The 144,179-nt window shown below is 38.3% G+C and overlaps 2 protein-coding genes across 11 annotated transcripts in view; both read right to left on the minus strand.

Annotated features, from left to right (window-relative positions):
* Positions 1–11,406: 11,406 nt before the first annotated feature.
* On the minus strand, positions 11,407–110,832 carry gabra2b (gamma-aminobutyric acid type A receptor subunit alpha2b). 10 transcript variants are annotated; one of them, XM_082177056.1, is made up of 14 exons: positions 110,657–110,829; positions 110,518–110,568; positions 102,700–105,323; positions 102,017–102,184; positions 98,040–98,296; positions 91,774–91,850; positions 86,685–86,800; positions 70,404–70,471; positions 54,867–55,087; positions 52,285–52,367; positions 52,019–52,162; positions 41,048–41,200; positions 25,954–26,156; positions 11,407–14,918 (listed from the first exon to the last, which is right to left on the minus strand). In XM_082177056.1, exons 6-14 carry the CDS (start codon positions 91,833–91,835, stop codon positions 14,613–14,615), a joined length of 1,356 nt encoding a protein of 451 aa, XP_082033182.1. In that variant the 5' UTR covers positions 91,836–91,850; positions 98,040–98,296; positions 102,017–102,184; positions 102,700–105,323; positions 110,518–110,568; positions 110,657–110,829; the 3' UTR covers positions 11,407–14,612. The 10 variants fall into 10 exon arrangements, with proteins under 10 accessions (XP_082033182.1, XP_082033187.1, XP_082033186.1 ...); XM_082177061.1 differs by having other exon boundaries at positions 102,700–103,615; positions 103,868–105,323; positions 110,518–110,829; XM_082177060.1 differs by having other exon boundaries at positions 102,700–103,615; positions 103,677–105,323; positions 110,518–110,829.
* Positions 110,833–117,282: 6,450 nt separating this feature from the next.
* gabra4 (gamma-aminobutyric acid type A receptor subunit alpha4) overlaps positions 117,283–144,179 on the minus strand; it is a 31,450-nt gene continuing 4,553 nt past the window's right edge. The window contains exons 3-9 of the mRNA XM_082177023.1: positions 144,025–144,092; positions 142,428–142,648; positions 142,018–142,100; positions 135,882–136,025; positions 133,346–133,498; positions 125,556–125,818; positions 117,283–120,498 (exon numbers count right to left, since the gene is read on the minus strand). Of these exons, the coding sequence (XP_082033149.1) occupies positions 119,968–120,498; positions 125,556–125,818; positions 133,346–133,498; positions 135,882–136,025; positions 142,018–142,100; positions 142,428–142,648; positions 144,025–144,092 (1,463 nt within the window). The 3' untranslated portion in view covers positions 117,283–119,967. The remainder of the gene's footprint in view (positions 120,499–125,555; positions 125,819–133,345; positions 133,499–135,881; positions 136,026–142,017; positions 142,101–142,427; positions 142,649–144,024; positions 144,093–144,179) is intronic.

A 144,179-nucleotide genomic window follows, 5' to 3' on the forward strand; every position in this document is an offset into this window, starting at 1 on the left:
TAGCCTTTCCATTTCACTTAGCTTTCCATTAAATCAACAAATTAAAATGGCAGGGTGATGATCAGTCAAGCTGTTGGTTTAGCTACAAAGCTGGTTAAATGGAACTTTAATGTGGTCTTTTAAACAAGCAAAACCATTGTAGCACTGATTTGCTCACTGCTAATTGACCCCAAAAAAAAAAAAAAACATTCTGTTGATCGGTCATGGAGATCCATCTCACAGTCCCTCAATCCCCAAAAGCATTCGATAACAAATCTAGCCAAGCCAAAGGAAAAAAGACACAAGAAAAGCAATCATTTATTTGAAGCGCAGTGCATTTGCCAAAAAGGCCACAGAGCAGCAGATATCGTCGACAGCTACACAACAACATTTGAGCGCCTTTTTAAAGGCAGACGTGTGGATCTGTTATACTGGTGACATCTTAACCGTCAGGCATCCATCACATCCGTGGAAATGGCTCTCCTATTTGCAAGCACCAGCTGACGCACAAAGACAACAGTCTGTTTAGTGCGGCTCTCGCAGGGTTTATGGCGGGTCGCTGCTTTGTCATAGTGACAGTGGTGGATGAAGTACACAAATTGAGCACTTGAGTAAAAGTACAGATACTAGGGCTATGCGATTAATCGCATTCTGATTTCGATTTTTGGCTTCCACATTACGTCTAGCGCACTTTCCTTCTTTCACAGCGCTTTTGTTCCTCCCTAAGGCAAACTTAACATCCAATTCAGCTGAATAAGTGAGTGATGTAAAATACATTCTACTGTTGCTAAACTGCGGATCGTGCCTGATATTAAACAGTGTTATTGAAAGCGCATTAAGCCGCGAAAGAGATACTGTTCCCTAGGCGGCCTCCTGTGCACATGCCGGGAGAAACGCACATTCATTTCATAACACAGTCGGTTATGTCCTAAGTGAATGTAAACATTTGAGAAAGTGTGTTTAAAATGCGTTTCACAATATATTGAATCTGTGCTGCTGAAAAAAAGTGCATCAAGGTTTCCACAAAAATATGAAGCAGTACAACTGTTTTCAACATTGATAATTGATCTTAAACAGCAAATCAGCATATTAGAATGATTTCTGAAGGATCATGTGACACTGAAGACTGGAGTAATGATGCTGAAAATTCAGCTTTGCATCACTGGAATAAATTACATTTTAAAATATACTCTACTAGAAAGCAGATATTTTAAATAGTTATAATTTTTCACAATATTACTGTTTCAAATAAAACCCATTGTGCCTGAACAAAGATGACAAAGAGCTTAACTTGGCGTAACTTGACAAATGATGATTTATGAGCTTTAAGTCCGTAAATTTGGATTTGTGGAGTCTGAAATCTCATCTTTAACTCCCTCTTCATGGTGAAATTTTAAAAAATGTCACAAGTGAGAATCATATGAAGTCCCTAATGTGAGCAAACCAAAGCAATAACAACAGCAGCTTCTGTTCCATCTCAAGGGTGAAGAAAATCTCCACAAGCACAGTTACATAATTGCTTTTTTGGACCTATATTTGACCCATTGAAATTCATGACAATCACATGTTTCTGTAAAGAAGGACAAAAGATTCACTCTCTTTAAATTCTTAAAGCAGCACTCAGTAGCTTCGGGATTTCTCCGCTGTATTCTCGCTTTTTGCTCGCAGGTCTGTCTTTAGAGCTCCCCCCACAGCTTCGGAATAGATATTTGACAACACTAGCCCCGTTTACATGCACACTTTTTTGCTATTCTGATTAAGATCGTTCTGATTGACGGATTCCGGTTGACTGTTTACATGGGATGTTATCTAAACCGATCTGGTGTTTACATGTGCTGACGCTTTCAATCGAAATCATTTTGTGACATGCGCACACTTGTCTGCCGGATCTGGAAGCTCATTATTTCCCACGTTTTCAATCCTGTCAAGATGGTGCATCACTTAATCGTTGCGTTAGTTGTAGGCATTAGCAGCGTCTCCACAGTTGGGCCAGTGCGAGCCAGGGCTTTAAACGGCCGTGCCAGGCTAATAGCCTCGGGCCAGTAGCACCGTGCCCAAAATCTGCTGCGTTTCCACTGTCGGGCAGAAGCTCCACAGCGCTTCACTTAAAACACGCCCGAAACACGCCTCTCTGGAACAACGTCACACAAACCCATCATTTCACCAACGAAATGGAAGTTTTATCAGAAAACTAATCAGAAAGAAATCACTGGAAACAGCATGATCGCAAAACCAGAGCGACAGTTTGCTGGCATTTTTGTTGTTTAATTGAATATTTAAAACCCAAGAATCGATGTTTTACCACAGGTTTACAATAAAAAGCGACACATTGATCATAATGAATTAATTTGTGTCAAAATTGCACATTAGCAATCGTCTCTGACATTAGTCACACAGAAATAAAGTGGTTTACCGTTTATGACGTTTTTGAACGTCTATTTCACAAAAGAAAGAGGACACGCAATTTATTCAGTCGCGTCTGTTTCTGTTTATTTGGTAGCCTAGTTACAGGACATATTTACATCACATTTAGAAAGAATGATAATTTCTACAAATATGCCACCAAAAATATTACCTGAGGAGCTTTAGCACTCTCTCCCAGAAGGATACAGTTATATTTTCAGTCAGAGATAAAGAGGATAGTCCGGTATAAAGAGACGAGACGTAGGCTACTGACAGATCAAATAAAAACAGGATTATGATAACCTATATGATTTGTCTGATTTCTTGATTTGTCTGATTTCGCTGATTTCTAAGCGTTCATATTTACCATGTTTACTATGGTAATGGTTAGCGTGCATAGTTTTTTGCATCGGGTCACAAACAGAAGGCATTATGTTAGCTGACCAGGCATGCGCAGAAAGACGTACACTCAAAGTAATCGGATCAGCTCGTTTACATGGTGTAATCTTTCATTTAATCGGTTCATGAAAAGGTTTATTCCACCCCCTTCAATCCGACTGAAATTTCAATCGGTTTGAGCATTTTTATTCCGATTGAGGTGTTGACATGGAGCATTTTCATTCTGATTGGACTTTTAAACTGGTTATAATCGGAATACAATGCTACATGTAAACGGGGCTACTGTTGTAAAAACTCGTTGGTGATTCTCAGACACCAGAGGCTATCAAAGCAGATGGGACATTCTTTAAAACGTCTTCTTCATTCGGGTTCGGACAGCGTGAGGGAGCGCAATAATGACAGCATTTTAGCAGATTTCTTTTGGCCGTAAAGCAATTGTTTACATCGGGAGACCTGATATCACGCGAGACTTCCTGACGCAGCGGCCGGCGGCCCGCCGGCTCAAAGTTGCAAGTGCGTATTTTCCGCTCACGGGCACCAGGGGGGTGCGAAACGACCACCATTCAACCCGAAATAAGTAATATAACCATTCCAATGACTCCGAAGCTGTTCAGTTAAGGTAAAAAAAGTTACTTAGTTCACCTTTAATGCCAGCAGCACTTTTGCTGGTAAGAGTTGTTTCTTATACAGTATGTAATCCATTCCTCACAGGCTTCTAACACATCAGTCTCAGTCAACAAGTTCAAATGCTAGTTTAGCTTTGGCAAGATATTAAGATTCGGTGTCTGGGATTTTTGTAGATGTTGGGACTTTTAAAGATTTAACCAGACATTGGCAGATCTAGCATCACTGTGCATGTGGCCTTTGGCATGATAATTCACAAGGTGTCCTGATGAACTTCATGCTGAAATGTATTTAGTTTAGGCTTAAATAATCTGTTAAAATTTTAAAAGTGTGCAGCTAGACAAAGTCAAAACATAAATGCTCTCTATCCTGTCTCCTTCTTGAAATTTCATTCTGTAACGTCAGGCAATTTTGATTTTGAATGGTTGATGCTCACGTTTGTTTACTTATGCGTACAAAACTTCTATCCGCTCCTTTCAAATTTGTGTTAAGTTCACTGCAAACTTTAATACATCAATTCATCCATGAAAAGGACTTCATGTGCCCGAGTCCAGTCGGATTGCTTTCCATCGGCTCTGGAGGTGAAGACGACAACAATTCCACGCTCATTCATGACGTCATCAAGCTTTGTTATTGTTTTGAATAAGCACCATCTAGTGGCGAAACTTACATACTGTGCCTTTAAATAAAAATGTCTTAGTGTGAAGAACATTTAAAACAAATCTAAATATTCATTGCAAATGTTACATGGATGTTAAAGGTTCTTCATAGAACCATAAATGCCAATAAAGAACCTTTATTTTTAAGAGTCTACCCTAAATGAAGTGCCATAATCCTTGGTATTGTTAGACAGGAGCCATCATTCACGGTCATCGGGCCCTTCCTCGGCTGACTGATGAAGGATAACGACCTCTTCCTCTTCGCCCATTTTTAGAACTCCATTTAAGGGTTATTCTTTCATCAGTCAGAATGAACTGTCTGGTGCTGTGCGGGAAAACAGCAGCCCTGTCAGAAACGAGACCTCATCTGGATTCCCCTGCCCTCAATTTCATGTGTGACGCAAGGTCACGTAGGAAAAAGCCAGGATGCCTTGTTCCGCAATCTGGTTTGACAAACAATACAACAGGTTGGGCTTTGAAAATACTTGTTTTAAAATCCCATAAAAGGGATAAACAAAGTCAGAACAAAAGATGAATAAAATTTCACCCCAAAATCAAAAGGAAAAAATTAAATAAATGGTGCATAAATAAAATTAAGCCTTTTCTTCATTAAGCATATTTCAGATACACAGTTGCATTATATTATAGTAAAAAGTACTTATTTGAGAAAAAATAACTAATTGGAAGTGGCAATCAAAGAATATTTAGGACTAAATTTAAATGGTTATTTTATATTTTAAGATTTATTTATTTGAATTTCATATAACATTTCCAACCAAGGTTGCAAGCATACAAAAATAAAGAACTGGATCTAAACGCATACAGAGAAAGTTTAATGTTAACAAACTAAAATTACACTTCTCAGGATAACTGGTACAAAGGCACCGTGAACAGAACAACCAAACATCCATCGACAAGATCACACAAAGAACAGAAGAAACACAAGGCTTAAATAGACAGACAAACCAATCAATGAAAACAATCCACAGGTGAAACCGATAATCAAACATGTTACTAACTGAAAACACAGGAAACAGAATTAAACACCCACCTTAAACAGAAACAAACCAATCCCAGTGGTAACAGATACGATTTTTGTAATAGTACTAATAATATGACTGTGTTAATAACAAGGTTTATATATTTATCACCAATAAATCCCATTTTTTTCAATCTCGTATTGCTTGTTCCAAACTACTTGCAATGCCAAAAAAAGAAAAAAGATGCATGGTCCTAGGCTTTACTATGTTACAAAACAAAATATAATTTCTTAAATCTTTCTTTTAATATGACCCAGGGAATGTTCTTGACAGGCTTGCTGTGCAGTTTGGACAAAGACTGTACACTTTATTAACTGAGGTCAAGGCAAAAGGATTAAATAAATAAATAAACTCAGACTCGAACCGTTCTTGACCTAATTGATGCACTGGCTTAGAAATCGTTGGTCATTAACTTCCTGCCCTCAGTGTCTTGCTAATGGAATTGTCTCATGGATCTGACGGTGGATCTCAGAGCTTCGGAGTGTATGAGAGTTAAGCTGTGGTATGGAGAGATGCCTCCTCCGCTAAAATCAATCTGAATGTGGAGTATCACATATCAGACTCATAGTATTTAAAGGGATACTTCACCTCTGGAAAGGTGTGTATTTAAAATGGGTCATTTATGTAGTAGAAAGGTGAAATTATTTTTGAATTTGGAGCCTTCTAGACTGATAAAAGCCAGAAAATGTATTTTTGGCTCATGTGGATGAAAGACAACAACTCCCAGAATGCACTTGCTTCGCTGCCCTACGAGACCACTCCCAAGCCACACGTACCAGTAAGAGAGCGCAGTTAAACAACTAGGCTAGGCTACTAGTTGACTCGAAACTTAAAAGACACCGTTTTATCGTGAATCTCAGTGACGAGTCTGCGGGATTTCGAGATCGCCCAAAATGTCCGGGATTCGGCTTTTGCGTTCTACAGTCGCCATTCATTATGTTTACTGTGGCGGGCAGGACGAGACTGAGGGGCGTGGGAGAACGGCGCGAGGCCGGTGGCGTGATTACTGATGAGCGACACCTGTGAGACGCACCGGTCTTGTAGGCTATCTCTCACGGAGGAGCGGGAATCCAAAAGCCGAATCCCGGAAATTTGGGACAATCTCAACGGCCGGACATGTCCGGGGAAAAGAGGATGGTTACCCCTAATACTCAGCTTTCTCCTACTACTCAGCTTTCTCCACAGAACAAGAGCCTGTTAGCTTAGCTTCCAAAAAAAGATGGCTGACACTATTTGTACATTATGTGAGTGAGATCCCACCCTCTATGGGCGGGTTGAAAACATGCGGAATAAGCTCCTATACTGGCTGTAGTTTCTAGCCTCTGGCCAAAAAATCCTTCTGTCGCAAAATGACGATTTTTGCATCATCGGATTCGGAGGAGTTTTTCCAGACAAAAAATACATAAATCTCTCTTCTCAGGGGGACATGAGTGAGGGAAGCACGGTAATTCAAAAATACTACAGGTTTTCTACTGATACAAAGCTTAATGCTAAATGCTGAAGTATCCCTTTAATTCCTCTGACCCCACTGACAAGTTTTGGAGGGAAATCCCTGTATCTGATGATGTAATTCCATGAGCTTATTTCCTGAGGTGTATGCTCTTGTTTTACTCCGGGGTGGTGTGGCGCAATGGATAAGACACATGCCTTTGGTGTGAGAGACCCGGGTTCGAATCCACTGTGAGACACCAATGTGTCCCTGAGCAAGACACTTAACCCCTAGTTGCTCCAGAGGCGTGCGACCTCTGACATATATATAGCAATTGTAAGTCGCTTTGTATAAAAGCGTCAGCTAAATGAATAAATGTAAATGTAAATGTAAATGTACTCCGTAATGCTGAAGGCATATTGTAAGATTTTTCCTAGAACTTTTTTAAATGCATTTTGAGACTGAAATTCTCAGATCCATTTTTTTTTTTCAAAAGGTGAAAAGCAATTCAATAAATAGAACTAACCATATAATAATGCATAGATAGGATAGCAAAATCTTATCAGGTTTTAAAGGGAAGGATAAAACAGTACTTACTGTTCATCGTTTGTTATTGATGTGTCTAATTAAACTCTACAATATTGTATAAGATGTCACAGACTTTGACCAATATATTATTGTGGTTATAATGCAACTTGGCATGAAATAATGGCAAATTACAGCAAAAGAAATATACAGCAGCATGTGTTTAACAACAATGGAAAACAATATAACGCCCTAAAAATGTATGAATGAATCAGACTCAGAATGAATCATATATTTGTTCTTGTTGTTTATTTAGCAACAAGCTGTTGAAAGAGTAAGTAGAATGATGTTTGAAAGAGTGACCAATATTTCGAAAATGAGTCCCAGCTGTTGAAAGACTATAAGTGGTTCAGTTGTTCTGGTCATGTACCCAAATTCACATTTACATTATAGGAAACAACATACTCATTATATAGAAGGGAAACAGACATTAGTGAGAACTTAGCTGGTCTTGGTGATTAATTTGCAAAGATTTACAACTTGTTGATTCTTCTTCACATTCTCAAATAAAAGGAAAAGTTCATCCAATGAAAATACTGCTAATTAAGTTTGATTTACATGACAACGATTTACTAAAAACGTAAAGATTTTCCTTTGCGGTTTTGAAAAATGTCACATACAGAAGACAATGTTGTCAAAATGGTCCGCATTCACACAGATCCACGAAAACGATTAAAAACGCTGTATTATGCTGCCAGGCCAGTATTTGGCGATGTCACTTTGTAAAGAAACACTACACACTAGCCCCATTGACTCCCTGTGCCAATGCATTGATGAAGTCAACAGTTGGATGTGCCAAAACTTTCTTCAGTTAAACAAAGACAAAACTTGGTGAAAAAAAAAGATGGTGAATACATCCAGGTGAATACATACCTTGACGCTAGGGTTCCAAAACAAAAAATCAAGTAAGGAATCTTGGTGTGATTTTAGGAGTCTGACCTTAGTTTTAGTAGTCATGTAGATCAAGTCAGTTAGAAATACCAAGGGTTCACTCAAAGCAAGGAGAGTCTGCTTTTAGCTATTATGCGAGCCACAGCTGGAACCAGCTTCCAGAAGAGATAAGATATGCTCCAACAGTGGCCACATTGAAATCCAGACGCAAAACACAACTGTTTAGCTGTGCATTTACTGAATGAGCACTGTGCCACTGTACGTCAGACTCACTGCACTTTATATCATCTATGCATCATCTTATTGTTCTATTAATTCTTTTAGAACTGATTTGATTATCCTTGGATTTAATCTCAACTGTTTTAATGTCTGGCGGGAAAGTTTGAAAGGAATTGTGAAAGAGTGATATTTTTGGCCGTGCACTGAGACGTGAGTGAAGAGATACCAGGACTCTAACTCGTGGATGGTGTAAATACACACTTGTATAAAGCAGGTATATTTACATTTAGTCATTTAGCAGACGCTTTTATCCAAAGCGACTTACAAATTAGGACTAATTTAAGCATATAAGTATATAAGTTTTCACACTGCATTAAGGGGTGAAGAGATGCTGGAACTGGTCAAAGACAGACAGTGTAAAGTTTACACACTGCATTAGGGGTGAAGAGACGCTGGAACTGGTCAAAGACAGACAGCGTAAAGTTTACACACTCCATTAAGGGGTGAAGAGACACTGGAACCTGTCACAGACAGACAGTGTAAAGTTTACACACTGCATTAGGGGTGAAGAGACACTGGAACCTGTCAAAGACAGACAGTGTAAAGTTCACACACTCCATTAAGGGGTGAAGAGACACTGGAACCTGTCAAAGACAGACAGTGTAAAGTTTAAACACTGCATTAGGGGTGAAGAGACGCTGGAACTGGTCAAAGACAGACAGCGTAAAGTTTACACACTCCATTAAGGGGTGAAGAGACACTGGAACCTGTCACAGACAGACAGTGTAAAGTTTACACACTGCATTAGGGGTGAAGAGACACTGGAACCTGTCAAAGACAGACAGCGTAAAGTTAACACACTCCATTAGGGGTGAAGAGACACTGGAACCTGTCAAAGACAGACAGTGTAAAGTTCACACACTCCATTAAGGGGTGAAGAGACACTGGAACCTGTCAAAGACAGACAGTGTAAAGTTTAAACACTGCATTAGGGGTGAAGAGACGCTGGAACTGGTCAAAGACAGACAGTGTAAAGTTTAAACACTGCATTAGGGGTGAAGAGACGCTGGAACTGGTCAAAGACAGACAGTGTAAAGTTTACACACTCCATTAGGGGTGAAGAGACACTGGAACCTGTCAAAGACAGACAGTGTAAAGTTTAAACACTGCATTAGGGGTGAAGAGACGCTGGAACTGGTCAAAGACAGACAGTGTAAAGTTTACACACTCCATTAGGGGTGAAGAGACACTGGAACTGGTCAAAGATAGACAGTGTAAAGTTTACACACTCCATTAGGGATGAAGAGACACTGGAACTGGTCAAAGATAGACAGTGTAAAGTTTACACACTGTATTAGGGGTGAAGGGACACTGAAACCTGTCAAAGACAGACAGTGTAAAGTTTAAACACTGTATTAGGGGTGAAGAGACACTGAAACCTGTCAAAGACAGACAGTGTAAAGTTTACACACTCCATTAGGGATGAAGAGACACTGGAACTGGTCAAAGACAGACAGTGTAAAGTTTACACACTCCATTAGGGATGAAGAGACGCTGAAACTGGTCAAAGACAGACAGTGTAAAGTTTACACACTCCATTAGGGATGAAGAGACACTGGAACCTGTCAAAGACAGACAGTGTAAAGTTTACACACTGCGTTAGGGGTGAAGATATGCTGGAACTGGTCATAGACAGACAGTGTAAAGTTTAAACACTGTATTAGGGGTGAAGAGATGCTGGAACCGGTCAAAGACAGACAGTGTAAACTTGACACTCTCCACTAGGGGTGAAGAGACACTGGAACCTCTCAAAGACAGACATTGTAAAGTTTACACTGCATTAGGGGTGAAGAGATGCTGGAACCGGTCAAAGACAGACAGTGTAAAATTTACACACTCCATTAGGGATGAAGAGACACTGGAACTGGTCATAGACAGACAGTGTAAAGTTTAAACACTGCATTAGGGGTGAAGAGACACTGGAACTGGTCAAAGACAGACAGTGTAAAGTTTACACACTCCATTAGGGGTGAAGAGATGATTTCCATTGTGTGAAGAGTGAATTGTGTATGAAATGTTCTATTTAAATAAACTTGCCTTGCCACACCTATAGACTGAATATGACATGCACATGACGTCACCATTTTCACAAATTTATGTTTTTGAACGTTGTTGTGTAAATGAATGGCCACAATGCATAAAAAGTTTTCCGTTTTAAGTTGAAAACAGTGTCGTGTAAACGCCAACGTATACTCACCCTCATATTGTGCCAAATGCGTATGCTGGTATTTTTCTGAGAATTTCTGAAAAATCTTCATGCAGCTTCATAGTGACCATGTCTGTAAAGCTCAAAAAAATAATAATAATAAAAAAAAAAATAACAGCATATGCATTTAGAACATCATGTAAGTGGGTTCAATTAGACAGAATTTTCATTTTTGGATGTAACTTTCCTTTAAATAATAATAATATCATTAAAAGCTGGTTGACAGATCAGTTGTAACACCTAACAAAAAAACAACAAAAAAACAAAAAAAAATTACAATATTCAAACATTCTGTTCAGAACATCCCATCTGAGAACATGAACCACTGGGGCATGTTTCATATGGGATGTATGAGAGAGAGTGAGAGAGAATGAAAGAGAACAAGAGCTATACATTCTGTGTGTGGAAAGCTCTTTTCCATGCCAGGAAGTTTACATTTCACCTCTTTTTTATTGCTCAAACAGTTTATGCATAACGAAGATGCAACCATCATTCAATACAATCAAAGCAATGTGAAAATTAAAGCAGAGCTCCAAACGATATTATATCACACAGAAAATAGATTTAATACGACAGCATGTCAAATAATACTCAGAAATAAATTAATATGTATATATTTCAATAAATATATAGTTAAATAAATATTTAGAAACATATTGACACTTTGATATGAACTCTTAAACTTTAGAAAAGTATATTTTTATAATGAATAAATTAACAATAATAAATAGTGCTAAATAATTATAACAACAATGAATACCATTCCCGAACAATTGTATCATTTTCTATAGAGCCAATGAGGCTGCAGCATGCTTAAATGAACATCATCTTTCCCTTAGAAATAACTGAAAACTGACAAAAAAATAAATAAAAATCAAATAAGAAACTCTGCAATGCTTTTTTTTTTGTGTGTGTGTGTGTATAAAACTGTACAAACAGTCAACATAAAACATTACATACAAGTGTACAACAACACCAATATGGACAAATATTCCTTACATATATACAAAAAAATAATAATTGTTGTCAACTCTGTGACAGGCATTTTGGATTTGCAGAATTCAGTCAGTGACATTTCTACGGTTTTACTGCATCATATTTAGTACGTTAACTTTTAGGAATATTCAGCTTCATTTTGGAGGGTAAACAATTGTAGTAAACATGCAATAGTTGAAGCACTTCGGTCTTTTGGTCCAAAAATAACTTTGTTTGTAAGAGTTCAATAAGAGGAATGCACAGTGGCAAAATGAGGAAATTACTGAACATGAAATCATCATGTTTATATCTATGCGTTCACCAATTTCCTTAGATCCAGCACGAAAGATGAAGTGTGCCATTTCTACATCAGCGTCACCAATCAGATTGTTTCCAAACACTCCCTCAGCCTGCCATTGGTTGAAATACAAATAGCCCCGCCCACGGCAAGCTACTTAAAGGGGTCATCGGATGCAAAATTCACTTGGTGTTTGCACATAAATGTGTCTTTTCAGTGTGTGGACACAGCCACCATACAATGAAAAAAATTCCATTAACTTTTTTTTTAATCCTCAAAAAGCCTAAACACTCTCAATAATTAAGCAGTTTGGATTTTCTGAGCAATATGATGTTATATTGCTCATGCTCTGCCCACGACCGCTGATGGACTGTCCCGTATTAGCATATTTCCGCCCTCAGCCATTTGTTTACTGTCTGCCAAGGCAGGGACACGCCCCACAGAAAAGGGGTGGGGTGATTAGTTGCTCATTATCTTTTAAAGAGACATGCACCAAAACGGGTCGCTGTGAACAGAGCTGTTTTTGAGGAGGTAAAAAGGTGTTGTTTTACACAACAATTGAGGAATTTTAACCAAAGTATGTTACAAACTTTGCATGAAGACCCTAAAGAATCATACCAACTTGTGGAAAAAGGCCATCCGATGATCCCTTTGAAGATCTGAAAGTGTCACAAAGCCACAGTGTTCACACTCGTTAAGAAGGCAACCTATAATTATATAGGTTATAAACAAAGTTGTATAATTGTGTCTGCACATTAAACCTGGACAAGGAGAAAGTACTTAAACTTTAGTGAAAAATATGACACACTTCACCTTTGAAGAAAGAGTGTGAGGAAAGCTCAACCTGCTGTTATTTATTACCATAGACTGTAAAAAAAAGAAAAGAAAAGATGGACGACTGGTCTCCAGTTCCTTCCATTGAAGAAAAATGAAGCCAAAATATCCCAGATAAGGTCATTGCCAATTATGCAATTCGAAGCCTGCGCAGTAGTGATCCTGAGGTGGAGGCGAGGCATCAAGGTCCCGCACACACTCCCGCTCCCACAGACTCAATCACAAGCACAGCTGTCAATCATGACGTTACACCCCCATTTGTAGCATCAAATAACTAACTAAAACCAAACTTTCTGAAAAAACGAATACTTGAACATACATCAGCATGATAAGAAATGAAAGCTTTAGCTTAAGTTCTGCCAGGAAGACTCAGCGCGTCATGTATTACCTCACTTCTAACCAATCATGTGCTAACACTCGCAGTATAAAAGATTGGTACTTACATTTGTCTGAGTTCGCAGATGCTGACGCTGCCAATTACCTCCATCCTCCCCAACCACCACCAAGATGGTACCTTCTCCTTCATCCTCCCCACCACCACCAGGATGGTCCCTTCCTTTACCTCCAGGGGGTCGTCTGCGCCCCTGCCTTCGTCTTCAGGCAGGATATGCAGCTTCCGCTACCCTCGCATTGCGCGCTAAGGACGGGGCCTACGCCAAAGAACTTTATAAATGTATGCTTGCTGGGCTGTTAATAAACATGCGCTTGTTATATCAATTTATCTCCCGAGTCTTTCTGGTAGAACTACCAAAAAATGACAGAAACCATCTTTGAAAAAAACAAAAATTTAAATGGAGGTGGATTTTTTTAGTTTGGCTCGAGTCCCATTCGATAACATGAAGAGGGACCTATACTGTAGCCAGCCACCAGAACAAAACAAAATATAAACAAAACAAAAGTTCATTTTTTAACAATCATGAAGCACCAAATCTAGTTGCATTAAAAGCCATTTGGACTGAAAATGGACCCCATTTACTTTCTTAAGAGTTATTCCCAATCTTTCACTAAAATATAAAAATTTGCTTGACTCTGAAACAAATCTCCTTGTTGGCTAAAACCTTGCTTTTAACAATGCAATAAATTCCTGATGGGTAAAATCAAATCCAAGCTTCCATTTTGTTGTTGTTGAGTAGTTTTACTCATAAATAGGGCATAATATGGGATGCAATTGCAGACTCTTGACTTGAAAGTTCAGGTTGCATGAGCTTCCCACACCACCCTGAATTATGCTGCTGCATTAGAGACCTTTATAAAGGGATATAGAATCAAAAAATTACAGTAAACGGATTGAAAACCATGTTGACATCATCCAAAATACTGTTAATAGAACATTCCTGGTTTAACAGAAGAAAATAAAATCACATACGGTAAAGATACAGCAATGTGTGTAAACGGTTTTTTTTGTGTATGGGCCCAGCACAAAATATCAGACCATAAGCACTAACGTGCATGGTCTTATAGATAAAAAAGGCTAGTCAAAAACAAGCACCATCACGAAAAATCATAACATTTACACCAAATAAATAAATAAATAAATAAATGGTAGCACTTTATTTTGATTGTTCCCTTAAGACATTGTTAACTACAAGTAATGTTGCACCTACATGTCAACTGACTTAGAATGTAGATTGTCAACAGTGGACTATCAAAATAAAGTGAAACCAAATAAATAAATAAATAAATCACTATAATTTGCTAATCTATATCACAGAGAGAGGTCCAAAGTCAGATTCTCACAGAGCAAAACACGTCAAACCAAACGTAACATCATTTTCACTACGTACATATGTACAAAGGCAAATGTCATTTCAAAAGCACTGCTGAAAAAGCTGTAGAAAAGAGCGGCGAGAGATAGAGAGAGATAGAAAGGCATCTTGCAACAATCCACGACACGTCTGTCTGGAGCAGATGGGAAAGAGCGTCGGAGCGTGATTATATTCAGAGTCCCTGGGTGGTATTGGCCTAGTCTTTGGTCCTGCTTAGTGGAACCCGTCGCAGCCCTGGACGCCGTCTAATAAGAGGGCACCATGTCTTTGATCACGGGTTCTCTGTTCAAATACGTCGCCCAGTAAACCAGGTTGAATGTCCCGAAGAGAACTGGGAACATGATACGGGATATGCGGTCGATTTTACTCACGCTGTTGAAGGTTTTCTTCGCCTCGGCTGGTTTTCCGTCGGCTTTGATCTTTCCCGGTTCGGCTATGTTCCCCTTGGCGATGGTGGGGAGGACCGTGTCCTTGGTGATGTTGGGGGCGTAGTTCGCCACAGCGACGGCGTAGGCGTTGTTCTTCTTGATGACTGAAGCTTTCTCCTTTTTCTGTGGGAAATTGAATATCTTTGTCATTACTTTGGAATATGCTTGTCAGTCCTGTTTGGAGAGCTAATTGTAATTCTGGTTGGATAGTTTGGTTATGAAAGCGAGTAAGAACAATATATATATATATTTTTTTGTGCTAAAAAATTACAAAGCATCTAACAAAATTACTAAAACTTATTCTAAAATTAAAATAAAAAATGTCTAGTTCAGTCATGAAACTCTAGAGGTTGCAGACTGATATGTCCTCTAAATGCAATCTGCAAACAATCACTTCATTACTGCATGGTAGAAGCTGTCTATGATCATGCAGCCAATGAGATTGCTTACTCAACTTTTAAACAGTCTGGTTGATTGTTTGCTGTAAGCTAGTCCTGCAGAGCGCTATCAGAGTTCCTCTGAACCCCTCCACCTCCCCAGCTCCACCTGCCTAGATCTGCTATGGGATTTATACATGTCTATTCATGCAGCAGCATATTCAATTACATGCTAAAACTATTCCAAGAGTTGTCATGATTGAACTGGAAAAATGAAATAAAGGCACAGCTGTGACTCAACTTCCAATGCCAAATCAATTTATACAGATAGTTAACATAAGATGATTGGCCAGTGTCCACGCTGACAGTATTCCATCTGCTCCAATCTCCAGGACAATTTGAGCCTCAAATACGGATGTCAATCCCAAACATTGTGGGAATGCAGCCTTTGTGTGTTATACATCATCCACTTGCCGGATAAAACCGCATAGTTGTAAAACATGAGTGGTATTATGATGCGTTGATGGGACAGCTGGAGGTGTCGAGGATGAGCAGGCTCATGATGAAGAACAGGGAGGAAGATTCATGATTCAATAAGTTCTTGTCATAACAGCAGTGGAAAAATTCCGCTGTGCCGGCACCGCTTGAACACAGAAAAATAACAAGATCCCACACATGACAAACACTCATTAATAACAACTTTCTCTCTCCGTTGGCATGCCCACACACACCAACATCAAGAGACACATGCAATTCACACATATGGACCTGAATAATATAGTTAAAAATGATATGTGTGTATGTACATATTGTCGCTGTAAAATATCTCCATATTTTATCATTTCATTTTTTTTTGTAAATCATTACTATTGGTCACCCTTTACGTATGTCTGTGAGTTTTGCAAATATTTAACCAATGAAAAGTATTAAAAAGAGCTTGTGACTAAACCTCGTAACTCCACCCGACGGCGATGACACACACACACACACACACACACACACACACACACACACACACACACACACACACACACACACACACACACACACACACACACACACACACACACACACACACACACACACACACACACACACACACACACACACATATATATATATACACACATCACCTTATAGACCACTTTTCACAATACAATCAATTTATTTTTCTCACCAAGCATCCTGTTTCAAATGGAAAGTAAAATGGGTTGTCAATGCCATGTCATGTTGACTTTAAAGGGAAAGTCCAGCTCTGAGTGATACAAGATGAGTCAGCAGTGAAACAGCACTGACTCGCGCAGGTGTTTTGATGGTGAATGCGCCGAGCGTTCAGTCTGCTTCTCCGGCTGGGTTCTCGGCACATGCCCGCAGGCCCTGCTCTCATTCCGGGTGTTTCAAAAGGCCACAGACCTCCACCTCCCCCTCACCCCGAGAGCTGATGAATGCGCCTCGGGAAGCAGCGCTGCGGTAATTAAAGAGAGTGACAGGAACTATAGTAATGCATCAGTATAAACGCAGGATGGTTACTAAGAGAGGCCGTTTGCTACACTGTCAGCTCAAACACCACTGAAATTCAGAAGAAGATAAAGAGCAAACCAGGACCGAAACAATGTATGGTCACTGGAAATTAGTTTAACTACTTGCTACTCCTTAGAAGTCACTTGGAGGTCTTGAATCAAATCAGTGAAGATCTCCTAAAGGTTCTGAGCAGCAGGTCAGAGTGTAATACGAGGTTTGATAGCATCTACAATCAGCCTGAATACATGCCATTTTTAGCTGTGCATGTTAATAATGAACACTGACAACGTGAGCATATGCTGTCAAACAGCCCTCAGTGAAACAAATGAAATGACAATTTAAAATCCCACAGAGCCTATTTCATGCTTAAATAATTTTTTTAGTTTTTTTTTTTAGAAAATGTATGTGAACATTTATAAACAAAATAAATAATTTTAAACAAATTAAAATAAACAAATGTTTTCTGTGCCACTAGGAAATGAATCTCACACAATCTAAGAAGAAAATCACAAATCACCCCAAAATCAAAGATAAAAATGTTTATGTGTATGTATATATACATACACTATGCACACAACATATATATATGCACACAATATATATATATATATATATATATATATATATATATATATATATTTTTTTTTTTTTTCATTCAGAAAATTAAGCCTATTTTTTGTTCAAAAAACTATTTTTTGCATGTCAACATTTTATTCACAATTATGCCATGAAATATTAAAAACAAGTCTGTTGGCACTGCAGTAATGAGAGTGAGATTGATTTGCATATTATGGCAATGTGAATAAGGCTTCACCTTTTTTAATGAAACAAATTTGTTTTTCTTCCTTTTGCTTTTCGGAGTGAAAACATGACTTGGACATTATCTTGACAGGTTACGTAAGATTCACTGTAGTTGCACCCTATCTATTAGATTGATTAGGTCTATTTCTGGTGCATCAAGACTCCGAAAAACTTTAAACCAAGAAATGTAGGTCTACTTTTCTGTGACTGTGACAGAGGAAGACAGTGCTAAAATCTGCATAAACATACCAATTCTACAGGCTGTCATTTCTGATTGGCTGACTGACCTTTAGTGGGAAGAATGTGATTTGTGGAGAAGATTCGAAGGCTCATGAATAAGCAATGATCTTGTGCTACTGAGTCTGACTAGAGAAGGAAGAGACCCTTATGAAACCGATATTAATCAATCTCAGATAATGAGAATAAGACTCCAGAATTGATGGTGTGGATGTCTGTCAGAGAGACAGGGTGACGGTAAATTTCAGGGTTGACCTCACTGGATTACAATAATTCTTTGCAGAGTACTAAAATCTCAATAGTCATTAAAATCATTTGACTGGAAAATAGCATATAATGCAGTTTTGCTTGGGCTTAATTTGAACTGACTGTGCTGTCATAAGGCTTGTCTGCAAATAAATGTCTCTGGTATATTCTGGTATATACATTTTGGATCGTCTTTTCATCATTAATGGTTCATACTGTAAATGAGATTTAAAAAAACTTTTGAAACCATATCTGCACCATGAATCATATCTAGACTTTCCTCTGTAATAAATCAGCCCATATTGTTTGTATGAATAATCTCTAACTGATCTTTTTTTCTTTTCTTTTTTTCTTTTTCTTTTAAATGCCATGCCAGCTTCTATGGCTGTTCATGGTGAAAGCCAGGTTAAGTTATTCAAAAATAAAAATAAAGATGTTTAAGATAAATTTTTTTTTTCTAAAAACCTTAAGATTAAATTTGGATTTACTTGGTTAAAAAATATCAACGGAACAAAAGATGTTCAACAAAAGGGTAGAAGTATTATAGTCCAGCAAAATATGTTTAATGGACAGTGGATTCTGACAAAATTAACACTTTGGTTAATTTTCTCTTGATAGTAAAAACTGATGTGTGAGTCTCGAGTGTCCTATTCGGCACCGTGTGTAAATTATTGAATCCCAGCGATTATTACAAGGGAATATATGTTTTGTCCCATTATCAAGATTTATCTCACGTAATTTGTTGTTTAAAGGGGAACTTGGCAACTCTAGCCGTTTCTTCGCTGATTTTCACTTTTGTTGTCGCATGTTTTCTCAGCGAGCTCCCCCTACAGCTGTGGGGTGTATATTTCACAACACTGTCGTAAAAAACTCCCCTCCTCCCCCTTTCTACCGCTACTCATGTGCATTTGTTATTATCGGAGCCGGCCAACTTTATCGTTTGGAGCTGTGTCTACCGAGGAGGGTAATACATCATACACAATATCATAGAACATTGACATGTACATTTTGTATTGTGTTATCAGCCATAAGCCGTAACAGGGGGTGGGCGGATTAAGCTAATGTGGAAGGGTGAGTAAGTCCCCTCCCATGTATTTAGAGTGACAGCCTATCAACACCCGATTCCTGTCTATTAAAGACTGTGTTTATGCTAGAGTTCTCAACGGGCCTGAAAATTACAACCCGATCCGACACGGCCCGTGGCTTTTAAAGCCCGGACCCGATGTAACCCGACACATCAACATGAATTATCTGCCCGAACCCGGCCCGCGGCGGAAATTTTTTTTCTCATACACGTATTATCATGACCAGCAGACGCGAATTCAAATCAACCTTTAATGTTCACGCCTTTTAACAATACACACAACTGAAACAATAAAATTTAAATATATAAATAGGCTGTAGTAGCGACGGTGAATTCACCTGCGGCAAGTTTACTTTCCACCAACTCCATCTTCTTCTCCAGGCTAAAGGCGTGTACGCAGCGGCGTCAGGTCTGCCCCCGCCCCTCTCCATGATGCACGTTGCACGCAGCAGCCAGACTTTCTTTACGGTGAACAGCAGCGATGATTAGTAAATGTTGTTGTTTTTTTTACTGAGCGGAAAAGATTAAGCCTGAGGTCCGACCCGACCCGAGTCATTTGCTTATATTTCCGACCCGACCCGTTGAGAACTACTGTTTATGCCACCTGGTCATGTGTCATTGTTAGCTCCGCCCCTTGGTGTGCAGGCTGTTATTTTCCCCCAGGTAGGTTATAGTTAAATATTTATTAATGTGGACTTGTGCTGTTTGCGGTAACCTGTGTGCTCTTCATTCCAGTTGGTTTGTTTCCATATGTTCCATTCATATGCGTAAGCTACTGTGAGCAATCGTATGCCTATGTGGTTCCGTGATGATCACCTGGTACGTAAAGTTATTCTTTTAATTAAATATTTTACTCAATTGAGCTAACCAGCTGATGTCTGATAGCCTGGGAATACCCAGACTACTTCCGGCGAATTTTAATTCTCTCTCCAGGATAGTCTGGAGAAGAGCCCATTCAAACTCATTTCTGTGCCGCCGAAATCGCGGCACCAATCAGAAACGTTTGGGGAGGGATTTACATGATGACGACAGCGCAGCGACGCTGAAGGAGATTTCATTACAAAGATGGATGCCGCCGTGGAACATCACTCGTTCGAATCATAGACAGTATATAAACGAATCAGTTATCGCGTCTGTTTTGAGCGATTTAAACTTACCGTTTTCGTTAAAACCGGAGCAAAGAACAACACTCGAAGCATACGTCATCTCCTTCATCGATCTGATTGGTTTTATGACTATCCAATTGCGGCCAGAGGAATTTGAGCTACGTCGGTTGGTGACGCCCCTTTGGAAATGATTTGTCTACATAGCTTCCCCAGAGCCTATACTCAGTTTCAACTGAGAAGGGTCTGGTTTTAACCAGGCTAGATGTCTGATGTTTTTAGCAGGATATTTGATTCCTTTGAGGCTGCTCTGTCTAATGTGGGCGTTGGGCTGATCGTTTTCTGCATAAAGGCCATTTAGACGGCGCTGCTGTTTTGCTGCTGTTTCGTTGTGTGTTTTGCTGTATGTTTTCCACGCTAAAACCATTTGATCCGTTTACTGCTGCATGTGCCTGAGTTGTGCACGTGGGCTTGCTCTTCAGGCATATTACTATCGGCTGTGCGTGTGATAATTAGCTTTTTCCCCCTTTTCTTTACTTTGTCTTTTATTTCAGTTTGATGTTGGCTATTTTGTAATTCATTTAGTTGCAACCTTGTTGCTTTGTGATTTATTCTTTTGTCTACAAGTCAGTGCTCATTTGTGGTGAGTGTTTTGCATCACCAACAACTCAGAATTCTGTTATTATTATTTGGTTTTAGTATCATTTGTTCAGTGTATTCATTGTCTTTTTGTGTTTATTGTAGGCTGACGGACCCGGGTTGGGAGGCTAGCTTTTCTTGCCTTCTGGTGGTGGTATTTCAAGCACTGAGTGTGGTTTGCCGCTTATAACCGCTTGCACCTCACTGGGCGTGTTTGTGTGTGTGTGTGTGTGTGTGTGTGTGTGTGTGTGTGTGTGTGTGTGTGTGTGTGTGTGTGCACGTGTGTTTTCTGGATAAGACACCTAGCTAGCCTACCTCGCTGCGGCTAAGCCTCAGCCACCTTAGAATTGAATTTTCTTTATTTTGTGTGTGTTGACGTACGGTGCTGTACTATTCATTTGAATGACATTCTGCCTTGCAGTAACCTGAGAGTTTTATCTATTCATCTGAATTTAATAAACTCTTTTTGTACTGATATCCACGTCTCTTTGCCCTCCATGGTAACGAACCTGTGTGCCCTATTTCCATTGGGTAGTTATTTCCCCTTTCTCTGAAAAGAGGTGGCGTACTCAGCTTGTCATATTAAATTACCACTGTAAGATTTGGTATTTGTCAACTATTCACCCCCACCGCCACGCTACACTAGCAAACATTACCGCTTATTCTTATCTTATCTTCCTCTCTCTCACCTCCTCCGCCGAGAACCGTCTCTTTGGTCTTTTCGCTGGAACATCTGAAGAATGATCCATCATCGCTTGTTCTTATAGCTAGCCGGCGTGGCTAATCGGTATTGAGGGGGGCGTGTGTGTTAATGTTGAATTTGCTGTAAAGCAGTTCGTGTTTCTCGCTCGTTCTCGCTTCTCACAAGACTTCCTATTTACAACTTACCGGGATGTTAGTCCCCATGTTGCAAGGTTGGTTTTCCACCTGGAAACGCCGGGGGGAGTGGGGAATGTCACCATTCTCACCAAATGATTTCTAAACGGTTTTATTAGGTTGAAATAGTTGCCAAGTTCCCCTTTAAGCACTGATCTTATTCCGATTGCCAGTTATTTTTGGTGTATGCATTTAATGTTGGTCTCAGATCTGTGAAAGGTATTTTACTGGAGCAAGCAGACGTTATCTACAGAACATTACCAGAGACTCCTGTGTGGCCAGCACAGCAGAAAATTATATTAAAATTGATGACAATTTGATTAAAATCTGCAATGTTTATCTGTGATCGGTTTTTATAGATTCCAACGCTTCAAGACATGATTTTGAACCAGTTACACAAAAATCCTGTTGCGAAAATATCTCGATGAACTTCATTGCCAATAAATAGAGCATTTGTCTCTGCAGTGAAAACTAAACTTCAGTCAGGGATGCGTATATCATGATGTAGTCGATTCGTTGCAAAAGCTACTGCCACTTGATTTCCAGATTAAGATCCATCTGTGTATATTGGGGTATGTTGTGGGAACATTGCTCTCATGTCTAAAAATTGCTGGTGATAATCATTCAGATGAGTTGTAGATTTTTGGTTTCTTGTAAAATCCAGGCTTTTTGAGATGGAGATGGATGAATTCTGCAAAAATGTGTCTGTTTCAAAATGTTTAAATCCACTTTCAGATTCTCCAGATGGGTTTACATGCGTAGACCAAATGGACGGATCTAATAGGCTGGATTTTCATTATTTGTTTTAAGTTTGATTGCATATTTTAAATCCAACTTTATTCGTCTGATTTTCCAAGGACTGTTCACTGGCTTCTCCTTATGGACTTTGGATTGATATTCTATAAACTCCCAAAGCCAATCATATGCCTTGGTGGTGTAGAGTATCCAAAAGTCATATAAATGATTTCCTGGCCATAAACTATACTTTCATAGTGAAGCTTTGAGCAAATCAAAGTTCTGTACAAATTCTTCTGAGTTTAACTGTCTGCTCCCCACATGGTTTAGGATAAAACCTTTAAAACGTTAATGGCTTTAAAACATTTCTTTTTAAGTAATTTAATGTGAGGAATAAAAGACAGATTCCTGTCAAAGGTGATCCCAAGAAACCTGGTCAACATTAATGGGGACTCCATCCATAAACAACTCTGGTTCATTGTACAATGAATGAACAAAGCTGACAGAAATGCATGAAGACGGTTTTTGTTTGTGAGAACTTGAAACCATTCTGCTTTGACTAAGATTGTATTTTGTTAATCTTCTTTCCTTGTGTATTGCAATGATTACTGCCCCACATAAAGCTATATGGCTATTAAAATCTCCCATTAGAATAAAGAGAGATGGGAGCTGAGCGACAAGGTTATCCAAGTCCATGTGTGTCAAATTTAAATCAGGAGGAATGTAAATAGAACGGACTATAATGGTTTTCTGCAGCATCAGTCACCTGTAGATTGCTGATAATATTTATATGACTATGAATCACCTCATTTCTTATTAAAATGGCTGTACCACCGGAAGCCCACTTGTAATTAGGGCAGAATAGTCACATTTTTAAAAGAGAAAGCCCAATCAAATGGTAATTGTATCTCCTGAAGACATACAAAAAGAGGATTAATAACTGCAGTTAAACGCAGCAACTCAGTAAAATTACTCCTCACACCACGACAGTTTCATTGGATGATAACATTTTCCATTACCTATTAGGAAGAATAGGAACCATCCTGATTCTACCTTTAGGAGATGGGCTTCTACTATGGTGTTCACCCTCTTTCATTTCCACATCTTTAATTTGTCTCGTCTTTCAAGTTTCATCTTTCAGAGCTTGTCGTTCTGTTCTTTTTATTTGCCTTTCGGTTCTCAGTTGTCGAACTCTGACTGAGATGAATGCCATTTGAAAGAGTTTCGCTCTGAATTCCTGTATTAATCATCCTTGAGAAAAGATTAGTTTAAGATTAGATATAGTTCTAAACAGTTTGAGGTTTCTCTTTATGCATCCATGTGATACCTGTCTGGCAATCTATTGTTCACACAGCTTTATTTTGACAGCAGAAGCAAATGTTTAAACAGGTGCAGCGGCCACCATTTTCTTTGATTCAGGATAACCGATCCTCTTTGTATATCAGATTCTGAACTTCTGTTTTTCCTATTCTTTGATTACATGGAAAACTGTTTTGATGCAGCTTAATGATCACCTGTGCAATTACAAAAATAAGATGTTTTTTTTTTTTCACAACTCTCCATGTCATGGCCTTCCTCAACAAAATTACAACAGATGTGTTTGTTGTTGCAGCCATTAGAACTGTGTTTGTACTTTCGGAAATTGAAGTAATGGAAGCCAGAGCAAACCACATTTCTCAGAGACCAAGATCTCTTCCTCCGCAGACAAGGGACTCACAGTGTTTCTTATAACAGTATTGGGATAACAAGGATCTATGGCCATGTTTACACCTGGTATTAAGATAAGTGGACGACACAGCAGGTTAGGGTTAGAGTTAAATACAGGTGTAAACGGGGTCTAAAACGTTTGAGCTTGTCCACTTTCAACCACTTCCAGTGGTAGTTGAAAACGCATTTGCCCGGATTGATTTCATACTATAGACTCTCATGTGGTCGAATGTGTTCGAACAGCCACAAAATACGCCTACTCTCCGCCTACTGACCTAACCAGTGAACATTATGGGAAGAGCTCTAGCCAGACGGGATATAAACTGTCGGATGAAGACCCAAGTTTGGTTTGAAGACGAAAAATTTACCAAACACAATGTTCTCTCACCATTCCTGATTTCTAACACACACTCACAGCGTTCGGCTGGTCTTACGGCTATCAGAGCAGAAACTAAAGCTGCTGCTTTACGTGTGTTTTTCCATCGTCTCCAGTCGCGTTCATATCTAAATTGCGTGAGCTTATTTTGTACATTAAATCGGAAGATCTGAAAAGCCCATACATGTAGCCCATACATAGACCCTTTCCTTGAAAAATCAGGACAGAAGTGTGTAAAAAGGAATGTGTCTCCCTCGTCTACTTGTGACCTGATCCACCGAAACACATCTTAATACCTTGTGTAAACAGGGCCTATTATATTTACATTTAGTCATTTAGCAGATGCTTTTGTCCAAAGCAACTTACAAACTTACGAGTCATCGTGAAGAGGCAAAAACAACGCAAGAAGTGCTCAAAATACGAAGTTCAGGCATTGTTCAGAGTAGCATAAGCCCGATAAGGGAGGAATAAAGGAAAAGGAACGAATTTAAATTTTTTTATGAGGTTAAGTGCTCACGGAAGAGATGGGTTTTCAGCTGTCTTTTGAATGTTGTCAGGGATTCTGCATTCCGGATGAGGGTGGGGAGAGCATTCCACCAGCATGGAACCGTGAATGAGAATGTTCTGGAAAGTGATTTTGTGGCTCTCTGTGATGGAACCACGAGACGTCACTCGTTGACCGATCGTAGGCTTCTGGTAGGGATGTAGACTCGTAGGCTATTAGCCAAGAAGCTATTAGCTAGAAGCCGTAGACTATTATACTCTATTATACTCTCATATGACTGAAATATGCAGTGGTCCATGATAAAATCATTATGGATTATTCTATGGTTATCTCATTCTGACCTGCAGCAGAAATGCAGAGAGCCTCATGCATCATAGACTATCAGCATGGCTTTACAGTCAGGACATCAGTGAACATCAGTTCTTGTTCAGCATTTAAAATGAACGCCTATATATTTTACAGAGGGAAACCGTAATGAGACGCATCGCTTTTTCTAAGGTGCACTAAACAGATGGAGAAACATTGGATGTATACAACAACAACACATAAAATGTTAAAAGAAAATAATAGATGATTTCATATAATCATTTAAGATGGATTTAACAAGAAATGTTTGAGTTAATATGTTGAGCACATGTGAGATCATTATGGCCTGAGAAACAGGAAATTTCAGTAAAAGTCTCTGCTTAACCCTGTATGATATATGAAATAACTGTCAGCTTTCCCCATTTATATTAAATTTTTTTATTCATAGACCCAAACAAAGCAGAAATATGCAATTTTGTGCAGTTACTTCCAGGCTTGAATTTCCTGTCAGTAACTTAATTTGTCACCTGAGACGTCACATTACTCAAAACTTGAACGCACTGTCACCAAGTTAATCAATCCGATCCATACGCCGCCCCACCCGAACAACACAAAGCATGCTGGGAGATGATTAATGATCATTACCTTGTCATTGACCACGCTCTTGCCATCCCAAGCCCAGCCGCGCTTGGTGAAGTAGTTGACGGTAGCAAACTCTATCAGGGCGGAGAAGACAAAGGCGTAACACACGGCGATGAACCAGTCCATGGCTGTGGCGTAGGCGACTTTCGGCAGGGAGTTACGAGCGCTGATACTCAAAGTGGTCATAGTCAGTACAGTGGTCACACCTGAGAAGAATATAAACAATAACAATGCAATGCAAATTACTATAATAAACCAATGCAATGCTCAATTCAAACTTAGAACTTCTTGAAGTTAGACTTTCAACTTAAACTCATGCTGAAATACAACTCAAAAGTTTTTGCCAAGATGCAGTTGTATGGCATCTCACAAACGTGGCAGAAATCTATTCCAACATTAAATGAAAAATAAAAACGGTTTAGCAACGGTTTTGACAAACGTAGACACACACACACAAAAAATTTGTATTGCGTAGCATTATTTATGGAACAAAACATAAAACACTTAACAACTGTATTTAAAAATAAATTAAATTCAAAATAAAAAGTTATAAATAAAAAGTTATAAATAAATATTTTTGAACAAACTTCAACTGGTCAAAATTGTTCCCAAAAACACATCTTCCATTGGTTGGGCAATATAGATAAATAAATAAAACAAATTAAAGAGTGACAAATAAATAAATAAATAAATACAATAATAAATAAATTAATAGATAGATAAAACAAATGATCAAAACAGCTCCCAAAAACATCTTCCATTGGTTGGACAATACTGATAAATAAATAAAACAATAAGTAAATAAAACAATGAATCCATATATAAAGTAATGAATAAAAACTGTTCAGAATTGTAATATATATATATATATATATATATATATATATATATATATATAAATATAATATATATATATATATATATATATATATATATATACACATATATATATATACATACTGTACATTCTCCTTTGTTTGGTTGAACAATACTGATAAAAATAAATAAAAACTGGTCAGAATTGTTCCAAAAAGCATCTTTCATTGGTTAGACAGTATTGTCTAACCAATGAAAGATGCTTTTTGGAACAATTCTGACCAGTTTTTATTTATTTATTTATTTTTATCAGTTGGATGGATGGATGGATGGATGGATGGATGGATGTCATGGAACATAACGTCTCGGTTACATATGGTAACCCTCGTTCCCTGAGGGAGGGAACGGAGACGTACGTCGTGGTGAACGACGAATAGGAATCTCGCTAGAGAGGCCAATCTACTTCGAGTGAAACTAAAACAAGCCAATACACATTGGCGTGCAATCATTTGCATCAGCTGCGCAGCCTCGCAGCGCGGGTATTTAACGAGCAGCTGGTGTGATTGCACTTCAGTTTTTTGCTGAGGAGCCAAGCCTGAAAAGCTGGTCGCCCCGGCGGGTAGCAGCAGATGTGGCGACGGGACGTACGTCTCCGTTCCCTCCCTCAGGGAACGAGGGTTACCATATGTAACCGAGACGTTCCCTATCGTCCGGTCACTACGACGTACGTCGTGGTGAACGACGAATAGGAATCCCTAGCAAAGCGCCACAGCTGCTGCACCCCATCCAGCGCCCCGTGTAAGCCTCCTCACCTTCTTGCCTGGAAGGACGATAGGAGAGGGCTTACACCGAGAGTATCCGTCACTGTTGTTCCGTTATAACCCATACAGTGAGATTATTGGATAACACTGGGAAAGCGTGCCCGATCTGAGGGAGGGGAACGCTGCGGGAGCCACATTCTTAAGGAGAGTTATGTGGGAATAGACATATGGACTAACCCGAGGGTTGTACTGCATATGAGTAATGGGTGACTTAGCCCAAGGGAAAGACACGGGCTTCCATTAGGAGCAGCCGTGGAGAATATACACATATGGGATCCCCGTAGGGTCACACATATGGGACCCAGCCTAGACCCGGTTCTCAAGGATTCAGCGGACAAGGCCTGGCACCGGACACTCCGCCATGTCCGGGCCGAGGGTGTTTGGAGGACTCAACAGGTTTTGACTCTGGAGTAATAAGGTGCACAGTAGGATGCAGCAAGCCGACAGAGCCGGTACTCACCGTGCTTCTACCCGTTTAGGGTGAGAACACGGGAGGACACGGGCTCTACACGTAGGCTATAGAATCTAGCGAACGTGTTAGGTGTCGCCCAGCCCGCAGCTCTACAGATATCTGTTAGCGAGGAGCCACGTGCCAGCGCCCAGGAGGATGCAACGCCTCTCGTGGAGTGTGCATGCAACCTGAGCGGACAGGGCACGCCTTGAGATTGGTAAGCCAAGGCGATGGCATCCACTATCCAGTGGGCCATCCTCTGCTTGGAGACAGCCTTTCCCTTCTGCTGGCCTCCGTAACAGACAAAGAGCTGGTCTGAGGTCCTGATGCTTCGAGTTCTGTCCACGTACATACGCAGAGCGCGAACGGGACAGAGCAAAGCCAGGGCTGGGTCTGCCTCCTCCAGGGGCAGCGCTTGCAGGTTCACTACCTGATCTCTAAAGGGAGTGGTAGGAACCTTGGGCACATAGCCAGGCCGGGGTCTCAGTACAACATGGTTGTCACCCGGCCCGAACTCTAGGCACGATTCGTCGACCGAAAATGCTTGCAGGTCCCCTACCCTCTTGATCGAAGCCAGTGCAATCAGCAGCAAAGTCTTCAAGGAGAGAAGCTTTAAGTCTGCTGACTGCAAAGGCTCAAAGGGAGCATCCTGAAGTGCTCGAAGCACCAGGGAAAGGTCCCAAGAGGGTATGGAGGGAGGACGAGGAGGATTTAATCGTCTCGCCCCCCTAAGGAACCTGACGACCAGGTCGTGCTTTCCTACTGTTTTGCCATCTATGTGGTCATGATATGCTGAAATAGCAGCAGCATGTACTTTAAGGGTGGAGGGAGACAGCCTTCGCTCCAACCCTTGCTGCAAGAAGGAAAGCACTGACCCTATCGAACATCTTCGGGGGTCCTCTCTACGGGAGGAACACCACTCGACGAACAGGTTCCACTTCAAGGCGTACGCACGTCTCGTAGACGGCGCTCGCGCAGAAGTGATGGTGTTAAGTACCTCTGGGGGTAAGTCACCTAGAACCTCCGCGTCCCGTCCAGGGACCAGACATGGAGTTTCCAGAGGTCCGGACGCGGGTGCCATAGGGTGCCCCGTCTCTGAGTCAGAAGATCCTTCCTCAGAGGAATGGGCCAGGGAGGGACTGTCACGAGGAGCATGAGTTCTGGGAACCAAGTCCGGGTGGGCCAATAGGGAGCCACCAGAAGGACCTGCTCCTCGTCCTCCCTGACTTTGCACAGGGTCTGTGCAAGTAGGCTCACTGGGGGAAATGCATATTTGCAGAGGCCCCGGGGCCAGCTGTGAGCCAGTGCGTCCGTGCCGAGTGTTCCCTCGGTCAGGGAGTAAAACAGCTGGCAGTGGGAGGTCTCTGAGGAGGCAAACAGGTCTACCTGAGCCTCCCCGAACTCTCTCCAGATCAGCTGAACCACCTGGGGGTGGAGTCGCCATTCTCCCGGGAGCACAGCTCGTGATAGCTCGTCGGCCACACGGTTGAGCACACCGGGGACATACATGGCTCGAAGCGACCTCAGACGCTTCTGACTCCAAAGGAGGAGATGGCGGGCGAGTTGCGACATGCGACGGGAGCGTAGACCACCTTGACGGTTGATGTACGCAACGGTCGCAGTGTTGTCCGTACGGACCAGCACGTCTCTGCCCTGTAGCGGCCTTTTTAGGCGGCTCAGAGCGAGACGAACTGCTAGCAACTCGAGGCAGTTGATGTGCCAGTGCAGTTGGGGGCCCGTCCACACCCCTGATACTGCATGCCCGTTGTACGTGGCACCCCAGCCGGTGGCAGAGGCATCTGTGAATACCACAGCATGCCTGGACACCTGTTCCAAGGGGACTCCTGCCCGAAGGAACGAGGGGTCTGACCACGGGCTGAAGGTCTGGCGGCACGCCGGTGTGATTGCCACCCGGTGAGTGCCGTGATGCCACGCCCATCTCGGGACTCGGCCGTGAAGCCAGTGCTGAAGCGGTCTCATATGAAGCAGCCCGAGCGGAGTTACCGCTGCTGCCGCTGCCATATGCCCCAGGAGCCTCTGAAAGAATTTCAGTGGGACCGCCGTCCCTGTGAGACGCGCTGTCTGGGCGACCGAATCCAACTCCATACCGAGATAAGAGATCCTCTGCACGGGGGCGAGTTTGCTCTTCTCCCAGTTGACCTGAAGGCCCAGCTGGCTGAGGTGCCTGAGCACGAGGTCCCTGTGTTCGCATAACTGATCTCGAGAGTGTGCCAGTATGAGCCAGTCGTCGAGATAGTTGAGAATGCGAACGCCCTGTTCTCTCATGGGAACAAGGGCCCCCTCCGTGACTTTCGTGAAGACACGAGGAGACAGGGCCAGCCCGAAGGGCAGGACCTTGTACTGATATGCTCGACCCTCGAACGCAAAGCGCAGAAACGGCCTGTGTCGAGGAAGAATCGAGACATGAAAGTACGCGTCCTTCAGGTCGATCGCTGCAAACCAATCTTGGGGACGGATGCATTCGAAAATGCGTTTCTGCGTAAGCATTTTGAACGGTAGCTTGTGAAGGCTCCGATTCAAAACTCGCAGGTCCAAGATCGGTCGTAACCCACCACCTTTCTTGGGTACAATGAAGTAGGGACTATAGTGCCCTGACCTCATATCGGCTGGAGGGACCGGCTCTATCGCGTCCTTCGCCAGTAGGACTGCGATCTCCGCGCGCAAGACATGGGCATCGGCTGCTCTCACTGTAGTGGAGTGGATGGCCCGAAACTTGGGGGGACGCCGGGCGAACTGAATCGCATAGCCGAGCCTGATGGTCCGAATGAGCCAGCGAGACGGACTGGGGAGCGCTAGCCAGGCTCGCAGAGACCGTACAAGCGGGACCAAAGGGACCGTAGGCGTACCCGGAGTGGGGCAGCGAGGTGGAACACAGGGGCTCGGCTCGGGAGGCTCTCTCTGGGAGGCGGCCCGTAGCGGAGTCTGAGTGTGCTGTGCAACACTTACCTGGTTCCACGAGGCCGGAGGTGCAGGAGGCGGCTTGGTTGCGTTCTCGAACTGCACACTGCTGCCTGCTGGCGATAGAAGAGGCGGATGAGAGTGGTGAGGATTCTCTCCCCCCACTGCTCTCCGGGCCCTCTTCGGACCCAGAGACGGAAGAAACTGCTCTTTTATTGAAAATTTGGGTACCGCTGGTTTTGAGGCAAAAGGAAACAAAGGATTTTCCACCCGGCCCTCTTCCGGGGGATGGAGCGATGCGGTCATCGTCTCCTGGAGAGCAGTCCCTGCCATCTCTGGGTCGCCCGTCCTAGGGCCGCTTGCTCCTGGCTTTGCCGCCCTTCTTAGCGGGGTCCTGGACGGGCGGGGCGGCCCGCCTGCGACTGGCTCCACGGCGCCGTTTAGATGGAGGCTGCTGCGGCGGCGCGGGAGCAGGGGCAGACGCAGGAGGCCGCCCTCGGCGACGAGCAGACTGAGGGGCCGCAGGCGGTGGGGTGGGAGCAGCAGCTGGCCGTCGCGGCAGGATGTGTCTGATGGCCTCAGTCTGCTTTTGTACAGCCGAGAACTGCTGGGCGAAGTTCTCGACCGCGTCGCCGAAGAGGCCGGTCTGGGACACGGGGGAGTTAAGGAACCGGAGCTTGTCGGTCTCCCTCATGTCGGCCAGACACAGCCAGAGATGGCGTTCCTGGACCACCATGGTGGACATCGCACGACCCACCGACCGCGCGGTCACCTTCGTCGCACGAAGCGCGAGGTCCGTCGCGATACGAAGTTCCTGAAGAACTTGGGGATCGTGACCACCCTCGTGCAGGTCCTTCAGTGCCTTGGCCTGATGGACCTGCAGCAACGCCATAGCGTGCATGGCAGAGGCGGCTTCCCCACAGGCCTTGTAAGCCTTGCCGGTTAAATCCGACGAGTACTTACAGGCCCGGGAAGGAAGACACGGTTCTCCACGCCAAGTGGAGTTAGGGCACAGTTGCATCGCAACGGCCCGTTCCACTGGCGGGATACGCGTGTATCCCTTAGCCGCCCCGCCATCAAGGGTGGTGAGGGAGGAGGAACCACTGGGACGGTTTCTGGCAGTGAAAGGTGCCGTCCATGTCCCCGTAAGCTCCTCATGCACTTCCGGGAAGAAAGGCACTGGGGTGGGTTGCTGAGAACCAGCACGCGCCACCCCGAGATACCAATCGTCCAACCTCGAGGGTTCGGGACACGGTGGAGGATTCCACACGAGCCCGACCCCTTTGGCGGCCCGGGAAAGCATGGCCATCATCTCCGGGTCCGTCTCAGGCACCGCTGGCACACCCGAAGGAGGCAGCGGTGCCGAGTCGTCGTCCGCAGAGAGGTCTGACCCACCCTCCGATGCAGCGATCGACATCTGGTCTTCAGGGGGAGCCCCAAAGGAGACAACCGGTACACACCGCGAGGATGGTCCAGCTTTCTCCAATGGGGGCTCCACTGGCTGCGGAGCATGAGAGGGGTGAGGGTTCCTAGGGGGTTGGTTCCCCGAAGGAGACGCGCTCACCGTAATCCTCAGGTCACCCGTGTCACTGCCCGAAGCAACCCTCTGAGGAGGATTGGATCGAGGCAGAGGCACGGGGACTCCGCCCCTTTGCAGGAACGTGAGTCTCGACCGCAGCTCCGCGATGGTCATCTTCCCACAATGGGTACATGACTCATCCACCAACGCTGCCTCAGCGTGTTTAATGCCCAGACACACGAGGCAGCGTTGGTGACCATCCCGTGAACCCAGGTAACGACCGCATCCAGAAACACACAGATAGAAAGTCATCTTTAAAAAGACGCTCTCTATCTGTGTAAGCTCTTTTAGGGACTGCTCTCACTGGTGCTGAAACACGCAGGGGAACAGTCACTGCGAACACAGACAGGAATGTGCACCTGTCTGTGCGCTGTCTCTCTCTTACCAGCTGTTAGAACAGCCTTTGAGCGCTCTAATGGCGCACCTTACCAGCTGTTATAACAGCTTTTTTTGTTTGCTCAGTATGTAAAACAAAAAAAGACAGAGAAGGTAAAGAGAGAGAGAAAGAAGACTGCTCGCGCTGCCGTGCTGTAACGCCCGCACCGGGAAGGAGAGGTCCGAAAAGGCTTGTCTTGTCACTCTGTTTGTAGAACGCATCGAAGTGCTTGGCTCCGAAGCAAAAAGCTGAAGTGCAATCACACCAGCTGCTCGTTAAATACCCGCGCTGCGAGGCTGCGCAGCTGATGCAAATGATTGCACGCCAATGTGTATTGGCTTGTTTTAGTTTCACTCGAAGTAGATTGGCCTCTCTAGCGAGATTCCTATTCGTCGTTCACCACGACGTACGTCGTAGTGACCGGACGATAGGGAACCCAAGTTCGACCTGAAACAAGGTTTTCATGAGCGCAAGAGATCTTTATACGTGTGGAGCAACACACCAACCGCAGGAGAAAGTATTTTAACATCACAAAAATGACATACTTCACCTCAATGACTAAACGTCTCTAAGGCTTGAGTCTGTAGGGTTGTCCCTGTTGTTATATATTTGGTATGCCACATACTTTCCAGTCTTCGGGCTTCTAATCGACCAAAAACACTTGGCCTCTAAATGCCTGAATCGCTCTCATTCTTTCGCATTTCTGTCCCTTTCTTAGAACTCTGCTGTGTTTACTGCAAAATGAAAGTATTTTTAGAAAGCGCCCTGTGAGTTACAAGGAAGGGCTTGAATAATTCTGTTTTTGAGGGAATAATACAACAAGATGACAGCCTTCTTTGGTCGGGGACCGGAGAGACAATAACCTTAATGAGAATCCTCGGGCACTTTCACGACTTTTAGTGTGCGATGCTCTGAACGCTCCCAGCTGAGACTCAGTGACATCGTAAAGGGATTCTGGAGAGGAACCTGTTCCTGACTCCTGCTTGATCCGGGTCTGCAGTGACAGATCCACCTGACAGACGGCAAGCTTGGGGACTCCGACTGCGACCATGCACGTAAACAAATGCCTCCAATTAATTTCCATCGCCGTCAAACTCTTCAGTATTCAATCCCGGGTGGGACGAGCATGACAGCAGCCAGCGGATGTTGGTTTGAAACGGTTTGACAACCAGAGAGCAGCAGATGAGGAGTTTTGGATGGATCACTTTACCTGACTATCAGAAATCTTGAGGCAAAATGCAGGTATCCATCCACTGATAAAGCAGTGACAACACATCAGTCATAAAAAAAGACACCACAGTGAAAGTGAAGAGTGAAAGAGGTCAGTGACCGCACACAAATGATGCTTTTTTAAATGGCCATTTTAAATAATATTCCAAATCATAAGAAGTGTATTTGTTCAATATGCAAACAAATAGAACAAGTTTACACAGGAACTGGAGATATTTACCCATTAATCTCATTAGGCCTTCTACTCAAAAGTATGGCTAAAATAAGTGGTTACTAGACAAGTGTACTAGTTTAAAGTGTCACAGTTGGTAAATAAATAATAAAGTAATATTTATAGAATACAAATTGACAGTAAAAAACATACCCTTTTTATATTTAACATCACAACAGTCATTAATCATTTAGTTTAGGGTTTAAATAAATACAAGTTTAAAGTGTGCTAGTTATGTGATTATAATTGTAATACATTAAACAATATTTATATATTAAAATTTGATATTTTGTCATATTAAACATCACAACAGTCATTGATCACTTAATTTGGGGTTTACATAAATAAATAAATAAATACAAGTTTAAAGTACAACCCTTATGTGATTTATAATTTTAATAAATAAAACAATGTTTATATAATAGCATTTTACATTTTTGTAATTTGTTTATTAAACATCACAACAGTCATTGATCACTTAATTTAGGGTTTAAATAAATAAATAAATAAATACATAAATACATAAATACAAGTTTAAAGTACAACACTTATGTGATTATCATTTTAATAAATAAAACAATGTTTATATAATAGCATTTTACATTTTTGTAATTTGTTTATTAAACATCACAACAGTCATTGATCACTTAATTTAGGGTTTAAATAAATAAATAAATAAATAAATACAAGTTTAAAGTACAACACTTATGTGATTATAATTTTAATAAATAAAACAATGTTTATATAATAGCATTTTACATTTTTGTTATTTGTCTTTTGTAAAAGTGTGCTAGTTATGTGATTTATGTAATTTTAATAAATTAAACACTATTTTTAAATATTAATAGTACATAGTATAATAGTATATTAAATAGTATAAAACTATTTATACTATTAATAAAATTCGATTTTTTTGTCATTTGTTTATATTAAACACCACAACAGTCATTTATCACTAAATGTAAGGTGTAAATGAATAAATAAATAAATAAATGTGCACTCATTTAAAGTAGAATATAAATGAAGACATGGTAGATTAAAATTGATTTAATATTGACTGTATTATACAGCTGTATAGGGAGCAGTAAAGAAGCGTGGAGAGCCTGATCGCCTGGGTAGCAGGTGATTTGCTTTCTGAAGAGTTCAAATGTTTAATCATCTTTCGTAGAGACGCTGTCAGACACTAGACTGCATGATGGAAAAGGATCAGTTATGGCATGGAGAGAAATGTAATCGAACACACTTGAACACTTCAGGCAGATGAAAGGAGCTCCATACTGCCTGCCTGCCTCCAACGACTTCAAAAGCTTCTGTTGTCACTTTAAAGAAAGCAAAACACCATCTGAAAAACCATCATCCTAAATTTAGGTTATAAAATGGAATGGTGACCAACAGAATTCTATGTAATTATTTTTCAGCTTCCATCAAGTATCATTATCGACTGAGCTGCAAACAAACCTATAGCTGATACCATTCATAATACATGGCGAGACCAGTCACTTTCTTCTCCGCTGTCAAGTTAAAATGCTTTCATTTTCTAACAAAAATGAACATTCTATTTCACTCACTTACACTCAAAACCATAATACTTTTTTATTTTTATTTTGCGGAGCACAAAAGATGTTTTTTTTCCATTCAACAAAAAAAGTAAATGTGTATGAACGTGCTGTCAATCTAAAAAAAAAATAAAAATCAATAAGAACAAACAATGTATCACTGAATTAATCCACATGACTCATGCACTAAATTCCAAGTCCTCTGAAGTCACATGATAGTCATTTATTCACATTTATTTACTCAAAATTGCCAATCATTCACAACATGTGAAAAAACATTTTGGCATCACTGTCATCAAACCTGGTGCAATGCGTTTTTAACACACCATATTTGAGCTGAAGATTTGACAGTTGTCGCCGATGGCAAGATTTTCCACAAACTACGTAACTTTGCCGTGTTCCTCACACAAAGCTATTGCATCACATCAGAAGACTAGAGAATATAATGCATGAGTCATACCGACTGCTTTAATGGTGCTTTTTTTTGTTGTTATTTTTGGAGCTCGAAAGCCCCAGTCCCCATTTCGAAAAGCACTCTGGGCGTTCGGCAGTGTAACTACCAATGTGTTTCACGGAAGAAAGAAACTCTTCTGGGTTTGCAACAACACGAGGGTGAGCAAATGATAGCATTTTCATTTTCGGTTGGACTGATCCTTTATTACTTTGTGTTTTTCAGTGTGTTGCATTACTAGTGTACAGCGTACGTACAAGCGTCATAATAAAGTATACATTAGATAACACTCCGTAGCCATTTAGCCCAGAGCAAGTTTTCAATTATGCAACTCTCGACCGCCTTCATGCACATCTGAGCTCCATTTTAATGCCATTCTCTCTATTTCAACTTTAATATCTTGACACATCATTTAACTCTAATAAGCTATACACAACATGCTAACGATTCATGTGCTGCTCTACAATTAACGTGAGGCATTAATGTACTGACGTTTTAGCGTTATTGTTTGGAAATACAATATCTCTTTTGGGAACGCTAGCTCTCTGAACATGTGCCTTATGGAAGGTTGTTTAAAGGCTGTTTAATAGACAGACAGAGTGAGAAAGATAAGAGACAGAAAGAGGCCGGGACAGCTGAAGAACTGCCAGAAAGACTCCAGGGACAGAGAGAGAAACCGACGGTAGAATAAAGACAAAGACAAAAAGAGAGACAGACGGAAGGGGCAGAAAGACATCTGAACCTATGCCAGGAGGGCTCATCTCCTCAACATTACCTGCTTAGCAACACAGAGCTCAGGGAATCTCCACAGTAACCGAATTGTTCCGTACCTGAGCTCCATAAATCCTCACAGAAATGCCCAGAAAGGACCGGCTTCCCCGTTAAAGTCTCTAATCTGGGGCAGAAGACTCTGGAGCCAGAGGCTCCCAGGGCTCCTTGTGAATTTTATGGCTTGAAGGTCAATTCAGCTTCTTCAGCTACAGTAGTGTTTCTCACAGTCCTGATCCTGGAGTACACCGGCAATGCACATTTTGTATGATTTCAATACTTAAAGTTAGAGTTAAGCGGTTTTGCTGATTAATCTGCACAGATTACCGATTACTGGAACATTCGGTTATCGGTAAAAATCCATACCGACTGTTTTTACAGGGGTTGCGTTTGTTTGCTGGAGCGGCTGAGAAGGGTCCACTGTCATTAAACAGTACGAGAGCGGCCTCTAGAGGTCAAATAAAACCATCACTGACGCCTCGTGGAGTTTGTTTTGACACGGAGCGGACACTTCAGATGCAGATTTAAAACAGACAATGAAACGGTATGTATACAGTACACTACGGTACGTGTTTTCATATCATTATAAAGTAATTAATTTGTTGACTAGATGCTGTATTAGTGGAGAACCGCAGTATGTTGGCCTGAGTAACCAGAGAGGACACTAACTAATACCTCAAGCGGTTAAAACAATGTGACAAAAACACACACAAGCCGACCCAAATGTTTAATGTCACGATTGTTACCATTTATTTGCATTAGTTTATAATTAGCTGGTCGCTTTTATGCATTCGTTAGCGATCGAAGTTGCATATTAAAAGCTAGTGACATGAGAAAGAAAACTGTATCGTCATCCGATAGAAACACATTCGATTTCAGTTCTTTTTTCATCGTCACAGTAATACATATTTTGTTATTTTTATTAGATAATCATTAATAGTTTTAAAATAGTAAGAAATAAAGTGTGAGAGTATACAAATGTGTGTCTAATTTCAATGCTATGGCGTTTGTGTAGATATTTAAAGATGGCCATCTGCAAGCATGAATGTTTGGATTTGTATGAAATTGTAACACTTTACAATAAAGTCAATTTGCAACATATTAATAAACAAGGTTAATAAAAGTATTGTTCATTGTTCATTTTGATATTTACTAATACATTTTTACATTTTAAAGTGGTGTCTCTTAACATTAGTAAATGCAATTTGGACTAACACAAATTATCAAGATATAATTAATGTAATAATATTTTTTTATATTTAAAAAGATTTCATGGTTCAGTGCTGTTTTAAAATTTTTGTAATAATGTTCAGCAGTATTTTATGTGTTATGCCGGTTATCGGCCAGGGGTGCGTTTCCCAAAAGCATCGTTAGCAAACTATTTTCGCAAGTTCTGTTGTTATCAGCATCGTTCAACGAGTCTGTGTTTCCCGAAACCATCGTTTTAACGAACATTCGCAAACAGCATCGCAAACTTGTGTAGTTGGAACGACAGCTCTCGACTTCTGGTTAGAAGCATAGTTTCTAGTTTACATGACATGTGGACTTAATAAATCCTTATCTTGAGCAAAATAAGCAAGCTGACATTCATCACAACCTGTGTCTTTAATTTAGAATACATACAAATATCATTTACGTCTTTTAGTTTTAGAGTGCGCATGTGCGAACGTGCTCTACTATGTAAGAACGAGCCTATGATTGAATCTGGAAATAAAGCAAAATAACTGAGAAAAATGAGAAATAGTCCTCAGATGTCATGTCTGTAATTTATAGCAAAACATCTAGCGTTAATTCGATCTCAAACAGATTCATTAAAAGAAGTTATTACTCCACCACGTGCGTGACGTCATAAACCAACGTTGTTTAACGACCACTTTGCGACAATACGGTTTCGGGAAACAGTCGTGACTAGCTAGTTGATTTCTTCAACGATGCATCGTACTATGGTAGTTAATCAGCGAGTAACGTTGTTGTTCGGGAAACACACCCAAGAGTGGTCCAACCTAGTTATCGCTATCGGTAAAATCCACTATTGGTCGACCTCTACTTAAAATAACCAATTTAGGTCATAGAGGCTCAACTAATTAACTACAATCAGGTGTACTGGTATATTGGAAAACATGTTACAGTTTCTAGAATAAAAAAAAGTCATACTTTCGTATTTCATGGCCATGGCTGTACCCACCATTGAGGTCCGGGCCTCTGTATTTTGCAAAGATATCAGACAATGCCAAGATAACGGACTTTCTGAGCTGATCATACATAAAGTCTGGGATTCAAAGTGTCAAATTGTTGTTGATTTTTTATTTTTTATTCTAAAAAAAAAAAAAAAAAAAAAAAAAAATGTCTGCATGTTATACTTTCTAAGATAGTAAAACTGGTGGTAACTTCACTTTAATTTCCACCTGAATGTGTAACTATGACAACACATACAGTCTGTATATCTATTGTTAGAATTGTAAATCTAGACTCAATCACAGCCATGTCAATTTTAATCTAAAATCAAACCTTCATTCAGTTCAGTGTGACCTTAGTCCTCCATTAATCTGTCACAGTAAATTAATTTATGCAGATTTTCTCCATCAGTTCGGCTGGAGGCCAACAGTGCGTCATAAACCCAGTAGAAGTCAGAATATCAGTTTTGCAACAGCGAATGTGTGGAAAGATTTTAAATGTAATCAACCATTTCATTGAAACCTCAACATATTACACGATAAACACATCACTGATCATTACGTTCCATTTATGATATTAACTCTTTCCCCTCCATTGACGAAAATGTCCATCATTTATGAGACAATGCTTCCCCCGCCATTGATGGAAATTCCCGGCATTCCATGTTTTCACTGTTATTCTGTAGGGGGCGCTATGACACATCTTCTGAAAGAGTACTGAATCTCCAGATCAAAAGACACGTGAAGATGATGCAAAAACAAGCGATAGCATACGTAAGCAGATGAATATGTAAAATAACGCGATCATCAACATTAAACAACATATAAATCAAAACTGCCTAATGTTACTGAAATGTTGACCCAGGACAAGCTACAGAACTGTGAAGCTTTAGGGGTGTTGAAGGACTCGATCTACTCCATCTGTGTTTTGATCATCGCTCTGAATCCCATCCAGACGTAGTCTTTGACAAAAATGCAAATGTTGCTTTTTGTGAAACATATTCAAGTGTTGATTAAAAAAAGGAATGCATTAATCTAGAATACATTTTTTATTTTATTTTTGAAAGCAGAGGGTCTATTCGAGCCTTCTTTTGATATATTGCATTCAGATATTAATACAACAACATATTCTAGGGGGCCATGTAAGTTTTGTGAAAATGATCAAAAAAGCTGGCAGTGGCTGAGAGAGTTAAAACACCTCACATTTGAATTGCAAGCAACAATACACCATAAAAGTATGCATCAAGGAACCATAAAGAATGTGTTTGTATTTTCATCCAGATAAAATCAAAGAGGAACTGCATGCTCACTGAGTTCCCTTTCGAGAGCGGTAACTCTACATTGCGTAGCTACGCTGTGGGAACTCCTCCCTTTCCACTTTTGTTGAAATCTTATGGGCTAGCTTGGAACAGCTGGCCAATTTTCTCGAAGTATGCAAATACTGACAGGCTTGCAGGCGATATAAAATGCATGGGCGCGACAATTGCGTCAGAATCACGACTGAACGCTTGCACAGCTGATCAAACAGCGACCACACCGGCTAACACTATGTCTCGTTCCCGCCTCTCAGGGAACCGAGGTTACGATAGTACCGGAGACTGGTTTTTTTTTCTTCGCAATTGTATTATTATAGTGCCATATGTCACGTCTCCGAAGTAGCGTCCAGATTTTGAAATATTCCCAAAAACCAAGATCAATCTGAAGTTTGTGAGTAAATTGGAGATTCACTCAGAGATTAAACTCACCAAAAACAGTTCGGGCCGGAACAGACTCTCGGTTCAGCCAGAAGGACACCTGGGATAGGATGACGGTCATGATGCACGGCAGGTACGTCTGAATCACAAAATAACCGATCTTCCTCTTCAGGTGGAAGTGGGCCGTCATCACAGTGTACTCACCTGTGGGGGAAACAGAGAAACTTATGGGAACCAGTCCAAAATAAGATTCAAATAGGCTTTGTTGAGTAAATAACAAAACACTGGAGGGTATCAGATTCACAACATAATGCATGAATCGTAAATACTAAGAGATGTGAGCGATTAAAATCAGACATACAAGTGGTTACTTGAAAAAAGCTCAGTGACAGTCACATTCAAAATTCATTCATCAAATGTTTATCAGTGAATCCAGAAGTTTTTCTACAAAAATAAACTGGATAAATTTACATGCAGATATTTGTTAAAAAAAGATATCGTCCTCTTAAATACTATATTTATGTAGTCAAAGGATTGGCAATTATTTAACTCCTATACAGTTTCAAAGCTTCGTAAAAACAAGGATAAAAGGATTTAACAAATATGAATATCAAGATCATGATGGATCTCAACTTTAAGTTTCACAGAGAAACTTGCTAATGCATGATACCGCAAAGCGCCAAATATGCAAGGGACAAAACAAGTTTCATGATCAGTAAGAAATATTTATGGCTGATAAAATTCCCCAATTCAGTCACCATCAGCAAGTGTTACTCAATATTTTGATAGTCCACTTTAGACATTCTATTAACTATAAGTAACTTTGCAACTACATGTCAACTAATTCTCATTAGAGTATTAGACTGTTAGGTTCAGGTTAGTATAATTAGTTGACTTGTACTTGCAAAGTGACTTATAGTCAGTGTAATGTCTGTTGGGGAGCATCAAAATAAAGAGTTAGCAGATATTAAGCAGACAGTCTACTAATACTCTGATGAGAGTAAGTTGACATGTAGTTGCAAAGTTAAAGAGGACAATCGATAGAAAGTGTTAGCAAATCTAATTTTGGATCCTGATGGGAAATCATAAGAAAAGATTAAGTAAAAAGGGGCCAGGTGAAGAAGTGGCACCCTGTAAATAGGACATCAAAGAACAGATTATAAAACACATATTACATATTCTGAAAGGGCTGATGCAGGGGAGGGAAAGATGCATATAATTATAAGCCGGAAGCTATTTGAGGGAAGCCAGAATTACAAACGATCAAACGATCAAACGATCAGGTCAGTCTGAACCGACTCTACGGAGACAGATTGTTACCGAGCAAAATGACATAAAGAAAGAAAATCTCCTCGACATCATCATGAGGTTTTCAACCTCATTATCACAGAGCATTATTCCAACCGCTCGCAGAGACACACAAAACGTGGCAAACCGCCTGGAAACTGAGAATCTCCGCCGGCAAGTGGCCCACGAGACAGAGAGAGAAAGAGAAAGAGAGGGAAGGCATAACCCAAGGATGGAGGAAGACTTTGGTTGCCCATGGCAACAGAAGAGAGAAATCTATCTGGTGCTTTTGGATGTTGGTGGAGGATGCCGAGCTGGTGCCATTTGGCAGAGGGGGGAAACTCCTCGTCCTTTCTGCAGAGGAAGCACTGGCGGATTTTAGCCAGCTCTAATCCTGTAAATCTCATTCTTTCCTTTCCTTGTTGAACTGCACACGGCATCCTCTCGGAGACGGTTCCTCCTTTCACCAGCACCGGTTATCTCAGCACGGAGCTGCGCTGGGGAAAATAAGCACGGATGAGGATGAGCAGCGTCTGCTTTCATTTAATTAACAGCAGTCCACTAGAAAAAAACAGCAAGAGGAAATGTAAATGTGCACAGAGAGTTCAGGCGTGTGCGTGTGTGAGAAGGTGTCTCCACTGAATAAAAAGATTTAAAAGGGAAATAAGACTGTGGCTCTACTGTGGAGAAAGACGACAGCTCTCTTTCAGAACCTAGCGTGATGCCTATACCTTGGCTGGATTATAAAGCAGCGTCATGTTTGTTCATTGAAATAAAGCTGAAATAAAATAAAATATAAATATTAGATGGAAAAACCTTTTTAAAGGAAATTAAAAATGTTGCCTTGGCAACTAACTGAAATGAGTTTAAGCTGAAGCACTAAACATGACTGAAAATAAATAAAACTGGAGAAATTATAGATAAATATAAATTATAAATAAAAACTAAAACTGAACTAAAACTAAAAACTGAAATGAAAATAAATTAAACCTAAACATACATATATATATATACATATATATATATATATATATATATATATATATATATATATATATATATATATATATAATACACACACACACACACACACTTTACATAAAAAAAAAATGACGAAAAGCGTTAAACGAAAATTATAAATGTTTCCTTAGCAATTAACTAAAATAAGTTCAAGTTCAGGCTAAAAAAATGTACTAAGATATAATATATAAAAACAAACAAAAGCTAAAAAATAAACTAAAATTAAAACGAAAGCTAAAAATATAAAAACTAAATAAATAAATAAATAAATGTTAGATAAAAAACTTAAACTAAATGGAAATTAGAAATATTGCCTTGGAAACTAACTGAAATAAGTTAAAGAATTAAAATAACTAACTGGAAATAAAATAAATAAATTAAAACTAAAACTAAAAAAAATAAGAATAATAATAATATAAAAAAAACACATTTAAACAAAATAACTAAAAGTTTAACTTAAATCAAATTTTAAAACTGAAAATATAAAAATCAAATTCAAAAAAATAATAAAAACTATAATAATATATAAATAATACTAAAATAACATTCCAGCAAGGAGATATAAATCCCAGAATGCATTGCTCACAAAAATAATCAGAGATGGTTGGATGTGTTGAGAGAAATGTTGGATGTGTTGAGAGAAATGTTAAATATATTTAGTTCAGTAAAAATATGTAAAAATATGATAACAAAGAAAAAAAGAATATGAAAAAATTTGTCAGTCTAATTAAAACTGCACTATTTGTGCTAGCCATTATGTTTATTAGTGTTTGTTGTTAGCTTAGCAACATGCTAATGTCAATATCTATTGGAATTGTGAGTTCAAATAAGTAGCACTATTTGTGTTTAACCAGATCAGTTGTTTATGAAGTTCTATTGTAGTTAGGAATTTGCCTTTAAAGATAGCAGCCTATTCTACAGTAGGCAGTAGTGGACAGCAAGACAGCTCACACTAGGTTTTGGAACAGAGCTAACGTGTGTGTGTGTGTGTGCGTGCGTGTGTGTGTGTGTTAGTAGCCACTCAGAGCTGCCGCCTGTGCACCGTGAAGATGTTAATTAAAGCGTGAAGATGACGATCGGTCACAGGAGATGCCGTGATTCTCTCTGGAAAGCAGAGATTCCAGAGCACACACTGGCTCGGTTCCAAACCCCAGTAAGCTGATGTGCTATCTACTGTCTACACACACTTTATAAAACAGCGTCGTAATCGAAATCAAACCCCAAGAGTGGCTGAACTAAACTGCTCTACAAATACAGCAAGTCCATTAATGCTCACACAAATAGAGTGAAGTTGAATAGAATAGAATAGAATAGAATAGAATAGAATAGAATAGAATAGAATAGAATAGAATAGAATAGAATAGAATAGAATAGAATAGAATAGAATAGAATAGAATAGAATAGAATAGAAGAGTTGGGCATGATGTCTAAAAATGTTGTCTAGGAAGGCAGCTCCCTAGGGTTTGGAACGGAGCTGATATATATTACAGCAACACTACACTTGACACAGAGATTCTCATTAAGGAGCCTGACCTCATCCTGACCTGAAGACCAGTGCAGGTAATAACAGGAGAAAGACTATCGTTTTTTCACACATCATTTAATGAAGGCAAAGAAATAGCCCTCTGAGACACAACTTTATTTCAGGGTCTTCTGAAAAGAGGCATGATGCAGCAGTGCAACTTCATTTGAACTGCTGAAAACGGCCTTCAGCCTAGCACAATGCTATCTTCTGAACCTCTTACACAAACTGCATGTAATGAATAAGACATGCACTGTAAAAAAAAGAGACAATTTGTATTTTTGTCTGTTTTTACACATAGCATTGAGAAGATTACTTAAGATATTAATGTTTTCTGAAAAAAATAAAAATAAAATGAGTTTGTGCTTAAGGCGAGACACAGGTGAATAGGGTAAAATTTTAAAATAATAGATATCACCATGAAACTTCCTCAATTGATTACTTACACAAGTATATAAAAAAATGTATTACAAGTTTTAGAAATTTATATGTTTAATTATGCAAATTAGGCATTATCTCATTAAATATGCACGATTTTGCATATATTTTCGGTAGATAGATCTGAACATATGATAAAGCCAGATGCAAAATAATTTTTTCATTTTGTTTACACACAAGATGAAAATAAAAACTCAGAGGGATTTCAGGATATATGCTTTCATTACCTAGGAAATTAAAATATACTGTCCATAGCCTTAAAAAATCGATTTTCACCATATTTTTTTTATTCAAATGTCACATAAATCAGGCCAGGAATGATTTTTTGACAAATCCCTCTGAAAATATCCTCAGAATACTGCTAAGTGTATTACTGGAAAGTTTGGTGTACATAGGTGCTACATAGGCTGAGATGTTTCTACTGGAGAATGACAAAAAACTCATTTTGAGAAAACGTCAGTTAAAGATTGTTGAGATGAGAAAATGAGATTTCGTTGTTAGCTTTAAACCCCCCTTTGGACATTCACGATTGGTTACTGATAGAAAGGAAATGCCCATATTTGGGTTACATAGTGTTGTGCAGGAGACTCAGAGCTTTACAGCGATACCGGTCATGATAGACTTCAGTAAACAGACGGAGCTCGGCGTGTCGCGCTGGAATGCTAACTTCCTGGTAAATTCGGGAGAAACTTACAGCCGCAAGTAAACAAAATGTAATAAAATAAACATCTTAATATTTTCAACATTTTCTTTATAGCAGCTTGAAAGAACACATATTGAAGGAGTAAACTAGCCCAAAATCTCAAAACTGAGCACTGCATGAAAAATCGTTGTTTTTGCCTGCCGTGTCTCGCCTTAAGTGAGGTTGGGGTTAGAAAAAAAAGATCTTATTTTATTTGTATTACTTCACTGAGATGTATTTTCTTGTTTTTAGGCATAAACTCAATTTAGATATTTACATTTTTCATAGAGCAAGATTTAATGTCTTTAAAGATTTAAAGGGCCCTATCTTGCACCCAGCGCAATTGACTTTGTACACCGACGCATGTATCATTCCTATTTTGCACCCGCGCACAGCAGGTTCAGCGAAAAGAGGAGGCGTAAACGTTCCCTGGTGCTATTTTGCAGGTTTAGAAAACAATTCCACCACAGACCAGGAAAAACCTAGTCTAAAGTCAGTGGCGCGTTGCGCATGTTATTGATATGCTATTTTAAGGGCGCATGCTTGGCCATAATCAATGTAGCGTGTGCACAACACGCATGCACTTTGCTTATCTCATCTACACAGACGCAGCAGTTCTCATTTTTAGAAAACCATACATTATTACAAGGAAAAATATTAACACACGAGGGAAATCATTGTGGTGTCCATGAAGATGTGAAAAAATAGGCATAAATCTAGCTTACACATTTACCCAAATTATTATACGCCTGTTTAACCGAAGTTAATTTGGGTGGGTTTCTCCCATATCCCAATGTCACTTCTCTGTCTTTTACGGCCCTGACGAGAGCGTTGGTCTCCTCGGCTGTGAACCGCTCCTGGTGCGCGTCTGGCAAATCCACCGTTATAATAACAATCCGCCATGGAACAAGCGCGCCTGCTCTAAAAGGGAATGTAAGATGTCGCTCTGATTGGTTTATTTCACGTTACGCCCAAACCACACCTATGAGTAATGAAGCTACTTCAGACCAACCCATTTTAGATTTGCCTTGAGATCCGCCCACAAAGTTACTTGCGTTTCGCGCTTAAAATAGGGTCCATTGTGTCTCAAGTAAATTCATCTCGATGTTTCAATGTTTTGATATTTGCACAGCGAAAAACAAGACAAAAATACTGAGATTTACAGTAAACAATTGAAAGCTGAATAAAGACCCAAGTCAATTATTTGCCTGAAAGAATAACGATAATATATGACAAAAGCATATTGTCATCTATATAGAACCTCTTCTTCCAGAGGGTTAAAACAAAATGATCTGTGATTGGTCATTTTTACTAAGCAATCTCTTCATGTTTAAGTGTGTGTTTATTAGGCCAGAATAAGCTGCGATGAGGACTAGACTTTATGCTGATAGTCAAATGTCTGGTTACGCCAGTCTACACACACACACACATCCAAGCGCTGCAAACGATGACAGATCTGCACCGCTAATTACCACCAGCTAGTGTGTATCGCCCTCTCCCATACAACCGTGATGATGCTGATCGCCATGGTGATGTTTCAACTTCTAAGCATGATGTCACTGACAGAACGCCAGCATCATTTGATCTTTCCTGTTCTCTTTCTACGTCTCTCGTTTATCATCTTTCGCTTTCGGGAAACTCGGCCTCTATCGTCAACAAGCATGTTCGCCAGTAATGATCTCACAAAAACAGACAGATCTCAGTGCGTCAACGTCATGACGGACAGAAAAGGGGTGAATAGAACTGAGAGAGGGGTAATTTTGCGATAAAAGCAATAGTTCACCCAAAAATAAGAAGAAAGAAATCTGTCAGAAATATATATACTGTATGTAATTTACTATTATTTATGTGTTATTTATTTATTTTAATGTATTGAATTATACATATACATTTTATTTTATGAAAGGGAAATGTGCCTAATTAATCCTGAAAATAATGTCACAATGCAGCAGATTTTGAAATGAAAATGGTCGCTCCAAAACTGTATGTCTTTAGTTCTTCTGGGGAACATAAAAGAAAAGTAAAATAAAGTCAATGGGGTCCTAAAGATTTAACCCTATCGACAATTTTTTTTTTAATAAATGTGTGTATGTGTGTGTGTTCCACAGGTGAAGTAAAATCATGCATTTTGACATTATTTTCACGATAATTAAGCACATTTCCCCCTCATTATTCACATTACTGTAATGCGTCCGCACAATGTGTTGTTTTTTTTTGTGTGTGTGTGTGTGTGTGTGTGTGTGTGTGTAATTCTCATTATTCTCAATGGAGCTTCTCATTAGATTCTCATTAATGTAATACACAAAAATCTTAATGGTCCTAAAAATAGGCTTCATGTTCTTTAAGGAAAAAAACATTTCAAGTTTCTCTTTCTTGTGATTTCTTTGGGGTGATATATGGTCAGGAAAGAAAATTTGCTCACTGATGTACTGACTCTGAGTGTGTATCTGTTATCTTAAAGCCATTATCACAGCACTGATAAGCCAGAATAACACATGGGCGTCACGTACCCCGGCATCGTGTTTAAGTGCTCAGCTGACACACTTGGTTTTTGTAAACACACCCCTTCATTGCATCATTAATCAATGTGAAAACACACACACACAGATAGACAAACCTGAAGTGGCTTTACTCTAAGTGGTTTCCGACCCTGTGGCCTCAAGGAAAAAAGGTATTAAAAAATCCTTCAGATATTGCGAACACTCGAGTGTGCAAAATGTAGTGCGCACTCAAGTGTGGCAGATGACCCAATTCTACCTCAGACGGCATGTTCACGCTGTTGTAATGAATGATTAATATCACTTTACATGATGCAGACTTACAAGAGCCCCAGGAGAAAAGGTCCAAGGGCTCATGCATGTAAGTTTTAATGCACACGTTTGTGTGAGTGAGCCGCCGGTACCAGTTTGAGTACACTTACTAAGGGAGATGCAAACAGCACTTAACAAATGGGTCTAAACAGAAGACACGAATCCCGCAGGACATGGCACAGCAAATTGGGAATTCTGTCTTAGGAAATGAAATGGAAACAATTAACAAGTATATTTCAGGCTACTGAATAGAATTAAGACTCCTCTCATTACCTTCATGTCCCCACAACTTCAGAAAGGTTGATGATTTGATTAAATTAAATTCAGATTTATATGTGCAACCACTTTTACAATGCAATTCATTGTCAAGCAGCTTTACATTGAAGGTCCCGATATATTCAGTCAAGGCAAAGTCCTTTTTCGTTCTTCGCTCAGGCGTAAAAGCTTTTTGCAGTGATATATTGTTAGCGGATATCCTGAGCTGTGTATAGATGAATATGCAAATATGCACACTTTTTTATCAATAACATAATAAACACACAACAAAAATGACAGCGGTGAGAAAAGAGCAGTTTAGAAAGCATGTGATCATAATGATGTATGGATATTTGTCCAAGTCCTGCAATTCACCACTCCAGTCAAGTCACGTCACGTTCATTTAAATAACACTTTATACAAAAGACTGAGTTAAAGCAATCAGCTTTACAGTATTAAACATGAAACAGTGTGAGTCACTTTTAATAAGAATGAAAACTTCAGTTTTTTCTCTAAAGAAGCTCTCCAGTGTGTTCAAGTTTTTATCTGCGTCTGACCTCGACGGACTGAACAGAAGAAATGAACCTGAGAAGATTTCCATGTCAAAGGAGCTGAGCCTCAAATCCACACAACTACTTATTACGTAATTGCCACAGACCAATGGTAGTTCAAATCTGTTTACCAGCCGGAGCGAACTTTTACGGGAAGTTCACTTTAACAAGCTGTTCCAAACTCCTGAAACGAACTGCAAACAAACCTTGTTTTGCCATGATGTTGTTATGATTGGAAATGTCACACTAGTTCATTCTTCAATTTCACCTTACATATACCAAGTCCTTTACAATCTCCAGCGAGATCAATGAGAACATCTCAGATAATTTGAGATTTACACAAGAAACATACACATTTTTTTTTATTTTTTTTTACAAATAAAGATGTGAATGCTTTATGAATAAACTGTAAACAAACCTTAGCAATCAAGTAAGCAACAGTTTCCTTCGAATGTCTGTTAAACTATAATTCAGGTGATGTCAATAGTTAAACTAATTTTAACTAACTTGTTCAGCAAGCTTCTCTACAGCTGTATTCTTGATTAAATAAATGCAACCTTAATGAGTAAAGAGAGTCCTTTCAAAAAATAAGTCTTACTGACCACAAACTTCTGAACAGTAGTGTATATTAGTTATAAACAGTACGTCCCAACTTCCATAATCAGTTATCATCTTTTAATAAACCTGTACTGGTTGATTGCTACTGTTGTGCATGAATAAAAGTCCAGAATGTCTTTAATTTCTTTGCAAGCTGTGACCATTTGCAAAGATAATGTACGCAAATATGACAGTTTGTGTGTCTTCTGTGTGTTGTTGTTGTACAGTCCCTCTGGTTTCTCTGTGCTCAACTGAAGTGGAATATCTTGTATGCGCTGTGGCCTCAGTCTCAACCCACGTCGAAAATATGTTCGCTTTACTGAGCTACCAAATGCCAACACGCAAGAAATGTCACAGTAACCCAAAGATGTGCATGAGAGAGAGAGAGAGAGAGAGAGAGAGAGAGAGAGAGAGAGAGAGAGAGAGAGAGAGAGAGAGAGAGAGAGACAGACAGGGTTTGTTGAGTCTTGCCTAGATCGTGTTAAAGCACATAGAAGATGAAGCTGGACAGAACGAATGTGCACTTGATAAACTATGATAGAATGAAGGAAAAATCTGCCGTGACATCAGACAATCCTTCAAAATCATCTGCATATATCCAACATGTCGGTTCAGCGTAACTTCTGTCATCATTTACTCAGTCATGTTGTTTCAAATCCATATTATTGACTTTGGAAGAATTAACCTTATAACAGATAAATCATTGACAGCCCAAATAGCCAATCAAATCGCTGCGCTGAGAAGCCTTGTTGCCATCCGATTCCTTTGACTATGGTAAATGCTGTTATGGCACTTGTAATTCCATTACTAGGTATCCAGAGTGGCTATTTAATGGAGTTTTGTTTGTTCTGGTCCCGAATTCAGCCAGTAATCTCGAAAAATGCAAGCCTGAGATAAGACTTGTCATTCTTTATGATACTGAACTTCGTTAATTTTACACTTGCGTGATTCTGTGACGTTTTCTCCATTAAATAGAAAGATTATACAGATGAAGCTTGTGTGTTTGGACAGTTTTCATTAACAAGATCCAATTTGGAGTTTTATATGGCAGTGAGCTTCATCTTCAGAAAAACTGAGCAGGATATTTGGTCCATTTCCTCCATACATTTATATCTACTGTTAAGGGTGAACATCTTTATTCTGAATGCACATAGCCTTCATTCAAGATACTTGTGCCTTCTGTGGATTATTTGGTCAAATTTGAAACACAGAAGCATGCTGAATGGACTCTGGTGTGACTCTCCGGTTTCAACAGCTCTGAAATGTAATAAATGATGTGACTTTCAGCCCAAATTTAACTACTATTTTAAGAAAAACACAAAACACATTGCAAAGTGTCCGTAACACATTTTTCTTTTGTTAATGTCAGTGTTATGACATGTGGACTTTTGTACCCTTGTATTTTACCGTTTCCTCTTCTTCTACTGCAATATTTAGTCTCAACATAACAACCTGATTTTTGGGGATGTTATTATGCATCTTCCGAAAGAGTACAGAATCTCTTGAATTAAAGCACAGGCAAAAAAGGAGCAGATACAAGCTATAAAAGCATTGCTTATGCAGGTTGTAGTCTATGAAAAAAAGCTTTTTGTTCGAAATGTTGCTTTTTTTTAATGAAACTTGTTGATGAAAAAGAATGCATGAAGCTATAATAAAACGTTTTTTAAAGGCTCTGTTCTTTCTTTTGATATTTTGCATGTTCAGATATCCATACAGCAAAATATTGCGGGGGCCATGAAAATTGTGTGAAAATTATCTTTTTTAAAAAGCTCTTCAACTTCTTGAAGAATCTCTGCTTTTTCCCAAATAATGTAACCATATTGTGACTAGTAAATCTCAATGTCTAAGTTTCGGACTCACCAGTGCTGGATCTGATGGTTTCGTTTCCCACAGTTTGCCCCAGTAGGTCATACTGGTTCAGTCTAGAGCTCTCCTCTTCCACCACCACAGAGTTGGACGCGTTCTTCGTCCAAGTGTACGTCACTTCTGTTGTTGTGTAAGCATCTGTAGGAACAATTACAGTGGGGCCACAATTAAAACTTTGCAGGATGACTGTTTGAAATGTTAAGTCAGTACAAGAAAGACACTCGATGATGCTTTGGTGAACAAATCCAGCTGTTACTCACAGCTGCCGAATTTAAGCGGACAGGAGTGGAAGTCCATGGGGAAATCTTCAAGATGCATCGGACACTCGGCATGCACCGTCAATCTGTGATTTACATGCACAAACACAACAAAAGGAGAAATTGAGTACCATTATTAATACTAGCAGGATTTAGAGGTCTATCTTCGGGTCGTTCGAGTTTGGGTTTGTAATGAAGAAAAAACATAATGCACATAAAATAACATTACAATACCAATTTATAATAGTACATTGAGTTTAATTGATTGACATTGAACTTTTAATGTGTTTAATATGATAGTTTCGTCTTTACGTCAGTGAATAAATATGTTGATATATAATATACAGTATCTCTTATTTAACACAAATTATGCCTATGCTTATCGCTCTCTTACTTCTGAAACTAGTATAATGACACGCTCTTTAGCAAATTTAATGGCCAAATAAAAAGAGCATTGAGACTCTGATATTCAAAATGCTGCTTAATTATATATTCTCAATATTATTGCAATTTTTAAATATGTCAGCCATCCTAATTACCAGTAGTCCTATAAATGTAAGCTCTGGATATCCGTTTTCACATTCATTTCTCCTCTATTTCACTGCTTCTTTCTCTTTCTCAGTCTCTCTCTCAGTTTGTCTCCTTTTTTCTTCCTGCGCTTCACGGCTGAGTCAGGCTCTCATTGATTTGGCATCAGAGAGGAGCATTTGTGCTCACAGAAAGTGCTGGGAGCGAGAGAGCGATTTAGAAGAGAGAAAAAGCAAGAGAAAATTGAGAGAGTACATGTTGGAGAGTGTCATGATGTTCTGGAGCAGCGTCGGGATGAACAGAGGCGAGAGTCATTATGAAAGGCCATGTTATTTGGGGTTTGTGTACATGACACACAGCAATATATCACGGCTTCTCTGTTTCATCTGCAGGTAATTAGGGAGATTGATGATGATGTTTGCAGACTCTTGAATATGTCGATTATAATGACAACCGTGCTTTACTACGAAGTCGTCACTGGTTTTAACAAAATCAGCTCTTACAAAAGTGAGTGTCACATTTCTGAAAAGAGATGAAACATCTTAATTAGTGGCTAAATCGATATAGCCGGCTGCATGAGGACTGTGGGAGTCAGTGAGGGATGAATTATTCAAATTCTCGGGAATACAAGGTGATTCAGGGATTTACATGAGGAATGACTCCATTAGCCACCCACAATATGAGCTAAATGGATCATTCACCAAAAATATAAATTCTGATAACATTATGAGAGAATCAGATCAAAATTAAAGCCATTTTTCACTGGAAATTCACTGGAGGGCAAGATTTCTTCAGTTTGGGGGTGTTTCTTACACATAACGATCCAAGACTTCAGAAGACTTGGATTATAGTTCACAAGATCATGCTTGATAGCCCAGATATGTTTTTTGACGGTGTGAACAGACAATATGACCAAAAATCAGATATTTTTAAGTGCACTCAATGATTGTCAGACTTAAAAAAGCCAGATTTACAGTCATATTTTTTGTTCACATCATGAAGCATTACGTTTTTATTGAATTTATTGAAAAAGTTTGTTTTTAATTCACTGAAACTTTTTGCTTTAAATAAACCTATTTAAATTAATAAAGAAAGAAAGGTCACATTCGATCACAATCTATTCTAGAGCAGTGGTTCTCAACTGGTTTGGCCATGGGACCCACATTTTAATTCTTTAAAAGACCTTCAAAAATTATAAATTTTTTTATATTATGGTCAGGAGAAATAAAATAAGGTGGAGGAGTCATCTTGCCCCAGGATGCATCTTACCCCACGTCACCCTACCTTTTGGTGAGTTCATGATTTACTAATTGACAACATAACTATGACGTTGCATGCTTGTAATTTGACAGGACAGGGAAACAATATTATGAAAATAACGTTAGAATAATGACAATGACATATAGCTAGACAACATCTCATCTGACCGCAGAATCAAGACAATGCGTTTTTGTAAGACACTAAACTGAGTCATCAGCTTTCACGCAAAAGTCATCTTTCAAAATAAAAGTCTCGCATCTGAAAAACAGAATTAAATGTGTGGTTGTTTCTTTGACTACTCACTCCGTGACCACTTAAAACGGCCGTGCGACCCACCAATTGAGAAACACTGTTCTAGAGCATTAAACATTTTTAGAGCATTATTTTTGCATGCAGTCCAATTATTCATTTTATTACTTTAACACACAATCAAAAAGGGTGTAGAGCGCTGTGTTTAAATTCACTTCATCTGTTATTGATTTAATAAATTACACACAAATTGTGTGCCTTTTGTCAGAAAAAAAATTTAATTAGCAAACTAGTACATCAGTACGAAGCCCTTAAAGGGACATGGTGGTGGAAAAAATATGAGATGGGAGGAAAAAATATATTTCAAAAATGTTGCTTTGCCCCGAGAAACTGCATTCGCTCGCCAAGAACTCAAAGTTTCTCAAAACATCTGCGAGAGAACGCAAGTGCGTTGACATTTAGTTTTTCCTCCTGTCTCATATTTTTTTCCTCCAACACAATGTCCCTTTAGGGGCTCTGTTCATTAGTAGAAATAGCACCTTGCTTACCTCATGGTGTACAGCAGGGTGCCGTCATCTTGGATACGCAGCAGTTTGTTGGGCATGGTCATGTTGTGTGCGACAGATTTCTTCCCGTTGTGAAAGAATGTGTCTGGAGTCCAGATCTTACTGGCCATCAGGTTGTTCAAACGCAGAATGTTCATCGGTCCCTCAAACTTCAGCCGTTCATCCTTCCAGCTCTGCCTGAAGAACACGTCGATGGTGTACTCCTGCCAAAAGATGAAATCACAGCACAGTTTAGAATATACAAGGTTCTGTTAGATGTTTTCTGTCGCTAAGGGCTTGGATGGTGTTTTGTTTGTGATAATTGGATGCACAATACACTCTTATACTGATTGACTGGCAGTGAATTTGCTGTATACTCACAATTGTAACAAACCAATCAATCGGATGAGCTTATAAAAGTCTGCATCAGGGTTTGTGTTCCTCTTGAATTGCATGCAATTCAAATTCAAGCATTTTTTGTCCACAAAAGACTCAGTGTCTGTAGTGTAACATTTTCTTTATCCACTTATTGTCGCAGTGGTGGATAAACACAGTTTGCCAAATGATTTGCAAATGGAGTTTACTGCATTTGAGACTCAAACCCTGCTGAGGAGAGTCAATCGCTCAAACCTTTAACTAGGGCTGAGGATGATCAGATCCCACTCTCGGCTACAAGAGAGACTTGTGCTGCCCAGAGATATCATTACAAGCTCATCACGGATGGTAGAACAGGGAAAACTTTTCAAATACTTTAAAGAAAGATTAGGAATTGCTTTTGAAAAGGGGAAAAGGTGATGGAGTTCGAACTAACAACCAACAAGTTTCCAGTAACAAGCGGTTTGGCTACAGTAAACACAGTAATGTGACAAAATCACAGCCAACCAGAACGTACAGTAGTTGATGTTTAATATATTGCTATGTGGAGTGGAATTTTGCACCAATAAGATTTCACAGTGGGCGGGGCTACAAAACACTTCAACACTATAAGCTGATCTGGCAGGTAAAACTGTGATTATAGTTAACTAAAACCATAAAACATAAATAAGCATTAACGTTGTATTAAAGCCAATGCAACGTTTCTAATTTTTATTTTATTTAACTTGACAATTAACCATCTTAAAGGCCACATCTGTAGCACAATAATTTAAACATACAAAATAAAATATAAAAAAACAATAAAACTGAGAAAAACATGCAACAAGACTTTAATTAAAATGAAAACAGAAAATATTTTTACAAAATTATTAAAAATATGAATCAAAACTATAGTAGTATCCCAATGACGCTAAAATACCACTGTTCTAGACTACAAGCAAATCTTGTCAGAACGCAGATCGAGACAAAAAACAATTCTAAACTTAAAGGACCATTATCACAGAAAGCGTTTTTTAAAAGTTAAACTTCTTTTAACATAAGCAACACTTTTTTAGAATGACGTCTTGCGAGACACGCTGCAAAACACGTGTCCGTCTAGCACATGTTTGCATAGAAAAACAATGGAAAACCATGAAGATGCAAAAACACGTTCTGTGTGAACGGACTGTGAGACTGTGATAATGCGCAGAACGTGTAAAAACAAGTTCTGTGTGAACGGAAAGCAGATCTAGCAGTTAAAGAAATTCAAGAATAACAGAAATCGGAGACTGAAAACAGTTCTAAAATGAGTAAATGTAGAGTGGAAGCAGTTCTAGGCCCTGTTTACACCTGGTATTAAGATGTGTTTTGGTCATTTGGATCACAAGTAGACGAGGAAGACACATTCCCGTTCACCTGGTGTCTCTTTTGTCCACTTTAAACCACTTCTGTCCTGATTTCTTCGAGGGGAGGTTAATTGTGTTCGTTTTTTCAGATCTTTCAATCTAATGGACGAAATAAGCTCATGCAATTTACATAAGAACGCGACCGGAGACGACGGAAAAACACAATGACAGCAGCAGCTTTAGTTTTTGCTCTGACAGCCGCAAGACCAGCCGAACGCTGTGAGTGTGTGTTAGAAATCAGGAATGGTTAGAGAACATTGTGCTTGGTACATTTGTCGTCTTCAAACCAAACTTGGGTCTTCAGCCGACAGTTTAAATCCCGTCTGGCTAGAGCTGGTCGAATGCGTTTTCGACTACCTCTAGAAGTGCTTGAAAGTGGACAAGCTCAAAACGTTTTACACCATCATCCACTTGTGATCTGATCAACCAAAACGTATCTTAATACCAGGTGTAAACAGGGCAAAAGCAGTTTAAAATGACAGCATTTGAAGAATAAAAGCAGCTTGACTGTAATCAGTTCCTGATTTAAAAGCAGTGCTAGACTAACTTAAATCAATTCTCCATTGGAAGTTCCAGACTGAAGTGCCTCACTGCAAGCAGTTAGACAGAAGCACTGTGCCAGATCAGTTTTATTACAGCTCCGACAGTGTCAGAACAACGCAGTGACTCCCGCCGCTGCAGATGCTGGTTTTGATGGATGTACAGCTCGTCCTCTGGCACGTCTCTCAGATCGGGACGTTTCGTCCAGTCAGCACTCTGAGATGGTTATGACGGTCTAATTTCAGTCAAGAGGCTTGTATTCTCCCGGCTGAGGAGGATTTATGAACATCCATTAACAAGAGATGAACCACGAAACCCCAGCACCACGCGAACCCTGCACTCGCATTATTACAGATACTCCCACAACATACATGCACACACACACACATATCACTGAGTAAGGGAAATAAAGATAAGTAGGTGGTGAGGTCAGGAATGAGTGTTTATGAGATTGCCTCACAGGTGCTGAGTATGCATTTACATTGGATTATTCATAATGTATCATTTATGAGAGTGCGTGTGTGTACAATACTGTTTATTAGTTTGGGGTCTGTAAGATTTTCTAATGTTTTTTGAAAGACGTCTCTAATGCTCAGCCAGGCTGCATTTATTTGATTAAAAATACAGTAAAAACAGTAATATTGTGAAATATTCTTTCAATTTAGAATAGATGTTTTGTATTTTAATATATTTAAAAAAGGTGAAATCCTTCAGAAATCATTCTAATATGCTGATTTTCTGCTCAAGAAACATTAATTATTATTATCAATGTTGAAAACAGATGTGCTGCTTAATATTCTTGTGGTAACTGTAGATTTTTTTTTACATTTACAGGATTCTTTATGAATGAAAAGTTCAAAAGAGCAGCATTCATTTGAAATAAAAATATTTTGTAACATTATAAATGTCTTTTCTGTCACTTTTGATCAATTTAATGCATCCTTGCTGAATAAACGAATTTTCTTTTTGTTTATTACAAAACTTAGATTTTTGTAAAAAAAAAAAAAAAAAAAAAAAAAAATCACCAGCCATAAAGGGTGAGAACAACATACTGTAAGGTTGAGAAAACAATGAGCTATTCCTTATGTCTCATCAGTCTCAACTTTTTCCCTGCCATTGACGGAAATTTCCGACATTTATGAGACAACGCTTCAACGCCATTGATGAATTTTCCTAGACTGGGTAAACCCAGCTCGATCTGCCAGTGATTTGAGGGACCAATCACAAACTGGCTTATCCACCTGGCACGCTATTGGCATATATACATAGCAGACAATTAATTAATGTTGAATCTTAAAAGATTGAGGTTGGTCTGGTGATAGCCAGAATAGAATTTTCCGGCTTTCTGTGTTTTCACTGTTATACAGTAAGAGGCGCTATTACACATCTTCTGAAAGAGTACTGAATCTCCTGATCAAAACACATGCGAAGAAGATGCAAAAACGAGCGAATTTATCTCATATGAAAAATAATGCGATCATCAACATTAAACAGCATATAAATCAAAACTGCCTAATGTTACTGAATGAAATGTCGACCCATGACGAGCTACAGGACTGTGAAGCTTTAGGGGCGTTGATGGACTCGATCTACTCCATCTGTGTTTTGATCATCTTTCTGAATCTTGACCTGAATAGCAGGCCTAATAAAAACAGTTCTTGACAAAATATATTATAAACTAAATAAAAATATTAAAGCAGCATCACTAGAAACCTTTCTATATAAAAATAAATAAATAAAAAAACTGGCCTAGGAGTTCTGCTGCCAAAGCAATTATAGACAAAAGCACTGCGACACAATCCCGGAGTTTTATTACAGCTCAGACACCATCAGAACACTGCAGTGACTGTAGCCAGATTCATTAAAGATGTGTTGTGTATTTGTTGTCTTTGTATAATTTAGCAGTGCACAGTCTTCCTTTAAAGTCTAAATCCATTCAATTAAGACTCCAAACTCACAGCTCATGGAAACATTCATTACTTTGCTGTGGCGCTACTGAATCTACCACTGAGTATGTCTGTACGGTCTTCTATCCGCATCGGGGAAAAATGCAGATGCCCAAGATCCCTTAAAGGTGCTGTATTTCATTTCTTTTGACTGAAGCATAAAAATACCATAATATGTTTGCAGAGATTTAGGAAACATACTATGTTCAAATACTTGTTTCTCTGAAAAACAATGTGTGATGGATTTTTTCATTAATAACTAACATTTATTTTTCTTGCAGGAACAACATTCATAAGCTTTTGAATCTTAAATGTTTCCAAACCCTTTGGTCTATAACTCGGGAAATGAAACTAGACAGATGTCTAGGTTTGAAAACGTGTGATTAACAATGAAGTAATCAAGAAAACAGAGTTGGCTTCTACCTAGTAACAGAAGGGTTTGCCTATGAAGAACCAATCAAATTGTATGGAAATGATGTCAAAAAAGTAATTTTCGCCTTTTGCGGGTGGGATTCTCTCGTGATTAAAGCATATTCAAAGGCATTGTCTGATGTCTGTTTATTATTGCTGTTCAGCAAGTTAGAGTTAGGGTACTCAGCCGACGTCAATGAGGAGACGCCAATGAGGATTAATCTGAAAGATTAATGGTCTGGCATCGACTAATGAAAATCGGCCAGCTCGAGGGGCGGCACCAAGCATGCATTTGAAAATCTCACTGCACGTAATTGGATAACACTACGACCAATCACAAGGTATCGCTTAGCTACCAGAGGAGCTAACTGGTAGATTAGACTCTTTTGCTAAACAGCAAAAACGCCCTTCTTGCAAAGGAACGATTCGAGCGGTGTCTTCTGTTCCTCGTTCATTGTAGCGGCCAAAGCCGTTTCAAACAACTGGTGTTCATCCATAGCCATCTTGCAATGTTTACAAATGACTTCGACGTCACAGCGCTATCGTCATCTGTTTATCTCGCCTCTGGCCCGCCTATATCAGATAACCCGATGTGATTGGTGCAGCTCGGATACAAGGACATATTTAATGAGCATCATTACTCGACGCCAGGGTAACTCGCTGAGCAAATTCAACTTGTGCTCTTGCGAGAACTCTGAATTTCCAGGGTAGGTAGACTTAGGTCAGATGTGAAATAAGAAAAACCTACTAGAAAATGTTACAGCCATGTTTTTCTACTTATCTGTTTTTATCTGTGTGGTCTTGCCCACTGTCAATTTATCCAATAGTATTTTGACACCCCATGTTGCCAGTTGGTGGAAAACACAGATCAGCTACGGAAGCCAGCAATCGAAGTGGGTCAGAGATGGCAAGGCTCGTCGCTTCCCATTGCGCTCGTTCCTGTTGTGTGTCCTCAATCTGGTATGTGGGATAGTCTGAGGAGGAGGTGGCGGGGGAAAAGCTCTCTCCAATATTTAGAATTTGGACTGCAGTACCTATTTCATCCGCTAGCTGTCAACATCACATACTGTACCTTTAAGTCAAGTTAAGTCAAATGTATTTGTATAACGCTTACAATACATATCATTTCAATTCAGATTTACAGAACATTGCACTGTTATGTCTATAATGTCTAAGTTTTAGGGTTTAGTGTTATGACGATATAAAAAGATGATATAAGAGGTCCTAGATCTAGCTATATTGTATTAATAGTGTTGTCTATTCATCAGATGAACACCTTCATCAGCGCCGCAGAAACTCAGGCACATGTCTGGGTGTTCAAAGACAATTAACAGATTTTAATATTGGTCAGTATTGTTCTATTAAGAGATTTAAATACCGGTCAGTTTTGTTCTTTCTTTAATGTTGGTTGGTTTCGTTCTGTTAAGAGAATTAAATGTTAAACGGTTTCGTGCTATTAAGAAATATTGGTTGGTAAAGATTTTTAAATGTTGGTCGGTTTTGTTCAAAGTGAAAGTAAAGTGATTCTCAAAAAGTATTAATGAAAATGATATTTGAATAATCTTTAACGTGATAAAAAAAAAAAAACAGTCTGTCCCAGTATATATAAAAAAGGACTCTCAACCTTAAATGTGGGTGCATTTGTAAGGGTAGCGTGGCAGCAGATATCAGTTTATCTGAATGTCGGCTGTCCTCGTCTCACCCCAGCAGTGTACAGAGACTCCTGGGGCCGTAGGGCAGCACAGGGGCCCAACAAATACTGCTTCATCTCTAACCCCTATCTCCACTTTCCTAGTTGTCTTTCAATCTCATTCGCCTCTTATTCCATACCATCTGCTCTGTGGCTCAGAGGCACACTGCATTAATAGACAGGATGACCTTCTGTGCTGTTGTGTGTATGTATGTGTGTGTGTGTGTGTGTGTGTGTTTGTGCATCTTGGCTTTGCTTAGGCCAGATAAAGCAGCACTGGAGGCTCTGCGCAAAGCGGGTTTATCAGGATACAGAACCTCCCGTGTTCACCCTCATCCATCACGGCAGGACATCCCGCATGAGGATAATGTTGGTTTGAGATTCCCAGTGCTACCCACAAGTCATATCTGTCACCGCACCTGCTGACAGAAGCTAATGATTAAGAGAAGGAGGCATGATAGAAAAAGAGAGAGATTATGGATCCCAGAAGAAAGAGAAATCACAAATTAAATATCTTAACCCTATAAAGCCTACTGTGTCATATTTGATACTCAAATTTATAAGGCCTCTAAATGATAAACATAATCAAAACTTTGCTGAAAAACCTGTTGCACACGATCTACTACATGCCTTCTGCTGTCTGAGTTTATACTTTTTTTTAGCAAGTAAAAGTACTTTTAGTATAATTGTAAAAACATACCGTTTCAGGTCATGTGTCTTTTTGCGGTTTGGGTTAGGGTTAGGGTTAGAGTTAGGGATTTTTATAAAGTGAACATTCAAATAACTATTATCTTGTTAGTAATATTTCAAGATTCGATATTCAAGATTTTCAACTTAGGTTTACTTGATTATCAATTAGGGGTGTAACGGTACATGTATTCATCCTGAACCATCACAGTACGGATATCATGGAGTATGGACAGCACACAGTCAGACGATGAAAATAGACAGTCACAGGCGATCCACACTCCAATCCAGAAGGGGGCGTATGCGGTAATGCCACGATGTTCGCTAACCGCCACAACAGGGGAAAAAAAAGCAGAAGAAGAGACTATCTATGCATCTACTGGGGGCTTCTCATTTATAATTTGTGCATCCTCATTTCCTTTCCTCGTTTCCTTTGCTCGCTTCCTTTCCCCACGTCTCAACCAAGCGTGCCGCACAAGCCCTGAAAAGTGAAGCCAAAATGTCTCGATCGCCCCCCGGTGACTGGTCCAAGTATAGGTCATAAACCCCGCCTCCCCGTGTTATTCAACGGGACTTGAGACCAACTAAACAATTTAATTACACTTCAAATATCTTTTTTCCGAAGGTGGTTTTTGTCATTTACTGTCGATTTTATCACGCTGATGTACATCCAAGTGTTTATTTTTAAAATAAGTTTTTTTTTAGTTAGTTATTTGATGCTATAAAAACGGTGGTGTGACGTCATGATTGACAGCTGTGATTGACAGGTTCTCTGAGCGAAGTACATTTTACATTTACATTTAGTCATTTAGCAGACGCCTTTGTCCAAAGCGACTTACAAATTAGGACAAAATTCAGCGAGTCATCATAAAGAGGCAAAAGCAACAACAACGCAAGAAGTGCTCAAAATACGAAGTTCAGGTATTATTCAGAGTAGCATAAGCCTGATAAGTGATGTTTCAAAGGGAAAGGAAATTTTTTTTTTTTTTTTTTTTCTATAAGGTTAAGTGCTCACGGAAGAGATTGGTTTTCAGCTGTCTTTTGAATGTTGTCAGGGATTCTGCATTCCGGATGAGGGTGGGGAGAGCGTTCCACCAGCATGGAACTGTGAATGAGAATGTTCTGGAAAGTGATTTTGTGGCTTTCTGCGATGGAACCACGAGACGTCGCTCGTTGACCGATCGTAGGTGTCTGGTAGGGATGTAGACTCGTAGGAGTGAGTGAAAGTAGGAGGGAGCTGAGCCTGTGATAGTTCTGTAAGCAAGCGTCAGTGCCTTGAACTTGATGCGAGCAGCGAGAGGTAGCCAGTGCAGAGAGATGAACACTGCGAAGTAGTCACTGAAGCACCAACAGACTTTTTTTCTTCGGATCTTCGGAGGACTGAGGAGATTGGAGCTTTAAATTTAATATCTAAATTTCTTTAATTAATTATTTCACACCGAGAGTGAGGGCGGGGCCTTGATTTCACGGCTTTATTTCCTGCTCACTACTGCGCAGGTCTGGTCCCGAAATCGCTACTGCGCAGACTCAAGTTCCAAGATGTCAGCACCATATCGGGACACTGGCGGCTTCACTTCTCACCAATGGAAGAGAGCGAAAGGGCGTCGTCCATCTTTTTTTACAGTCTATGGTCTCAACTCCACCCCCCCCCCTCCCTCCCTCCCTCCACCCACATTTTCATTACTTATAAAATAAATGTTAACATAAATAAAATGAAATAAACTAAAACTGAAATAGAAATGAACTAATAAAAATAACAAAACACAACTTTAACTAAAATTTTAATGTAAAAGAATTATGTATATAATTTAATTTTAATGATACTAACACTGCCATGCGTTGACTCTATGTTGTGTCTATTGAAATATTTAGTAGAAGTACAGTAGATGTAGGATAAGCATCTCCGACAATGTATACTTAAAAGAAAAATCTATCTAAAAATCAATTAACTCTCCAAAAGCAACCATTAAACATTACCATTTTCCTCTGGGAATAGGTGGTTTACTGATGCCACCAGGAAAACCGTGATGTGCAGTTGACTTTGTGAATGCTATTTGTGTCACCCACAATTTGAACAGAATCACCCTGGTACTGCTTCACATATTCTAATAAACCCTGTCTAACCGAAGTCAACCTGACTGCAAACATGCCAATGCTCAGCAGCCACACCTCCCCGACCTCTTCAGCTCATTACCCATGAGTCTCTTCACTCAGCTGTTTACCTGAGTGTCACACGGTTCCCAACAGGGTCAGCTCTAATGATGAGGGTTAGCATGGCCACAGGGCAGAGAGAGAGAGAGAGAGAGAGAGAGAGAGAGAGAGAGAGAGAGAGAGAGAGAGAGAGAGAGAGAGAGAGAGAGAGAGAGAGAGAGAGAGAGAGAGAGAGAGAGAGAGAGAGAGAGAGAGAGAGAGAGAGAGAGAGAGAGAGAGAGAGAGATGCATTGTAAACCCACAGTGCCGAAAACTAAATCCACAGGCTTTTCTAAACAGCTCAAAGCTCTTGACAATAACAATATGACCTCTGACTTTAAGCGAAAATGCAAAACAACAAGCAAATGACATTGTCACTTGTTTACCAGCTATTTACAAAACTAAAGAATCAAACTTTTACAAGTTTTAGAGTACGCTGCACTCCAGTGCTGGGCCAGTGCTGCATCGTCCTGTAAGTGAAGACACGAAAGACAACTCGATTCGCTCAGAAATCTGCGTCTCAGACAGCATGTGAAAACTGAATTAAGCTCTCTTTCAGGTCCTCTTGTGCTTAACAGACATAGTCAAACAAAATTGTCAAAATGCCGATCTTGGCAAGTATCCTCGTATACATAGTCAGTTATGTCTTAAGTGAACGTAAACAATGGAGAAAGAAATGCATGTGTATCAGTATATTGGATCCGTGCAGGTCTTAAAGTGACAGCAGCCTAATATTCCTGCTGCTGTCTGTGTTTTTTATTTTAATCGAACAACAAAAGACAAAGAAAAATGACCCCCTGCTCTTGACTAAACAACATTTGTAACTTTAATAAGGATTAATCTAGTTGTTTCATGGATGATAAATATATGGCCAGTACATTTTCTTAACTCTCTGACCATTGGCAGGTGTGGAAAATTTTTCGTTTTAGGCCCTGGCAACAACTGTGCATGGCATGATGAAAAATGCATTATTCACATGAAAAAGAAACATTGCAATACTCTAAAGGGGAAAGAAATACAACTTACAGTCAATTTATTTAATCAAAACTAACAAATTATAATTAAAACTAAAATTATAATTCAAATACATGAATGAAATATACACTTTCGTTCAAAGGTTTTTTCATATTTTTTTGAAAGAAGTCTCTTCTGCTCACCAAAAATGTTTCAAATTATTTAAAATATTAAAAATACAGTAAAAAACAACAAATATTATTCAATTTAAAAGTAATTTTTTATTTGAATATGTTTTAAAATGTAATTTATTCATGTGATCAAAGCTGAATTTTCAGCATCATTATTTCAGTGTCACTTGATCTTTCAGAAATCATTCTAATATGCTGATTTGCTGCTCAAGAAACATTTATGATTATTGTTACTATCAATGTTGAAAACAGTTGTGCTGTTTATATTTTTCTTTATATTTTTATGGAAACCGCAATGCATTTTTTCAGGATTATTTGATGAATACAAAGTTTAAAAGAACATTGTTTATTGAAATAGAAATATGTTCTTTAAATACCAACAATTCTCCTGATTGCCTTCTTGGATGAACTTTTTTAATTCACTGAACTTGCAGTGAATTTTGGAATTACCTTGTCTGGAATGGACTTTGCATTAAAATTCTGTCCAGGTAAGTAGGTCACTAGGTTTTGGAGCAGAGCTGACATTGACACTGATATGTGTATTAGCATGTTGAATTCACAAAGAAAGCGTAATATGGAGAACAGCTATGATTCAGTGAGGCAAAATGAGTTCTTTTAAATAATTGATAGTGCAAAGATTTGTGAGCAGAATGAGGAAGGACTGTTAGTACATAGAGAGGGAATCTATATCAAAAGACGAGGAAAGAAAAAAATGGCCGTCAAATGTCAGAGCACTTGAAAAGAAAAAAGTGAGAAGGATGGTGTGGCAGAGGAGGATGATAAGCTCCGGGAAATGTGGAGAGGCAAAGAAATGGAACAATTTGTCTTTGAAAATGAAAAAAATATATATCAAAGACTTCGACATGCTCTCCCTCCTGTGAGACAAGGTCAGCATGCTAATGTGTGAAGGCAGAGTACAGACGGCGCTATACAATGGATAATGCCATGCATTGTATGTTTCAACACAGAAGAGCACCTACTGTATGGTGGTACATTGACTCTGAACAACTCAAGAGCGGAGGGTGAGGGAAAAGAAGGAAGAGTGGATGAGCAGAAGGAGAAGCAGACAGAAAGTGAGAGATAGAGGAAAGGAAAGAGGAACAGCAGTATGCTTCCTTGGGTCTGAGGAGCAGAAGGTGTAGCATCTGGGTGTAATCTCATAGACACAGGAGATTTGAGGGTTGAGACGCTCACACTGAGACACTGGTGAGTGGACACATGGACGAACAGCACACACACAAATGTCCCATGGTTACCATAGTTTCCAACAAAATATCACAGTTACTGCCGTCCTTAAAACAAGGAATTCAACAAAATGAGATAGCAAGCAATTTACACAGTCCTAAATTCCGAAGAAATGTCTTGGTAAATACATTTAAAAAAAAATGATTTAATGATTCTAAAAATGTCAAGTGGTGTAGTCATCAAGTAAAAAAAAAAGATTTTTTTTTTTTACTCTTTATCTTTATCCGTGCACCTGCTCGCACAGACATCACATCATCAGCGTCATGTGAGCGCCCTAGGAAGTCGCTCGTGTTATTTGTTGTTGTCGATTCTGAGGATTCTGATTGGCTTGCATGGCTTTATCTTTCTCCTTACACTGCCTTTCCATAGGTTTGGCATAGTTATGATGGCGCTCGACGGTGTATTTATGTGGGTTGATGTAAATGACAACTTTTTTGAAAACGGAGTGGGGGAAATATATTCTCTAAATACCCGGCTATGTGTAAATGTGGCCTTAGACAGACGTCAGTCACAGAGCACCACAACCGAAACATCAGCCACTTTTTACAGTTCCTCCTGAACCAAAACAACCAGCTTATGCTGCGTTCACGCCATAACTCTAATTTGGAAGAGATGGAAACCCGTGATATTACATGGTTTGTGACTCGAATTTATGTTTCAATGTCAAATCTATCAAAAGCGAAATGAATCTGCAGCAGTCAGGTGATACAGGTCAGAGCTCTTTAAGTTATGTTCTTTATTATTGTAATGTTATGTGCTTTGAGACACAAGGTAGTTTTACGCAGTCTCTCGTCTCGTGACGCTTTGTGGCTTTGGAGATGCTCTGAAGGGAGGGTGGGATCTCGTGCTTTCAAAGCTAACTTGCTATTGCTAGCTGTTCCGAAAATTGCCTAGCCTACCTAATAACAAAAAATTTGCATTACATCACTGACCTAAACACCACTGTGATATTTTGCAGGTACATTTCTGCAATGGACAGCATGAGCAAGCTAATACATGAAAGCCAAGCCAGACTAGTGCAGCTGCATGAGTTGATTGTTAATTTGCTTTGTTAGTTTGTTTGCAGCTGAATCAAAGGTTCATTTAATTTAATGGCTTTCGATTAAAGTTCATTTGAAGCTCCAGGGTGGGCTGTTAAGAATGCGTGTAACGTACAATCACGTGCGAGAACAATCAGAGTGCATTGTTAGCACACAGCTAACGTGCTTCATATTCAATGCAGCTTACATGAGTCATATTTTCTCTTCTCAGAACAAAAACTCCATTAACAAGCTCTGAATCCACTGAGAAGTGTCAGAGCGACGGTGTGAGTCAGCGGAGTCACAGGCACTAATTCAGAGTCACGGATGCATTCAGGTGACAAAGCCTTTCATTTCCTGCCTTGGTTCCGTCGGATATGAAACTCATCCGGGTCACCATGGACCACTGGTTATTGAGCACTGACCGCTTCCCCACATGGATCCAAACAGAGCTCGCTGTCACAGATTGATATGTGTGGACATAAATGCATTAGCAGTGGCACTGTTCAAAAAACGACACCTGTACAGATGGCGCCCATCTGTAGGCAATAGTTAGATAAAAGAACGATCAGCTGTTGTGTTATTCACATTCATGTATTTGGCAGATGCTTTCATGCAGTTAAGGTGCATTCTCTGGAAATCAAACCCACGACCCGGTCATGCTCTACTACTGTTTGAGCTACATTATGAGTCATCGCTAGACATAAAGTAGACTAAACCTCAGATGGCTTGCTTATGGATGGTCTGATGCATACAGAAATAGCTCCAATCTCAGTGGCTGGCTTCTAATCATTTTATTAATTTATTATTATTATTTAAAAATTTAATTACTAAATATAATTGCATGTTGTCCCAGGCAGACAATAGAATTTACAACATAGCAGAGCTAGTTTAAGGTTCTTTTCACTTTTTCCTAAATGGAAATTTGGACCACACGGTTCTACTCATTTGAACCATTTGAACGGACGATTGAGGTACACTACTTTCTATTAAGCAAGTATGCATTGAATTGCTCAAAAGTGAATGTGAAGACATTTATAATGTTACAAAAGTTTTATATTTCAAATAAATGCTGTTCCTTTCTATTCATCAAACAATCCTGAAGGAATTTTCCAAATTGTTTCCAAATGAATATTTAGCAGCACAAATGTTTTTAAAGGGGTCCCTTTATGTTATTTTACGTATTCTTGATTATGTTTTCGGGGTGTACTAGAATATGTTTTCATGCTTGATTGTTCAAAAACCACATTATGTTTCACATATTTTACATTATTACAGCTCCTTTCTCCCCTATCTGGGTCGAACACGCCGATTTCGATGATGCCCCTACTTCCGAAATACGAAATGTGCTGTGATTGGTTAACTGGCCCAGTGTGTTGTGATTGGCAGTGTTTGGCATGTGTTCGGGAAATGTCCCACCCTTCCATAACAGCGAGTTCTTCTATAGTGTATATATTGAGGATGCCGTCAATTTCGAACCATTTCGAGCCCGATTCAGACCCTGACAATGTTAACGAACAAGAGGATCATGCAGAACGGATTTCATGCACAGACTTTGCAAGCACGGATTTCACAGGATGTTTCAGGGTGGTATGTTTTGCATTATAGATACGATATTATCCACCATAAGTCTTACAAAAGCGAGAGCTCACAAAAGCAACAGAAAACAAGCTGTTCTCCATAAAATGTGCAGCACACAGATAAACGTTGGGGTTATAATGTTAAGGACCACTGTTTAAAATAAATTATAACCACTCTAAGTTCATCAGTCTTAGGAAGGTCAAACAAATGAGTTTTGGAAATGTTGTGGATTAAACAGCGTCTCTTTAACATAGCGACAACACTGTCTTCTCTAGTGCAGCTCATCCAGGCCTCGCCCCCTTTTTTGCATATTCCGTGGACGGGGATTATTTAAATGAGTAACATTGTGACTTCATAAGATCAAAAAAAAAAAAAAAAAAAAAGTGTTGTAGTCCAAACGAGACGTTCATTGTAGTTCTTGAAAAGGGGATTCTGTTAAATAAATATATCCCTTTGGGCTTTGAGCTTTGTAACCTTGCAGATCTTTTTTATGCTCAAACAGCAACATTACACACTAACTAAAGTTGAAAAAGGTGGAAAAGCATAACAGGACCCCTTTAACATTGATAATAATCAGAAATGTTTCTTTAGCAGCAAATCATCATATTAGAATGATTTCTGAAGGATCATGTGACACTGAAGACTGGAGTAATGATGCTGAAAATTCTGCTTTGAATCACGGGAATAAATTACATCTTAAATATATATATATATATATATATATATATATATATATATATATATATATATATATATATATATATATATATATTTAATATTATTCATATTTAAAATACATTAAAAAATATACATTTACATATATATATATATATATATATATATATAATATTATTCATATTTAAAATACATAAAAAAATATACATTTACATATATATATATATATATATATATATATATATATATATATATATATATATATATATATGTGTAAATGTATATTTTTTTATGTATTTTAAATATGAATAATATTAAACTTTTTTTTACTGTATTTTTTGATGAAATAAATTCAGCCTTGGTGAGCAGAAGAGACTTTGTCAAAAGCATTACAAAATCTTTTTGACCCCAAACATTTGAATGCCAGTGTATGTACTTAGTTGCACTCCAATCTTTTGTTGTACTGTAAATGATTTCAGATTCACAAGCCCCTATACAGGTAAACAATCTGTGGTTGGCCAGACGGTCTCTTTATGTCTAGGTAGGTGGTTCTTGGCTCGAAAAACATGCGAAGTGCTGGTCCAAAAGGCTGACAGTGATGCTATTCATCCGCTTCTGACAAACAAATGCAAAATAATGAATTCCACTCACCATATCGGTGTCTGAAACAGGGCCAAAACTGGTGACGTAGATGTCGGTCTTCACTGTGGTAACTCGATCTGGAGAAACATCAAAATGACCAGTGTTATTTTCCCAGAATGCAACAGCAACAGCCCTGTCTCATCTACCTTGAAAGGGGCATCTTTATAAAACCGCAGAAATGAATGGTGAATTTCACATTTTCTTTACAGTTTCACAGCAGAAAGAGCATTTCTCTCTCTCCAGCCCTTTTGAGATGAAAGTGTGCATTAGGCAGGGGGTAAATGTGCTTGCATTTACTGGCCCGGTGTTAGGTTGGCTAGTAATCAAATCTGTCTGTTGCTGCTTCAATATATTCATATTTTGTCCTCCTTTATCTGAGCTATGTTTTTTCTTTTCTCTCTTTCTGGCATTCAAAAGAGCTAGTGATATTTCCTCTGCTCGCTGCTTTATACAACACAGACACACACTAAGTGCATTCAGTCAGATAGCGATGTATTATATACAGAACTACTACACAGACTATTCAAAACATTACACAGCCTTAGAAATACATGAATGCACACATAAACTATTGCATTTTTCACTGACTCAGATAACTGTTGTTTTACTAAGCAGAGCCCTAATAATTGATTTTGAACAACGATACAACAATAAAAATTCTGCTTTGATCTAAAAAAAAAAAGAAAAAGAAAAAAGAAGAGTTTCGAAGGCAAACAAATGCAGGACAGCACTTTGTCCTATATTCAGATAATATCAGAATGAATGATATATTGCAGATTCTCATAAATGAGCTCAATGAGATCAAAGCGAGAGCCCGGGGTTCTTCAGCGGTTCTTTAGTGCTTAAAAGCAGCGAGTGTTCTGTGTTCTGTGCTTCGAGATGTGTTATATTAATAGCTGTCTAATGTAGGGGTGGTTTATTCAGCTCTGAGCTGGAGGAAAGATGCTCTGAGATTCTTTCTGGGGTTTTTTGTTCACTTATTCTCCTGTTTCACAAATACAATACAACCTGAAGAAAATGCAGACTAATCACCCGATGACAACAGCAATCAAACAAACAAGAGGAAATTACTGCTCGTCTTAAAAACAATGTCACTCTCTCTCTCTCTCTCTCTCTGTCTGTCTTTCACGTCTCTAAAATTGCCCTAATTATACAATGTTGCATGCTCGTCTGGGCGCCATCCCAACGAGGATGAAAAAAAGGGAAATGCATTGATATTCATCTCTGACTAGATTTTGCATGCCATTTTTGCACAGAATCGATAGACTGCTGGAAACGTATAAAAAGACATAGAAAAACTGCATTTTTATGCAAAACTAGAAGTTTTGAGAGTGCTGGTTGTCTGTATAAAACTTGCTCATCACAACAGTGTTGAAGGTGGTTGCAATGGTGTTGCTATGCAGTTGTCGGGAGTGGTTTTTAGTGCATTGCTATGCAGAGTATTCAAAATAATATTGGAACACATTATGGCTTAGTCATTGCAAATATCAAACCACCAAGGCTGCGCTTTCATTAGATAAACGAGCTGTAATATTAATAATACAATCACACAATTTGTTGACCAAATTGTGCAGTCCTACAAAAAAGCACAGCAAACCTGAAACTGTAAAAAATAAAAAAATAAAAAAGATAAAAATAACGAAATAAAGAAATAAAGAAAGAAATAAAGAAAGAAATAAATAAAGAAATAAGATTCAAAATGTTGCTTACTGCCTCAAGTCAAAACCCTCAAATCCTTATAATATTCTGGTCTTGGTCACTCCTTCAGTTTAAGTTTAAGAGATTGTCTTCATCCATTGACTAGCTAAAAATAAAAAAAATAATACAAAATAATACAAAATTAACTGAGCAGATTATAAGCAAAAATAATATTGCTAGTCCAGTAATGCCACTAACAATTAAGACTACTCATCTTTAAAACAATGACTGTTCACTCTCTACAATCGCCCTAATTACTCAATGCCACACGGCGCTTTCCCAACAAGGATAAAAAGGGGAAAAATGGAGAAATCTGTGACTGAGTTGAAAGACTGCTGGGAAGGCATACAATAAAGCTTTTATAAACCGCATCTTCTATTGTGCATGGCTATCAGATGCCATTATTCTGTGAGGTTAGACGGTTGTGTTGTTAGCGGTCTGTGTGTCTGAGTGAATGTAAAGTGGCTCAGCCGGGTCTCAGAGGGACGGGGGAAGGGTCGAGAGTCTGTCTGAAATGAGACTGGGGGAGGTTTATAAAGCTCTTATATACATGAGATTTTTCACATATGCAACAGAGCGATTCGTAACGCGGGCAGCGTCTGAGGGAATGCCATCTTTGTTTGACTTCACCTCACTCTCTCCTTCCTTCAGCTTTTCATTCATCCTGTGAGGCCAAAACCTAGTGAACTACCTTGGTGTTTACTCTCTACATAGGCAGCTGCCTTCTAAGGATGCATTCTTACTAAAAGGAAACCTAACGAATTGATTTAGAACGCTCGACATAGTTGGCACCTCCACACGTCAAATATGAAGTGCACTGGAAACTCGACTCACAATTTATTTCAGTTTGGTGTTAGCATGTTGCTAAGCTAACAGTGTGATACCTTTTAAACACTAAGCTTTTAATCGTCTTGACCACAAATCATTGGTCAGGAAATTAGCTAAATCTAAGCAAATGCACTTGCACTACTTAAAAAGCCATTACTTCAGAGTGGTTCAGCAAAGTTGTGTGCAGTGATGAATCACAATGAAACACGAGTTGGTGATGCTCCAGAGCGGTGTCTAGAAGATCTGGTGATAAATATAATAATAAATGCATCTCTACCACAGTGAAGCACGGAGGAAGAGTGTCATTGCTGCTGGTAGTGGTGAGCTACTTCACTGTGAAAAGTCATGTAATGCTTTGGAGAACAGCCGGAGAATATTGTAGAATGGCTTGCAAAGGGAAAGGAAAGGGAAAGTTGTTATCTAGGAATGATCAGATGTTATTTTTTAACAAGACGCTCCTGCCTAAAGATCAAGTCCATCAAGCTCATGTTTTGTCCTGGTCAGAGTCCAGATTTGAACCTTATAGTGAATATTTGGTCTCATATTAAACTCAAACGAACTGCGAGACATTTTCCAACTACTAATAAACAGTTTGAAGACATTAACATTGAGTGGAACAACACTGACTCTTCTTCCTGTAAAACGATGTCTGCAAGTTTAAACATTTAAAGAAAACAAATGTGAAGGCTAATCCATGCTAAACTACTTTATCTACAGTATTTGTGCGATTCTTGCTAATTTCCTGACCAGTGATTTGTGATTAAAATGGTTAAAACCATTAAAAGACCCCAAAATATTTTGCCATTTTTGCCATTTGTTTCTGTACTGAATGCAATATGTTCTCTCAACTAATCGACCATTTTAGATTTGTGGAGTGCATTCTGGGATTGCATTCTCTGCAAAGGCTGTGATGCTAGCTTAGAAACCATCACAATTTTAAGATATTAAAAGATAATTAAGATATTATTGTCAGTTTATTTATATATTATTATTTCAATAAAAAAAATATTACATTTATTTGATTAAATCAATAAATAAATATATTACTATTGCAATAATACTATTGAACAAAAAAAAAAAAAAACAGTATTTAATAATAATTTTACAAAACAGTAAAATTATAATACTAATGTGTATGCTGTCCTTATTTTGTCTTGCTTTCAAACACTAAACCATATAGCTTTTATTTTGCCGTAAAACCGCTAAGAAACTTGAAGCTTCTCTTTTGTTGACAACAGATTTTCGAAAAGATTCTCATTACAGATTTGTTTAGATTGTTTATGCTTGCATGTAAATGAACACAGTGCAGCGCTTCACTCGTAATCGGTCAACTTGCGAGTATCACCGTTTTCATACACTTGGCGAATGTTAATTTTGGACCCTGGCTGCATACATCCACTAGATTACAGCACATCCCTGAATATTTCATTTTGGATTTCACTGTTTTACTTTTTTTTTTTTTTTTTTTTTTTTTTACTGCATTGTGTATTGGTTATTGGCTATTGATGACCAATAAAAAAATCTTGTCACTGAAGTAAAACCACAGTCTTACAAGACAGCATAAATATGATGCATTTTTGAAAAGTGCGTCTATGATGCCTTAAAATGCTGCCTACGTACAGTATGTAGGCAGCTCACTAGGTTTTGGAACAAAGCTTAAATGTCCTTTGTTTACTGACCAGACAGTGAATGATTCAGTTCGATTCATTTTGCGATGCTCTCTGTGATTGTTTGCAGCAGAAAGCAAAAAAAGACTACCTATTGCTTTTCAATCTTAAATAGCAAACATTCTAACAACATGTATGAAAACGCTCGCAATGGCAACAACAACACCATAAATTCACCTTGAACTAAATCAATAACCTCTTGAGGACAAAATGATTATCCAAGTTTCGTTTATGCACCTTCTAAATGTTCCAGTTATGAGATCATTATATCCTCATTCCAACAGCGTTAAACACCTCTACACAACGCAAGAGATGCTCTTTGATTCGCTCACAAAAGTTAATAAGCCATAAACATGAATGGAATAACAACACATTCAGCCATTCTGAGATAGATTGACTGACTGCCGTGTTGGATGGAGGAACAGGGGGGTTGTGGGAGTTTGGCCTGAGGAATGATTAGTAGCCTATATCGACCGCTCTGACTGTTTTCCCCTGAGTCTTGGTGCTGTGAACGGATGGGCGTAGCGGTGGACAAAAAAAAAAAAAAACACATTTACATAAACAAGCACATGTTTCACTGGATTAACCGTTAAACAACATCAGTGGAGCAATTTAAAAAGAGACCATCACAACATTATTTTGATATATAACAGAGTTGCCTGGTGATGCTATAACACTATAACATTGGTAACACTATAACTATATTACTTAAAATGAACACATTGGTATCTATATTACTTAACATGAACTAACAATCTTAAATATTTAGGAAACACTTTACAATAGTTTAATTTGTAAACATTAGTTAATGCATTAAAGCACACCAAGTAACTTTTGCTCTCATGGTCCCCCTACAGTTGGGAAACAGTATTGTCTTCTACTACTGTCGTAAAATCTGTCATGGTTACACCAGGGGATACACGTGCATGTGTTGATAAGCCGATATCCCCGAACTCTGCAGAAGGAGTTCTCACGTCTTGGGCAGACTGCCTGCATTGCGTGTGAAATGTTTTTATCCCAGGTACAGTGGCATATATTTCAGCATGTCATATGAATATAATTTCATGGGTTTTATTTTTTTCAATCGCCAAAAGATCGCATAGCTCACGTTTACAAGCCAGCGTCATTTAGGGCTGGTCAGAATACCGTTTTTTGAGCTTCGAAGTTTCGGTAGTAATGAACATCGAATATTCGAAGCTTCGGAGAGAGGGGGCTGAACATATTCTTCTCTCTAATTAAGGCAGTGTTCTCTATGTGTCTGTCTGTCCGTTTGCATTTTGATTATTTCGAGAACCATTCATCCAATTGACTTCATAAGGGAGTGCAGTGTCGCATTTGGTGCAATATAGATAGGCACGCGAGACGCGACACATTCAGAATTAATAAACTTTTAATAAACTACAGAACAGTGCGAGCGGGAAGCGGCCCACTGCACTAGTGATATTAAACACATCTTCCCCATGAACAACACAAAGTAAATACACTCGTACGTTACACACACACACACACACACACACACACACACACACACACACACACACACACACACACACACACACACACACACACACACACACACACACGCACACACACACACACACACACACACACGCACACACACACACACACGCACACACACACACACACACACACACACACACACACACACACACACACACACACACACACACAGGTCTGTTAACTTAAGCAATACTTTTAATAAGGTAGTCTAATATTTTTCTGACTAACAAATTACTGACACAGTAAAGGGTAGATTTAAATAAAGAAAAAACGAAATTTAAATAAAGAAAAAACGAAATTTAAATAAAGAAAAAAAACGAAATTTAAATAAAGAAAAACGAAATTAAGTTAGATTGATAATAACAGGTAAAAAGCTTAATACATTTTGTTTATATTATTCTATTTTCCACAATGTCAAAGCAACGCAGCTTGCCCAAAACACAAGCTCAGGCATGCACTTCTGTCCATACACACTCCTCGGTTCTGTGCTCTAGCTAGAGAACACTCCCGTTGCAGGAACACTTTAGTAGGCCAAGAAGAAGCAAATATATTTATTAAGTATACCGAGGTTGGGTCTTCAACTGTCCGTCCTATTAAAAATGGCTAGGCTATATAAGATAATTGTAAAAAAAGAGTATTGTATTTCGTCAGATTTTATAGTGTTGAATATATTCAAGCAATATATTCATGAGAATGGGGGATGCCAGGTGTGCAAAAAAACACACACAAAAAAAAACTTGCTTGCAAGAATGTAGCCTCTACCAAACTTGTACACGCCGTTTAGACATGGGCTTACTTCTTCTGACTTTTTTTTTTGTCCATTGCTGCTTTGGGCATGACAAAAACATACGCACGAAAGCCGGAAAACAAACGCTGGTTGGCCTCTCACGTCCGAATTTGAGGAAGTGGTGGGGGAAGTGACGTATGCCGTAAAGCAGTCGCATTTTGTAGTTATTTTTGTGCTCGGGTTACTACCCGAACCCCGAAGTTACGTAGTGCCAGTAAAAGCGATACAGACCCTGTCAGGCTATGGCAGACGTGTCATTCAACCTATTGTAAGTCGATGTACCATCACAAGGGTCTTGAAAATATATTATGAAGGTTGAAAAAATACATAGCAATATGTTTATGTTTCGGTATACATATTTTGTTTATGTATTTGGTATATGTATGTGCTAATGGTGTTAGTAAAAATGTTGGTGTTACTGTAGTTCAGAGTGCATTAACCAACGTTAACATATACATTTGATCTTATAAATGTAGTAAAGGCTGAGATTAACAAATGTATTGATCATTGTTACTTATTTTCTATTTTCTATTTCTTATTTATTTTATTATCCATGCATGAACTTTATACCTTACTGTAAAGTGTTTTATATTCTTTTCTCACATAAAGTAATTCATTAAAATTAAGAGAATTTGTCCAAATGATTTATTGAATGAACTGACTCAAACAAACAAATCACAAATTAATATCATCTTTTGGCAACATATAACAAGTCATGGCAACATATTTTTCCATTACTTTTAACTCCTCAAAATAATTAAGCTGTACAAGATTCAACTATACAATAAATAAAATAAAATAAAAACTTGTACAGCCAATTGGATTTTCTTTTACAGTGCCCTACAACCTGACTGTTACTCCAACACCACTATAGTAGAGAGATGCTATCAAAAAGTTCTGAAAAACCCTAAGGTTTGCAAAACATGTGACTAGCTAAAGTAATTTTGAAAAGTCATTGATTCGATTATTGACTTTTTGATGAAATGTTGACAGGATGCTGGTAGAAACCTACACGACCGTGAAAGAATGACCTCTAGCATCGAGCGTCATCTCACTAATGACACAAGACTGTTCACTCGGTTCACATAAACAGACAACCCAGACCCAGCCTTTGATCCCAGGATTAATGAGCCGGTCTGGCTGAGCCTGGGGTGAAAGTTCATGGGTTAAAACTGAGCCGAGATGTAATAGGGAACGGGGTGGCAACAAGGAAAATCACACCAAGATGTAAACATGGGAGCGATGTTGGCGTCCAAAAAGATGTTTATAAAAGTGGGCGTGCAAAATGCGCAAATAAATATGGTTAAGAGAAATAAAACAGGTTATAATAACAGTCTAAATGTATTCTTATTAAAGCTACGATTCCATCAAGAACAGTGAGTGATTTCCTGTTTTTCTTTAGTTGTTTGATTCACATTAAAGGAGAAGTTCACTTTTAAAATGAAAATTCTGTCATCATATACTCACCCTCATGTTGTTTCAAACCTGTATAAATTTCTTTCTTCTGCTGAACACAAAGGAAGATATTTAGAAGAATGTCAGTAACCAGACAGTTTTTGGGTCCCATTGACTTCCATAGTAGGAAAAAAATATACTATGGAAGTCAATGGGACCCAAAAACTGTCTGGTTACTGACATTCTTCTAAATATCTTCCTTTGTGTTCAGCAGAAGAAAGAAATTTATACAGGTTTGAAACAACATGAGGGTGAGTATATGATGACAGAATTTTCATTTTAAAAGTGAACTTCTCCTTTAACAGCAGCAATAGGTACAGTATATTACATTGCTGTCACTTTAATATACACATGCGATTTCCTTCCCTGCTGTTTACGTTCACAGACATAACCGACTATGTTTATGTGAACTTTGTGTGTTTTTGATATAACCTTTTGTGTATTTGGCAGTTTAAGGGTAATAGAGACATTATTTTAATGTATCGCATGTGTGTGCTCAGAAAACCATAAAAGTTTAAAATGATACGGCTTTAAAACGCATGAAAATAATAACTTTAATGATGACAAAGAACTGCAATGTCACATGTGCGTGATCGCGATAGAGATGATAATCAAAACCAAACAGATGCTTTGTTAGTATTTGGCAGAGTATCCCAGGCATGGGCTGTAAAGGCTCCGCCCTCTTCTGGAAAGCGGGATGGGACCAGCAGATCATTTGCATTTAAAGACACATGCACGAAAACAGCATGTTTTTCCTTCCACTCAAAAATGGCCATTTACAACATGCATATAATAAATGATCTGTAGAGTATTTTGAGCTGAAATTTCACAGACACATTCTGAGGACACCTGAGACTTTTCTTGTCAGAGGTGGACAGTAACAAAGTACATTTACTTGAGTACTGTACTTAAGTACACTTTTTGAGTATCTGTACTTTACTTGGGTATTATTTTTTGTCAAGTCCTTGAGTAGAAAGTAGTAACATCAGTCAGGAGATGATTTTGGTTGCAGGGGTTGCAATTTGGTTGGAAATGAAAGTCATATTGTTCAGATTGACGTCAGCCTCCAACTTCGGACAGATGTCGGACGACAGATGTTGGTTTCTGACGTCAACCCGATTTTCATTTTCAACCACAATACAACGTCTGTCCAACGCTGGAGATTAACGTCAATCTGACGTTGGATTCTGACATCAACCTGATTTTCATTTTCAACGTTGGGTTTGGTCTTCTAAATGCACATTTTATCACTGTTTTGGAGCACACTAGCTTATAGATAACAGTAACTAACATATTCATACTAAAAGCCAAACAACTTTAAATAGGGCACTGTTACGTTCCACGTGTATTTGTGTATGTTTCTGTTGCTCTGTCTCTTCATTCATTGCTTTCAGGTGGAGATTGCTCATTCGCTGCGTGTAGTCATTCCGGGCACGCGTCATCAGCTGTTCCACCAATCCACTTCTGCGCTGCTGGGTTTAAAAACCCCATTCACAAGAAGAGAGGAAGATCTCCGCCAGATCTCACTTAACTTGCCCTCACAGAGATGCCTTGTTTAAACGTAACCAGTGGCGGATTTAGCAAATCGGGGGCCCAAGGCGAAGGTAGGTAGGCTATGGGCCCCTCCCCATCCAATCTTTAAAAGAGAACGAAAAAAATATGTACCGACTGAATGGTGGATAGGCAGGTAAAGCTAATCTACGGGGAAGTAAAGGGTTTTTTTTTTGTTTTGTTTTTTGCTTGACAAATTTCACCATTTCGATTCAATTCTTGTGATTTGATTCAATATTTACTCATTTGGATAAATATTAGGTAACGTTTCACAAGATAGGCGTTACTTTTTCTCAAGAAAAAAAAAGCCCTATCAGCTGGTATAATTTAAGGTTAAAATAAGTAATATACACATATTTAGCCAAATTCTCTCTGTAGCTCTTTTTTTTTCTAGCCAATTAAATGGCTTTCCTGAGGTAAATGGTATGTGACTCCAGCTGTTTTACCTCTTTCCGCGGTTGAAAAACACTTATTGATCGATATTATGAATGAGGAATATACATTTCGGTAAGTTATACTGTATCTTTCAACATTGTTAATTCGTGTTTATTTACTATTAGCTAGAGATGATCAGTTCACGTGCCGCTATAGGAATCAGTGTCACGTCACATTAAAATGGCAAAACGGTATTTATTGTTTGAATTTCGTAATAGAATTGACAGAATCTGAGAGCTGAGATTTTTTTAAATATCATGATTCATAAGTAAACTGCTCAGTTTTGTCTGTCGATCTCCGTGTCCTCTTTGCTTCACGATTTTTCTGTGCGTTTGACGTTGTTGTTCCTGATCTGTATCCCCAACATAGCCGTAAAAAAGTTTGTCATCTTTGGCAGCGTTCCCAAATACTTATCAGCGTCTTTTCACTTTTTTCTTTTATTTGAGCCGCTTGGGTAACTTCGAAACTTAAAATTTTCGCGTTTAGACTCGTCTTGCACTGTTTGTGTATTTCCCAGTCCTCCTGTTACTGCGTGTTGTTTAACTTTCGCGCCGCGCACCTTTACGGACTTTTTGCTTGCCTCCCGCTTCCTCCTTTTTTCGGCACCGCTTGGGTAGCTAGCTTCGCTTCATTTTTACTCTGTCTACTACTCTGTACACTCTGTCTGTCAATCACTTATTTTTCTCCGTCAGTTTTTTGGCACAGCCTTGTCACTTTCGCAGATGCGCAGTAAATGAGATAATGGAATAGTCCAATGTAGTGAGGCGGGGGCCCCCTCCTGTCTGCGACACGACACTAATGATTTGATGCCATTTTTCGCAAACGGAGTTTTAGAAATAGATAATAAAATAAAATAAATAATAATAAAAAATAATTAAGCATAAGTTAATAGGGCATTTTGGGGGCCCCTAGGTAGCTCGGGGCCCAAGGCAATTGCCGACCTTTGCCTAATGGTAAAGTCCGCCCCTGAACGTAACCACTGTTTGGAATGTCTTCGAGTTTAATACCATTAGAGACCTGAGTAACACTCCCTTGAGTTTTGTTGTTAGTTTGATAGCATATGCCTAGCACGCGATTTGAGAAAGCGCACGCCCAGTAACAACGGGAGGTAGGCTTTGTTATTGTTAGGCGTGGAGTGTTCGCCCGTATTGTACTTTCGTTTTTTAGTTAGTGTAGTTTATTTAACCCTTGTGTGGTGTTCATATTTTTGTTACTCAGCCAGTGTTCGTGGGTCTGGTGGACCCGCTGCATTTTGGGGTTTTTAATTCAACACAATCAAAAATGTTATGTTAAAATACTCAACAGATGTTTACTTCCCAATCCCAATTACAAGCAATATAAACAGCATATATGGTCAATATTTTCTCTTTACCTTTGTTAGATCACATTTAAGAATTGCAACCTCGTGTGGGAATGGCAGGAGTAGAAGCACAAAACTCACTCTTGCACTCTTTCACACTTACACACAATCTCTCTCTCACACGCACGCACACACACACTCATGCAGACACATACACACACCCACAACACACACACCCACCCACAACACACACACAGACACACACAAAACACACACCCACACACACACACACATACACATGCACATACACACACACACTCACTTGGATATGTGGTGTATGGTCACTCTCCATAGGCATAATGTTTTTTCTAATGTACAAACTATATAATCTATCCCCCTACACTAACCCTACCACTAAACCTACCAATCACAGAAAACTTTTGGCATTTTTTGAATTTCGAAAAACACCATTTAGTATGTTTTAGTATGAGGACACAGATGTCGTCATAAACCATGTTTACGTTGTAATACCCATGTCATTATACACATTTGTGTCCTCATAAACCATATACAAGAACATACACACACTAACAGCAGGCCCTGACAGGAGGAGGACAGAGTAAAGGTACACAGGACCTACAATTTCCACACTTTTATTAGCCCCGGGTCCAGTGGACCCGAACATCCTGTGTGTAATATAAATGTGTGGGGGGGTGTACAGTGTGTTTTCATTAAAAATGTGTTCTGATATATATTCCTCACAGAAAATGAGCCAAGGCCAATGAGTCTCAGTTTGAAAAAAATAATTAATTCTTAATTCTTAATAATTCTTTTGCTAAAAAATTAAAACGGGTCCAACAGACCCGAACACCATACAAGGGTTAAGGCGGCGCACCCACTGAAGATTTCGGTTTTGTTTCTACATTTTTCTTTGACAGTTAGTTTAGAGGAACGATTAAAATTAGATATTATAGTTATGTTTTGATTATTTCATTGATTTGGCGACACTCCTGTTTTTCCTTTATTTTGTATTTATTTTTGGATCTTGTTGTGCACCTAATCTTTCATTCCGTATGAATAAACGTTTTAAACGTTCTTGCTGGTTTTTCCTGTCTTCACACACAGCAACTGTGCCTCACATAAATGTTATGTCATCATCCCTTTTTCCAACTTTAAACACGTAACAGGCACTATGAGGGAACAGCCATTTGGGTGTCCAAACCTCGTTATTGAGTGCACCTATTCAATCTCACATTCAATCCCACTACTGGAACTGTGTTCTAGAAATAAATTTGATTTTGATATGAGGGTAGGCATAGATTCAGATGCATAAGGTACTGTAAGTATTACAACAATGCAACAATAATAAAACAATGCATTGACATTTACTTTTGATACTTAAGTACTTTTAAAAACGAGTACTTCTGTACTTTTACTTTAGTAAAAATCAGTCTTTACAATAATTTACAAATTTAATATTTGACCAGTAGTATCTACTTTCACTCAAGTAAGGAAGTTGTGTACTTTGTCCACCTCTGCATATTGTAAAACAGGCATAGGTCCCCTTTAAAAACACATTTCCTTGCTTACTACTTGGAGCATACCATTAAAAAAATAAAATAAAATATTGCTTCACCATGATAAATAAATACTGTACACAGGATGATTAAGAGTAAGAGTTAAACCAAGTCAATAAATACAATAAATAGGACGGATAAAACCAACACATACATTTGAACACACATTTCCATAAATAGCTCAAATGAGCGCTCCCATAAAGTTTGTGCTTTCTTTACGGCCATGCCCACTCAGCTAAAACAGTGAATATATAAAAAAAAAGTCAATATTATATAATGCCTAGGAACAGTAAGAACACAGTAAAAACAGTGATGGAGGACAACTTCAAGGTTTCTCCATCACACAAGAGAGAGCAAAGCTGAGAAGAGCAGAAGAGAATTGAGATTCAACACGTGTCGAGTATACACAGCTCATTCGGCCGTGCCGTTAAAAACGGTTCAAAGGATGTGAAGAGATGAAAAGATTCAACCCTCCACTATCCTGAAAATATGCTCCTTGTCTTTGAGCGGCTGAAATTTTTATTACTTATTCATTCTGCTTTGTCTTTTCAAGCTCTCGTATCATCACTAAAGTGTCCACGGCGGGTACGTTTTATAGCAGCCGGATTTGTAATATGCTAAGAGCAGCGTGAACTTCCTTTCAGCTATAATCATAAAACCGAGAAGAACCGTACCTGCCTAGAGGAATACTTTATTGCTCAGAAGTTGCTCTTTCCTATCTCATGACATTTAATGGCATTCTCAGCTATGCTTCATTTAGGTATCGACAGTGTTGGGGAAGGCTAAAATTATTAATGCTACTAACTAAACTATATTTTTCAGTAGTTTGACAGGAGCAACATAATTGAACACACATTCTCAAAACTGTCTCCTCTCGCCCTGAGAAGTTGTGGCATTCAAAATGTCTAGTTTTATTAGTTGAATGAATCATTTTGGTGAACCAAATCAAAGGATTCAAATGAATCAAGTGATTCAATTGAATAAAGTAGGCTCATTTGAGATGCCAAATGTCAAAAATAGATGAGTACTAGGCACCTTCATTCTGGGGAGGAGTGAAATAAATGCAGTCAAGATGGGCAGTGCTTTGTTGTAATATGCTGAATATAATTAAAAATTCTGTTGCTTTTATATGAAAATAAATATGATAAACAAGACACCCAAAGTACCAGTTATTTAACTTCCCCCTATAAAGACATGTTTTCCATCCATTTTCAGTTTAATAAAGACATGTATTATATCATCTGTCCCATATAGAGATCGCACTGTCGGTGTTTAAATCAAACATTTTAGAAGAGAATAAAACATCACGGTTGATTAAACCAATGAGCATTAAGCTGTGTCGTCAGAAAGTCGTTTCCCATCATGCCTTTTGTCAGCGCAGTGGGGGGAAAGCATATGCGCCCGACTGCGCCATCTGGCTCATTTTTTTTGTTTTTTTTTTGCATACGTCAGTATGACATCAGAGCAAGTTGGACCACACTTGGACACATTTTTAACCAGCATGCATCTTTTGGTGATCACCGGAATTGGTTTTGAACCAATTTTGCTAATCTCGAATGAGCCAAGCGACTCAAATGAATCAAATGATTCAAATAAATGAACTGATTTCAATTAACCTAACTACTGGGATGAATCAGAATCAGAATCCCTACCACTAGTACATGTATCTGTTCAAGAAGGTGGATAGTAGCTCAGATCATTTAGACTTGGAAGAATTTGATGAGAAATGTTTGAGTTCATAGTGAGACCTCTGACAGCAGACTTTGGTAACATGCAGTTTAAGACATCTCTTCTAAAACCCTAGATCAGGCAATAGTGAGATTACTGGGGTGTCTTTCTCAGGGGAAAAAAACAAGTTTCTACAAAAGTATTTATTTAATTTTAACTAATGTCTAGGCTAGTGATATTGAAATGGCGGACTACGGGACATAATTCCGCCATTTTACCGTTTTCTACAGTTTAAAGTGAGCAGCGCGTCCAAAGAACGGAGCGGTTCCCACCTCAGGGGCATTTATAGTATTTATCCGTGCGCGTTGCTTCGCTCACACTAAGATGTAAAGCGTCACATTAAGAGCTGCAGATGACGAGGTTATTTTAACAACAGTAGCAAAAACACGGTGAGCAGCAAAACAGATACTTTTGCTAAAACATTGGGAAAGAAAAGAGAATGCAGCAATTACAATTATTTTTATCTGTCATACAGATGACGCATATTTGACAATACTTTACCACCCCCCCACCCATTTTGAATTTCATAATAAATTTCATAATAAACAATGTTACGATTTGGAAAATAATTTAAAGATGGCATGCGAAGAAAAAAAACTTTGAAGTTATATAGTTAACTTTGTTTTGTGCTCAACTCATCTACTCATGAGAGTTTTGATTATTAGATTAACTACGTTGTTTGTTTTTAGTAGTTTATTACTTTGCAAAATATTAAAATGGTCCATACTTTTCATAAGAGGTAAACCCTGCACCCCCAGTATGTTTTATCAGTCCCAAGGCCTTCTATGTGCCATACACAAGATGTCTAAATTTAAAATAAATAAAAATCCTTACAAAACATCTGATATTACCTTTTTATATTCATATATTCATTCATATTTGACAAAAATATTTGCTTTTTTTGGTAAATATTGGTGAAAATTCTTCGACGTCACTGCTTTGGCTCTCGGGGCCCAATATTCTCATCTTTGATGACTATTTTGAGTGTTTCTGATTTTTTTTCTTTCACAAAGTACTACGGCTGCCCCGATGGAGATGTAACTGTTCCAATAAAAGTACCGTCCGGACCTCCACTGGGAAGGAAATATAGAGACCGGACATCTTTAACTGAATACCCCTGGTCTAGGAGAAACTGAGACACTCATTTCTGATTTTTCTTTTCTGTCTACGCCTATTAAAGGATGAACAACTACAGCGACAGACAAATCCATAAGGTTCACTGAAATCCTGCATGCCAATACAGCCTTTGTTAGCTAAACTAATCTGCTAATGGAGAAATGTCAGTGACACTTAAGCAGTGACAAAACATTTGAAAAAATGTATTTTATGTCAGCCAATGGAGAGCTGCTTCATAATAGCACAGTGTACGTTACCACACAAATCAATAAAAACAGGTGCTCGGTATCTCTCTTTAATCCGGGCTAATGTATTTCTGTTGTCACCGTAAGCACCATAATGTGCTCCTGGCTCCATCATCATAACTTCAGACAAAAACTAACTACACTGATGAAACTGCTAGAGATATACTAGATGCAAATGCACTTAAGGGTAAAGAGTTAGTGCCAAGCTTTGTTCAAATCCATTACTCTACAGACATAGCGATGCTTGTGGAAAGATAAACTCGACTCTGGAGAAAAGCAAGGATAATTTCAGCCTTCATATCAGGTGCTTATGGCATCTTTCATCTTTCATCTTTAACTGGATATCAAAAGCAAGCCGTTTAATTCAGACACTGTAACTCACCTCCGAGTCCGGGTCTCAGCCGGTTGTCGTAGCCGTCCAGCAGGCGGTCCAGGATGCGTGTGAAGAGTGTGATGTTGTTTTTGAAGGCATCTGTTGTGGCATCTGCAGACACTGACCTACACGACAAAAGGAAACGTCAAGAGTACGTGGGAACTTGATGGTCTCATCATGAACAGGATGGGAAAGACTTTAAAGATATGGAAAAATGAAGGCGATGAAACTACTGGCTGGCTGATTTTGAGGAATTACCTGATCTTCAAAATGCTCCTGACGTCTTTTAGGACTGTACTTATCCTAGTTTCACATGCTGCAAGTTACAGCTAAGATGTTCTGAGAATCATTGTACTGGATTCTAATTAAATTTTAAATCATAGATGCAGACTTGAGAAAGCTATTTGAAGACAGCATTATACTTAAGCTAGACTTTAAAAAGTAGTAAGCTGCAGACAAAGAAGCAATATAGATAACAATCAGGTTGTAAAATGAAACACATATATATATATATATATATATATATATATATATAATATATAGAGAGAGAGGATATCAATTTATGCCAGCCACCTATTTACATAGTAGCCTACATTTACGCTCGATGGTGTTTTAAGCCCCCAATGGCTCCTTAGAGGCAGCTAACCCTACCCTCAACCTTAAACCTACCCATCCCCTCGCTGCCTGGAAGGCGCCATTGGGGGCATAAAACACCAAACACCTACATGCACACTATGGTGTGATTTTTTCCCCCCCAAAATTTCAGCGGAAATCCGCCCTGTAGCTAATTACCTAATTACACTAAATAGAGCTAATAAAACACTGAATCAAAAGCATAATGAAAGACAACATTAACAAATAATTATTTTACTAACGAATTAACTAAATAAATAAATAAACAAACAAACAACATGCAGGCAATTTTATTGTTTTATAAGTAATTATTTTGAACCACTTCTTAATAAAACACTGAATCAAAAGCTTATATAAACTATTTCCTTTAACATAATATTTATTTGAATGAATGAATGAATGAATGAATGAATGAACGAATGAATGAAGGAATTAATTAATTAATTAATTAATGCATGAATGAATGACATGTAATTTTGACTTTAAGTAATGTTTTTTCAACCACTTAATAATTAAACAATCAAAGTTATAATGTTAAAAACATCATTAAAAATATATATTTATGTTACAAAATAATATATAAATATTAAATATTATGTCAGCACAATTTGACATGTTTCATTTGATTTATTTATAAAAAAAATAAAAAAAAAAATAAAAAAAATAAATCCAATGAAACATGTCAAATTGACATAATTTTTGGCCAGGCTGTCATACAAAGAAATTATGAAAACATGCAAAAACAAGAGAAAACCTTATCTTATATATTCTTCTTATATGATCTCTTATATATATATATATATATATATATATATATATTTATATTAAGACGGTTTATATATATATATATATATATATATGTATATATATATGTATATATGTGTGTGTGTGTGTGTGTGTGTGTGTGTGTGTGTGTGTGTGTGTGTGTGTGTGTGTGTGTGTGTGTGTGTTTAATCAAACTTGTAGGGTCATTAAAAACAAATATTCCCTCCAGACAACAATTTTGGTCACTACTGTACATACCGTACATGCATACATAAAATGACAGGCAGGCAGGCAATCTTGTATGTGATGACAATATTCTTATACATATTCTTTGAACTGACACGTCTAAACAAACAGTATTGCTGAAATGAATAGATCTTTTAAATGCATGACAGAAAGCGAACTATTCTAGGAGATTGCTTTGAAAACTGCCTTGGTTTGCTTGTGCACAATACAACGAAACATAAAAAAGCAAGTGTTAAGTCAGACAAAATTGCTACTTTTTGAAAAAGGTAGTGTTGTAACACCCCAACACCGCTCTGATGCTATTAGATCTTTCACTCTGTTGCACATGTTCTACTTACAGGAAAGTTTATGTGAAGCGCAACCCGGGAATATAATTAACATACTTAAGCATAATTGGCTTAATTAGCATAAGCAATCATGCATGCATTATGAGCGGCAACTTGATCTGTGTTCTAGCTGACGGTTAAACCCCTATAAATGTAAGAACACACTCTCTCTGTTTCAAAGCCTATAGGTATGTAGGTAGTGAGTAGTACTTGCCATTTTTTGTGAAATTCACTAACCATTTCTACACTTTCCAAGTATATAATGCTGCGTTCAAGCCATGTCGTGATTACCGTTAATTCGATATGACAACACTTCACTTTCTACTCAGGGCTGTTCACATCCTCAGACTATGCGTTTCTATGGCAACACTATTAACACCTAAATGAATATGCAGTGGTCAGGTGGTACATTGGTCGGAGCTCTAAGAAAATTCCCAGTTTACAAGTTGAAATCTCTATTTTGCAGTAATTACGACATGGCAACGCCTCCACGCCACTGACATAATTTTTGGGCTTTCCATGTTTTCACTGTTATTAATAGGTGGCGCTATTATGCATCTTCTGAAAGAGTACGACATCTCCTGATCAAACACATGCGAAGAAGATGCAGAAACAAGTGATATCATATGTAATCATATGCGTATGTAAAATAACATGATCACCAACATTAAACAGCATATAAATCAAAACTGTCTAATGTTACTGAATGAAATGTCGACCCATGACGAGCTACAGGACTGTGAAGCTTTAGGGGCGTTGATGGACTCGATCTACTCCATCTGTGTTTTGATCATCATTCTGAATCTGATCTGGATAGTCTTTAACAAAAACGCGTTTTTATCCGCTTTTTGCTCAAAATGTTGCTTTTATTTATTAAACTTACCCACATTCAAGTATTGATCAAAAAATGATACATGAAGCTTGAATAATTTATTTATAGAATAGATTTTTTTTTTTTTTTTAAGCAAAGGGTCTGTTCGTTCTTTTTATATATTGCATGTTCAGATATTCATACAACAAAATATTCTCTTGGCCATGACATTTTTGTGAAAATGATAAAAATATGCAGGCAGCATATTTGTTTTATGCTGGTGTTGAAAGAGTTAAAATTGACAATTGTGTACGCTATGCATTTGATGCTTTTTAGAGTATCTCATCTTTTAGATTAAAAACATCCTAATGTCAAACTCTACTGGAATCAACCATGACTCGTGTGGGTCGAGCTGTCGAGCTATAATGAAGTTGTTGTCTATGTAGGCAGCAGCGAGGAAGCTCACTAGGTTTTGGAAACGAGCCATAGATTGTAAACCGACATGACTGTGCAAGTTGCTCTAAACGTGATTTCCGTCCAAAACGCTCCAAAGTAGTTCAGCTGGCAATTCAGCATATGTATAATTCTGTTCTCCGCCACGGGGTGAAACCTCGGCTCATTATAAGGCAAATTTGTAGCTAATTCCTAAACAGGCCTGACATCCATCAAAAGTATTTAAAATGAGCTAATTACATGGCTTTAAAGCCGGTCATAATGTTAGCATTTGAGTGAGCGTAAAGCACAAGAAGAAGGATTTCAATATAATACCAACTCTTAAGGTTCCTCATCGGCTGGAGGACAAACCTCCCCTTTTGTGCTCCTTTCGCAGGGCACATCAGGCCCAGATTAGGGGGAGGTTTATCTGATCCCGTCCCGATTCCACAGTTATTCACTGCTCGTGGAACCCAGTGAAGCATATTTCACGGATCGACTTTATGACACAGGCAGGAGGATGGGGTTGCTTATCACATACATTATCTAGATTTATATGATATTGGTTTATTGATTGGTATTGCATGATGTGACCGTGTTCACTCCCAGGAGAGGGGTCTGTTTCAATGTTTTAATATGAATAAAAAGATAACAGGACATCATAATAAGTTCAAATTAAATTGATAATGAACCTGAGCTGAATGTGAACAGAATGATCAGAGTAATTATAATCCATGTGGTCCGCATTTAATCATGCGTTTGCAACAAAATCAAGGTTAATTATTGTTTGATTAGTAGAATCAAAACAAGCAACATTTAGACTAAAGACACTCACTGGCTCCCCCTAAACACACAAATGCTGCTGTTATACACTCAAAGGGAGAAACTATAGGTGTAAATGACCGTTCTGGTTGGATTTTACAATATTGTTTTTCCATTTTTGATTTTGAACTATGCCAAACTTTCCAAAACATCGGGAATGTCAGACTCAGACAATGTATAACATTTCCAAAGCATCCAAAAAAAGGCAATTTTATAAGAGACCCCTTATTTATGAAATTGCATGTTTGACATTTTCCATTATTATGAAAAGGCCAGAAATGAGGGATCAGAGATTCATGATTAGTCTATTAAGTGTAATTCACAAACAAAACACATTACTATACAATATTAGGAAATAACTCTTTCTTTTTTAATATAAAATATTACAAAAGATTCCTAACATAGACAAAAACATGTTCATACGTAAGTATATAAATGTATTTTAATTAAATATTTGGTTAAATAAACAACCTTTTGACAAATGGATATGGCAATTACCAACCACTAGATCACGATTACAAAAACAAGTGACGTTTGATATGTTTAATAAGATGTTTAATAGTAATAGGATTAGGCATAATTAGAATGTAAACGTTTGACTGGGTAAATGCTTTTATCTTGTAAAGCTAATTAAAATAACACAAATAAATCAGCCTATGCACCTGTAGTTCGTCCCCAGAATGGGAAAGCGCTCCTCGCGGTTCCACACACGCTGTTTTGCACCACCTAGAGGATTCATCCACGATCATGTACACAATTCGATGATTTCACAAAGGCTTTCCAACAACCAAACATGGCTGCATGAATTAAACTTGCATTAATTAATGTCTCATCAAACAAAAATGTCTTTGTCAGTCTTTGTTAGAGGAGCGCTTTCTTTTGGTGACCACCGGAGTCGTGCGCTGCGTAAAAGTCTCCAGTTACGCACGGACACAAGAGGCTTTGAGTCAATCCCATTTACCAGAAACGTGATCAACCGAAGGATATAGATATTATTTTGATGTATTATAAAGCACAACATCCCCGAACCCATTTACAGAGCGAAACAGACTGTCAATCCTACCTGGTGTGCCAAAACAGCGTCAACACGAAGATGAGAAGATGAAGCGCGAACCTCTCCCTCATTTCTGCCACTCAAACCTGTGTATAAGAAGACAAAAGACTGAATCCATAAATCAGTGAAGAAACTGAAACTGCCGATCACACAAACTAAAATGACGGGTTAAGTTGGTCCATAAGCGCACACAGGTCCATACGATCCACCTGATGAGCTTAGATGATGGATCCCAGACATTTCATTAATATTTACAGCGTGTAACAATTCATGATATGAATATCAATATCTCTTACAAACATTTCAGTTCACAAGATGAGAAAACCACGACCAAGTGACCACGACTCGCGCTGTGGTGATGATGACCTCCATGTAAATGGCAACATATGGTTAATAATTTCCACACATGGCCAGAAACACAAAATCCAGAACGGTGAAGTAGGCTACTCTATGGAAAGGACACCCACCTGTGATCCACCAGATCTGCTCTTTCCTTATGAATAAACGCTGATAAATAAAAACCGAGAAGTGAAAGTTTATTGCCAGCCGATGAAACCGGATCACGAGTGTTATTTAAAAGCGCGCACGTGGATCGGGAACGATCTTAATGAATTCCCATAATAATTCACTATAATATCAGATGCGAATGAGGGGTCTCTGATCCTCCACCGCGCCTCTCTCTCTCTTTCTCCCTCTCTATCTCACTCACTCACTCTGTCTCTCTTTAACTAACGCACCGACGCGCCTCGACGCCCCGTGATCTCAGATCTTCTTTACTGAATCTCATACTGCTCACAATTTTTTTTTTCTCTTGAAAGAAAGAAAAGGGGGATAACTAAAGAAAGAGACAGACAAAGAACTGGGTCCTAAAGACAGTAATATTAGGGTGCTGCCTGCTGCGCTCGCTCTCGTGCACACATACATCACAAAGCCCAAATATCACACATGTTGTGTAATGGTGTATATTTATTTGTAGTATTAAGTTTTTTAATCGATTAGTATATAATACAAATGCTGTAATTATTTACTCGCACTCATGTTGTTCCAAACCTGTAAACCGGTAGCCTATTTTTTGTGAAATTGTAAAGAATCTTTACACAGTTGTAAGAAAAAAAGGGTTCAATAGGGTTCTAGAGCTCTATAGGGTTCTTGACTCAATTTTTAAAGAACACTTAATGCCAAAAAAGAAATGTCTCAAATGATTGCATAAACTTTCATGTTAAACAGGTTATTTCTTTTTTTTTTATTATATATATATATATATATATATATATATATATATATATATATATATATATATATATATATATATACAGGGGCGATTCCAGGATTTTATAAATGGGGGGGCACAGGGGGTACCAAGAACCAGTGAGGGGGGGCCCATGGGAAATAAGAAAATTCAACTGGAAATAAATACTTGTTTAGAAAACATTAAGCACGATTTCAAAAATATTTGCAATGCCCTGCACCCTAATATAAAAAAAATTTATAAAAAAAGATTCTGTCCTCTTTTCATTCTCAACTCCCCCCAATTCTGCCAAAAAAACAAACAAAAAACATTAAGTATCGAAATTACACAGAGTTGCATGTAGTTATGGTGTTAGTTAACATTCTCACATTTTAATGTTTACCATGCCACAAATATTATTGTGCCTTTAGTCTTTAAAACAACATAAAGTAGTATATCTCTTTTATATTTATGTGGTGGAGTGCGCTGCCGCCGAATAACACTGACAAGTCCTCTCTATTCAGTAACGTTAGTCTGACGAAGTTACGTTAGCTAATCTAACGTTAAGGTCCTTGCACACTAACATACGGTGCGATATTTAAAAATATATACTGTAATTGAGTGTGTATAAGTTACCATAAACAGTGACGTGTCGAGGTGTCTCTCTCTCCTGTTTGAAAAACGCAGACCAGTGATTCTGCTTTGCGAATCGCAAATCAAGCAGTGATTGACAGCGCTCTGATCCATTGGCGTTGGGCATTGTCATGTTGACAGTAAATCTGTAAATGATGTTGGGGGGGCACCAGGGGGGGCCAATCATATTACAGGGGGGGCCGGTGCCACCCCGTGCCCCCCTTCTAGACACGCCCCTGTATATATATATATATTAGATTAGATTAGATTAGATTAAACTTTATTGTCATTACACAAGTACAGGTACAAGGCAACGAAATGCAGTTTAGGTCTAACCAGAAGTGCAATAGCAGCAAGTGCAGGATATACAGTGGTTCCATAAGTGCAGAACATGGATATGTACTGAATAAATATAGAGTTGAATACTATTATAAACAAAAATTTACAGATAGATTTGTCCTATGAATATAATATACAGATAACTATTACTGTGAACAGAATTTACAGCTAGATATGTACTGAATATAATATACAGATGGCTATTACTATAAACAGAATTTTTACAGATAGATATGTACTGAATATATATATACAGATGGGTGTTACTATAAACAGAATGTGAGCATAATATACAGATGGCTATTACTATAAACAGAATTTTACAGATAGATATGTACTATGAATATATATATACAGATGGGTGTTACTATAAACAGAATGTGAGCATAATATACAGATGGCTATTACTATAAACAGAATTTTACAAATAGATATATGTATAAGTTAGGCTAAAATGAGCAGTATAACAATGGATTTAAAGTAGTGCAAATAAAGTTTGGACAGAAGCTATCCGAGTGAAAGTGCAGTGGAAGTAATTGCATATTACAGTTAAAGTACGGTATTGCAAATGTATATGTAAACAGTCGGTACTGTAAATAAACAGTCGGCAGTGCAAATTGAGCATATTCCAGTCAAGGTAGTAGTGCAAGATGCATATGTAAACAGTTGTTTCTATAATAACAGTCAGCAGTGCAAATGAACATTATAGTATTGCAAATAACAAAATGGAGGCAGGTGTGAGGAGGGAGAGGAGAGTCAATCAGTATATGAGGGGAGTGGGATCAATGAGGGTTAGAGTTTAATAAAGAGACAGCTCTGGGGAAAAAACTGTTCTTTAGTCTGCTGGTCCTGGTCCGGAGGCACCTGAAACGCCTGCCGGAGGGCAGGAGAGAAAACAGTCTGTGGGCTGGGTGAGAGGAGTCCTTAAGGATGCTGCGAGCTCGATGCAGACAGCGTTTCCTCTGGATGTGCTCGATGGCAGGTAGTGGAGTCCCAGTGATGCGCTGGGCGGTTTTCACCACCCGCTGCAGTGCCTTGCGCTCTGCAACAGAACAGCTCCGTTACCACACTGTAGCACAGTTGGTCAGGATGCTTTCTATTGCACAGCGATAGAAGTTCACCAGGATAGTGGAGGAAAGCTGATTCTTCCTCAGTGTCCTCAGGAAGAAAAGGCGCTGGTGAGCCTTCTTGACCAGGCTGGAGGTGTTGGTTGTCCAGGTCATGTCCGCCGAGATGTGGATCCCCAGGAACTTGAAACTGGAGACACGCTCAACAGCCATTCCATTGATGTGGATGGTGTCGTGTGTGCCTCTTGACACTTTCCTGAAGTCCACGATGAGCTCCTTCGTTTTGGTGGTGTTGAGGAGCTGGTTATTTTCAGTGCACCATGTGGCCAGGTGCTTGATCTCCTCCCTATAGGCAGTCTCATCGTTGTTGCTGATGAGACCAATCACCGTAGTGTCGTCCGCAAACTTGACGATGGAATTAGATCCGTACACAGGCTTGCAGTCGGAGGTGAAGAGGGAGTAGAGAAACGGGCTTAGCACACAGCCCTGTGGTACACCAGTGTTGAGTGTGATGGACGTGGAGCAGTTGGAGCCTGATCGAACATTCTGGGGTCTGTTGGTCAAAAAGTCCAAAATCCAGTTGCACATGGAGGTGTTGATGCCCAGGTCTCCAAGTTTGGCTATTAACTTAGTTGGGATGACAGTGTTGAATGCTGAGCTGAAGTCAACAAACAGCATGCGTGCATAAGTGTTCTTATTGTCCAGATGTGTGAGCACAGAGTGCAGTGCCATGGAAACTGCATCCTCTGTGCTCCTATTGCTACGGTAGGCAAACTGGTGTGAGTCCAAACTGGTGTGACTTTATATATATAGTGATAAAGTATAGCTCATGAGCAGTTTAAGTCATAAAATGTAATTAAAATGAACAATGAATTACAACAATATTAGCTAATTAAAATTATATCCATAAAATGATCCCATGATGGGAACCCCTAAAAGGTTCTATATGAAGTGTCTAAAAGAAGCCTTTAAGATTCTATATTAAACCTTTTCTTAAGAGTGTGGAACAAGATAACACAGAATTATGTTAAACAGGGTTAAAAATGACCCCTCAAAATTGCATGAAAAACTCATATTGAGAGATTATATATATATATATAAAAAATTTAAATCTAGATTTATATATATATATATATATATATATATAAATCTAGATTTTAATTTTAAATCTATTCTAAAAACGTTAAGATTCGTTGGATTCTAAAAACGTTAAGTCACTTTCCATCTGTCTGTTAAACAGGGGTCTAAGATCAGGTCTTTTAGTTATGCATTATTAATGGTGAATAAAATGATTTCCACATGAAAAATCAAGCTCTCTCTCCCTTTCCTAGGAATATTTGATGTCCCACTGTGATATCAATAGCAGGGGGTATCGCAGTAAAAATGTGTGTGTGTGTGGACGCATGCTGAATCACATAACCAGACACAAACTTTATCTTAATCTAGCAAATATGTATTAAACATCATGCCGTTCAATAATATTTTATGACCCTATCTGCCTCGCAATATTTATTTATGCCGGGGTGGCATTCATATATAAACCAACAGACACAATGAGATCCTGCAATGCTAATATAAAAATAGGAGACAGCCAATAAGTTTTCCCAGAATCTTCTAGACGTCTGTAGCATCTTTTGAATAAAAAACAAATGAACAAATCTCACTATTATACCAGTCCAAATATTCAGTCAATTTAATTGCAAATGGCTGTATTCTGCACTAATTGCATCTGTCTGATGACTCTAAACAGGCAAGTAAACTTATCTTAAAATAATTTTATTTAGTAACCTGTATTAGCTACTGATTAGGTCCAGATGATGAATTTATAATTGCCCCTTGTCCCCTCCAGATTCTGCATAAATATTTAAAGCAAAAAGGCAGCCGTGTTGGCCAGCGGCCCCAAGAAGACAGATGAGAGTGCAATGCTACACGCCAAAGCAATTGCCAATGCAAATACACATTCTGCGGTAGAGTTTGATGCAACATTGTGTTGCTATGAAAAATGGTGTTTCTAAGCATTTCAGATGCTTTGTCAAAGGCATGGGTTTTATTTCAGCCCAAAATTTGAAATATAATTGTATTGACTCAACCAGGCTGGTGAGAGTTAGAAATTTTCACACAAAATTGGATCAGAAAGGCAAAACAATAATTTTTATTGTGGAGATAATTACATGAATGTGTCGACAATATAGCATGCTAATGTTTCAAATATTCGTCACTGCATATTGCGAACTGTTTTTGCATATTAAAGGCAGGGTGGGTGATTTGTTCCAGAAACATTTTTGTTATGCTGGTTGAAAATCTCTTCACATCCTGATAGCAATCATTAAGATAAGTGGTCTAAATGTAAGTATGTATATATGTGTGTGTGTGTGTGTGTGTGACGTTATACTCAAATGTATGTGTTTCAATGGCAAAACTATCAACGCCGAAATGAATCTGCAGCAGTCAGGTGGTACAGGTCAGCGCTCTTTAAGTTGTTTCTGTTCATTATTATTGTAATGTTATGTGCTTTGAGACACGAGGTACGCTGTCTCTCGTGCCACTTTTGTTTGCTCCCTGCTGTGTGCGTTCATATGTTTAACATGTTAACATTACTGGAAGAAAGTTTGTTCATAACTTCGAGTCAGTTATCTGGTATTTAATAATGTTCTCAATACATTTTGTACATAGTTCATGTTAAGTTTTTATATGTTACTACTTTGTTCAGCAAACATTCAAAACGATTTATAAAATTGAATGTTACCCTTACCGTTATCACAAAAAAAGTGTTTTTGAAACATGAAATAAAATGGAGAACATTCAAAATAACTTTTTCATAACTTAATGTGAATATTAGCTACAAATGTTCTTAGAAAATATTATAAGCTTTGCTTCCAGTTATTTTAGCTGTACAAAAACACTCTGTTATGCTGCTTGATATTGCAAACTGGTATTTGTTATCATAGTACTTTAATCTGATATCATATTCATAACCATAAACACATTTTTATAGCCAATTGTCTCACCGTTTACTGCACTTATTTATTCTTCTAGGCATTTCCCAATAGCGTGGCAGATGAAGTATCGCACATTCACAGAAAATAAATGCGATCTGCCCCTCCTGTGAGCGCGCGTCCCATCAGGCCTGGCACGAGCTCTCAGGTGTTCAGTTTCACACGGTTATGCACATGTCATCGCTGGCACCGAGTGTCCGACACACAGAGTCAGACTGACTCCAGCAGAGCCGCTCACGGGCCGCACTCGTCCGATGAGATAGAGGTGTCTGGAACACAAGAACAGTTTCATTTGAATTATGCTTTGTTTGGATCCTTTACTTTTGCAGCACGACTTAGGTTGGTAGGATATGTTTTGTCTTAGCGCACACAGAGACACATTAGGCTATATCAAAAGTGCAATGAGTCACAGTTAGTAGCCTAACAATCAGTCTGAGATCCATGAATTCAAAAGGAAAAATAATAATAATAAAAATAATCATAATTTAATCAGCCTCATATCCTTCAAAACTCAATATGGATCTTTTTTCTTCAAAACAAAGTTTTGCAGAAAGTTATTATTCTCTCCAAATTGTAAATTGACAACATACTGTCGAGCTCCTAATTAGATAAAAACACAATTAAAAGTATTCAAAAAAAAAATCCCTGTATTCTAAGATCATCTGAAACCATACAATAGTTTTGTTTGAGCAACACCAACAAATCTCATTCGTATATGATTGGTCAAACTTTATATATTGTGTTCATTTACAAGATGCAAGTGTGTGGCGTCACTCAACAGCAATCATATGACTTCATAAGACTCAGAATACACTGCATGTGTCTATATGTTCACATGTTTTTGTGGTGCTTTTTAGGGGCTTCATTGCTTGTTGTCATTATACGCTTCCATTGTAGGAAAAAACTGCATGCACATCTTTAAAATATCCTTTTAAAAGTAATATAATTTTTGGAATGACTTGAGCATGAGTACATTTGGGTGAACTACTCCTAGCATCAAAATATTTGTGCCAAGATACACTACCATGCTTTTATTTTTTTATTTTTTTAAGAAATGAATGATTTTATTCAATGAGAATGCAATAAAATGTTCAAAAGAAAGACTTAAAAAGATATATATTTTAAATAAATGCTGTTCTCTCGACCGTTCTATCAAAAAATCCTGAAAATGTATGGTTTCCACAAAAATATTAATTGTTTTTATCATTGATAATAAGAAATGTTTCTTGAGCATCAAATCATCATATTAGAATGATTTCTGAAGGATCATGTGACACTGAATACTGGAGTAATGATGCTGAAAATCCAGCTTTGATCACAGTAATAAATTACATTTTAAAAGATATTAAAATAGAAAACATTTATTTTAAGTTGTAATAATATTTCACAACATTCCTGTTTTTACTGTATTTTTGATCAAATAAATGCAGCCTTGGTGAGCATTACCGACCCTAAGCGTTTGAACAAATACCTCGGAAATGGCAGACACTAGCTGGAAATCCCCGTTCCATGTGGGTGAACAATATCTGTTTAAATCTTGTCATGTTTAAAATGCATTAGCTCTGAGCACTGCACATCTAGCACACCTTTCTGCTGTAGTGAGCAGTGATGGAGTAAGGCCATCGTAAACCAGTGGAACCTCAGAGGAATATTTCATGCTATCTTGACAATACTAAGTACATATGTCAGTTTTTTTAAATCTGATATTCCTTTATGACCATATGGACACATTGGTTCAGCTTTTAACATGCCTCATAAGATTTGTTTGAGATGATTTACTGCAACCCAACGGTGTGTGTCTTCATCTTATATTTCAGCTTAAATCCCACAGGAGGTGTTTCTCTGTGCGACTCGATGTGAACATACGTCTTCCCTCTGAAGTACGATAACACACGTGCTCCTCGGTTCCTGCGAGGAACGTGGGCGTCCAAACATAATTTCCTGGGCTAATAAATAAGGTTCTCCTTTCCTCAAGCTCAGCTGCAATTTTGATCTTTCTCTAATTGCGTTTTCAGATTTCCCCCATCTCTCCCTAAGCAATACCTCTTATCAGCAAAATCTGGAGACTATAAGGAATCTTTTATTGGTTTCTGTCTCACGTAACAGTTTGAAATCACAAATTTCCAATGCCAGCACAGTTTTAGACTGATAAGATATAGATAATAAGATAAGTCACATGCAAACGCAGGTCAAAGGGTTCTTTGTGTTGTTGCTGTGTTGATGTGGAGCTCATATGCATGCAGGCGAGTGAGTTAATTTTAGAGGTTAAAAGAAAAGCTTGACAAATGGCAAACTAATCTAACACTAACAATTTACTAGTATCACTATTGCTATTGCTCATGTTAAAGGTTAAAGACAAACAAACCAATTAAATTCTAAGCACGTAGTATTATTTATTTAATATATTATTTATTTTATAGTATATATTAGCTTTTATTTTAATTTTAGTTTGTCATTTTGTTATGTCCTTTTGTCATTTGTATTATTTTAGTTTTTTGTTAATGGCACATACACAGTAAAAAGTTATTGTTGGTTTAACTTAAAATATAAGTAACCTGGTTGCCTTAAAAAAAATAGTTAACACAATGAAAGAGATTGGTTTAATCAATAGAAACTCAAAATATTATGTTATCTGAACCACATAAATTATCTAAGTTGATTTGACAAAAGAAAACAAAAACAGTGAATTTTTTTATTATTTTTTTTACAGTGAACTATATAGAGCATAAGGAACAAATGAAAGGGCATGCATAGCAATGGGCTAAAATCCTTCTTAGCGAACACAGCAACACTGGGCAAACACCCAAGCATTGAACTAAAAAATCTATATTAACGTTAGTTCTCTGAAAAAAAAAATCTGATTACTTATTCTTTTAGAGCAAAAATCCTGCAGCCACTCTGAATGGCGGAAAATCCATTTTGTCCCTTAAAAATATGAAGCATTTAGCATATGCAAGGGCACAATCAATTAAATGTGTTTTTCAATAAGTGGACAGGGAGAGACAGAAATCGAAGCAGGAGAAAAGAAATGGTGTCTTGTAGGAGCCAGGATTAACCCAGAACTCCTTCAGTCCAATCAATGAATCAACGGCCCTGTTTACACACGTTATTAAAATGTGTTTTGGTGGATCGGATCACAAGTGGATGACGCTAAATACAGGTGTAAAAGGGGTCCAAAACATTTTGAGTTGGTCCACTTTCGACCACTTCCAGATGTAGTCGAGAACACATTCGCCTGGATTGATTTCGTAGTGGAAACGCTCATGTGGTCGAATGTGTTCGAACAGCCACAAAATACGCCTACTCTCCGCCTACTGACCTAACCCGTGAACATTATGGGAAGAGCTCTAGCCAGACGGGATTTAAACTGTCGGCTGAAGACCCAAGTTTGGTTTGAAGATGAAAAACATACCAAGCACAATGTTCTCTCACCATTCCTGATTTCTAACACACACTCACAGCGTTCGGCTGGTCTTGTGGCTGTCAAAGTGGAAATTAAATCTCTGCTTAAGTTCCGTGTGTTTTTCAGTAGTCTTCGGTGTGTTCGTATGTAAATTGCGTGAGCTTATTTCGTCCATTAGATCAAAAGATCTGAAAAAGCCGATACATTTACCCTCCCATAGACCCTCCCCTCGAAGAAATGACGACAGAAGTGGTTAAACCTGGACAAAAGAGACGGATTAAAACAGCAGGTGTAAACAGGGTCAATAACGGCCAGGACACACACACTGCAGTCATTCCTCAGGACTTTTGAAGACTGAAGTGTCACACTTTTTAACTGTATATCTATTTATCTGTCTGTTTTTATCATTTTAACCAATCAAACTTCTTTCTTTGTGAAATGTTTGGCTTAAAAAGTGTTGCACATGGTTGCAGTGACATTCAAAACACTATTGGGGCCACTGCACTGATTATCCTGGTCCGGGTTATGTAGTGTGTGTGTGTGTGTGTGTGTGTGTGTGTGTAGGTGTGTAGGTGTGTTGCTTTACCTGAAGGCTGTCTGTACCCTCAGGATGGGCCGCACCGACCCCAGGAACCTTCATTCCAAATGCTGTCAGTCACGATTCAATCAGTTCTCATGCTCCACTTCATCAGTTCTGAGTTCAGCCTGACCACTAAATCTCACAATTACACCCTCTTTCATATGAGTAGATGCCCTGTGTGACATGAGCAGCAAAACATAAAACAAATAAATAAAACATGGACCCAGAGCAAATGGGAATGTTATTCTTGCATTCTTATCAGCTGAATGTCAAGAAACCTGTCAAGAACAGTCTGAGTCGTAAGAAAACAAAACCAAAAATAAATTAAATATAGCATTAAAAACTATTTTAGGGCAATTAAGATTTTGTTGTATTTGGACAATGTCTTCAACACCCAATTATACAAATATACAGTATATGTATAATGTGTATGTATGTATAATATTATATTATATAATATAATAATATATAAAGTAAATAAATAAATGTAAAAAATTTAAAAAGGTCCAAAAATATCCACTAAAGTACAGCAAAACATGTTTGCTTGATTTTAACATTTGTCTTTAATTTTTTACTGTTTTAGATGTGTCATATGTCGCTCTGTTGCCCAAATGTCAATAGACTGCACAAGCAAACAATGAACATGAAATGATCAATTATGTATGAAATGTTCTAATCTATCCAATTACCTTAATTCGCAGTGAGACGGGCTGTTTGACATCACTCAAGCTTTCTGCTGCTGTAAACGGGAACACCGGTGTTTTCGGGTCTAAACCCCCCCACCTGAGAGCCAAGGGCCCCTGCTGAGCGCATACGCCACCTGAATGCAAACTCTTCGTTTGTGATCATAACAGTTCAGCGCTTTACGCTGAGCCAAATTACATCACCATCTGCACCACTAAACACACCTGTTTGGAATGATAATGTAGAGACTATAAATACTTTGTTACAGTTTAGCACATCACAGCAGTATGGCGACGAGGGTCACCTCTGAGATAATGGCACACATTTCCCATTTGAGTTTCATGCACTGAACCATTTCATGCAAATGACTAAATCACACAGCAAGTTCCTCTGCCGGTGCAACTACTAGCTATTAGGAGACAGTGACCTCTAGTGGTTGCATTAATAAGTGCACATTACAAACAGGCAGGCCAGAACACTAGAACACTAGAACACCAGAACAGAGGCAATTGATAAGGTACATTACTATTGCACATACTTATTTTTACCTGATGGCCAATAAAACAGGTGAACAAATCCCATAGACTTATTAAAGGAGGAACCTTAGTCATATAACAACACACAACATTTTGGAGACTTGAGGCCTGACCCTGTTGACTTTCCCGGGAAAACAACCACCAACACTGTATAAAAAAAACAAAAAAAAACAAAAAATTGTGCCAATTATTTATAATTATAACTCAAAATGTTGCATTGTTTGTTGAGATGACACAAAATTCCAAGTTCATTAAACTTAAAAAAAAGAAACAAAAAAACACCTAGCAACAATCTAACAACCACCCCAAACATCCTAACAACCACCCAGTAACCAGCCAGAACACCTAGCAACAATCAAACTACATAAGATACCCTAAAAAACACCTATCAACCAGCCAGAACACCCTAGCAACAATCAAACTACATAAGATACCCTAAAAACCACCTAGCAACCAGCCAGAACACCCTACCAACAATCTAACAACTACCCAATACACCCTAACAACCACCTAGTAATCAGCCAGAACACCTAGCAACAATCTAACAACTACCCAATACACCCTAACAACCACCTAGCAACCAGCCAGAACACCCTACCAACAATCTAACAACTACCCAATACACCCTAACAACCACCTAGCAACCAGCCAGAACACCCTACCAACAATCTAAAAACCACCAAGCAACCATCCAGAATATCCTAGCAGCCCTACATCAGTCTAACATTGTGGTGAGTTTCGCACAAACACCCCTCACTTTTTTTATACATGTAAATGGTTTGTTTCTGTTTCAGTGATGGTTTTGACAGGCTGCCACATACAGTATAGTAGCCTATACATGCACAGAGATTGATGGACTACATTATCGACTTCATTTGATCAGTGTCCTGAGCTGTTACAGTATAAAACACTGAAAACCAAGCTAACATGTAATAGAGACCTTTTGTAGTCCCGCTCCTTTTCATCGCTGCACTCGTTGTGTTCGGTCTTCCGGTTTGTATTTCCTCAGCATGAAGGTAAGATCTTACGGGTTTATGAATGAACCGCTCATTTTAAAATCTTCCCGGTACTGACATTTGTTAATGACATCCACTTCAAACATTACAATGCTCATGATAACTTTCGTAAACTCTACAATAAGTAAATCCACGTCACCAGCTAATAGAGAGCAACAGTCGGGTTGAAAAACTGAAATAGATTTTTAACAATAACTTATAAACCTTCAAAGAGTGACCTACTTTGAGCAATGAAGCCGTCAGCCCGCATTATTTCAACTTAGTTTTAAAATAATCGTGTTTACAGGAGAATTGGTAGTGAAAAACTACATTACCTATGATGCTATACAGAAAATTCCACCAATCAGAAAGTCGAAACGAGCAAAACAAAATAGCTGCTTAGCTCCGCCCACTTCCATGAAGTACTGCGAATGACGTAGGGTCGATCTCCCTACACTCGCAAAATAATTAAATAATTAAATATTTCAATATTTCAATATATATATAAAATATATTGTTTATGTTTTTTATTTGAATGCTGTTTGCAATGATTCATGGGATTGTAGTTCTTTCCCTCACTAAAGCCATTAACTACACAGTTTTGTACCTTTGTATTTTTGTCCAGTTTTCAAAAACTTTTTTGCTTCAAATCAAAGTTTGAAATTTGGGTGGTTCACATCGTAGCTGGTTGGCTTGGTTTATGGCTTGTAATACTTTAATGAAGACTTAAAAATCCCTATTGGAAAATATGAAAGGAAAAAAATACTTCTGGAACCAGCACCGCTGAAAATTTTGTTGGGCACTGTTGCACTCTATTTCTCTTAGACACTTGTTTACACTTGTTGCGCACTTGTTTATTTGGCGCTTAAGGTTTAAAGACCTGTTTTGCATAAAAAAAAAAAAGAACTGCAACATCATAGACCCTTCAGAGTGTCAACAAAAGTGTATTTATCATTTTATGAAGGATACAGTGTGTCCTGGTTTTCAAACACTCATCACACGCCCATGTGAACAGCATGGCAATCAGCTGATCTCTGGTACTGATGCTGCTGTTTCCAGCTCTGTTGCCTGGGTAACAGCATCACTCACTCAGAGTGACTGAGGAGGAGAGAGAGAGAGAGAGAGAGAGAGAGAGAGAGAGAGAGAGAGAGAGAGAGAGAGAGAGAGAGAGAGAGAGAGAGAGAGAGAGAGAGAGAGAGAGAGAGAGAGAGAGAGAGAGAGAGAGAGAGAGAGAGAGAGAATCACTCATCCATAATCTCCCATTAAACTACAAAATTAGATAAACTATACTACCATCAAATAACCATAAATGTCCTTCTGCTCAGACACGAGCACTTAACAAAAGCTATAAATCATCATTATTCAAGATACATGTGTACTTGGTCATTTTTAATACATTACATAAAGGAACAAAAGGTAATGATAAAATGGAGCAGAGCATCTTGGTTAGTTGCTGTAGAGAAAAAGGAAGTTAGGAGGAGACTGGGGCTAGTTGTCACAAGGACATTTTGAGTCAAATGACAGTAACAACAAATGCTTTATACTTTACTTTTTTATTTATTTTTATTTATTTATTGTTAAACATTTTTTATGATTTGCTTTACTAAGAATCCCTCTCCAGACCACTGCACTCATTTACACTTAACAAACTCACTATAACACACACACACACACACACACACACACACACACACACACACACACACACACACACACACCCACACACTTTTATGTTAGATGCGATTGATCACGATTTGACAGCAATAAATGACACTAAAATCACTTTCTTTACTTTAATCAACAACAAGCATCTTAAAATTAGTACTCTAATAAGCTTCAGTGGTCTCTTTGATCATAATATTTCCAAAAAAGAAGCTTTGCTGTGATTTTAATACACACATAACCGTAATAATAAACTATAGATCAACTCATCCTGAAGCACTTGTGGCGAACATGAATGATCCGTCAGATTCTTTCTAAGCAATCAGAATTATGATTTTTGCACGTTGGATGATAAAGTGGGTAAAAAAAATTATTAAAAAAAATCAGATTTTTAAAAGCAATTTCTGAGTGAAAATTGTTTCAAAGTAAATCCTACACCGTTTATTTTTATTTTTTTTTATTTTTTTATCTTCATATACAACATTTTGACATGCATATAATAAGAACATTACATACTGTACAGAACAACCTGGTATAACAAATAAAAACAAGGGAAACATAAAATTATTCCTACATCAAGAACAATGGTGGTTCATTGTTCCGAATGACAGAACAAATCCTCTTTGTTTGCTAATAAAAGCCACATCCAACCACACACACAATACGCAGACGGTCCTATTCACCAGCTTCACCGACGGGGGTTTCTCAGCACTTTTAATTGCTAATTCACTTCAAAATGTTGTTTCCAGGGGAACAGTTACTATGGACTGTCTGTGACTGTCAGCGTTTATCAAGCTTTGCCACGTGTTGCATCACACGATAGCAACAGACCGTCAGAAAGCAACATGCTCACATACAGTACAACATCAGAGTATTGCGCAAATGACAGTTTCAGACAGATCTTCTGTTGTATTACATATCTTACTGAAATATGCATTATATTATGGATGAATGTGGTTTCATGCATATGCATAAGCGTTGTCATGGAGATGCAATTCAACTAAATGAGTAGAAACGAGATATATGAGTCTTCTGTGTGGGTAGTTCTGATGACTGTGTGTGTGTGTGTGTGAGTGGGGTTATCCTGAAATCCACAAGAATATATGTGGGGGCAGAATGTGATGTGAGAATGTGAGAACATGTGCTCGAACGTGTGTGTGCGTGTTATTCATCCACTTGTGCAAGAAGGCACGGCAAACATTTCCCTCATAGAGCATAATTACCGTAAGTGAGTTGAGATTCAGACACAATCTGAAGTGCGGCCAACCTGCGCCTACTCTTGACAGCTCAGCATATGATCTAACAGAGGCAAACGCCCACCGCTCTCCTCTCCCTCAGATGCCTGAACCAAGAGCATTTAAAGTACAAAAATAACCTTCACAGCTGTATGCCAGGAGCCCTTTAACTTCCAAATGTACAGCTTGATTGCTGTCATGGCCAATAGGAATACATGGTTTTAACTTTAGCCTGTACTGTCATGTTTATATACTGTATATATGAATGTGGTGTTTTATATATCTGAGGTCTGAATTTATATATAATCTGAAAGGATACTGTTGTCCTGGATGGCAGCTGATCCAAACACGTACAACACTGTATGCTACTGTATGACCGCAGACGCACTCAACTCTAACACTTAATTCATATGTCTGGCACTATATCTTATAGCTATAGAGTAGATTTTATAATAAAAGCAGAAAAGGCAATACTTCTTATTATAAAAGCACAGAACAAGTACAGTAATGTAATGCAAAATGTATTTATGCTGGTAAGAAATCATGGTAAAAATCATGGTTGGTTAAGTCATTATTATGACATAAAAGGTCATAAAGATGACTAATTTAAATCATAAGTCATAAATATGAGATACAAGTTTGCATGTCATAATTTAAACTTTTAACGTCACAATTATCATAATTATGATTATTATGATTTACCAAAGCATTATTGTTTTTCTATTGTGGCAGAAATAGGCTTCCATAGTTTGGTTTACTATTGTAGGGCCCAGTCGGCCAAACGACGGTTTCCAATAGAGCGGGCGGAGGTTTACTGCGCGTTCGGTCTTTTCAGCGTCACATTTGAATCCAATTAAACTTTTATCTGACTCCATTTTATCATGTCCTAGCCTGGAAATCCAGACCTAAATCTGAAAGATTAATGGTCTGGCATCGACTAATGAAAATCGGCAGCTCGAGGGGCGGCACCAAGCATGCATTTGAAAATCTCACTGCACGCAATTGGATAACACTACGACCAATCACAACAATAAACCCCATTCGCTTAGCTACCAGTGGAGCTAACTGGTAGATTAGACTCTTACCGTATCCGGTCGGCAAAACAGCAAAAACGCCCTTCTTGCAAAGGAATGATTCAAGCGCCGTCTTCTGTTCCTCTTTTAGATAAAAAGCCAAGTCTAACTCGTTCATTGTAGCGGCCAAAGCCGTTTCAAACAACTGGTGTTCATCCATAGCCATATTGCAATGTTTACTAATGACTTCGACGTCTTGATTGGTTGTAGTGTTATCCTAGCCTGGTTAAAACCAGACCATTCTCAGTAGTAACTGAGTTATGGTCTGGCAAAGCTTCATTAATAATTCATTTCCAAAGGGGCGTCACCAACGGATGTCGCTCAAATGGCTCTGGGCGCAAATGGATAGACCTAAAACCAATCAGAGCGATCGTCATCGTGTAAAGCCATATGCTGCGTCCCTAAGTTACACTACGCCATTAAAGTATGTACTCTTTTTGTGAAGAAAAGGTATTTACTTTTGAATGTGTAGCAAAAAAGTAGGCAAGCTTTGGGACATACTATTTCGTCATCTTTATCGGACGGATCTGTCGCGTGTGTCCTGTCACGTAAACTGCCCTGTCAATCATCTTGTCACAGTTAAAATCCTCTATTAAATCTAATTTCATTTCCCACCGTTTCGGAGAGAAATGTAGTAGCACGTTCATCTGCCAGTGGGTCTTTCATGGAGACTGTCCTCTTGTGTTTGCAATTTTAATGTAATAATGCATTTAAAGGTTGCTGCGTCTGGCCTGCGCAATTGGATAGACCTAAAACCAATCAGAGCGATCGGCATCGTGTAAAGCCCGCCCCAACGTTTCTGATTGGTGCCGCGATTTCGAGGGATTAGAAATGGGCTTGAATGAGCTCTTTGCCAGACTACTTGCAGAGCAAATCTAAATTTGCCGGAAGTTGTCTGGGTTTTCCCAGGCTAGTGTTATCCAATTGCGTGCAGTGAGATTTTCAAATGCATGCTTGGTGCCGCCCCTCGAGTTGGGGCGATTTTCATTTCTCGATGCCAGACCCTTAATCTTTCAGATTTGGGTCTGGATTTCCAGGCTACCAGATTCCTATAACACTTTGAGTCTCACACCAGCCGGGTATACAATCTCATAATCACAAATTTGTCAGCCTTGCTCATTAGACAGAGGCGATTGACTAATATCCTAGATGGCCATACTCTACTTACTCATTCTAGAATATATTATTAGTCCCTATAGATCTGTACACACTTAATTAAGGTAAGATTATATATCTAACCAGAGGTCATGGTCATTACCACAGAACCAAGCTGACCAACTTAACTTCTTCTAATGGTAACTTTGTATAATCATGCCATGGTTTCCCAACGTACACTTAGTTAGAATAATATTACAATAATCAGAGGTTGAGGCTCACCCCTATTTAGATTGGTCTAACAACACACTGTTGCTCTAAACGGAAAACCCATTATTAGCCTCTACAGTCTAAACATGACTAATGCCAATGTGTTAGTCGGAGTGGAGTGCTCCTCTGCTTCACCTAAACTGTATTTTAGTCCGTTACTAACCAGAGCGTAAATCTGTGGTGCTATGGATTAAGCGTAATCTACTAAATTAACAATTTCAGAGTAAATCAGAATAAATCCAAATGTAACCATTTATTAATAGTCAAATGTATCATGCCAATTATATAATCAATTCAAAGATAACCAGTACAAAACATAAAATGCTCTGGAATAAAGAATAAAAGATGCATACCTGACATTAGAAAAAATACATGACGCTGTGTGTCTGAGGATTCTTCAGATTGAGACGTCAACTAACAATGGGGATTTGCATTTATCAAGTCTTCAGACAAGAGACAGAAAGAGAGATTGTGTGTGTGTGTGTGTGTGTGTGTGTGTGTGTGTGTGTGTGTGTGTGTGTGTGTGTGTGTGTGTGTGTGTGTGTGTGTGTGTGTGTGTGTGTGTGTGTTTTCAAATAGCAACAGATTTTCTCAAAAATTGCTTACTGTACCTTTAAACAAGCCCTTTAGTGTGTTTTTTTTATTTTATTCACAACCCTCTTGTATCTTATTGCTTAAGTCATACATAGCCTAGTTTGTGTCAGTTTAGTTAGAACATACAAAGCAATAGATAATAAGATTTTTCAATTATCTTTTCTTTTGATTGTCTATCTTGGGAGAATAATTGTTGTTGCAGTACCAACTTTGACCAGTAGAGCTCTTACTTCTGTGATGTAAATTGCAAAGCAATGTGGTCCGATCTCTATCGGACAGGTTGCAACATCAAACATAATATTCTCCTAGGCAACACATTCATTAAACAGAAAAAAAGTTAAAAGTTAAAACAGTAAAACTCACAAAGTATACAGCCAATACTCAAGTGCATTGACGTGTAGCGCTGATGCTGAGCTGTTGTTGCATTTAGTTCATTATTAAAGAGAAAGAGAGAGAGAGAGAGAGAGAGAGAGAGAGAGAGAGCAATGAACACAAGAAATACCCTGCAGTGCGTGGATGTGTGTGTCCAGTCCTCCGCTGGCCAAATCTGAGGCCAAATCTTATTATCAGAGAATAATTGCTTGGCTTAAAATTGCCTCCCGCAAACTGCCCATTCAAAACAGTCACAATAAAAGCTATTTACTGTTATTACTTTGAAGCAGCTGTTGCCATGGCAGCAGCGGTTATTTTTGGAGGGAGGCTGACTGTAATAAAGAGGCCAGATTTGCCTGAGAATATTTTTTAATGTGATAATGCTTCTTGTGGAGATTATGATAGATGCTGAATGTTTGATTAACGTCTCTTTATGGAGGTGAGGCGGCTTCTGTCGAAAGCTTGATGCTGTGAACGTGTACGTCTGGTTTTATCAGATAAAATGTTTCGCCTCTCTACATGAACTTTAATTTGTCAAGTTCCTGTCTTATTTTCTTGTCATAACTCCCCAGGGGCACGTTTTTGTTGCTCGGAGGTCGCTCTTTCACGTCTCAGTAGGATTAATGGAGTTCACAGTTAAGTTTCCGTGAAGTTGCAAGATGTTGTTTCTTCTAAAACTCCTTTGGATGAATAAAAATAGACTCAAACCAGACAATTAGGTTTAGGGTAGGCCTACTTCATGCGGGCAGCAGCTCAGATCATTTGGTCGTGGATGAATTTAACGAGAAACTCTTGAGATCGCATTGAAATCTCTTTCTTCTGACAGTGGTAAAGTTAAAGGTAAAGTTAAAGAGACTTAGCTGAGATTCTCTAGAGAAGATATAGTGGCCAAAAGTGATGTCTGGAGGGGAAATTTGTTTTAAATGACCCTACAATTTTGATCAAACAATCAAAATATGAGGAAAAAATTGTAGGCTTATATTTTTAAAATGTTTTAAATATGAGGAAATACTTGGTTAAAGGGTTAGTTCACCTAAAAATTAAAAATGTGTCATTAATTACTCACTTTCATGTTGTTCAAAACTGGTAAGACTTTTGTTCATCTTCAGAACACAAATACTGATCTTGTCCCTCCATTGACAGCTACCCAACTACACCTGTGACGCTTCAAAAAGTTCATAAAGACATCATAAAACGAATCCATATAACTGACCAGGGGTGCGTTTTCCAAAAGCATCGTTAGCCAATATGTTCGCAAGTTCCGTCGTTATCAGCATCGTTCAACGAGTCTGTGTTTCCCGAAACCATCGTTCTAAAGAACACACGCAAACAGCATCGCAAAGTTGTGTAGTTGGAACGACAGCTCTCGACCTGTGGTTAGAAGCAGAGTTTCTAGTTTGCATGACATGTGGACTTAATGAATCCTTATCTTGAGAAAAATAAGCAAGCTGACATTCAGCACAACCTGTGTCTTTAATTTAGATTACATACAAATGTCATTTACGACTTTTAGTTTGTCAAGAGATTTAAAGCACCGTTTTTGAAGAGTGCGCATGTGCGAACGTGCTCGACTTTGTAAGAACGAGTCTATGATTGAATCTGGAAATAAAGCAAAATAACTGAGAAAAATTAGAAATAGTCCTCAGATGCCATGTCTGTAATTTATAGCAAAACATCTAGCGTTAATTCGATCCCAAACAGATTCATTAAAATAAGTTATTACTCCAACACGTGCGTGACGTCATAAACCAACGTGGTTGAACGACCACTTTGAGACAATACGGTTTCGGGAAACAGTCGTGACTATAGATATCATATAATAAAGACTAGATGTCTCGTCCGCGCTGCTGGCCAATGGAGGTCGACGTCCGCACATGGCGGCCATCTTGCCACAGGGAGCTCGCTCACTCGTCACATTGTGTTTTAATGGTGCATGTACTTTTAAATAACCATAACTTGCAAAATTTTCTACCGATTTTCAAACGGTTTGGTTTGTTATAAACGTCAGAGATGTAGTTATGACACTGCATACATCTGCATAAGAAAATCTGCAATTTCAACATGTTCCAGCGTTCAGAATTATAGCCACGTTAATAACGTTTGTAAGAAACCAAACCGTTTGTAAATACGTCAAGATTTCAGCGAGATAAGAGGATTTGTGTGCGTGCTGATCACTCACCTTACTTCAGATACCACAGAGCTTGCCAGAAAGCTTCCCTGTGACAAGATGGCCGCCTGTGATGCCGTTCGAGACTCCGCCTTAAGACATCTAGCCTTATATGGATATCTATGGTCGTGACTAGCTAGTTGATTTCTTCAACGATGCATCGTACTATGGTAGTTAAGCAGTGAGTAACGTCGTTGTTCGGGAAACGCACCCCAGTTTAGTCCAAATTTCCTGAAGACTCGATCGCTTTATACGATGAACTCATTGAACAACATAATTCGTTTTTTATATTTTGTTGGTTCTCTCTTGTTTTTGCATGTGTTCATAATTTCTTACTATGACAGCCTGGCCAAAATGTTGCCTGCACAATTTGGCATGTTTCAACACACTGAAGCTCAATATGCTTAAAACATATTTAGCAGATAGCCTAGGCTACTGTTAATGTGAGATTACTGGGATCTAAAAAAAAAAGCTGAAGTCTCATTTTTTTCCGCATATACTCTTATTGCAGTCTAAGAGAAACTACTGAGACATTAAGAGATCTCACTTTTTTTGATTTTGCAGTCTTCACAAATATATTAGGAGAGTAAAACTTCACATAAAGAAAATAAAGAAATAAGATAATTTAAAGACACAAAACGTTTTGTTTATATATGACAGATGTATGTTTATTTTTTTCTCTTCCCTCATTGGACCGTGAGCAATGACCTCATCAATGCGAGACCTCAGGCACCTGTTCGTCAGTTCTGAAGTAGTTCTCTTGCATAGGGCAGTAAGTAAAGAATAATTATAATAATATATACACTACAAAACACTGATTGTATATTTTCTTCGTTTTTATAAACAGACATTCAGTTTATATGAGTTATATACAGTGGAAGTGGTGTGATTTTTATTTAATTTTTCCCCTAGGTTGGAGCCTGACAAATGAATCCAAACGAAATCCATTTCCCACTCAGCTGTTAGTCCGTGTTTTCTTCCCTCTCTTTGTGTTACATCTCTCTTCTTTTTGGGCTCCATCCAGAGGAAAATTATGGATATTTGTTCTTATCACTGCCAACATGATAAACTCTGTAGGGCATGATGAACACAATCTCTCTGTCTTTCTGTCTCCTGCTATACATGATGTTCTCTAGTTTATCAGTCGAGACAGCTACTGGCCCCGAGACACTCTCCTCTGCTCCGTGGAGGCTTTAGAGTGGCAAAAACTCTACTGACTGTGTCAAAAAAAGCCTTATAAAACAACATTTTCAATGTGTTAATAAGCAATAATTAGAAAATGACTGATCACATTCACAATGTGGTTTTGAAAATCAAAGAAAGACAGAAATAAACTGAATTTAAGAAGTAAGGATGCTGAAGATTCCTGATGCGCGTGGCTCACACAGATTTGTGTTCACCGTATTCACTCTTAAAATAAAGTGTCCAATTAAAACCAATAAGGGGGTTACAGTCTGATGCCATAGAAGAACCTTCTACCAGTTTCTCAAAGAACTCTTATGTCAGGGGGAGTCTCACAAACCAGGAAATCAGGAACATGTCTGAGTCATTTCACCACAAATGGGAAATACAATAATGATAGATAGATAGATAGATAGATAGATAGATAGATAGATAGATAGATAGATAGATAGATAGATAGATAGATAGATAGATAGATAGATAGATAGATAGATAGACAGATAGATAGACAGATAGATAGATAGATAGATAGATAGATAGATAGATAGGACATATCATGGTGGTAAGAATAATGTCAAAATGCAAATATTAATGGTCCTAAAAGTATGTTTAATTTTCTTGATGCATTTTTTTTTTCTTTGATATTAAGGTGAATGTGACTTGGAAACATTTTCATGTCCAAAGGTCCATGTAGCATGTAGCCATTTGCAGTGAATTTCTTTTTAAGACAAATGTTCTTTGTTCGACCTCAAATGAACTTCATCTTTGAGACTGTTGGGCTTTTCTTAGGGGTACTGGTGTGCTCGGTACGGGCCAGGACGTTTCTGGTCTCTGGGCGTCTCAAATAAGAGCTCTAATAGAGCAAAGCCTGCGTTTGGCTCACTGGAGCAAAAGAGTCTTCTGTGTTTGAGCGATAAGCTGTGGTGTGCAGCAGAAGATTCATTCAGGCAAACGGCCAGCAGGGACACAGAGTGGATGTTAGCAGTCGTGCACTTCTCTGCACACACACTCAACCCCAAATACAGGCCCAAAACTGCTGCTCAATTTGTAGATCGCATCTAAACTACAGCTGATACAGGCTAAAATACACAGGCGTAAATTCATATTTGAATGTTTATATAAACGCATATTTGTCATTTTGAATTGGTCATATTGTCAGAGAGAGATAGAGAGATAACAATATTAAGGTGGCAGGTTGAAAAGGTGTGTGAGCATGTGTGTGTGTGTGTGATGGAGGACGAAGGTACAAAGTCAATTTCACACTAGAAGAACTTTCTGGGGAAGCCAGACATTTTGATCACTCCATTACGCTGCTGATAGCCCTGTCCCTCACACACTCAAGCTCTCTCTCTCTCTCTCTCTCTCTCTCTCTCTCTCTCACACACACACACACACACACACACACACACACACATTAACATGGGGACTGAGAGCTAGAGATTAGAAGTATGCCATTATAGTATGCAGTATACTGTGCAGAGTATGCAAATATGCAACAATACCTGAATGGCCAACTGCATTTGAAAAAATGTGCAGTATACGACTGATACTGCATCCCAATGTAATGCACTCACCTTTCTATTAGTGTGGTGAAAGAACTTGTAGCAAAGTCAACCACAAATTTTAACCAACCCGACACAGCAACACTGGATTAACCAATGGTGTGAGTTTGGGGCTGGGCTATCTGTTTTTTGACCAATGACAGGAGGAAGTGTTTGTGGAAATCTCTTTGAAGACAAATAGCTATTTTTGCAAAACTGCTTGGTGACAGTATTGGCACAAAAAATGGATTGAAAAAGCAAAATAACCAAATTCTGAGATCATAACAGAATGCCTCTTGCTTATAACTATGCAAAATATTGAGGTCATGTGACAACATTGTGGATGAATATAATGAGGACATGCATTTTTTTGTTTTCTGTCTTGTTTTCTCACAATCTTGACTTATTTTTTCAAATTTTCTCTGTATATCGTCATTTCTCTGGTCAGCTGCAAAGCATTTGATCAGGATCTTTCAAATATCATTCTATAAGCATGCAGACGTCTCAGTCCCTCATGTTGGATGGCAATGAAGTTGAGCTGTTTAAGGTAAAAAGTAATACACTCATCCACACACACTTCTTGGAATATTGGAAGATTGGAATAGCCTACTCAAACATATTTCATGTTTTTGAAAGAAGTCTCTTAAAGGCTACATTTACTCGAATAACAACACAGTAAAACAATTGAAAATAACTGCTTTCTAATTGAATGTATTTAAAACTGTAATCAATTATTAATCAGGCTTAATATTATTGAGGGAATAAAAAAAGAAAAAAAAAGAAGTAATTGTTCCAAACGTTTGACTGGTAGCATATACAATACTGTATAATGCACTTAGACATCCAAGAGAAAACAAGTCAAGATCATGACAAAGCAAGACAGAAATCATAATAATGCATGGCCTTTCAGGGCTTCTGTACTGTCTTAAATAGGCAATATACAGTATATAAGCAGCACATGTGGTAAATATTATGCTTATTATAATGAGGTTTTCTTTCTCTCCCTTCAACCAGTAAATTAGAAAGCACTGCTTATACATTTATGTTGTAAACAGCATGGTATAGCATGGAGAGCAGTTAATGATTCATTAGATGAACTGTGCTGCTTCATTAACATGTGGAATAATAGATCCGAGTCGAACCAGTGAGACTGTCTTTATCCTACTGTATCTCCATAAACACTCACACACAGGCATACCAGAACATCCAGATTCTTTCATGTGTGCATGAGGGTCTAAGAATACACACGCACATTTGATCTAATTAATCAAATAATCATTTAATTAATTTTATAGATTCGATTAAATCAATCAGATTTGTACCATATATGCAATGTGTTTTATGTCGCATTTTAACATAACTGGGGAATGGATTCATTCAAAAGCAGTCTGCTAAGATCACCCGAAATATCAGAAGGACCTCAAAGTCACACAATTAGTGCATCAGTCTCCAGCACACCAATACTGAACAGCAAATCAGTTCCATGAAGGAATAGCTCACCCAAAAAACAAACTTGCCTTCATGTTGGTCCAAACCCGTAAGACTTACTTTCTTCTGTGGAACACAAAAGGAGATTTCTTATGTTCTTCATCTTTTCCACACAGTGAAAATATATTGTTGCCATCTATGGTTCTATGAAGAACTTTTAAAATCCAAGGAAATTTTCCAATGTACATACATTTCTTTGGGAAAGAGGTTCAAAAGTTCATCCAACTACTTTTAATTAAAAAGGTTCTTTCAGGAATCAAAATTGGTTCTTCTATGGCATCGCTGCACAACCACCTTTTAGGCACCATCATCATTTTTAAGGGCTGTCAAGCTCCAAAAAGCAAAAAATTAAAATAAACACTATAAAAAGTAGTCCAAAAATAGCTTTGTGTGACAAACAAGCCAAAATTTAAATTTTATTTGTCAAACTTTGCCATATTTAGGGATGCACTGAAATTTCGGCTACTGAAAGTTTGCGGCCGAAAACTGCTATTTTTGGTTTCTGGCTGAAATGGTTTTGGAGGGACGAAATCAATCGCCGAAACAGATGTTTAATTAACGCTTCTCCAATGGCACCTTTTGACAGTGTTCAGCGTCTATTTCATGCACACAACGTGTATCAGCTACGCATTTGAACATGTGGACACTAGCTCTGGATTGACAATACTAATTTCTTGATTTTATCGGTAAATTATATGGTTTCTTAAATCTAAAATCTTATAGTCAGTGCTGTTTTCTGTTGATGCATGAACAAAACTTCGCTAGACAATTGTAGCGTACCTGCCATCCAATAATCGTAAAAAGCTTTGCTTTGTTACTTTTAATATGAATCAAAGTCTCAACATTAAAATTCTGTTGATTTTATAACGAAATTCAAACAATAAATGTTGTTTTGGCGCTCTTTAATATGGCGTGATAGATGACAGATCAAACACACGTGAACTGATCATCTCTTCTGCTTTACTACTGGTTATAGCACCAAATAAACATGGGTGATCATCAGAAGAAATGTTGAAAGATATAGTACAACATATTGAAATTAATCCTCTCTCATGTAATCACTCAACCAGTGTTTTAACCGGGGAAAGATGTCTATAAATCATATACAGTGACCATACAATGCCACTTAAAAAAGATATTCAGAAAGCTATTCAATGTTCATAAACCCATTAGTTTGCTAGAAAAATAACTATAGAGAAGAGCATTTAGCTAAATATATGCACTGTATTACATATTCATTACATTTTTATTTAACCTGTTAGTGATGTCTTGATTATTTAATGTATGTTTGATCAAAACAAGTTATTACAGTATATTGTTGTTTAAATGTTTATATTTCACCAACAAACTGTAGAAACAATTATGTTGGTAAAAAGTTGATATAAAAACTGCCTTATGTGGCTACTGCCTCAGGTTTAGCTATTTGAGTGTTGATTATTCAATAAGTTTGAATAATTAATTGATTTTTGATTTAATATTTATTTTTTGTTTTCGGTTTTCGGCCAAGTGCATCCTGAAATTTTTTTGGGTTTCGTCTCATAATTTTCATTTTCGGTGCATCCCTAGCCATATCTTATGCACATTCACATCTATAAAAAAATATTATAATAATAATAATTTGTTCAGAAATGAAAAATTTCAGTTTCTCACACAAAGCTATCATATGGCTTCAAAGTCATTTGGGCTTCTTTAATGATTAATGAATGTTGTCATTTTTGGACGTTGACATCAAACATCCTACTAACCATTTCCTTTTTTGTTCACTGTAAAAAATTATTGTTAAAAAAGTAAGTTACCTGGTTGCCTTAATTGTTTAATTTCAATGAACTCAAAATTTTGAGTTAATACAATGAAGGAGATTGGTTTAATCAATAGAAACTCAAAATATTATGTTATCTGAACCACATTAATTAACTAAGTTGATTTGACAAAAGATAATAAGTTGTGATTACAAATAATGAAAATAATGTTTTACAGTGCATGGGACCATTTTTGAGTGATCTATTCCTTTAACATTGACTTTTTGTGACAACTAATAGTTGGTGGATAATGAAGACCTCAACCAATCACGGTTTAAATCCAATTTACACATACAAAAACAGCCCTATGTGGATTGGTGGAGGTTTTCGTCGTCCTCTGGATCTTCTAACATCAGTCTGTTTAACCCTCCTATTGTTCTAAATGACTCCAGAAGCATCTGGACCCGTCGGCTCATGCCGTGCGCTTCATTTGGTGAAATCCTTCCTATACCACATGTCCTTGTTTATAGCAGAGCATGTATCAGCTATAAGACAAAAAAAAAAAATACTGAAACAATAAAAATTAAAACTCAAATCGAACTAAACTAAAAACAAGCCATTCAACTTCAAAAACAAAGAGAGAAAACCATAATGTGTGCTTTAACGACTTAATTTGTAACGACGAAAATTCTTTTAGTCTCTTTAAAAATAAAAGACATGCATATGTGTTTTTCACTGATCAGCACACGCTCCCTTCCAGCGTTCTCTCTCTCGGCGAGAAAACACAGAATAGATACCATTCATGAAAGAACTGAAAGAAATACTATGTCAGAAATATGTCTTCTTGGCAGACATCCGCAAGGTCAGTTCAGATCTATTGGGTTTCCGAAAAAGGTTCTTCGAAAGAAGGATTTTTTTCCCCCGGAAGTGTCTCCATATAAAAATAGACTAAACGGCCCTGGTATTGGTTTTTCCTATTTAGTAGCATTGTTCCGTCTTCAGTGTGTCCGGCGATAAATAGGACAGACCGGAAATATGGCTATTCAAGACAACAGATAAATCTATTGGATTGTTTTTTAATGTAATTATTTTTTACTTATTATAATATATCCACATGCTTAATCTTGTGTACGGCCCTTTTGATAAACAACAAAAAAGTTCTCTTCTGTGCGCTCGTCCAGTTTTGTCTGCCGTAATAGAATTTCGTTTCTTGGAATTGCTTGGAACAACGGTTGAAGTAATCCTTATGAGGGCTCTTGATTTCATTTGTTCAGCGAGTTGTAGAAAAAAAAAAAAAGGGTACAAACAACCAAGCCTGTTCCTGTTAGCCTCCCTTGGCCTCCATGGTTTCTTTGGATAAGTAAACCACCCAGTACACCATATTGAATGCCCCAAAGGACACTGGGAATAAAATACGTGCATATTCGTCGATCTTGCTGGCTCCTCCGGTCGCAGGAGCGGCAGGTTGAGGTGCGGCCTTGGCTTCCTTCTTTTTAATATTTTCTAATTTCGGCCCGAGGAGATGGTGAAGAGGGGCGGAGCCAGCGTTCGCTCCGGGCGACGGTTTCTCGGGAACTGTTGGCGTTGAGGGCGGGGCTGGCGGTGTGGTCTTGGAGGTGGAGGATAAAGTGGCTGCATTTGATTGGCTGGCAGAGCTGGGGCTTAGACGTGACTGGCTGGAGAAACTGCTGGTACCCTCTGAGGTGGAAGATGATTGGCTGGTCAGAGTTGGTTTGGATGTGGCTGCTGTGCTCTTGCTAGACGTTTCGGTTCTTTGGGCTTTCTTGGAGTCCGGTTGAGACTGAATGCTGGAGTTGACACGTTTTCGCAGGTTGCCATTGGTGTCTGAGGTTTGCTGTTGGGTAAAAGAGAGAAAACGTAACTAAAGTGCACAACGGATGTTGGGTAACCAAACAATTGGGTAACCAAACAGTTAATGGTCTCCTTTAACTTCCATAGTATGAAGTCACTGTTTGGTTACCCATATTCTTCAAAATAACTTATTTTGTGTTCAACCGAAGAAATAAATTCATACAGGTTTGGAACAACTTGAGGGTGAGTAAATAATGGCAGAATAAAACATTTTGGGTGAACTATCCCATTAAACTGGATGCTGACAGTAACTTTAAACATAAAGCTAGCAGAGATGGAGAAAAAACTGTAATATGAGGCAATATAAAATCAAGTTTTGGTTTAATAATACTTTCTAAATGTTTTGATGACACTATTGCATTGCCACATCTACATTGCGTTTTTAATGAGAAGACATGCAAGAGTCTCGCAACAGTCTCTGACACAAACGATTCAAAGCAAATTCAGAAATTGAGGAAACCATTGTATTGCAGCCAAGATAATGTCTCTTTACACATACATAATATTTCTGTTTGCAGAATATTTAAAAGCATCATTGAAGACATTTTAAAGGAGATATCAGGAGCTGAATGTGTCCCATGCAGCGAGCAGCACGTGTCTGTAATGTTCAACCGAGCAGACGTCACGCTTGCAGTAACGTTCAGGGCTGTAAGGAGCTTTTATGATCAGATGGTTTGCTGTTTGTGGGTGTACGGAGGAGGAGGAGGGTGGAGCTATTCTATAAACAGCTTTTTCATATAAATAAGGACAAGAGATGAGTCCACTCAGTGTGTGTGTGTGTGTGTGTGGCCTGGTAAACCCTACATTATGTGAACAAAATATCACCTCAAAGATGGCAATATCCGAAATCCTTGTCCTTGTGAGGAAATATTTTGGTCCCCATGAGGAAAATAGCTTATTAATCATATCAAATGATGTTTTTTTGACAATGTAAACATGCAGAAAGTTTTCTGTGATGGATAGGTGTATGGGGAGGGGAGATAATATTCTGTCTGTACAGTATAAAAATCATTATGTCTATGGAAAGTCTATGGTAAGTCCCCATAAAACATGACAACACATCAGTAGAATGAAATGACATGTATAAAGCAGATTATGATCCAGATGAACAGTAGCAGTGTCCTCTCTGACATCTGTAGAGAAACCTGAACCACATCCTGTGTGTGTGTGTGTGTGTGTGTGTGTGTGTGTGTGTGTGTGTGTGTGTGTGTGTGTGTGTGTGTGTGTGTGTGTGTGTGTGTGTGTGTGTGTGTGTGTGTGTGTGTGTGTGTATGTGAAATTCCTGATTGAAAGTGCATTTTTAAGAGTTTTCAATAACACTTTTAATGACCCGCTTTCTGTCTTCTTGGCCATACTGTATGAGGAAACTATATATATATGTATATACAACACTATTACACTAAATCACACAAATTACTTCAAGTATATGGAATAGAGTACAGTACAGTGCTGTTCTGTACATGAGTGAAGAGAGATCTTTCTTTCTCTCACTGGACCTGATAGCCCAGTTTTCCCCTCATATTTTTCACCATTTCCTCTGATAAATGAACAGTTGGCAAAGTGTAATTGGTGTCTTGTGGTGTGTGGAAAATATGTTAGAGCAAGCTGTGAGGAGAGAAGAAAGAGACTCAATACAACAGCTCTGTGAGATATAAACTGTGTACGAATTCCTACCTTCATAGAATGAACTACATTTGATGAGTAACTTACTTGTCATGTAGGTATGCATGTGTGCAACATAAATACATTCCTACACACACCTCATGCTTTGACCTATGATCATCAGACCCACAAGGAACGTTTGCCACTTTCTTATGGCCATTCACACCAAGGACAATAACTATAATGATTAAGAGTTTTAGTAAGCGCTCAAATGTAAAAGAATAGCAGAGTCCACACCACAACTATAACAATAACGGTACAGAGTAACAGAGTAACGATATCGTTGGAATCACTTTCAGAATTTTTTTTTTCAGCTGATGATAAATGTTGATTAAAAAAACATTGACAGCCAATCAGAATCCATTCTGCTTTAAAGAGCATTTTTAAGCGACAGGCGACAAAGCTCCAGCTCTCCAGAGCGATATTGTGCTTTGGTGTGGACACTAATATAGATATCGCTATAGTTATCTGTATAGTTATCATTCTTGGTGTGAGCAGGCTTTAAATTTGTAGTTAAACAAGTACTTAGTATTTCACCATAACAAGTAACTTCTTTTTCCTGGCATCTACCCAGTACTCTGTTGGATAGCAAAGTGTCTGCGGCTTGAACGGTTCAAATCTCAGCAGATGCCAAACTCGGACGCAGGGATTCAAAAGGATTGCTGGAATCCTACCCATAATGCAGAGTTCACATCATTTCCCTGATCATTTGTATCCTTTGCTTATTTTCTCTCTCTCAGCGCTCTGTCTGTCTAGGTAAAGAACATTTTCTTTTCAGGTTTTTTTCTTTCTTTTTTTTCTTTTACAGAATAGGAAAACCTATTAAAGGCAGCTCATTAATCCGTGGCCGTTCTGTGGTCAGCACATACACAGACTGAAATTGCTCCATACTGGGATTTTCTCTTTAATGTGACTTAATGGGTTCAGATAAAGCATATAAAAACACAAGAGGGAATTGCGCTCGCTGATAGTGCCATTTATATGCAAGCACTGTCTGAGAAAATGCCCCTTAGATGCTGTAATTCGTCCTGTTACTTTCTAAATCATCGTATTTAAAAAAAGAAAGAAAAAGTACTGCATATCAAAATTTAAAACCACCAGCAAAAGATTGGAATAATAATAATTATTTTTAATGCATTTGAAAGAAGCCTCTTATGCTCACTATGGCTGCATTTATTTGATCAAAAATACAGAAAAAACTATAATATTGTGAAATATTATTAAAAATCAAAATAACTGTTTTCTATTATAATATATTTTAAAATGTAATTTATTCCTGTGATCAAAGCTGAATTTTCAGCATGATTCTTCAGTGTCAGAAATTTGCTGCTCAATAATTATTTCTCATTATTATCAATGTTGAAACAGTTGTGCTGTTTCATATTTTTGTGGAAACTGTGATTATTATTATTTTTTCAGGATTATTTGATGAATAGAAAGTTCAAAAGAACAGCAATTTATATAGAAATCTTTTGTAACATTGTAAATGTCTATACTGTCACTTTGATCATTTGAATTAGTCTCTTCTGAATACAGTTTCTTCATATAAAAAAAGTATTAATTTCTTTAATTATTCAAATTTTTTTGACTGGTAGTATAGTTAGTGAAAGTCTATCTAAGAAATTATGAAGCAGTCCTGAACATTAGGAATGTGAGTGCTGAGATAATGCCGATGAATTCCCAGGCTGGATTATTTGTAACGCGTGTGAAGTCAAGCGTGCAGTAGTTCCCGCTGTGTTGAGCTCACCGACTGAGTCATACGAGCTCCGTTAACCTGCATCTGCTGAGATTTTCCACATTCACCGTAAAGAACCCCATCCTTTTACTCGGCGAACAGAAATGTGTTATGATGAGCAGAAGACAGAGAGAGAGGGAGAAAAGGAGGAAGAGTAATATTGGTGATTTGAAAGGCTTACAGAGAGCCACCATTAGATAAGGGACATTAACATCTTCAACAGCCTGTAAAAATGAACGACCAGAAAACAGGCCCGTAATACATCACGTCAACAGTCAGACACACTCTCACTAAGTCTCACAGCTGTCAGCATGTGCCACTTCTAATCCGCCATCTCAGCTTACGCATATTATCCCAGCAAAAGACCAAATCCACAGCGCATAAGCACACTCGCAATGTGCGGCTCTATCAGCCGTAATTAAACTAGCATCCGTTTTGTGACGTTTACGCTACAAAACTCCCATGATGCCCCAGCGGTGGCTCATCTTACTCGATGCAAAACACAAAAAATACAAAAACAAATGACTTGACTTTGTGTTGCTCCTTCCTTAGCCCCTTTACTTTTATGCATACTACTTCTACACATTATGCTTCTGTACACAGATAATTTGTTTTATTGCAGAAGTGTTATATGATGAAACCCTGGGCCTTTTTTTGGGCCGAATCTCAAAACCTGTGAAGAACAAGGACAGGTCATTTAACCCAAAATCAAAAGAAAATATGAATAATGAGAAACTATGTTTAGACTATTAACATTTTTTGCATTGCAACATTATTTACCTGACAAATTCCTGAGTGCAATGTGGAAAAATTACGATATTTAAAAGTGTTTATGCATTATGGTAATATGCAGTATACATATACATGTTATACTGCCTTGAATTTAGGGTTAAAATAAATTGAAATGAAATACATTTGATTAAAATAACAAATTACAATTATGTATCTTTTTTTTACTGAAAACGAGTTTCGAAAATCTAATGAGAATCAAAGATAATAAGAATTACCAAAAAAATTTACTTAAAAGGATGCATTACAGTAATGATATTTTTGATGAAAAAATATTCTTAATTGCCATAAAGATAATGCACATGCAAAAAACCTAAATGGTTCTTAAAATAGCTTTTATTTTCTTTATGCAAGATGAAACACAATATCTTATTTTACATATAAAATTTAGTTTCCATGCATTCTGTGAGCTGCTGATAGAAAATAGCTATTAAACTTGCCATTAAATGCTACTGGTTGAGACTGTAATAAGATGAAAGACTTGTGAGACCAAAATACTCTTCCCATCATTCTTTTTGGCAGCACCCGAAAGATAAAATACAGGTTGCACCAACCATCTTGGTAAGTAAAAATTTGCCAGTGCGTCCACTTTTTCCCCATTGAAAATCACTTGAACGCACATAACATCATAATTATGTCTTTGGAGCTTGTAATAGGAACCTCTCAGGAGGAGTTGAAGGCATCATTAGAACTGCAGCGAAACGTGGCGCATTAATAAATGAACTGATGTACAGCGTAACAGCTATTTTACACAGTTTCAGACACGGCTCATCCCATCAAATGTTAAAGCCATAAGTGTGTGTTTTATAATGTAGACAGATGCAGTGTTTGTAATGTGTTTAACAGCATCTCACCTGTAGAACCTCCTCTGTGTCTTTGGCTTTGCCTGACGCTGTGGAGCTCTTGGCACTGGCGGCAGCGGCGGCCTGTTTTTTCTTGGCTCTCTCCGCCTGCGCGTTGGTGAAGTAGTTCACGGCGGCAAACTCGATGAGAGCAGAGAAGACGAAAGCAAAACACACTGCGATGAACCAATCCATGGCCGTGGCGTACGAGACCTTGGGCAGAGAGTGACGTGCGCTGATGCTGAGGGTCGTCATCGTGAGCACGGTGGTGATTCCTGGGAGAAACACAAAGAGAAGAGTACATTAAAATTGGTCCTATTATGCTTTTTTTTTTACATTTTCAGTTTTCTTTAGTGTGTAATGTTGCTGTTTCAGCATGAAAAAGGTCTGCAAAGTTACAAAGCACAAAGTCAGCAGCGGGAGTTATTCTCTATATCAGTGTCTGTTTATGAACGCCTTGAAACGCCTCCATTGTAGTCTTGAGTTTTCTTCCTGGAACGAACACATCACAATATTCCTCATTTAAATTATTTCCGCCCAAGGCATAAGCAAAATGAAGGGGCGGGGCCTGATTGAGTTAGTTAGTAGTGTGTTGAAACTTACAGTTATGGTAAGGGGCGGGACTTTTCACAAACACGCTGGAAGCGGTTGACCAATCAGAACACACTGGTCCAGCCGACCAATCAGAGCACATTGCACTTTACGGAAGGAGGGGCTTCATAGAGACAGGAACTAAACAGTGTTACTGACAGACTGGGAAGAGAGGAGCTGCAACAATGGAGAATATGTACAAACTAAATAATGTGTTTTTATGAAAATGTGTGAATGTATGCATACAATTCTGATACAAACTCCTGCCAACCACTTTATCTGATATCATTTTGTCTGCAACAATTAAGCTATGATAATTAAGATGGTCTGTACTGGTGGTTGTATGGAATACTATTTTACAAAGGTTTAGAGGAAATAAAAAAAGTTAATATTACTCAAATACTGTTTTTTAAATGTTAAATTATTTCTACTCAATTTTATTTGTTAATGTACAGTACCAGATGGAGTTACTCAGATTTACTTAATTTTTTTTACTTGCCTTTACTCAATTTATACAGTGTATTTCCTTGATTTCACAGCTTTAAAATTGACCAAAAAAAAATGTAAGTGCAAAAATGTTTCACCAAAAAAATTGAGTAAATCATAGTTAAACTTTTTATAGTGTAATGAGTTGAGTATGAACATACTGCTCTTTATGCTTAATTTCTTACGTGATTTCTCTTATAAACAGGTAAAACTGCTTCACCTGTGACTGCAAATCATAAATGGAAACAAACTGTTTGAGTATCATTCCAGTAGTCCATAAGTGTCTATTAGTGATAATAATTCCTTTATTCTCTCCTCTTTCCGGTCTATGTTTCCCTTAGGAGTTCATTAAAACTGACCACCATGAAACAACGTAATTTGCTGAGAGTTTAAAATCAATGAGCAAAACTATAAGTGCCCCATTAGTTTATCACAAAAGTCCATAACATTAGGCTAACAGAAGCAACTGGATATAAAGACACAATAAGGCACGATGAAACAATAATTGAAGAGATCTTCCACTTTAAGGCAGTATGGAATTGTATAATCGTATGCATTTCCATAAAACAGGACCCTCACTTTTACAAATAAAGGTTCTTTATTGGCATCAATGGTTCAGTGAAGAACCTTTAACAATCATGGAACCTTTCTTCTTCTTCTTTTTTCTAATAATAAAATGGTTAATTTAAGAAGTCTTCATGGAAAGGTTCTTTGGGGAACCAAAAATGGTTCATCTATGGCATCAGTGCAAAAACCCTCTATATTTTTAAGAACTAATGAGAAGAAAAAAAAAAAAAAAAGAAAGAAAAAAAAGAAAAAAAAAATAGCAAAGGTCTTGATTTTATCCTCCAAGAACTGTTTGCATTATGAAAACAGTTGAGAAACGAATTTGTGATGTCAATCAAAAAAGATCGTTATTTCAGCCATCGCTTCAACATTTTGCTTGGAATATCATGCACATCAAAAAAAAAAATAGTAAGTATTTTCTCCTCCTTTATGATGAGCTATATCTTGATTATTTTTTTTTATTTTTTTTTACCAATGTTCTGCACCTCACAATGTTCAGCTTGCAGAACTTCTCCCAACTTTCACGTGTTGGTCAATCTACAGGTTTATTTGGTTTATGGGGTCATCCCAAACGAGGTGTTCTATAGCAGTAACACTCTGAACCACCAGGGGGAGTCAGGAATTCACTCTTAACCTGCATGTCTTAAGTTGGAAGCGTTTCTGCCACAGAGCAGTGAGCATGCCAGACGTGAGTCACACACATACACCAACACACAAATACACACAATCACGGAGGCAGCCAGTATCCCTTCTCCTCCCACACACACACACACACACACACACACACACAGAATCTCTCTCGACTCACACATACACCCACATGCACACGCTAATAAAACATAAGAAAACACACACACACAAACCTCTTGCACATAAAGCCAACCCCGCACACAAGACTAACACACTCTCCTACATATTTTCTCCGTATTCTTGAGTTTGCAAGTGCCTGCAGACGTTAGAAATAAACATGGACATGAAAAGACACTTTCACACTAATAATTTGTTGTTTGTTGGTTGGCGTGACAGCTGTTTTCTGAACCACTCGAGTCCACTTGAAACGAAGCCTGTCAAGAACATGTCTGGGTCATATTTCAACAACAACAACAAAAAAATCGATATTTATGACCATTTCTATTTTTTACATTTGCATTATTTGTATGACAATTAAGCATGTGCCCTCAGTTCTGATTATTGTAATTTTTTTTATTAATTTTTTTACTGTAATTATAGGTTATGGTATTTGTGGTACTTCATTATGCCGATTTAATAAAAAGACTATTAAAGTACTTTTTATACGCTAACACATTACTAAAAATACAATACTATTAATCTAATATTGAAAATCACCTAAGAATTAAAATAAAAACCATCACAATAATGATAATTTGTGGGGAAAGTGTTTAATTGTCAAAAAAAAAAAAAAAAAGATATATATATATATATTGAAAAATAAAAACAACTCAATGGTCCTAAAATAAACAGAATTTTCTTAAGATTTCAAACTATAACAATTTTTATTTCATATATTATTTCATATTATTTTAATATTTTATTTTAAATATATATATTTGTGCTACATTTAACTATTATCTATTATAATATACATATTTTTTTTATATATTTTTAAATAATATATATTTAATTTTATAATAGATACTTGTTAAAATGTTGAAAGTGTTTATTGGTCCTAAAATAGGCTTCATTGTCTTAACATTTCAAATTTGAAGTTAATGTTATTTATTTATTTATTTATTGAAATAAAATACATCTTTGAACTAAACAAATATATTGATAGACTGAAAGACTGAAAGACTGACAGATTGATTGATTGATTGATTGATTGATTGATTGATTGATTGGTTTGGGGGGTGAAGTATGACCTGTGCATGATCTCTCTCTATACATGCACCCTAAAATGCATATCTCAAAGCTGCTAGTCTCTGCAGAAATTGCCTTCTGTGAGTATCATTCTTTGCATCTCACCACATACACAAACACAAGTGCTGTTCTGTGCATGTTAATTTTGTCAAAGGACAAAACCATGAATAAAACAGTGAAGTTAACACCTGTACCTGAGTTACCTAGCTACCGTGGTAAACAGGCACCGCCAGAGCTCACGGTGGCACTCGGATCTGCGGGGGCAGGCCGAGGGATTTGCATCGAACTCGGGTTTAAACCAAAAACTGCCTATAAGATGAGCTCACAGCTCTGGAGAATCATCCACACTCTCTGGAAAACTTCACACGATCACAGCGCACTCACAAACGCCCACATACAGACCGATCTGGAGCGATCAATAGGTACATCACAAGCTACATTTAGCCAGAGGTGCTGGATGTGTTTTTGCTTCTGTTTTACTGCCGAATCCACAGTACTGTGAGAGCTTTGCTTTGGTGCCTTTCTGCTATTGGCTGAGAAGGATGAGGGAGCTGTCGCCAATACAAGCAAACACGAATAATAGAACAAACAAATGGGGTTACAGAGCCGGTCACGGCCTTCAATCAGATGCTAACTAAAAGGAAAAGTAACTAATTTAAAGTAAAAGTTCACCTTTAAAGACTATTATGTCAATATTTACTCACCCTCGTGTCCTTTCAAACCAGTTTCGACTATCTTTCTTATGTATAGACTTGGCATGTGAAGATGCGTCGTGTCAGATTTGATGTCAATGACACCAAACAGCATAGGTTCTCAGTACATTTCTAGGTAAACTATCTGTTTTAAATGGGTCCTGTTTTATTTCATATTCTAATTTATGGATATGTGAAAGTATTATTAGCATATGCACATATCAAGGTTCGACTCACGTCAAGTCAAATGTATTTGTATGGCATTTTACACAATACACATTGTTCAAAAGCAGCTTGTTAATGCTTATAATGTCTTAATATCTCCATGTCTTATAGTGGCTTTTAGCAGATCTGTATGAATGTAACATAGTTTAGTTTCTCCAACGAAACATACAAGCAATCAAGCAGGAGAGATTTGCTATATACTGTAGTATACAGGCCTATCACCCCTACACGAGTGTACAGTATGTATGCAGATAAAGTTGGACTTACTCATATATGCAACTTTGTATAAAGAGCTGGGTGATAACATAGTTTGCATTAACAAAATAAAAAATCAGCAAGTTGAGATTTTATGTATATTATAAATCGCACTTCATGAGTGTACTGTGTATGAGTGTGAAACTGAATGACCCATTTTTACAGTTTAAATGGTCTAAGTAGAGAAAAACAAGGCAAGACATTTTATTAAACTCTACCAAACTAATTTCAAACTACATTGTGCTGACAAAGGTAGTAAAAAAAAATCAGTAACTCAGCCATTAGGAAGCCTTTCCAAAGTACACTAGAGACATGTGTAGAGAAAGCGAAATATGGAAGCCATCCCAGAACAGATAAACAACAGATCATTGTGGTCTCCTGCTGCGTCCATTCTGCACATGCACCGGCCATCAAAAACCCACCCTGTCATTACCCAGAAACCCCTTCACTAAGCACACTTCCATCTAGGACACGAAAAGCCGCTCCTCTGGCCCGAGTCCAAGCGCACCGCTCTGTTAGTAGCCATCTGAAGGTGGGTCATTGTTACACTTTTCCAGTGGAGAATGAGAGCGTGCTATTCTCAGCATCTCTAGTGCCCCAGGTTGAAGTGTGGAGGGAAACAGGAGGTGTGTGCACGAGCGTGTGTGTAGATGTGTTTTTGTCATGTAAAGATAAGGTCACATGCAGCACACATGAGTGTTCAGGACTGATCACATGGTGCTAAAGCGATGCCTGCCAGTGGAAACGAGAGCTTGAGCCTCGGGATTGAGCCTCCTAACTATTATCCTAACTATTATGTGGGCAGGTGAACTCATGAACATGAAACTCATTTAACAAGCATACACTCACTCACATTTTTGATCCTGCAACACACACAAAAACCAAACTCTATCGTTTTCATAGTACTGGGTATCGCCAATTACCTCATGATATGCTACACTTCGTGACACGCGTTATGATTCAGTAGTTTGTGATGCATCACAGCATCATACATCAGGACTGAAGCCAAACCAAACTAACACTTTAACACAAACAGAAAACACCCTTCAGATAGATAGATGGTTATCTCGCTTCACACATATTCTGGGTTAGTAATTAATCCTTGGTTGTCAAGATTTGAGATTTCACACTGTACATACACTACCATTCAAAAGATTTACTAAAGAGGACCTATTACGCTTTTTCAACTTTTAGTGTGTAATGTTGCTCTTTGAGCATGAAAAAGGTCTGCAAAGTTACAAAAAGCTTAAAGTCCCCTCCAGCGGGAGTTATTCTCTATATCAGTGTCTGTTTCTGAACTCCCTGAAACACATCGATTGTAGTCTTGAGTTTTCTTCTGGGAACGAATATATCACAATATTCCTCATTTAAATAACTCCTGCTAAAATCATACGCAAAAAAGGGGACGGGCTGTTTAAGTTAGTTAGTAGTGTGGAAACCTGGGGTTATGGTAAGGGGCGGGACATATCCGAAACACGCTCAAAGCGGCTGACCAATCAGAACACACTGGGCCAGCCGACCAATCAGAGCACATTGTGTTTTTCGGAAGGAGGGGCTTCATAGAGACAGGAACTAAACAGATCGTTACTGACAGACTGGGAAGAGAGGAGCTGCAACAATGGAGAATATGTGAAAAATAATGTTTAAAAAAAAAATCAAGCTTGAAAACCTATTCTAGTAGATCCCAAAAACAAAATCAAGTTGCATTTATTTGATCTAAAATAGAGGAAAAACAGTTATACTGTAAAATATTATTAAAATTTTAAATAACTGTTTTCTACTTCAGTATATTGTAAAATGTAATGTGGTGCAAAGATGAATTTTCAGCATTATTACTCCAGTCGTCAGTGTCATATGATCCTTCAGAAATTATTATAATATGCTGATTTGCTGCTCAAGAAATTTCTGTCAGGACCACTACCGTCAAATATGATTGACAATTAGCATACAATTTGGATTGGCGGTATGGTTCCGTTCTGGGCGAGAACTCCCTGCGCATCCATGCAGCCTAGCATGGATAAGAGCAGGGAGAGCAGCAATAACCCCCCTTGGGGTAAACAGAACTGAACCAACATGAATGTATTGCAGATATCATTAATTCAAGATTTTAAAGTACGACATAATTCGAGAATTTATTCTGATTCGAAGGGAATCAGAATGCCAAATCCTGACTGACGAGAGGAGGAGCTGGGGATGGAAGAGGGTAATTAGCTCCTGAGAAACGCGATAGCTGCTGATAATACTGAAGGAGCTTATATATGTATACGGTGATAGGCGTCGTATTCCTATAGGTAGATGTGGATCAGCTGATAGTCAGCTGATGCGAGCTTGACTAACGTGACCTGCCAGAACTAACGCTACACTTGATATTTATTATTAATATCAATGTTGAAAACAGCTGTGCTGTTTAAGTTATCTTAAAAGAAAGTTTAAAAGAACAGCATTTCTTTGAAATAGATATATTTTGTAACATTATAAATGTAATGACTGTCACTTTTGATAAATATAACGCATCCTTGCTGAATAAAAGTACTTAAAAAAAAAAAAAAAAATTTAACGATATTGTACCTATTGGCTTGTCCATCTACGTAAATGTGAGAATGTAAATCTGCTCTAGTTGTCATAAGAACTTACTATGCATAAAACAGAAAATGCAAGACAAAAAAAAAAAGAAGAATACATTAGAAATCTCCAACCTCCATATGAAAGTGTGAAAGTTTCTGCTACTGTACAAAGTGCATGAATATCTAATGACACCAGCTTTAACGCAGTTCATAATCGTTTGTCTTATGCTAAACAATTTAATGTCGCATCTCCAGCACGGCACAACTTCACACTGTATATCCTCAGCAATGCAATCTGGGTAGAGAGTAATGCTAACCCACTTTCAAAAGCGGCCTTCACCTGAGGTTAAAAAAGAAATGAACCCAGCATTACCCACAGCAGAATAAAACAAAATGATAAAAAAGGAAGAGAAGTATAAAAAATGATAAATGGATAGAGGGAGGAAGGGAGATATGACAGAAGGAAACAGCTCTCTTCTCCATATTTGCATGAAAACGGTGTTGGCGGCTCAAACAGTGCAGAAGATTTGAGAGTAACACATACCAAAGACAGTTCTGGCGGGTACGGATTCCTTATTTATCCAGAAAGACACTTGGGAAAGGATTACAGTCATGATGCAGGGGATGTACGTCTGAATCATGAAGTAGCCCATTTTCCGTTTCAAGTGGAAGTAGACCGTCATTACCACATATTCACCTGAAAGAGCAGAGAAACAGAAACAGGAAGTGCCTTTATAATCCTGAAAGTGAACATGCATAGGAACAAGGTCAGAATGACAGTCTGTCACCATGGCAGACTTATTTTGGCTGAATAGCAAAGTTTTCTGGCTGTTAAGCTGCGCTGGCAGATTCATCTTATTTTAACAGAATGAGGCTTGCAGCCGTATTGGGAACCAGAGCTCCAGTCATCAAAACACACGCTGAATGCTCCAAATCTCTTATGTCATTTTGATAAGAAAGATGTAATAAATAAATAAGCAATTGGCATTGTTTCCCCCCCACTCCCCCTCCCCCCTCCCCCCTCCCCCCTTCCCCCTTCTGTTTAATTGAAGTACACAGTTGCTCTAAAAAACCCAAGCCGTTCTGAAAGCGCTCGCGCTGACCTTTACGTTTAAGCTGACATTACGCCATGTGGCATGAGTAAAATTGTTTTTCTTTTAATCTAGCTTACGTCGCTATCAAATATTCTCCGTGATCAGGTGACTCTCGGACACAGACCAGGTGACTCTGAACATGTGCGCGCTGAAAGACGGACGTGTGTAACGTGACCGGTCGGCTTTAAGAGTATTTGTTCAGACCTACTGACTTTTGGTGGAAGAAAACAACTGGCATTTGTAACGCACAGGATAAACCGTAAAGGCATCACATCTGTTGGAGCTCAATGTTTAAAATGTAATTCTTCCATTAGAGTGAGCAGTAGCCTATAATTAAGTCTAATCAAAACTAGATGTGCATTTACAGAAAGAAACAGCAGTACTTGCAATGCCGCACAAGGATAGACTTTTTGGTAAGTTTAGGTTTTCTGTGTCAATTAAATAATGTTGTTTCACATCAGTTTAAGTGGTCATTTTGTTGACCGCAAACTAAAATGCTCCATAATGTGACATAATAGCAGCCAATCAGAGCATATTATATGTTATAATCATGGAATGTAGGATTTGGGAGCAATGCTTTCATGGTAGAGGCCACATAAAAAGAAAACAAGCTGTTGTCAAAATGTCCATGTCATGGTCACAGCTGGCTTGGACATGTTTCTATAAATGGTTAAATATATGAACGCACATGTTCAGAGTCACCTGATCACGGAGAATATTTGATAGCGACGTAAACTAGATTAAAAGAAAAACCTTTTTTTTTTTCTTTTTTTTTTTAAGATTAGAAAACCTGAAAATGAATAGATTCTTCAATTCTCAATGGGGTTTAGACCTCAATATATGCTGCTTTGCAAGCACTACTCCATCATTTGGGGTCAGTAAGACTTTGTTTTAAAGACTAATACTTGATTCAGCAAGGATGCATTAAACTGATAAAAAGTGACAGTAAAGACAGCAACATTTGTTGCTGCAACATTGTGTTCAACATTGAACATAATAATAAATGTTTCCTGAGCATCAAATCAGCATGTTAATATGATTTCTGAAGGATCTTGTGACACTGAAGACTGGAGTAATGATCCTGAAAATGCAGCTTTGCATAACAAGAATAAGTGACATTTTTAAATATATTTAAATAAATTGTAATATTATTTCACAATAATACTGTTTTACTGTATTTGTGATCCAATAAATGCAGCCATGGTGAACATAAGAGTCCAAATCCAATTTTTTTGCATATCTGTTTGAAATCAGATTTAGCCAGTGTGAACGGCCAAAATATCACATGAAAAGCGATATTTACAAATCAGTTTTGAGCTACATTCATAAGTGGTTTGAAATCCTATTCAAATAGAATTTATGGAAATCCGTTTCAGCCTGACCGCTCTGATCGGATTTCGCATGTCTTTTTTTAACTTCCTCACGCCACGTAAAACATAAACGTCAGACGTTGTTGTGAGAAAACATGCTGAATGTTGCTGCAGAAACAAGGTTGTGTTGTTTCAAAGTGTCGGACGAAATGACAATATAACGGAGACATGTTTTGGACCGGCGGAGACGACAGAAATTCTTACATTTCTGCCGCTGCCAGAATCATCAGAAGATGCAGTAGTCCAGCGCAGTGGAAACATATTGCCATGTAAATAAAACAACATCTGTATTGCAAACCCCTCCATGTTACGGTTGTTGTTTTTGGTGTATACTTACCAATGCAACACCATTGCCATATAAACCAATAAAGATATTTCAGAAAACGAAAGACCGGCTAGGGACACTCAAATCGGATCTTAACAGTTGTGATACACAATGTGGACAGTCAATAATTTTAGATCAGATTCCAATCGGATACACAAATAATCGGATTTGGACTGACGGTGTGAACGCAGCCTTACTGACCCCAACCTTTTGGACAGTAGTGTATACTGCAAGATGTTCGCATAAACATTTTTGGGCGTCATTGTGATATAGTGTGGTATGTGCGTGTACCTGTGATGGACTTTACAGTCTCGCTTGACACAGTCTGTCCGATCAGGTCGTACTGGACCAGGCTGGACGACTCAGGTGGGACCTCCACAGAATGCTGAGGGCCTTTGGTCCAGGTGTAGATCACCTCAGTCATTGGATAGGCATCTGATAAACAAAAGAGAGCCATCATAACAAGAACAGAGGGAATATGTGTGTGCATAACCCTAACAATCGGACCATATATCTGTGGCATTGTGTGTATCCTGGTGGAAATGAAAAAGACAGAAATGAGATTAACCACTGGGTAAATGGAGACTTCTGCTGCAGTCTCCAGGTTTTTCTCCAGAGAAAAAAGGCCTTAGGTAAAATGGAAACAAATGAGGCAATTGTTGGCATACTGCTGGAGACCGCAGATCATAGGGGAAAAAATGGTTCATATTGAGTTTTATGATCACAGATTTTGGTAGATTTGGTCAGTCTGAGCACGGATTGAGACATTGCTGAGATTGTTGTTTTAGTGGAGATGTGAGATTTCAGGTTTCAGTAACACTTTACAATAAGGTCCCATTAGTTAACATTAGTTAATGCAAAAACAATGAGCAAAAAATTCAACTGTTCATCGTTAGTTCATGTTAGCTCAAATCCATAAAAAAAAAAAAAAATCATTTCTCAAGAGAAATGTCTGAGAGTTTTCATTTGCACCTCTACTTAATTTCATTCCTGTCTTTGGGAAACAAAAAAGATCTCATTTGTGATGTTCCCATCCTGCAGGATATCAAAAACTGCTTCGATTTGCCAATCAGAAGAACGAACTCCAACATTTCTGATCTAATTTCACAACAATTGTCTAATTTTATTTCTATTTTTATTTCACCCAAGGAAATAAAGGAGTTAATACTTCAATTAAAGATATCTGGGAACTTCACCAGGTCTCCTGAGCTATGAAAGCGCAATCTATGAGCAATGAAATCTTCCTCTGGATATGCCTACGCATGGAACCGTGCGTATTAGTCCTCGAGCTCAGGGTCGAACGGTCGCCGCTAAGACACTGCTCTTTCCTCACTGCTGCCCACTTCCTCCACAGTGCGTGCCAATCTCAAATCTGAGCCAAGCAGAACAATCATCCTGACACAGAAATCAGATCCGCTGAGATGTTCTCAAGCTAAGAATCAGACAGATTTCATTTATGGAGGAGAAATCCATACATCAAACAGAGTAGAGACTGACTGCACATCCAGGAGTCCGTCGGCACGCTCCCTGCGCTCCTGTCCTCCTTTGAGATCATCACCATCATCCTCATCTCTCTCTATCTTCCTTAATTCTCTTTTTTTCTCTCCTCCTTGCTGTCTCTTTCTCCATTTCTGCTTCTGAACCCCCACACACTGGGAAATAGAGCAGAGGAAGGACTTCCAAGACACCCACCAACAACCCCATGAAAATAGACAGAGAGAGCGCAAGAGAGAAAAGAGAGGGGACAGAGAGACTAAATGAGTTTTGATCCAAAGTCATGCTGAGCATGACAACATTTTTTGAGGGGAACTGAATGAACCCTAGTGAGAGCGAGAGAGAGAGAGAGAGAGAGAGAGAGAGAGAGAGAGAGAGAGAGAGAGAGAGTCATACTGTATCAGTGCAACTTGAGTTTATTTACAAACTACATTTTCTGATGTTCTGATGTTTTCTGCCCGCACAAAAGTTCCTGTCACTATGCTTATGTTTTGTTTAGGGATGCACCGGTATGAACATTTTGGCCGATACAGATAACCGATAATTGTTTATATTTGAAAGCCGATAACGAATATATTGGCCGATAAATCTAAATCCAAGTTTTTATATAATTTTTGATTACAAAAACAAATCTCACCTTAAAATCCATGTCCCAAGCACACAATTTTAATGTTCTCATTATAATGTTGTGTAGCCCATATGACAGACTTGCGCTGCACATGTTGCACTTAACTGTAATTTCCTTTTTTGAAGTGATTCCAATCATATTTCAAGCAATTCAAAACCATCATGGTGAACAGTTCGCATCTGAAGAGTCTCAGCTGAAGGAAATAATCCATTATTTATCGGCTTTAATATATATATGTGGCCGATATCGATAACATAAAAAAATAACATATATCGGCCGATACCGACATGGTGGCTAATATATCGTGCATCCCTATTTTTGTTTCTATAGTTGCCAGGGTTTTATCGTTGCCAGGGCATTTACAGTTGCTCTGCGAAATCTTGTCAGAGAAATCCAGTCATTTCAATAGGAATATTCTATTATTTTTTTATAGAAGAAGTCTAATTGCTTAGTAAGATACCAGCCCACTTCTCAACAAAACCCTTAATGTGAAGAATTATTCATGTCTAGAGGTTAAATTGTGGTGCAGGGCTGCATGATTTGGAGAAAAAAATCTACTTGTGAATTATTTTTTTTTTTTTCTTGAGATAATACAGTATAGGGATCTCCCAGTCACGTGACCCCTAGCCGCGTGTCAGCCATTTTGACGGAATACTATTGCACAAGCGCACATCGCACATACATGAGAATGCGGATTATCACGTTTTATGGCTGCGAATTGATTAAAATAATGAATAATGGTCACTGTATAATTATCTTGAGCCTGCTGAAATGTTCCTATAAATATATTTTCTTTCCAACTGTGCAATCTTAATAATAAATAGGCTAAATATATTTATCCACTAAGCTGCAGCAGTCCTATGCTCGTCTTCCCATTAAGTTTTTTTTTCTCTTTCTGACATTTCATACCTGTTGTTACATTTTTTATTTTTATTAAATTGACTATAAAAAAGATTGCTTGTGTGTGCTGGTGTTCATTCCAGTCTTTTAAAATAGTTGAATGAATGAATGCTCGCGAGGTGCCTGTAACGATTTTAAATAGGCTAACGTAGGCTATTTAATCAATAATGTACACAGGGTAGAGGAGAACGACAGTCAACTACTTTGAATATTATAGCATTTGGGGCATAAACATGTAAATAGTGAAAAGACTGACATTGAAAAATGACACAGAATGATTCAAATTTAATATTTAAATATTTGATCCAAATAAATGTTCGTGGTTCGCACTGATGTTATTCATTTGTTCTCACACACTTCAGCGTCGCGTTCACTGGCCACTATCTATTATTAGCGCAGCGGCCGTCAGCTAACTCTTCACGTCATGTCATCATAAAAAGAAATATACAAGAGGAAGATAAAATAATTAGGAATCATAGATCCATATGAAGCACCACGAGTTCTTTTTACAGGCATTAAATGTGTAGAAAAACTTCCTGACATTGAGTTCGGTGACATTTACAGCTACCTTATTCACTTCCCATCACGCTACACCGGAGCTTCATTAAAAGCATACAAAAGCTTAGCAGGCTATCGGTATCACGAGTCCGGATGGGTCAGCAACTCTTTGATTTGGACGCCAGCGGGGAAGGATTTTTCAATCATCACCGCAAAGGTTGGTAAATAGATGAATATTTCGCGACGAGCTGTATTATCACCAGCGGTTTAGCATTTTCTATTCCGTCAAGATGGCTGCTCCAAATGGCGTGACGTCACGCGGGACGTCCCTATAGATAACCGAGAGCAAGTGAAGTGGGAGAGAGAGGGGAAAGGATTGTAAGGAACAACATTTCAATCAACCAATTAGATTTGAGGGACAAGTTAACAATTTATGCCAAGTTTTGGCTTACAACCAGGGTTAGGTGGGTTAGACTACATCAGTGTTATATAGTTTACCTCTGATTTTAGGGATAACTTATGGGTAGGGTTCGGTTTAGGGGTGGGGATAGGGTTAGGACTACATTTTCAGACAGGAATGTTGTTCCAGGATCAACAAATTACATTGATCCAGGAACATGTCTTTCTAGGCAAAATCACAGTGACCATATATGAACACAGTGCTGCGCTTCACTCATGCAGCACATATATATTTGTTTAATTATCTTACAGCCTTTACGATTTAATAATCGCACAAAGCCATATCACGATTTCGGTTTGATTTCGATTCATCTTGCAGGCCTACAGTGTAGGATAAACTACACAGTGAAGTTTCGTAAAAAAATCACTAACCCTAGCAAACATCACTAATAAATGAATACAGAAGAGAATGACATGACATACAGTAGGAGCAGAAAACTGTATCAGAGTGCAAAGGAAAGAGCGTAAAATGAAAACGAGAGCTGTTATAGGTCTGCGCTGTCCCGGGGCAGGAGGGAAAGCTGTGGTGACCTTCTCGACTCTACAGGGGACGAACAGCTCTCTGTCTAGATGCTTCCCCCCAGGCCCAGAGAAAGGACATAAAGATGTATATAAGAAGACAAAGAGAAGAGAGAGCGAGATATCTGTCAGCACATTAGCACAGCCACCACTACAAAACCAAAACATTGAGATCGTCCTCCATCACAATGTCACAATGCGCCAGCAGGAGCTCTCTGGACTGATTTTATCTCCAGATCTTCCAGCAGTCTCCATAAAAGAGCCCTACCCACCTGCCACATATTCCCATTCGAGATTAGGCCTTCCTTTCAGATTTCGCTTTCTTTTACCTGAATCTTTTTTTTTTAATGTTTTCGTTTTCATTTTTTGCTGACCGACTGTCGTGAACAGTCCTGCTGATATGGAGATTCTTTGTTCAGTTTTTAGAATATGAACTAAGTCTGTATTTACACACTCAGAGGGAAAAGTAATTTCTCCTTGAGGAGAAGAGTTTTTTCAGATCTCTAAGGTAAAGGCTTAAATTAAACTTGTAGCTTATGTATATAAATGTGTGTATATATACAGTATATGTATATATATATATATATATATATATATATATATATATATATATATATATATATATATATATATAATATATATATATAAGTTCTCTCTCTCTCTCTCTCTCTCTATAGAGAGAGAGAGAGAAAGAGAGACTATGCCCTACTTATACTATGCCATATACTGTTTTTATGAAGAACAAATACATACTTCTGAGTGTGTAGCAGAATAGGCAAGCTTTTGGACATACTACTTCGTCATAATTGCGTCTTTAACTAACTCTGTTGTGTAGTTACGTGCATCCTGTCACTGTTTAAACTGCCCTGTCAATCATCTTGTCACCACATTCAGTTTCATTTATTTTCCCACCGTTTCGGAGAGAAATACAGTAGCACGTTGATCTGCCAGTCGTGGGTCTTTCATGCGGAGACTCTCCTCATGAGTTTGCAATTTGCATAATGATGCATTTATGTTAATGACCAAACGTATCTTTACAAAAGTTCACAATGCTGTTACAGAAGAAATATATTGTGGATAACATTGAATAAATATCTTTTCGTCAGGTTAAATACTGATTATTAATCATTCAAACCACTATCTAAACCTCTCTACTTAACCATCGGACTAGCACATCCGCCATATTTGTAGTTTTTTAACACTTTTTATTTGTGTTTGTAGTTCTAAGCGAATCCCCGTCCAACGCACAATGGGTTGTGGGCAATATTAGCCATTAGAGCGTGCACGGATCTGCACTTCGGATACTAACAGAATAAAAGTAGACCATCCGGGTATCTTTGGAATACTCATTTCAACATACTACGTTTTGGGACACACCAATTCTTATTTCGAATACAATTTAGGATGGAAAGTACGCGAATTGGGATGCAGCAGAAGTCTCCTTTCTTACACTGAAGTCTCAAATTTCCATCCTAGAAAGCATTTGATTGGACAAAAACAAATGTGGAGAAATTCAAACAAGATGAGTCATCAATAGTTTTGGTGCTTTTTCCTGCAAGAGAAAACCTCTACATTTTAAATGCATAGGCTAAAAGTGAAAGTGTCAGCCTTTAGGAGTACACTAGCATATAGATGAACTTCAGTTCTGATCTTATATCTCTACTCACAAATAAAAAAAACCTTAAATAATCCATTCTGTTCCCCATTTGATTTGTTTAATCATCTGACAGTGAAGAGAGAGAGAGCGAAATCCATTTTTAAAGAAGGGATTACTTCAGTGCTCTTCAAGAAACGGTTCATAAGTTCTTCTCCTAACCCCGAACACGTCATCTAAACTGCCATGTCCCTTTACTCAGAAACAGTGTCTCAAATCATGCTTTAGTGTTTTGTGGGATGAAGTAATCAGCATATATAAAGTATAATCCTCACAGCTGCCGAACTTCAGAGGACAGGAATGGCCATCCATCGGGAAATTGACGAGTTTCATCGGGCATTCTGCACTTATTGTCAATCTGTGAAAAAAAACAAAAAACAAAAAACACACATATATAAATGGTTAAAATATTGAGGGTGTGATATCCACCAAAACCTTTAAAGGTCTTTCACCAAGTAGGATATGGAACAACATTTCTAACAACCATCCAGTACTGTAGGCCTTAGGGGCTTCAACAAGATTCATATCAACCTGCTGTTTCCCACAACACCATCTTTTGTTGGTCCTGCAACAACATTTATCCAGGAACACCTCCTACTTGGCAAAATGACGGTCACCCACGAGCAAACACAGCCTGCCAAAGTCTTTTCAGCGTAAATCGGACTCAGGACTGGACATGCGGTACCTCATAGTGTACAGGATGGTGCCGTTCTTCATGATTCGGAAGAGTCTATTGGGCGCAGTCATGTTGTGAGCCACGGATCGTTTGCCATTCCTGAAGAACGTGTCAGGGGTCCAGACTTTGGTCACCATCAGGTTATTTAGACGGAGGATCTCCACCGGGCCCTCATACCTCAACCGCCTATCCACCCACGTCTGGCGGAAGAACACATCCATGGTGTACTCCTGGAAGAAAGCACAAACACAGAGCTGTCAAAACCACACGCAAATCAATCTGACTTACTCCTGACAGAAAGCTTCATTAGAGAGATTCTGTAAAAAGCAAAAAAATCCATCATAATCTTGCAAAAACATTGTCTAGATTCTTAAACAAACACTTATCCACATGCTGACAAACTGTGCTCCTGCCAAATTCCCCAAACCCTTAAAAACAACATACAATCTAAATGATCCCTATTTACTTTTTAAAGAAATTTAATTCAATTCACATGTTTTTGTTTAGTTCACATAGTTTCAAAGCAGCTTTACAGAAAATGCATGTCTGCTTTACAATTTAGAGTGATCTGTTATCAGAGGTAACTGTCTATGTAATGCATTTCAGAAATGTACATATACAAATCACACAGTTAGCTAAAAATGTATTAATTTAAACAATTTAAGGCAGAAACAATGTGCTCATTGAAGTAATGAATACATGTTTGTTAACAAACGATTATGACATATAGAAAATTGTCTCAAAAAGTCAAAGGTGACAACATGAACTGAAGCATTTCTTATCAAATTCATCAAAGAAAGAATTTCCTAGAAAACAATTCCCCTGTAACCTTTAGAAACATTAAACCAAAATGAATCCTATTTACTTTTCAAAGAAATCAAATTTTCAGCATTTTTCAGCATTTTCAGCGATGTCTCAAACTGTGCATAGCATGTATGAAATCAAAAGTCAAAGGTGTCAATATAAAAACATTTCTCATCAAATTCATCAAAAAAAAAAAAAAATAAAAATAAAAATAATAATAATCCTCTGTAACCCTTAAAAAGAACATTAAATATAAATGAACCCTATTTACTTTTTTAAAGAAATGTCCTGCTTGTTCTCTACACCATTAATCAGTCAATCTTATTCTACTGAATAACTTTTATTTTCATAATCCTACAATAAAAACCAAACTTGCTACACTTCTGAAACAGCTTTTTAAAAGCAAAAAAAAAAAAAAAAAATCATACTGGAGAAAGTTTGTTTCATTTCACAGAACATCTCGGATGTTAAATATGTTATGAATGCCCTGCAATGCATTGTTTTTTGCTGGTTTTAATATTTTAGGTACCAATCTGGGCTGAACACTATATGTGGTCACATTTAGCACTGTTATGCTCTTTTTATTTTGAATCTCTACCACACTGTACTTGATTTACTCTGACTAGGCAGATAACAGCACCTTGCATTGATCTAAATGGCAAACTGCCTGTATTATTTATTTTAATAATATCTCAGTGGACGGATATGATGCCTTTATATAACAGCTGCTCATGCACACATACATGTACACACACAAATCCGACCTGTTCACATATAATCATAAACATCTCAGAGCACTCACCATCTCCACGTCGGAAACTGGGCCAAAACTTGTGACGTAAATATCGGTCTTCACTTCCGTCACTGGACCTGGACATAAACAGGAATCTTTAGAATCACATTACAATGACCATAAGCCTCTTATGACTAGAAATAGATCTGAAAGAAATGTTGACT

This window comes from Leuciscus leuciscus, assembly GCF_965113295.1.
Source record: "Leuciscus leuciscus genome assembly, chromosome: 8".
NCBI classification, from domain to species: domain Eukaryota; kingdom Metazoa; phylum Chordata; class Actinopteri; order Cypriniformes; family Leuciscidae; genus Leuciscus; species Leuciscus leuciscus.

Excerpts from the sequence above, each read along its gene's own strand:
- gabra2b (XM_082177058.1), bottom strand. The coding sequence starts at position 91,835 with ATGAGGGAGAGGTTCGCGCTTCATCTTCTCATCTTCGTGTTGACGCTG. Across the intron at positions 55,088-70,403 it reads CTGTTTCAGACACCGATATG|GAGTACACCATCGACGTGTT; the intron begins GTGAGTGGAATT and ends ATCTTTTGGCAG. Across the intron at positions 14,919-25,953 it reads AGAGCGTGGTCAATGACAAG|AAAAAGGAGAAAGCTTCAGT; the intron begins GTAATGATCATT and ends AATTTCCCACAG.